The 144,179-nt window shown below is 43.6% G+C and overlaps 3 protein-coding genes and 1 pseudogene across 5 annotated transcripts; 2 read left to right on the plus strand and 2 right to left on the minus strand.

The window, feature by feature from the left end:
* Window positions 1-11,569: 11,569 nt before the first annotated feature.
* On the minus strand, window positions 11,570-51,772 carry LOC109883680 (nuclear prelamin A recognition factor). Of its 3 annotated transcripts, XM_031798959.1 has the most exons (12): window positions 51,470-51,772; window positions 50,825-50,868; window positions 50,116-50,187; window positions 49,703-49,912; window positions 33,572-33,704; window positions 22,183-22,317; window positions 19,962-20,080; window positions 19,414-19,543; window positions 15,195-15,267; window positions 14,890-15,027; window positions 12,584-12,741; window positions 11,570-12,377 (listed from the first exon to the last, which is right to left on the minus strand). In XM_031798959.1, exons 3-12 carry the CDS (start codon window positions 50,170-50,172, stop codon window positions 12,133-12,135), a joined length of 1,398 nt encoding a protein of 465 aa, XP_031654819.1. In that variant the 5' UTR covers window positions 50,173-50,187; window positions 50,825-50,868; window positions 51,470-51,772; the 3' UTR covers window positions 11,570-12,132. The 3 variants fall into 3 exon arrangements, with proteins under 3 accessions (XP_031654819.1, XP_031654820.1, XP_031654818.1); XM_031798958.1 differs by lacking the exon at window positions 50,825-50,868 and having other exon boundaries at window positions 11,573-12,377; window positions 51,470-51,485; XM_031798960.1 differs by lacking the exons at window positions 49,703-49,912; window positions 50,116-50,187; window positions 50,825-50,868; window positions 51,470-51,772 and adding an exon at window positions 48,144-48,380.
* A 1,793-nt stretch (window positions 51,773-53,565) lies between these two features.
* Window positions 53,566-57,387, plus strand: cybc1 (cytochrome b-245 chaperone 1). Its single transcript, XM_020477918.2, has 6 exons — window positions 53,566-53,744; window positions 54,183-54,270; window positions 54,383-54,424; window positions 54,926-55,096; window positions 56,771-56,915; window positions 57,130-57,387. The coding sequence occupies exons 2-6, from the start codon at window positions 54,183-54,185 to the stop codon at window positions 57,287-57,289; spliced, it is 606 nt and encodes a 201-aa protein (XP_020333507.1). The 5' UTR covers window positions 53,566-53,744; the 3' UTR covers window positions 57,290-57,387.
* An 803-nt stretch (window positions 57,388-58,190) lies between these two features.
* LOC109886177 (2-oxoglutarate and iron-dependent oxygenase domain-containing protein 3-like) lies at window positions 58,191-77,324 on the plus strand (annotated as a pseudogene).
* A 41,097-nt stretch (window positions 77,325-118,421) lies between these two features.
* LOC109866073 (urotensin-2 receptor-like) lies at window positions 118,422-120,217 on the minus strand. Its single transcript, XM_020454630.2, has one exon. The coding sequence runs from the start codon at window positions 119,997-119,999 to the stop codon at window positions 118,713-118,715; it is 1,287 nt and encodes a 428-aa protein (XP_020310219.1). The 5' UTR covers window positions 120,000-120,217; the 3' UTR covers window positions 118,422-118,712.
* Window positions 120,218-144,179: the final 23,962 nt, after the last annotated feature.

A 144,179-nucleotide genomic window follows, 5' to 3' on the forward strand; every position in this document is an offset into this window, starting at 1 on the left:
TCGTTATGAAATTATCGACATTAGCAGGTAACCAGGCGAGAGTTGTGCCTCCGAACCGGTACCTTATATTCTGGTAAAACAGCATTTTCAACAGCTGATTTGATAACAATAACATAGCAAGTTACATTGGTTGTCACTCTACTAATGAAGCCTAAATATGCGCAAGCCATTTGTACGAGCATTTCGAATGCTGAAGGTGATCAGGATCAGGAATAGGCTTGCCTCTGGTTGGTCAGCATCCGTCGCAGCACTGCACAGAGTATCACTAGGCTACTGATATTGCCTGGGATTGTTCGGCATGAAAAATGACTTGCAGATCAATGACTGTCAACGCAGTTACATGCTTACTTGACACTGAAGGAGAGGATGCATCAGCTGTCACAAAATAGTAGGTATTTTCAGAAGGTAGAAGAAAGCAGGGGTGGATAAAGTACCCAATTGTCATACTTGAGTGAAAGTAATGATATCTTAATAGAAAATGACTCAAATAAAAGTGAAAGTCACCCAGTAAAATTCTACTTGATTAAAAGTCTAAAAGTATTTGGTTTAAAATATACTTAAGTATCAAAAGTACATTTTATTGCTAAAATATATATTTTTAAGTAAAAGTATAAATAGTTTCAAATTCCTTATATTAAGCAAACCAGACAGCACCATTTTCTAGTTTTTATTTATTTACGGATTGCCAGGGGCTTCTCCAACACTCGGACACCTTACAAATGAAGCAAATCAAATCAAATCAAACTATTTGTCACATGAGCCGAATATAACTGGTTGAAGACCTTACCTTGAAATGATTACTTACAAGTCCTTAACCAACAATGCAGTTCAAGAAAGAATTAAGAAGATATTTACCAAGTAAACTAAAGTAAAAAATAATAAAAAGTAACACAATAAAATAACAATAACGAGTGTATATACAGAGGGTATGTGCGGGGGTACAGGTTAGTCGAGGTAATTTGTACATGTAGATAAAGTGACTCTGCATAGATCATAAACAGTGAGTAGCAGCAGTATAAAAACAAATGGGTGTCAATGGAAATAGTCTGGTGGCCATTTGATTAATTGTTCAGCCGTCTTAAGGCTTGGGGGATAGAAGCTGTTATGGGAGCCTCTTGGTTCTAGACTTGGCCCTCCGGTACCGCTTGCCGTGCGGTAGCAGAGAAAACAGTCTATGCCTTGGGTGACTGGAGTCTTTGACAATTTTTTGGGCTTTCCTCTAACACCGCCTAGTCCTGGATGGCAAGAATCTTGGCCCCAGTGATGTACTGGGCCATACTTCAGTCTCCTGAGGGGGAAAAGGTGTTGTCGTGTCCTATTCACAACTGTCTTGGTGTGTTTGAAACACAGTCAGGAATTCAAGGTAATTTATGTGAGCATTGCAGACTTGTGGGGTCCAAACTCTGTTTATTGCATTCTCCTCGTGAAACTGCGCCCCAGCTTCTGTCGTCATCACTTTCCTTGTTGCCACAATCCCTAGGGGAGTGCCAGGAACGAAGATCAAGGGGCTCTTCCAGGGATGGAGAGCCGAGGGACATGCGGAGGTCACCTTTATTTGACGCATGTGCACCAGTTCCCTGCTCTTGTGGTGAGTAGTCCATAGTTTGGTTTGCGCTCACTCACCAGTGGTGCCGGAGCACCCTCTTGTGACAGAGCGAGTTGCCCTTTCATTGTTTTTATTTGAAGGGACAGTGTTAAAACACTAGGATATGGGGACAGAGCTAGGTGCCGACTGACTGTTTGTCTTCCTGCCTTGGCTACTTTTTGGAGGGTTGTCTGGGGGAAATGTAGGATAGGAATGGTTCCCAGATTGTGTTTTGTATTTGTATATATATATATTATGGATCCCTAGTAGCTGCTGTCCAGGCCCAGGCTACTCTTCCAGGGGTACAGCAAAATGAAGGCAGTTATACAATTTTAAAAACATTACAATATATTCATTACAGAATTCATAACATGCTAAGTGTGTGACCTCAGCCCCATACTCCAGTACTACATACCTACAAAGCAAAATCCATATGTACGTGTGTGTATGGTGCGTATGTTATCATAAAGTGTACTTTTACCTGCTTTTTGAATCTGATTCTACTGCTTGCATTTACCTGATGTCGAATAGAGTTGCATGTAGTCATGGCTCTATCTAGTACTTTGCGCCTCCCATAGTCTGTTCTCGACTGTTCTGGACTGGGGGCATGTCTTGTGGGGTATGCATGAGTGTTCGAGCTGTGTGCTAGTATTTTAAACAGACAGCTCGGTACCTACAGCTTATCAACACATTTTACAGAAACAAGTCATGAGGAAGTCAATCTCTCTTCCACTTTGTGCCATGAGAGATTGACATGAAATTAATGTTAGTTCTCCTTGTACTTTTAAGGGGCCAGACGTGCTGCCCTGTTTTGAACCAACTTCAATTTTCCCTAGTCCCTCATTGTGGCACCTGACCACACGACTGAACAGTAGTCCAGGTGAGACAAAACCAGGGCCTGTAGGACCTGCCTTGTTGATAGTGTTGATAAGAAGGTAGAAACCAGGGCCTGTAGGACCTGCCTTGTTGATAGTGTTGATAAGAAGGTAGAAACCAGGGCCTGTAGGACCTGCCTTGTTGATAGTGTTGATAAGAAGGTAGAAACCAGGGCCTGTAGGACCTGCCTTGTTGATAGTGTTGATAAGAAGGTAGAAACCAGGGCCTGTAGGACCTGCCTTGTTGATAGTGTTGATAAGAAGGATCCGCCCCTTTTTTTCAATTTTCGCCTAAAATGACATACCTAAATTTAACTGCCTGTAGCTCAGACCCTGAAGCAAGGATATGCATATTCTAGGTACCATTTGAAGGGAAACACTTTGAAGTTTGTGGAAATATGCTAGGAATGTAGGAGAATATAACACAATAGATCTGGTAAAAGGTAATATAAAGAAAAAACAACCGTTCTTTTGTATTTTTTTATACCATCATCTTTGAAATGCAAGAGAAAGACCATAATGTTTTGTTAAAGCCCAGGTGCAATTTAGATTTTGGCCACTAGATGGCAGCAGTGTATGTGCAAGGTTTTAGATTGATCCAATGAACCATTGAAATTCAAAATTTTGTATCAAGACTGCCCAAATGTGCCTAATTTGTTTAATAACTTTTAATAACTTTGAATAACTTTTCATGTTCAAAATTGTGCATTCTCCTCAAACAATAGCATGGTATTCTTTCACTGTAATAGCTACTGTAAGTTGGACAGTGAAGTTAGATTAACAAGAATTTATCAGAAAAGCACAAAGATGAAAATTCCCATTCCATTCCATCCTCTTTTCACGTGTGATAATACTCATAACATTTTAATGTAAGCATTTAGATTTTAGCTTCTATATCAAAAAATGATATACTCCTATTAAAGTAATGGAAATAAACACAAAAACAATCAGACACTTCATCATTTCAAACCCTTCATTCTGGGTTGTACAATCCACTTAGTATGGTCATACTATAATTATAATAAAGGATATTGCTTTTATTAATGGGAGTGAGTATCAGAAGTACACACACATACAGTGGGGCAAAAAAGTACACTTCTCAAAAAAATAATGAGAACACTTAAACAACACAATGTAACTCCAAGTCAATCACACTTTTGTGAAATCAAACTGTCCACTTAGGAAGCAACACTGATTGACAATAAATTTCACATGCTGTTGTGCAAATGGAAATGACAACAGGTGGAAATTATAGGCTATTAGCAAGACACCCCCAATAAAGGAGTGGTTCTGCAGGTGAGGACCACAGACCACTTCTCAGTTCCTATGCTTCCTGGCTGATGTTTTGGTCACTTTTGAATGCTGGCGGTGCTTTCACTCTAGTGGTAGCATGAGATGGAGTCTACAACCCACACAAGTGGCTCAGGTAGTGCAGCTCATCCAGGATGGCACATCAATGCGAGCTGTGGCAAGAAGGTTTGCTGTGTCTGTAAGCGTAGTGTCCAGAGCATGGAGGCGCTACCAGGAGACAGGCCAGTACATCAGGAGACGTGGAGGAGGCCGTAGGAGGGCAACAACCCAGCAGCAGGACCGCTACCTCCGCCTTTGTGCAAGGAGGAGCAGGAGGAGCACTGCCAGAGCCCTGCAAAATGACCTCCAGCAGACCACAAATGTGCATGTGTCTGCTCAAACGGTCAGAAACAGACTCCATGAGGGTGGTATGAGGGCCCGACGTCCACAGGTGGGGGTTGTGCTTACAGCCCAACACCGTGCAGGACGTTTGGCATTTGCCAGAGAACACCAAGATTGGCAAATTCGCCACTGGCGCCCTGTGCTCTTCACAGATGAAAGCAGGTTCACGCTGAGCACGTGACAGACATGATGGAGTCTAGAGACGCCGTGGAGAACGTTCTGCTGCCTGCAACATCCTCCAGCATGACCGGTTTGGCGGTTGGTCAGTCATGGTGTGGGGTGGCATTTCTTTGGGGGGCCGCACAGCCCTCCATGTTCTCGCCAGAGGTAGCCTGACTGCCATTAGGTACCGAGATGAGATCCTCAGACCCCTTGTGAGACCATATGCTGGTGCGGTTGGCACTGGGTTCCTCCTAATGCAAGACAATGCTAGACCTCATGTGGCTGGAGTGTGTCAGCAGTTCCTGCAAGAGGAAGGCATTGATGCTATGGACTGGCCCGCCCGTTCCCCAGACCTGAATCCAATTGAGCACATCTGGGACATCATGTCTCGCATCATCCACCAACGCCACGTTGTCCAGGAGTTGGCGGATGCTTTAGTCCAGGTCTGGGAGGAGATCCCTCAGGAGACCATCCGCCACCTCATCAGGAGCATGCCCAGGCGTTGTAGGGAGGTCATACAGGAACGCAGAGGCCACACACACTACTGAGCCTCATTTTGACTTGTTTTAAGGACATTACATCAAAGTTGGATCAGCCTGTAGTGTGGTTTTTGAGTGTGACACCAAATCCAGACCTCCATGGGTTGATACATTTGATTTCCATTGATAATTTTTGCGTGATTTTGTTGTCAGCGTTGCAGTTTTTGACACACTCAGACCGGTGCTCCTGGCGCCTACTACCATACCTCATTCAAATGCACTTAAATCTTGTCTTGCCCATTCATCCTCTGAATGGTACACATACACAAGACATGTCTCATTTATCTCAAATCTAAATAAATTAAAATCTTTCTTTATCCTGTCTCCTCCCCTTCATCTACACTGATTGAAGTGGATTTAACAAGTGACATCAACAAGGGATCATAGCTTTCCCCTAGATTCACCTGGTCAGTCTATGTCATGGAAAGAGCAGGTGTTCCTAATGTTTTGTACACTCAGTGTATATGAATACTGTATTATCACATTTAATTTGAATTACTGGACCTTTTCCTGGTCATATCACATGAACCCATTTAACCTGTGTAACACTGGTCACTGGATATTAACATTGTACTCACATGTAACGGAAACATTCAATGTGCCATGTCCGTTGCCACAGTTTGTGTTAATGGTAAAGGTGTAGTTTCCCTCATCAGCGTTGGTAACATTTTTGATCTCACAAAAGTAGGTGTTGGTTGTTATCGTAGTGTTACAATCTTTTGTACAATCACAATTTCGTATTGGAGAATTTGATTTATCCTTCCAGAAATACTGTTCAGTTTTACATCCCGTCTCACTGTTACCTACATCACCCTTCTTATTCTGATATGCATCACTGTAATCCACTCTACATGTCAGGTTGTGGTTCTGTCCTGCTACAACCGATTGATTTTCACACGTTACATTAACCCCTGGAAAACAAACAAGGACATGAATTAATCAACAAGCAACATAGTATCGCATGTCAATGAATGAAAGGATATCAATGGATAATATTGGGTATCAAACTATATCAAGGAATGAACATGCAACATAATATCATAGCATTGTTCCAGTACATTTTACATTATGATAAACGTGTTCATATACTGTACATACAATGACAAACGTGTGTATTCACATTCATATATACATTATCATTCAGTGGTGTCCTGAAATGATTAACACCCTTCATAAAGATCAGCAATAATGACTGTACACTCTTAGAAGTAGAGCTGCCTGGAAGAACCTTTTGGTTTGCCACACCAGCGGAACCTTTGCAGGTCCTTGAGTAACCCCTCTGAAAAGGGTCTCAGAAGAACCTCTGTGTAAAAGTTCAAACTGGAGACTTTTGGTAATGTGAGGGGTTAAAATGTGACCCTTTTTATTAACATATTGTAGAGGTGACAGACTGTCAGATTAGAGGCATGGCTTATTGGAGGCGTGGCTTTTAGCTAGTTCTTTATGGACCCCCGTTAGCGTAAATGTCATTCTGGTTCATCATTTTCATAATATTGAGTGTTTATGGCTATTAGAGCAGTGGTACTGGGTTACCTTCAGACAAGTGTTGTAAGTCTTGTGGGCACACTAGAGTAAACAATTATCATGTACTGCGCCTTCAGAAACGTTTAATACCCCTTGACTTATTTCACATTTAGTTGTTTTACTCATTTTATTAAATATATGTTTTACACATAATACCTCATAATGACAAAGTGAATGCATTTGATTAGACATTTCAGTAAATGTATTGAACATTATATACAGACATATTGAATTTACATTAGTATGAGTCAATAATAGAAGCCTCGTTGGCAGTGATTACAGCTGTGAGTCTTTCTGGGTACGTCTCTAAGAGCATTGCACACCTGGATTGTGCAACATTTGCCCATTATTCTTTTCAAAACCTTCAAGCTCTGCCAAGTTGGTTGTCGCTAGACAACCATTTTCAGGTCTTGCTACAGTGTCCTAAACCGCAAAGAGTCAAATCAAATTCTGCTCACTGCAGCCGTGCGAGTTGGCAATACCGCGGGTGTGCAGATAACCAACAGCGGTGCCACAGGCCAGGGAAGGACAAAGATGCAAGGGGGGGTTGACGACAGTGTCCTAAACCGCAAATCTTAGCAGCCGTGTCTCAGATGTGGAGCACGTGGTCTAACAGGGACAGAATCAAGAGTTATGCAGTTACTTCCCTTCCTGTTTACAGAAGGGTCAGCAGCAATACAGGACTCATTCTTTATGGTGGCTGGGATAGAACCGATTTCGGGTTTGGAAAGTCTGTGTGAAATGCCAGGGGAAGGGATTCTAAAAGGTAACAAGTTAAAGCTGTTAAGAACAAGCAAACTCGCAAGCTCAGAAAGAAAAAAAATGGGGTTTTCAATTTCATGGGACACTTTATTCCATCTCATTCTGAAGAGCCTTACAGAAATGACAAAGTCTACCACAGTGCCATCCGTTTTGTCACCAAAGCCCCATATACTACCTATATCTGCAACCTGTATGCTCTCGTTGGCTGTATGCTCTCGTTGGCTGGTCCTCGCTACATATTCATCGCTAAACACACTGGCTCCAGGTCATCTATAAGTCTTTGCTAGGCAAATCTCCACCTTATCTCAGCTCACTGGTCACCATAGCAACACCCACCCGTAGCACGTGCTCCAGCAGGTATATTTCACTGGTCATCCCCAAAGCCAACACCTCCATTGGCCGCCTTTCCTTCTATTTCTCTGCTGCCAATGACTGGAACAAATTGCAAAAATCACTGAAGTTGGGGACTTATTTCTCCCTCACTAACTTTAAGCATCAGCTTACCGATCGTTGCAGCTGAACACAGCCCATCTGTAAATAGCCCATCCAACTAACTACCTACCTCATCCAACATTTGTTTTCATTTTTTTCTGCTCTTATGCACACCAGTAATTTCTACTTGCACATCCTCATCTGCACATCTATCACTACAATGTTAATTGCTAAATTGTAATTACTTTGCCACTTTTGCCTATTTATTGCCTTACCCTAATCCTAACCCCTGACCCCTAACCCCTGACCCCTAACCCCTAAGCCCCTGACCCCTAACCCCTAACTCCTAACCCTAACCCCTAACTCCTAACCCTAATCCCTAACACCTAACCCTAACCACTAATCCCTAACCCTAACCCCTAATACCTAACCCTAACCCTAACCCCTAATTCCTAACCCTAACCCCTAACCCCTAACTGGCCTACCTGGTTAAATAAAGGTTAAATAAATAAAAAATAAATAGTTTGCCTTTACAAATCATGTCCAATCAATTGAATTTACCACAGGTGGACTACAATCAAGTTGTAGAAACAACTCAAGGATGAACAATGGAAACACGATGCACCTGAGCTTAATTTCAAGTCTCATAGCAAAGGGTCTGGGTACTTATGTAAATAAGGTATTTCTGATATTATTTTTAATACATTTGCAAAAATGTACATAAAAATGTGTTTTTGCTTTGTCATTATGGGGTATTGTGTATTGATTAGACATTTTTATTTATTTAAGTCATTTTAGAATAAGGTTGGAACGTAACAAAATGTGGAATGGGGTCTGAATACTTTCCGACTGCACTGTAGCTTAGTAGAACCCCCCCCCCCCCCCCCTCTTGTTTAATGCCCAAAAATGTTGGAGTGTTGGAGTGTGCCCCTGGCTAGCAGTAAACAATATATAATACAAAATCTTGTCGTCTAGATTGCTTAAATAAGGAATGTGAAATTATTTTAACTTTTACTTTTGAAACTGCAGGAGATTTAAAAATAAATACTTTTAATCAAGTAGTATTTTACTGGGTGACATTCACTTTACTTCAGTCGTTTTCTATTAAAAGGCATCTTTTCTTGTATGGAAATTGGGTACTTTTTCCACCACTGGAATTTATACACCTCTGTCAGCATCACTGAAGCTACAAAACTGTCTGTGTTCAATCTGAACATGACAATACAATGACATTTAATCAAATGTCTTTTTTTCTCTCAACATGGCAGGGTTCATAAATATTGACACCAATGAAGATTCTTATTGATAAAGTATTGAAAGGCTTTGTATTTGGTCCCATATTCCTAGCATGCAATTTGACTCTTCATACTTGTTGGATGCATTTGTTGTTAGTTTTGGTTGTGTTTCAGTTATTTTCTGCTCAATAGAAATGAATGGTAAATAATGTATTGTGTCATTTTGGAGTCACTTTTATTATAAATAAGAACAGCATATGTTTCTAAACACTTCTACAATAATGTGTTTGCTACCACGTTGATGAATACTCCTGATTTAATTGTGAATAATGATGGGAGGGTCAAAGATCCTACCCCCAAGACATGCTAACCCCTCACCAATACAATAACAGGGGAGGTTAGTATGTCTCGGGGCTATGATCTTTGAACCTATAACTTTCTCACTCTTAACAACCATAATAATGTATAAAGTGTGCAGTTTACCTTGTTTTTCTGACTGGACATTAGAAGTGAACAAACCGAGACTCAGAAACAGCAGAAGCATTTTGCCATGTGTCCTAAAGCACAAAGAACAAATACCACAAAACATGAATAGCTTATACATTAACCTATATTAACTTACATCAGATTGGACATAGACTGTATGCTTCAAGCAGTAGTTCTATGTCTTGACGGGACTGGAATTAACCACAGCCCTGATCTGTAGTCATGACAACTGTGGAGCTGTAGTGATATTTAAGAACAGGTCAGGAGAAATTCTGGGTGAATCTGAATTGTTTTCAAGTTCCACTCAAGCAGTTTTTAAAATTACTTTTCCTCATGAAAGACCATATCCAAAGTATAAATACAGTAGTGTATACACTCTTAAGCTTTAAAATAGACATTGAGAAAAATAGAGCTGTTTAGACTTATCTACAAAAGTCAATGAGTTAAAAAATACTTTGTCGTTGTAAAATGGGTATGAGAGGTTCTGTATTGCAACCTGGGGCTCCCCCCGCACCAAAACTTCTCCCCCCTGCAAGCAATCTGCAAAGCCTGAACTTTTACACATTTATGCATTTTCGTCTCTCCACAGCCTTAGTAGGCCTAACAAAGAAACACCCAGAGTTCAGCTGAATTCACCATCTAACACAGACTGTCATTAGCGCTGAGGAAAACAAAATAACCTTCTGAGATTGAGACCCTGAGAGTAATCATGAGATGTCTGGCGAGGTGACGTGACTAACAAATCCTGACACACACTCACTCACTCACTCACTCCCTCACGCGTGTTTTAAGGGCTAGCAGGCAGGCAGGAAGGCTGGCAGGCACATGCACACAATAATCTAAGTAGGTAAGGATACTGTACTTACAAACTTACAGCCTCTGAATGTTCTGCCATCAAATAAAGTTGTATAGTGCAGTGTCCCAGAAAATAACTGGGGGAGAAGATTGGGTGGGGACAGTGGATACCCCCTTTCACAACCCATAACCTACTTGAAGAATGCAACACCTTCTCTCTCTCTCTCTCTCTCGGACAGACCCCCAACAGTCCTAATATGGGCACTGAGGGAGGACAAAGCTACAGTGATTTCACTTTCACAAAGGGTTTTTTCCCTGGACTTTTTCTTAGGCTGCGCTAGATTTTACAGACAGGAAAGAACACCATGGCCCTGATTATACATTCACCAGACAGTTTATTAGGTACACCCATCTAGTACCGGATCGGACACCCCTTTGTCTCCAGAACAGCTTCAAGTCTTTGGGGCATGGATTCTTCAAGTCAAAAACGTTCCTCATGGATGTTGGTTCATGAAGGTAGGTGGACATTGAGCTACTGGTAGGTGGACATTGAGCTACTGGTAGGTGGACTGTGAGCTACTGGTAGGTGGGCTGTGAGCTACTGGTAGGTGGACTGTGAGCTACTGGTAGGTGGGCTGTGAGCTACTGGTAGGTGGACTGTGAGCTACTGGTAGGTGGACTGTGAGCTACTGGTAGGTGGGCTGTGAGCTACTGGTAGGTGGACTGCAAGCTACTGGTAGGTGGACTGTGAGCTACTGGTAGGTGGACTGTGAGCTACTGGTAGGTGGGCTGTGAGCTACTGGTAGGTAGACTGCGAGCTACTGGTAGGTGGACTGTGAGCTACTGGTAGGTGGACTGTGAGCTACTGGTAGGTGGACTGCGAGCTACTGGTAGGTGTGCTGTGAGCTACTGGTAGGTGTGCTGTGAGCTACTGGTAGGTGTGCTGTGAGCTACTGGTAGGTGGACTGTGAGCTACTGGTAGGTGGACTGTGAGCTACTGGTAGGTGGGCTGTGAGCTCGACCTGTTGCAGAGCTTTGCCCTAGACACTATGGTGCAGGAAAATCCCAGGAGGGCGGCCATTTCTGAGATACTGAATCCGGAGTGCCTGGAAACAGCGATCGTACCACGCTCAAAGTGGTTTAGGTCACTCGTTTTGCCCATCCTAACGTTTAATCAAACAGTAACTGAAATCCTCGATGCCTGTCTGCCTGCTTTATATAGCAAGCCAAGGCCACGTGACTCACTGTCTGTAGAAGTGATCCATTTTTGTGAACAGGGTGGTATACCTAATAAACTGTCCGGTGAGTGGATCTCATATGGACATCATATAGCTAAGATAATTCCAGTGCCCATGACATGGATGAACTCGTGCATTGCAAATGGCAGCCACACTACCAGCATTATTAGTGAGAAGAGCTACTAGCACTTTCAATCGCTTGATTGATCATTCAGCATGTTGGAATCACAGGAGACAAAACAACGTGTCCATTTGTCAGTTGAAACAAGTACAACTGGTTTTATTTCAATTGTTTGGATCACTTCTAAGACTGCTTTTAGTCCTACTTACAGGTTTCACATTCACTACATGTTAACAGGACACAGTTTGATTGATAGTTTTCCTGCTTCATCCCCTTGGATCAGATACAATTGTTTTCCCAATGTCACAAATGTGTCTGTCACATCATGAATTCCCTCTGGAACAAAGCACAAATATTTGCTGTTTCCCCTCCATGGTGAAAGCAGTGGATCAGCCTCCACAACACTCGAGAGCAGTACATCAGATGGAATAACAGCACCACCTTCTGGTCGAGTAAGGAAGTAGTTCAGAATCAAGTCTTGGATATATGGGTGTTTTCCAGAGATGATTCTTTAGGTAGGGAGCAAAGGAACACAAACACAGCATCCAGGCCCTCTGGCCATCCCCGCCTATACAATGGTACCTATGGAAACCACTGCAGTGGGTCCTTAGAAGACAGAGGGTCAGTGATTGATTGGGCTTTTGGATGTTGAGGTGTGTTTGGGTTTGTGTGTGTGTGTGTGTGTCTCACCACTGTATGTGTGTCTGTGTCTGGCTGGGGGTCTGCTGTGTGTACTGTGTGTGTAGGAGTGTGTTGGCATGCGTTGAGTCCTGTCCCTCCAGCCAATCCTGGTAGAGTATGAGTAGGTCAGGGTTTGTGTCAGGCAGCCTGACTGTTAGACTGCTGTAGGCTTCCTCCATCTGCTGAACCAAGGCCTTGTCCACCCGACCCCCTGTCTCTCCCTCCGCCTGCCCACGACCACTCACACAGCCTGGGGAGAGAGAGGGGGGAAAGAGAGAGGGGGGAAAGAGAGGGGGAGAACGGCGGTCAAACAAAGTATAAAATACAAAAATAAAGATTACACTAAATCCCTTTTCTAGTTTCTATATCCAGTTCAGTTCAACACAAACAGGTTGACAGCTGCCTCGTCACATTAACCCAAAACCAAACCAGGACCAGGAAGTAGATGTGACCTACCTCCGGGGCATGACAGCACCTCCACCAGTTGGTAGGGGATGTGTCCTGTCCTCATGCGGTGGACCAGAGTCTGGATGTTCCTGAAGCCGTAGACGGATGCAAACTGTAGCAGCACCTCCCCATCCCGCTCTAGACACACCTCCTGGAAGTCACGGTTCCTAGAGGAGGGAGGCAAGGGGGAGAGATGAAGGGAGGAGGGGGGAGAGATGAAGGGAGGAGGGGGGAGAGATGAAGGGAGGAGGGGGGAGAGATGAAGGGAGGAGGGGGGAGAGAGGAAGGGTGGAGGGGGGAGAGATGAAGGGAGGAGGGGGGAGAGAGGAAGGGAGGCAGGGGGAGAGAGGGAGGACGGAGGAGAGATGAAGGGAGGAGGGGGGAGAGAGGGAGGAGGTAGGAGAGAGGGAGGGAGGAGGGGGGAGATAGGGAGGAGGGGGGAGAGAGGGAGGGAGAGAGGAAGGGAGGAGGGGGGAGAGAGGGAGGGAGAGAGGAAGGGAGGCGGGGGGAGAGAGGGAGGAGGGAGGGAGGGAGGAGGGGGGAGATAGGGAGGAGGGGGAGATAGGGAGGGAGAAGGGGAGAGAGGAAGGGAGAAGGGGGAGAGAGGAAGGGAGAAGGGGGAGAGAGGAAGGGAGGAGAGGGAAGAGAGGAAGGGAGGCGGGGGGAGGGAGGGGGGAGGGAGAGAGGAAGGGAGGCGGGGGGAGGGAGGGGGGAGGGAGAGAGGAAGGGAGGCGGGGGGAGGGAGGAGGGGGGAGAGAGGAAGGGAGGAGAGGGGAGAGGAGGGGGGGGGCAGGAAAGGGTTGAGATGGAGGGAGGCAGGGAGGTCAGAGAGAGGGAGATGGGATATATTTTTAAATTCACTCCCTCTTTTACAGCCTGCTTCCTTTACTCTCTTTTCTACCCCTGTCCGCTCTCATCCTTCCCTCTCCTGAGTTCAAATACTATTTAGGGCATTTCAATTACTTTCAAAGACATTATATTTATATACTCCCATGCATTTGGACCAGGGCCCGTATCCACAAAGCATCTCAGAAAAGGTCCTAGGAATCCTGTTAAAACCTGTTTTAAGACAACAAAAACTCTCCAAACTCTGAGCCAGGAATAAAATCGACTTACAAAAGTATATCTCAGCTGGTAATCACGACAGTTTGAGGTACCCCAAAGGAAAGATAGTGATGACGTGCATTGACATTGCTGCAAATGATGGAGAATAACCAATCACGATGAGGCATCTCCCGCTGTCAACTCTATAGCAGGCTCCAGACAACTACAGTGAATGTGACTGTACATCAAATGTTGTAATGGTAAAAAGGTAGATATCATTTCTTTCTGACACGATCACTTTGCCAACTCTTATTGCCTAACATGTTGGCATAACCTTTTTTGATAATACAAATTTTGAAAGTTGTTAAAAGCAGAATTTTATAATATTACCATTGTCAACACACTCGTCGTCACTCCCGTTTAACGACTCTAAATCCCTTTGGCACAGTAGGCATCAAGTCACTTGCCGATAATGTTGCATATAACGCTGCAACTTTTTGAAAGAGCTGTCATTTTCATCTAACACTATTGAAGTTAACACTATAGATGCCTTCAATTCCCAATTTATAGGTTTTTCACAATTTAGAGATATTTTAAACAACGTGATGTTGCGTTCCAAAGGGATCACTTGAAATAACATGAAGTAGGTCATTAAATAATCAAAAGAAAAACGGGTTTATTTATGAGCCTGATGGTTCTAAGTCTTTAGTATATGTCATGTGAAAGAGGTATGTTACAGGTCTAGATTATTTATGGTTGATGAAATATCATTTTAACAACTCAAAAGCAATTGCATGTGATGCAGGAATCACTGACTCACTGCAATGTTCTGTTACCAAGATACCTGCTGGTAACTCTTAACGGGTTAGGGCAGCTCACAAGGTCTCCTAAATATCTGTTGACTTGGTGTGACTCTTATTACTAAAGAGGCTTCATGCATAGCTGGTTTTAAATGTCTCTATTCTCAGCGCTTGGGGCCAATGTTCCATTCTGAGACGCTTTGTGGATGCAGGCCCAGACATGTTTTGCTGGTTTAAATCATGTTTTGCTGGTTTAAATCATGTTTTGCTGGTTTAAATCATGTTTTTGAAAATACTTTGAATAGATGTAATTGATTCAAGCCACATTATCTAAAAAATAAAATTAAAAAATACACAGAAAATAACTATTTAAATAAACAATAATAATCCAGGCGTATTTGAACCCAGGTCAGCGCTCTTCCCTCTCCAACGGTCTCAGTTCAAGGTCTTCCATCTCTCTCCCCTCCTCACCTGAGAGTCTTGTATGTGATCTGGTCGACATCCAGACCAAACAGTTCCTTCGCAGCGTATTTGAAGACGTGTTCCAGGAAGCCCTCGGATCCTTTGCCCTCATGTCTCACCAAGGCTTGGCCCCCTGCCTCACTCATCCTAACATGAAGATAAAGAGAAGAACGTTATACACTCGGAGTAGCTGAACCTAACAGACAGAAATACACTCACAGACACACATCGCCACCTCACTGAGCAATGAGCCTGACATTGAGCACTGACAAACACTTCCTGGTTAAGAGCCCAGTGAACATTGAAACACTCACACGTGGTCTAGAGGGACAGAGTCCAGGTCTGCTACGGACACCTTCATCTGTTCCATCATGAGGAACACCTCCCCTGGAACACACACACATTCAGTCTCACATTAAAACAACAGACAACTTATATAGAATGCAGTGTTTGATTTTTATCAGACATAAATGGGACCCATCACATCCCAAAAGTTGACTCGAGTTTCCCGAACAGCCCCTGGAAGCACCTGGATGATCATCAAGACTCATGGAAGAATGTTCTGTGAACAAATGAGTCAAAAGTATAATGTTTTGAATGACATGGGTCCCGTTATGCCTGGTGATAACTAAACACTGCATTCCACAGTAAGAACCTCATACCAATGGTGAAGCATGGTGGTGGTAGTGTGATGGTTTGGGGATGCTTTGCTGCCTCAGGACCTGGACAACTTGCCTTAATAGAAGGAACCATGAATTCTGCTCTGTATCAGAATTCTACAGGAGAATGTCAGGCCATCCGTCAGGGAGCTGAAGCTGAAGTGCAGCTGGGTCATGCAGCAAGACAATGATCCAAAACACACAATTAAGTCTACATGAAAATGGCTAAAAAGCAACAAATGTGAAGGTTTGGAATGGCCTAGTCAAAACCCAGACCTAATCCCAATTGAGATGACAGGACTTGAAACGAGCAGCTCAGGCTTGAAAACCCACAAAATGTCGATGAGTTACTGCAGTTCTGCATGGAAGAATGAGCCAAAATTCCCCCACAGCGAGCTGAAAGACTGATCAACAGCTACAGGAAGCGTTTGGTTGGATTCATTGCAGCTAAAGGTGGTACAACCAGGTATTGAGTGTAAGGGGGCAATGACTTTCTCACACAGGGGCATTGCCTGTTGCATAACTTTGTGTATAAAGAAAGTATGCAATTATTGTGTTATTTTTTCACTCAGGTTCCCTTTATCTAATATTAGGTTTCTGGTGAAAATCTGATAAAATTCAGTATCAAAAATATGCAAAAACAGAGAAAATCAGAAAGGGGGCAAATACTTTACAGCTAGAGAGGATAAATATAGAGGTAGAGAGGATAAATATAGAGGTAGAGAGGATAAATATAGAGGTAGAGAGGATAAATATAGAGGTAGAGAGGATAGATATAGAGGTAGAGAGGATAGATATAGAGGTAGAGAGGATAAATATAGAGGTAGAGAGGATAAATATAGAGGTAGAGAGGATAAATATAGAGGTAGAGAGGATAAATATAGAGGTAGAGAGGATAGATATAGAGGTAGAGAGGATAAATATAGAGGTAGAGAGGATAGATATAGAGGTAGAGAGGATAAATATAGAGGTAGAGAGGATAAATATAGAGGTAGAGAGGATAAATAGAGGTAACGAGGATAAATATAGAGGTAGAGAGGATAGATATAGAGGTAGAGAGGATAGATATAGAGGTAGAGAGGATAAATATAGAGGTAGAGAGGATAAATATAGAGGTAGAGAGGATAAATATAGAGGTAGAGAGGATAGATATAGAGGTAGAGAGGATAGATATAGAGGTAGAGAGGATAGATATAGAGGTAGAGAGGATAGATATAGAGGTAGAGAGGACAGATATAGAGGTAGAGAGGATAGATATAGAGGTAGAGAGGATAAATATAGAGGTAGAGAGGATAAATATAGAGGTAGAGAGGATAAATATAGAGGTAGAGAGGATAAATATAGAGGTAGAGAGGATAGATATAGAGGTAGAGAGGATAAATATAGAGGTAGAGAGGATAGATATAGAGGTAGAGAGGATAAATATAGAGGTAGAGAGGTTTTACATACACCTTTGTCAACTACATTTTTGTACAATTCCTGACATTTAATCCTAGTAAAAATTCCCTGTCTTAGGTCAGTTAGGATCACCACTTTGTTTCAAAACGTGAAAAGTCAGAATAATAGTAGAGAAAATGATTGATTTCAGCTTTTATTTCTTTCATCACATTCCCAGTGTGTCAGAAGTTTACATACACTCAATTCGAATTTGGTAGCATTGCCTTTAAATTTTTTTAACTTGGGTCAAATGTTTCAGGTACTTCCAGGTACTGAGTCAGGTTTGTAGATCTCCTTGCTCACACACATTTTTTCAATTCTGCCCACAAATTTTCTATATGATTGAGGTCAGTGCTTTGGGATGGCCACTCCAATACCTCGACTTTGTTGTCCTTAAGTATGCTTGGGGTCATTGGAAGACCCATTTGCAACCAAGCTTTAACTTCCTGACTGATGTTTTGAGATGTTGCTTCAATATATTCACATAATTGTCCTTCGTCATGATGCCATTTATTTTGTGAAGTGCACCAGTCCCTCCTGCAGCAAAGCACCCCCACAACATGATGCTGCCACCCCCGTGCTTCACAGTTGGGATGGTGTTCTTCGGCTTGTAAGCCTCCCCCTTTTTCCTCCAAACATAACGATGGTCATTATGGCCAAACAGTTCTATTTTTGTTTCATCAGACCAGAGGACATTTCTCCAAAAGTACGATCTTTGTTCCCATGTGCAGCTGCAAACCTTTTTTATGGCGGTTTTGGAGCAGTGGCTTCTTCCTTGCTGAGCGGCCTTTCAGGTTATGTTGATATAGGACTAGTTTTACTGTGGATATAGATACTTTTGTACCTGTTTCCTCCAGCATCTTCACAAGGTCCTTTGCTGTTGTTCTGTCATTGAAAAGTACGTTCATCTCTTGGAGAACGCTTCTCCTTCCTGAGCGGTATGACGGCTGCGTGGTCCCATGGTGTTTATACTTGCGTACTATTGTTTGTACAGACAAATCTGGTACCTTCAGGCGTTTGGAAATTGCTCCCAAGGATGAACCAGACTTGTGGAGGTCTACAATTTTATTTCTGAGGTCTTGGCTGATTTCTTTTGATTTTCCCATGATGTCAAGCAAAGAGACACTGAGTTTGAAGGAAGGCCTTGAAATACATCCACAGGCACACCTCCAATTGACTCAAATTATGTGAATTAGCCTATCAGAAGCTTCTAAAGCCATGACTTCATTTTCTGGAATTTCCAAGCTGTTTAAAGGCACAGTCAACTTAGTGTATGTAAACTTCTGACCCACTGGAATTGTGATACAGTGAATTATAAGTGAAATAATCTGTCTGTAAACAATTGTTGGAAAAATTACTTGTATCATGCACAAAGTAGATGTACTAACCGACTTGCCAAAACTATAGTTTGTTAACAAGAAATGTGTGGAGTGGTTGAAAAACTAGTTTTAATAACTCCAACCTAAGTGAATGTAAACTTCAAACTTCAACTGTATATATAGAGGTAGAGAGGATAGATCTAGATATATAGAGGTAGAGAGGATAGATCTAGATATATAGAGGTAGAGAGGATAGATCTAGATATATAGAGGTAGAGAGGATAGATCTAGATATATAGAGGTAGAGAGGATAGATCTAGATATATAGAGGTAGAGAGGATAGATCTAGATATATAGAGGTAGAGAGGATAGATCTAGATAGATAGAGGTAGAGAGGATAGATCTAGATATATAGAGGTAGAAGATAGATCTACATATATAGAGGTAGAGAGGATAGATCTAGATATATAGAGGTAGAGAGGATAGATCTAGATATATAGAGGTAGAGAGGATAGATCTAGATATATAGAGGTAGAGAGGATAGATCTAGATATATAGAGGTAGAGAGGATAGATCTAGATAGATCGAGGCAGAGAGGATAGATCTAGATAGATAGAGAGGATAGGTATAGAGCTAGCGCTAGAACATATAGATATAGTCCTAGAGCAAGAAAGGAAAGATAGAGAGGTAGAGAGGATAGATAGAGAGGTAGAGAGGATAGATATTAGTAGAGAGGATATATTAGTAGAGAGGATATATAGAGAGATAGAGAGGATAGATATTAGTAGAGAGGATAGATAGAGGGGTAATGAGGATGGATATAGGCAGAGGATGATAGATAGAGAGGGCAGATAGAGAGGTAGAGAGGATAGATATTAGAGGAGAGGATATATAGAGGTAGAGAGGATAGATATTAGTAGAGAGGATAGATAGAGAGGACAGAAAGAGAGGTAGAGAGGATGATAGATAGATAGGTAGAGAGGATAGATATTGGTAGAGAGAACAGATAGAGCGGTAGAGAGGATAGATATTAGAGGAGAGGACAGATAGAGAGGTAGAGAGGATAGATATTAGTAGAGAGGATAGATAGAGGGGTAGAGAGGATGGAGCAGCAGTACCTGATGTGAGGACACAGTCCACGTCTCTGCTGTCCAGTAGACTGTTGTAGAACTCCTCTCGGACTGCCTCCAGTTTCTTATCGAAGCACGGGGCCACCACCATGTGGTACAGCTTGTCTGGGCTCAGCTTCTACAAGCACACAGAGAAAACACGGTTTACCTGCTGTGTGAGGTGATATAACACTGTTATAACAGATGGGTAGTGTGGGCTCAATCAGTATTCACCTGTTGTGTGGGGTGATATAACACTGTTCTAACAGATGAGTAGTGTGGGCTCAATCAGTATTCACCTGTTGTGTGAGGTGATATAACACTGTTATAATAGATGAGTAGTGTGGGTTCAATCAGTATTCACCTGTTGTGTGGGGTGATATAACACTGTTATAACAGATGAGTAGTGTGGGCTCAATCAGTATTCACCTGTTGTGTGGGGTGATATAACACTGTTATAACAGATGAGTAGTGTGGGCTCAATCAGTATTCACCTGTTGTAATGAGTTTCATTGAATCATATTGGATGGGTTGTTATAACAGATGAAAGTGTTGACCTTTTGTTTGGTGAAGTAGTCTTTAACCAGACAGCCCATGATCTGTTGAGGAGACCTGGCCGTACAGATGTGAGGAGTGACCAGACTGCCCAGGACACGCTCAGCGTACCGGATCCACCCTGGAAGAAACAGAATACATGATAAAGCCTTCGGAAATTCCTTTGAGTCCTAAAGCTCATGTTTTTCTAAAGGGTTAATTAAGGTCAGAGAAAAATGTAGAGCAAGACTAAAACAGACGTGAAACTGAGGATGAGCGCAAGAGTGAGCGAATGAGAGAGCAAATCTCTCTCCCTCCCAGCCCAAACTCCCTCCCCTCCCTCCCTCCCTCCCCTCCCTCCCTCCCTCCCTCCCTCCCTCCCTCCCTCCCTCCCTCCCTCCCTCCCTCCCTCCCTCCCTCCCTCCCAGCTGTCTCTCCTTCCCTTCTGTCTCTCCTTCTGTAGCTCTCTCTCTCTCCCTCCCGTCTCGGTCTCTCTCCATCCCGTCTCGGTCTCTCTCCCTCCCGTCTCGGTCTCTCTCCCTCCCAGCCCAGCCGTCTCTACTTTCAAATGGGAGCTGGGTCCAACCCTTATGTAAAAAAAAACTATCAGCCTATATTACATCTCCCATTACTCAACAACAACAAAAATTGAAAAAAACCTGTTGCGCCGCAACTCACTGCCTCCCTGAAGACAAATAATGTATATGAAACGCTTCAGTCTGGTTTTAGACCCCATCATAGCACTGAGACTGCACTGATACATTAACTTTTAATGGCGTCAGACCAAGGCTCTGTCCTCGTGCTCCTAGACCTTAGTGCTGTTTTTGACGCCATCTATCACCACATTCTTTTGGAGAGATTGGAAACCCTAATTGGTCGACACGGACAAGTTCTGGCCTGGTTTAGATCTTATCTGTCGGGAAAATATCAGTTAGTCTCCAGTGGATGGCTCTTCCATGCCGTCCCTAGGAGTGGGTTGAGTCACTGACGTGATCTTCATGTCCGTTTTTTGCGCCCCCTCGGGTTTGAGCGGTGGAGGAGATCTTTGTGGGCTATACTCAGCCTTGTCTCAGCGTAGTAAGTTGGTGGTCTGTTGATAACCCCCTAGTGGTGTGGAGGCTGTGCTTTGGCAAAGTGGGTGGGGCTAAATCCTGCCTGGTTGGGCCTGTTCGGGCGTATTGTCGGACGGGGCCACAGTGTCGTCGTCTCCCCCCCACACCTGTCTCAGTCTTCAGTATCTATGCTGCAATAGTCTATGTGCCGGGGGGTTAGGGTCAGTCTGTAATATCTGGTGTAATTCTCCTTACTTATCTGGTGCCCTATGTGAATTTAAGAATGCTTCCTCTAATTCTCTCCTCCAGGAGGACCTGAGCCCTAGGACCATGCCTCAGGACTACCTGGCCTGATGACTCCTGGCTGTCCCCAACCCACCTGGTTATGCTGCTGCTCCAGTTTCAACTGTTCTGCCTACGGCTATGGAACCCTGACCTGTTCACCGGACGTGCTACCTTGTCCCTGACCTGCTGTTTTGGACTCTCTCTCTCTCTACCGCACCTGCTGTCTCGACCTCTGAATGATCGGCTATGAAAAGCCAAATGACATTTACTCCTGACGTGCTGACCTGTTGCATCCTCTATAACCACTGTGATTATTATTTGACCCTGCTGGTCATCTATGAACGTTTGAACATCTTGAAGTACAATCTGGCCTTAATGGCCATGTACTCTCACAATCTCCACCCAGCACAGCCAAAAGAACACTGAACAAACCCTCAGAGCCTGGTTCCTCTCTAGGTTTCTTCCTAGGTTCCTGAGGGGTTTTTCCTTAGCCACCGTGCTTCTACACCTGCATGGCTGTTTGGGGTTTGAGGCTGGGTTTCTGTACAGCACTTTGAGATATCAGCTGATGTAAGAAGGGCTTTATAAATACATTTGATTTTATTAATTCGTAGCTTAAAGCTGCAATGTGTCCCTTTTTGGGTGAGCTGATCATTTCCACATAGAAATGTGAGTTATAGATCTGTCATTCTCATTGAAAGCAAGTCTAAGAAGTGATAGATCTGTTCTATGCACACTATTACTATGCTTCCTGTTATTAAGTTTCATTTTTGCGGTTTCAGGTTTTGTACACCAGCTTCAAACAGCTGAAAACACTATATTTGTTGTTATGGAAATGACATTTCACAGTGGTCTAGATGGTTCAATGACTCCCTACACTGTAAATATGTAAAGGTGTAAATATTACCTGGACAGGAGGAGGTGAACATGGGTAGGGCCTGGTTGTCATGGTTCCTCTTGCGGTACCTCTGGACAAATTCTCTCTGGCTCTCCAGAATACTGAAGCCTGCAGCTAGAGTGGTGTCAAACACATACTGCACCCCTACAGAGGGAGACGGGGGGGGGGGGGGGGGGGGACAATGATTCAGCAGATGCCTGTGAATGTACCGCACACATATACTTCACACACACACGCTACGTTGTACTAAGTCAGGCGCACACAGAATCTCTCAGAATCTCTCGCACACACACACACACTCATTTGTTTTACTATACTTGTGAGGATTTTTGGGGACAAACAATTGGTACCCATTCAAAATGCTATTTTCCCTAACCCCTAATGTCTAGTCCTAAAATGTGGGCTTTGGTAATAATGCCTAACTTGCGCAAGTGGAAAGCTCTTAGTCGATTATCTGACTTCCTATCAAACTACGCTAAATCTGAATTCTAAATCTGAATTCTAAATCTAAATCTGAATTCTAAATCTAAATCTGAATTCTAAATCCAAATCTGAATTCTAAATCTAAATCTGAATTCTAAATCTAAATCTGAATTCTAAACCTAAATCTGAATTCTAAATCTGAATTCTAAATCTAAATCTGAATTCTAAATCCAAATCTGAATTCTAAATCCAAATCTGAATTCTAAATCTAAATCTGAATTCTAAATCTAAATCTGAATTCTAAACCTAAATCTGAATTCTAAATCTGAATTCTAAATCTAAATCTGAATTCTAAATCTAAATCTGAATTGGTTGATGCCAGCTTCTGATAGACTGACAGATTTTGCTCAATGCAGATATCTAACTCAACCAACCCGTCCCAACTTTAAAAACACCCTGAAAAATTCCCGTAGCTTAAATCTGCTTTAAATATTATTTTGACAAACGACCCTCATGAGTATACAGCCAATGGAATTTTTGCTAATGAGTTCAGTGACCACTTATCCGTTTCCTGCATAAGAGATGCAAAGCTAAATCTCACCTTCGCATTATTACAAAGAGAAATTACAGGAATTTCAATGAGCAACAATTCTGTCTGTGAATTGGGGGGTGTCAGATATCTGACTCGGATCAAGACCTAAATTGTTTAACTTCCTTGCTCAACTCTATTGCAGATAAGCACGCACCGTTCAAGACGGTGATAGAGGTACTTCCTGGTTCACACATGAAACTGCCAGAGAAACTTCAGAAGAAGCATTTAGCTTGGGCTCAGGCTGACTGATTCCACGTTTGACTGGCAGTCCTTCAGATGCTTGAGACATACTGAGGTTAGTAAAGCAACATTGACATACTTCTTCAACTGTGTATCTGAGAATGGTGGGAATCAAGCTGCCTTCTAGAAGGTAGTCAAATCTCTGAAACAAAACTCCACGCCTTCATTAACCCAGCAGGTTATGACAGACTCTAGTCCCGTAACAGATAAGATGAACATTTGTGGTGCATTTAATAACCACTCTGCCTCTTCAGACCACCTATTTGATGAAATATATTTGGAAAACTCTGATTCCAGTAGAGGGAGTCCTTTACTCACCTCGAGCTAGGTTGCAGAGAACGATACATTCCCAGATACACATTGCTCATTTGATGCCTATGATGTACTAAGTGCCTTATTGAAGATCGATGTAAAACATTCCACTGGGACTGACTCACATGATGCCTTTTTGCTGTAGCTTTCTTCCCCAGTTATTGCAGAATCATTAACACATCACACACACACACACACACACACACACACACACACACACACACACACACACACACACACACACACACACACACACACACACACACACACACACACACACACACACACACACAGTACCAGTCAAAAGTTGTCACACCTACTCATTCAATGGTTTTTCTTTATTTTCTACATTGTACAATAATAGTGAAGACATCAAAACTATGAAAATAACACAAATGGAATCATGTAGTAACCAAAAAAGTGTTAAACAAATCCAAATATATTCAATATTTTAGATTCTTCAAAGTGGCCCCCCTTTGAACACTCTTGGTATTCTCTCAACCACCTTCATTAGGTAATGGTTTTGTTGTTGTTTGTTGTTATTCATCAATACTCTTTTAAAATGCATATTGATGAACTTTGTAAACGGCTAAAAATCAAGCTAGGCTCCCTCTATAGAAACAGGACAGGTTTGTCCTCTATACAAATAGAAGACAAATTGTGCAAGCTACTTTTATGTCTGTTATAGATTATGGGGATATTATTTACATGCTACGGCATCAACACTTAAAATCGCTGGATGCTACTTATCATTGCGCGCTTCGGTTTATTACGGGTGCTACAGAACTCACCACTGTGTTTTATATCAACATGTGAGTTGGACTTCGCTGTCCGTGAGACGAGAACAACATGCTCTCATGTTTGTCTATAAAGCTGGGACCGAGAGACTGAAAAACAGCTTCTATCTCAAGGCCATCAGACTGTTAAACAGCCACCACTAACATTGAGTGGCTGCTGCCAACACACTGACTCAACTCCAGCCACTTTAATAATGGGAATTGAATGGGAATTGAAATATATCACTAGCCACTTTAAACAATGCTACTTAATATAATGTTTACATACCCTACATTATTTATCTCATATGTATACGTATATACTGTACTCTATATCATCTACTGCATCTTTATGTAATACATGTATCACTAGCCACTTTAAACTATGCCACTTTGTTTACATACTCATCTCATATGTATATACTGTACTCAATACCATCTACTGTATCTTGCCTATGCCGCTCTGTACCATCACTCATTCATATATCTTTATGTAGATATTCTTTATCCCTTTACACTTATGTGTATAAGGTAGTAGTTTTGGAATTGTTAGCTAGATTACTCGTTGGTTATTACTGCATTGTCGGAACTAGTAGCACAAGCATTTCGCTACACTCGCATTAACATCTGCTAACCATGTGTATGTGACAAATAAAATTTGATTTGATTTGATTTAAAGCACTTCTGAATAAGCTACCTTCTTATTTATCATGACTCATCAATATTAGAATTAGAATTCCTAAAACCATGTCTCAAGCATGGATTATACTTGAGGCCCATGTGATTTCCACAGAGTTGGGTATGGCTGCCTTTTCCTGTTACGCTCCTTGCCTATGGAATAGCCTGTAGACTAAACCTAAACTTGAGACTCTTGTCCCCCCTGTCGCCCATTTTATATATTTATTGGAGCATTTTTATTTTTGTATTGCTTCTAACTGTTTCAGGTAATGCAAGTTCTTGTGCTGTTAGGGGAATAACCTGTTAGGGGAATAACCTGTTAGTAGAATAACCTGTTAGGGGAATAACCTGTTAGGGGAATAACCTGTTAGGGGAATAACCTGTTAGTAGAATAACCTGTTAGTAGAATAACCTGTTAGGGGAATAACCTGTTAGTAGAATAACCTGTTAGTAGAATAACCTGTTAGGGGAATAACCTGTTAGTAGAATAACCTGTTAGTAGAATAACCTGTTAGTAGAATAATCTGTTAGTAGAATAACCTGTTAGTAGAATAACCTGTTAGTAGAATAACCTGTTAGTAGAATAACCTGTTAGTAGAATAACCTGTTAGGGGAATAACCTGTTAGTAGAATAACCTGTTAGTAGAATAACCTGTTAGGGGAATAACCTGTTAGGGGAATAACCATCAAGTGCTATGATGAAACTGGCTCTATGAGGACAGCCACAGGAAAGGAAGACCCAGAGTTACCTCTGTTGCATAGGATAATTTGCAGCCCAAATAATTGCTTCACAGATTTCAAGTCATCTAAATCTAAATCTGAATTCTAAATCTAAATCTGAATTCTAAATCCAAATCTGAATTCTAAATCTGAATTCTAAATCTAAATCTGAATTCTAAACCTAAATCTGAATTCTAAATCTGAATTCTAAATCTAAATCTGAATTCTAAATCCAAATCTGAATTCTAAATCCAAATCTGAATTCTAAATCTAAATCTGAATTCTAAATCTAAATCTGAATTCTAAACCTAAATCTGAATTCTAAATCTGAATTCTAAATCTAAATCTGAATTCTAAATCTAAATCTGAATTGGTTGATGCCAGCTTCTGATAGACTGACAGATTTTGCTCAATGCAGATATCTAACTCAACCAACCCGTCCCAACTTTAAAAACACCCTGAAAAATTCCCGTAGCTTAAATCTGCTTTAAATATTATTTTGACAAACGACCCTCATGAGTATACAGCCAATGGAATTTTTGCTAATGAGTTCAGTGACCACTTATCCGTTTCCTGCATAAGAGATGCAAAGCTAAATCTCACCTTCGCATTATTACAAAGAGAAATTACAGGAATTTCAATGAGCAACAATTCTGTCTGTGAATTGGGGGGTGTCAGATATCTGACTCGGATCAAGACCTAAATTGTTTAACTTCCTTGCTCAACTCTATTGCAGATAAGCACGCACCGTTCAAGACGGTGATAGAGGTACTTCCTGGTTCACACATGAAACTGCCAGAGAAACTTCAGAAGAAGCATTTAGCTTGGGCTCAGGCTGACTGATTCCACGTTTGACTGGCAGTCCTTCAGATGCTTGAGACATACTGAGGTTAGTAAAGCAACATTGACATACTTCTTCAACTGTGTATCTGAGAATGGTGGGAATCAAGCTGCCTTCTAGAAGGTAGTCAAATCTCTGAAACAAAACTCCACGCCTTCATTAACCCAGCAGGTTATGACAGACTCTAGTCCCGTAACAGATAAGATGAACATTTGTGGTGCATTTAATAACCACTCTGCCTCTTCAGACCACCTATTTGATGAAATATATTTGGAAAACTCTGATTCCAGTAGAGGGAGTCCTTTACTCACCTCGAGCTAGGTTGCAGAGAACGATACATTCCCAGATACACATTGCTCATTTGATGCCTATGATGTACTAAGTGCCTTATTGAAGATCGATGTAAAACATTCCACTGGGACTGACTCACATGATGCCTTTTTGCTGTAGCTTTCTTCCCCAGTTATTGCAGAATCATTAACACATCACACACACACACACACACACACACACACACACACACACACACACACACACACACACACACACACACACACACACACACACACACACACACACACACACACAGTACCAGTCAAAAGTTGTCACACCTACTCATTCAATGGTTTTTCTTTATTTTCTACATTGTACAATAATAGTGAAGACATCAAAACTATGAAAATAACACAAATGGAATCATGTAGTAACCAAAAAAGTGTTAAACAAATCCAAATATATTCAATATTTTAGATTCTTCAAAGTGGCCCCCCTTTGAACACTCTTGGTATTCTCTCAACCACCTTCATTAGGTAATGGTTTTGTTGTTGTTTGTTGTTATTCATCAATACTCTTTTAAAATGCATATTGATGAACTTTGTAAACGGCTAAAAATCAAGCTAGGCTCCCTCTATAGAAACAGGACAGGTTTGTCCTCTATACAAATAGAAGACAAATTGTGCAAGCTACTTTTATGTCTGTTATAGATTATGGGGATATTATTTACATGCTACGGCATCAACACTTAAAATCGCTGGATGCTACTTATCATTGCGCGCTTCGGTTTATTACGGGTGCTACAGAACTCACCACTGTGTTTTATATCAACATGTGAGTTGGACTTCGCTGTCCGTGAGACGAGAACAACATGCTCTCATGTTTGTCTATAAAGCTGGGACCGAGAGACTGAAAAACAGCTTCTATCTCAAGGCCATCAGACTGTTAAACAGCCACCACTAACATTGAGTGGCTGCTGCCAACACACTGACTCAACTCCAGCCACTTTAATAATGGGAATTGAATGGGAATTGAAATATATCACTAGCCACTTTAAACAATGCTACTTAATATAATGTTTACATACCCTACATTATTTATCTCATATGTATACGTATATACTGTACTCTATATCATCTACTGCATCTTTATGTAATACATGTATCACTAGCCACTTTAAACTATGCCACTTTGTTTACATACTCATCTCATATGTATATACTGTACTCAATACCATCTACTGTATCTTGCCTATGCCGCTCTGTACCATCACTCATTCATATATCTTTATGTACATATTCTTTATCCCTTTACACTTATGTGTATAAGGTAGTAGTTTTGGAATTGTTAGCTAGATTACTCGTTGGTTATTACTGCATTGTCGGAACTAGTAGCACAAGCATTTCGCTACACTCGCATTAACATCTGCTAACCATGTGTATGTGACAAATAAAATTTGATTTGATTTGATTTAAAGCACTTCTGAATAAGCTACCTTCTTATTTATCATGACTCATCAATATTAGAATTAGAATTCCTAAAACCATGTCTCAAGCATGGATTATACTTGAGGCCCATGTGATTTCCACAGAGTTGGGTATGGCTGCCTTTTCCTGTTACGCTCCTTGCCTATGGAATAGCCTGTAGACTAAACCTAAACTTGAGACTCTTGTCCCCCCTGTCGCCCATTTTATATATTTATTGGAGCATTTTTATTTTTGTATTGCTTCTAACTGTTTCAGGTAATGCAAGTTCTTGTGCTGTTAGGGGAATAACCTGTTAGGGGAATAACCTGTTAGTAGAATAACCTGTTAGGGGAATAACCTGTTAGGGGAATAACCTGTTAGGGGAATAACCTGTTAGTAGAATAACCTGTTAGTAGAATAACCTGTTAGGGGAATAACCTGTTAGTAGAATAACCTGTTAGTAGAATAACCTGTTAGGGGAATAACCTGTTAGTAGAATAACCTGTTAGTAGAATAACCTGTTAGTAGAATAATCTGTTAGTAGAATAACCTGTTAGTAGAATAACCTGTTAGTAGAATAACCTGTTAGTAGAATAACCTGTTAGTAGAATAACCTGTTAGGGGAATAACCTGTTAGTAGAATAACCTGTTAGTAGAATAACCTGTTAGGGGAATAACCTGTTAGGGGAATAACCATCAAGTGCTATGATGAAACTGGCTCTATGAGGACAGCCACAGGAAAGGAAGACCCAGAGTTACCTCTGTTGCATAGGATAATTTGCAGCCCAAATAATTGCTTCACAGATTTCAAGTCACAGACACATCTCAACGATTATGATTTTTCAACGCAGATACCGATTATTGGAGGACCAAAAAAAGCCGATACCGATTAAATCGGACAATTTTTATTTATTTATTTGTAATAATGACAATTATAACAAAACTGAATGAAAAGTTAAAATAAGTTAATATTCAATAAAATCTATTTAGCCTCAAATAAATAATGAAACATGTTCAATTTGGTTTAAGTAATGCAAAAACAAAGTGTTGGAGAAGAAAGTAAAAGTACAATATGTGCCATGTTAGAAAGCTAACGTTTCAGTTCCTCAGAAAATGAGAACATATGAAAGCTGGTGGTTCCTTTTGACATGAGTCTTCAATATTCCCAGGTAAGAAGTTTTCGGTTATAGTTATTATAGGACTTATAGGACTATTTCTCTCTATACCATTTGTATTTCATATACCTTTGACTATTGGATGTTCTTATAGGCACTTTAATATTGTCAGTGTAACAGAATAGCTTCTGTCCCTCTCCTCACCTCTACCTGGGCTCGGACCTGGGCTCCTCGCCCCTACCCGGGCTCGACAACAGCCACCCTCGAAGCAGCGAAACCAATGTAGTTGTTCCCCTTGCTCTGCAAGTCTCAGAGCGAGTGACGTTTGAAATGCTATTAGCGCACACCCTGCTAACTAGCTAGCCATTTCACATCGGTTACACCAGCCTAATCTCGGGAGTTGATAGGCTTGAATTCATAAACAGCGCAATGCTTGAAGCACAACGACGAGCTGCTGGCAAAACGCATGAAAGTGCTGTTTGAATGAAACGAGTCTGCTGGTACCTACCATCGCTCAGTCAGACTGCTCTATCAAATCATAGACTTAATTATGAACATAATAACACAGAAATACGAGCCTTAGGTCATTAATATGGCCGAATCCGGAAACAAGACGTTTAATCTTTCAGTGAAATACGGAACCGTTCCGTATTTTATCTAAGTCAAAATATTTCTGTTACATTTCACAACCTTCAATGTTATGTCATAATTACGTAAAATTCTGGCAAATTAGGTGGCCCAAACTGTTGCATATACACTGACTCTGCGTGCAATGAATGCAAGAGAAGTGACACAATTTCACCTGGTTAATATTGCCTGCTAACCTGGATTTCTGTTAGCTAAATATGCAGGTTTAAAAATATATACTTCTGTGTATTGATTTTAAGAAAGGCATAGATGTTTATGGTTAGGTACACATTGGAGCAACGACAGTCCTTTTTCACGAATACGCACCGCATCGATTATATGCAACGCAGGACACGCTAGATAAACTAGTAATATCAACAACCATGTGTAGTTAACGAGTGATTATGATTGATTGATTGTTTTTTATAAGATAAGTTTAATGCTAGCTAGCAACTTACCTTGGCTTACTGCATTTGTGTAACAGGCAGTCTCCTCGTGGAGTGCAATGAGAGGCAGGTGGTTAGAGCGTTGGACTAGTTAACTGTAAGGTTGCAAGGTAAAAATCTGTCATTCTGCCCCTGAACAAGGCAGTTAACCCACCGCTCCTAGGCCGTCATTGAAAATAAGAATGTGTTCTTAACTGAATTAATAAATAATAAATAAATAAAGATAAATAAAGATTAAATAAATAAAGATTAAATAAAGGTGTCAAATAAAAATGTAATACATTTTTTTTTTATCATCCAAAACGTGGTCCAAAAATAAAGATTTCCGATTGTTATGAAAACTTGATATCGGCCCTAATTAATCGGCCATTCCGATTAAATCGGTCGACCTCTAGTTCAGAGGAGACTGTGGGAATCAGGCCTTCATGGTGAAATTGCTGCAAAGAAACCACTACTAAAGGACACCAATAATAAGAAGAGATAGGCTTGGGCCAAGAAACATGAGTAATGGACATTAGATCGGTGGAAATATGTCCTTTGGTCTGATGAGTCCAAATGAGAAATTTTTGGTTCCAACCGCTGTGTCTTTGTGAGTCGTAGAGTAGGTGAACGGATGATCTCTGCATGCGTGGTTCCCACCGTGAAGCATAGAGGAGGAGGTGGTGTGATGATGCGTTGCTGGTGACACTGTCTGATTTATCTAGAATTAAAAAGGCACACTGAACCAGCATGGCTACCACAGAACTCTGCAGCGATACGCCATCCAAGAAGGAGTGATGGAGTGCTGCATCAGATGACCTGGCCTCCACAATCACCTGACCTCAACCCAATTGAGATGGTTTGGGATGAGTTGAAGGAAAAGCAGCCAACAAGTGCTCAGCATGTGGGAAGTCCTTCAAGACGGTTGGAAAAGCATTCCAGGTGAATCTGGTTGAGAGAATGCCAAGAGTGTGAAAAGCTGTCATCAAGGCAAAGGGTGGCACCTTTGAAGAATCTAAAATATATTTTGATTTGTTTTTTGGTTACTACATGATTCCATATGTGTTATTTCATAGTTGTGATGTCTTCACTATAATTCTACAATGTAGAAAAATAGTCCAAATAAAGAAAAACCCTTGAATGAGTAGGTGTGTCCAAACCTTTGACTGGTACTGTATACTTCCGTAACTGTTTTCAACAGGTACCGCGTGACTTGAGTCTTGTGACTCGTCTGAAGGTTCGGACGCTACAGACGATTTGATGAGAAGACCGATTTTCAGGATGTTTGATGTTCTGACAAACACCGCTCGAGTGCAGTCATCTTTCACAGCGGAAGTGAAAGGAAGAGGAAGTGCAACATGGGCGGATGAGGAAATGCAACATGGGCGGATGAGGAAGTGCAACATGGGCGGATGAGGAAGTGCGACAGGGGCGGAAGAGGAAGTGCAACATGGGCGGATGAGGAAGTGCAACATGGGCGGATGAGGAAGTGCAACATGGGCGGATGAGGAAGTGCAACATGGGCGGATGAGGAAGTGCAACATGGGCGGATGAGGAAGTGCGACATGGGCGGATGAGGAAGTGCGACATGGGCGGATGAGGAAGTGCGACATGGGCGGATGAGGAAGTGTGACAGGGGCGGATGAGGAAGTGCAACATGGGCGGATGAGGAAGTGCGACAGGGGCGGATGAGGAAGTGCGACATGGGCGGATGAGGAAGTGCGACAGGGGCGGATGAGGAAGTGCAACATGGGCGGATGAGGAAGTGCAACATTGGCGGATGAGGAAGTGCAACATGGGCGGATGAGGAAGTGCAACATGGGCGGATGAGGAAGTGCAACATGGGCGGATGAGGAAGTGCGACATGGGCGGATGAGGAAGTGCGACATGGGCGGATGAGGAAGTGCGACATGGGCGGATGAGGAAGTGTGACAGGGGCGGATGAGGAAGTGCAACATGGGCGGATGAGGAAGTGCGACAGGGGCGGATGAGGAAGTGCGACATGGGCGGATGAGGAAGTGCGACAGGGGCGGATGAGGAAGTGCAACAGGGGCAGGCGGATGAGGAAGTGCGACAGGGGCGGATGAGGAAGTGCGACAGGGGCGGATGAGGAAGTGCGACATGGGCGGATGAGGAAGTGCGACAGGGGCGGATGAGGAAGTGCAACATGGGCAGATGAGGAAGTGCGAAATGGGCGGATGCGGTGGATTGAGACGCATCCAATGCAAAACATACATATCTCCTGTTTAAACTGACAGATTTTTAATGGAGACGTTTGTATTACGCCAATTGGATTTCCGCGGGGGCGCGGACATCGACTTTAGGGTTAAGGCCACCTTGAAATTAGACTTGCTGTTTTTCATTGGCCAGTTAAGAACAAGTATAAGGGAGGGGATGTGTGAGAGTTGTTTGTTTTGATGAATCATGTGGTATTCATTGTATTGGTATTATCTTACATGATGTGTATTAAATTGTCTATGTTCATGTTCACAAGGCTCCCTTGTAAATGACACGATGGTGATCCACCCTATAAAAATAAAAAGTTAAATACAAAAAGTAACAACCCCTAACCCAACCCCTAATCCTAACCCCTAATCCTAAACCTTACCCCTATCCCTAAACCTAACCCCTAATCCTAAACCTAACCCTAAAACTGTCAGCCTTCTCCTTGGATTACTATTCAGATGGGGACTTCTGGTCAGAATTATAGTAAAACGGACGGACAGACACACACACACACACACACACACACACACACACACACACACACACACACACACACACACACACACACACACACACACACACACACACACACACACACACACACACTCCAATGCAACTACAGGGTTTGTCTCTGGAAATGCCAATTGAAATCTACCACAGAGACATAGATACACACTCCCTTACCGAGGCTCTTGAGGAAGCCACAGAGTTTGCGTGTGGCCTCAGGAATGTCCAGACCGAACTTGACAGCAAAGAAAGGCAGAGACTGGGAACACACTGACACCACCAGGACTTGGTGTTTGGTGACGTCACACTTCTGTAATAGTACATAGAGGGAGAGAGAGATATGTCACACTTCTGTAATAGTACATAGAGAGAGAGACATGTCACACTTCTGAAATAGTAGATAGAGAGAGAGAGACAGGTCACAATTCTGTAATAGTACATAGAGAGAGAGAGACAGGTCACAATTCTGTAATAGTACATAGAGAGAGAGACAGGTCACACTTCTGTAATTGTAGATAGAGGGAGAGAGACACGTCACACTTCTGTAATAGTAGATAGAGGGAGAGAGATATGTCACACTTCTGTAATAGTAGATAGAGAGAGAGAGACACGTCACACTTCTGTAATAGTACATAGAGAGAGAGACACGTCACACTTCTGTAATAGTAGATAGAGAGACACGTCACACTTCTGTAATAGTACATAGAGAGAGAGAGACACGTCACACTTCTGTAATAGTACATAGAGGGAGAGAGACACGTCACACTTCTGTAATAGTACATAGAGGGAGAGACACGTCACACTTCTGTAATAGTACATAGAGAGAGAGAGACACGTCACACTTCTGTAATAGTACATAGAGAGAGAGAGAGACGTCACACTTCTGTAATAGTACATAGAGGGAGAGAGATATGTCACACTTCTGTAATAGTACATAGAGGGAGAGAGACACGTCACACTTCTGTAATAGTACATAGAGAGAGAGATATGTCACACTTCTGTAATAGTATATAGAGAGAGAGACAGGTCACACTTCTGTAATAGTACATAGAGGGAGAGAGACACGTCACACTTCTGTAATAGTACATAGAGAGAGAGAGATATGTCACACTTCTGTAATAGTACATAGAGAGAGAGATATGTCACACTTCTGTAATAGTATATAGAGGGAGAGAGACACGTCACACTTCTGTAATAGTACATAGAGAGAGAGAGACACGTCACACTTCTGTAATAGTAGATAGAGGGAGAGAGAGACACATCACACTTATGTAATAGTACATAGAGGGAGAGAGAGACACGTCACACTTCTGTAATAGTAGATAGAGAGACAAGTCACACTTCTGTAATAGTACATAGAGAGAGAGAGACACGTCACACTTCTGTAATAGTACATAGAGAGAGAGATATGTCACACTTCTGTAATAGTATATATAGGGAGAGAGACACGTCACACTTCTGTAATAGTACATAGAGAGAGAGAGAGACGTCACACTTCTGTAATAGTACATAGAGGGAGAGAGATACGTCACACTTCTGTAATAGTACATAGAGAGAGAGACAGGTCACACTTCTGTAATAGTAGATAGAGGGAGAGACAGACACGTCACACTTCTGTAATAGTACATAGAGGGAGAGAGACACGTCACACTTCTGTAATAGTACATAGAGGGAGAGAGACACGTCACACTTCTGTAATAGTACATAGAGGGAGAGAGAGACACGTCACACTTCTGTAATAGTACATAGAGGGAGAGAGACACGTCACACTTCTGTAATAGTACATAGAGGGAGAGAGACACGTCACACTTCTGTAATAGTAGATAGAGAGAGACACGTCACACTTCTGTAATAGTAGATAGAGAGAGACACGTGACACTTCTGTAATTGTACATAGAAAGAGAGACACGTCACACTTCTGTAATAGTACATAGAGGGAGAGAGAGACACATCACACTTCTGTAATAGTATATAGAGGGACACGTCACACTTCTGTAATAGTACATAGAGGGAGAGAGACACGTCACACTTCTGTAATAGTAGATAGAGAGACACGTCACACTTCTGTAATAGTACATAGAGGGAGAGAGACACGTCACACTTCTGTAATAGTACATAGAGGGAGAGAGACACGTCACACTTCTGTAATAGTACATAGAGAGAGAGACAGGTCACACTTCTGTAATAGTATATAGAGGGAGACAGACACGTCACACTTCTGTAATAGTACATAGAGAGAGAGAGACACGTCACACTTCTGTAATAGTACATAGAGAGAGAGAGAGACGTCACACTTCTGTAATAGTACATAGAGGGAGAGAGACACGTCACACTTCTGTAATAGTACATAGAGAGAGAGACAGGTCACACTTCTGTAATAGTACATAGAGGGAGAGAGACACGTCACACTTCTGTAATAGTACATAGAGAGAGAGAGACACGTCACACTTCTGTAATAGTACATAGAGAGAGAGATATGTCACACTTCTGTAATAGTATATAGAGGGAGAGAGACACGTCACACTTCTGTAATAGTACATAGAGAGAGAGAGACACGTCACACTTCTGTAATAGTAGATAGAGGGAGAGAGAGACACATCACAATTATGTAATAGTACATAGAGGGAGAGAGAGACACGTCACACTTCTGTAATAGTAGATAGAGGGAGAGAGACATGTCACACTTCTGTAATAGTACATAGAGAGAGAGATATGTCACACTTCTGTAATAGTATATAGAGGGAGAGAGACACGTCACACTTCTGTAATAGTACATAGAGAGAGAGAGACACGTCACACTTCTGTAATAGTACATAGAGGGAGAGAGACACGTCACACTTCTGTAATTGTACATAGAGGGAGAGAGAGACACGTCACACTTCTGTAATAGTACATAGAGGGAGAGAGACACGTCACACTTCTGTAATAGTACATAGAGAGAGAGACAGGTCACACTTCTGTAATAGTACATAGAGGGAGAGAGACGCGTCACACTTCTGTAATAGTAGATAGAGAGAGACACGTCACACTTCTGTAATTGTACATAGAAAGAGAGACACGTCACACTTCTGTAATAGTACATAGAGGGAGAGAGACACGTCACACTTCTGTAATAGTACATAGAGGGAGAGAGACACGTCACACTTCTGTAATAGTACATAGAGAGAGAGAGACACGTCACACTTCTGTAATAGTACATAGAGAGAGAGAGAGACGTCACACTTCTGTAATAGTACATAGAGGGAGAGAGATATGTCACACTTCTGTAATAGTACATAGAGGGAGAGAGACACGTCACACTTCTGTAATAGTACATAGAGAGAGAGATATGTCACACTTCTGTAATAGTACATAGAGAGAGAGACAGGTCACACTTCTGTAATAGTACATAGAGGGAGAGAGACACGTCACACTTCTGTAATAGTACATAGAGAGAGAGATATGTCACACTTCTGTAATAGTACATAGAGAGAGAGATATGTCACACTTCTGTAATAGTATATAGAGGGAGAGAGACACGTCACACTTCTGTAATAGTACATAGAGAGAGAGAGACATGTCACACTTCTGTAATAGTAGATAGAGGGAGAGAGAGACACATCACACTTATGTAATAGTACATAGAGGGAGAGAGAGACACGTCACACTTCTGTAATAGTAGATAGAGAGACAAGTCACACTTCTGTAATAGTACATAGAGAGAGAGAGACACGTCACACTTCTGTAATAGTACATAGAGAGAGAGATATGTCACACTTCTGTAATAGTATATAGAGGGAGAGAGACACGTCACACTTCTGTAATAGTACATAGAGAGAGAGAGACACGTCACACTTCTGTAATAGTACATAGAGGGAGAGAGACACGTCACACTTCTGTAATAGTACATAGAGAGAGAGACAGGTCACACTTCTGTAATAGTAGATAGAGGGAGAGACAGACACATCACACTTCTGTAATAGTACATAGAGGGAGAGAGACACGTCACACTTCTGTAATAGTACATAGAGGGAGAGAGACACGTCACACTTCTGTAATAGTACATAGAGGGAGAGAGACACGTCACACTTCTGTAATAGTACATAGAGGGAGAGAGAGACACGTCACACTTCTGTAATAGTACATAGAGGGAGAGAGACACGTCACACTTCTGTAATAGTACATAGAGGGAGAGAGACACGTCACACTTCTGTAATAGTAGATAGAGAGAGACACGTCACACTTCTGTAATAGTAGATAGAGAGAGACACGTCACACTTCTGTAATTGTACATAGAAAGAGAGACACGTCACACTTCTGTAATAGTACATAGAGGGAGAGAGAGACACATCACACTTCTGTAATAGTATATAGAGGGACACGTCACACTTCTGTAATAGTACATAGAGGGAGAGAGACACGTCACACTTCTGTAATAGTAGATAGAGAGACACGTCACACTTCTGTAATAGTACATAGAGGGAGAGAGACACGTCACACTTCTGTAATAGTACATAGAGGGAGAGAGACACGTCACACTTCTGTAATAGTACATAGAGAGAGAGACAGGTCACACTTCTGTAATAGTATATAGAGGGAGACAGACACGTCACACTTCTGTAATAGTACATAGAGAGAGAGAGACACGTCACACTTCTGTAATAGTATATAGAGAGAGAGAGAGACGTCACACTTCTGTAATAGTACATAGAGGGAGAGAGACACGTCACACTTCTGTAATAGTACATAGAGAGAGAGATATGTCACACTTCTGTAATAGTACATAGAGAGAGAGATATGTCACACTTCTGTAATAGTATATAGAGGGAGAGAGACACGTCACACTTCTGTAATAGTACATAGAGAGAGAGAGACACGTCACACTTCTGTAATAGTATATAGAGAGAGAGAGAGACGTCACACTTCTGTAATAGTACATAGAGGGAGAGAGACACGTCACACTTCTGTAATAGTACATAGAGAGAGAGATATGTCACACTTCTGTAATAGTACATAGAGAGAGAGATATGTCACACTTCTGTAATAGTATATAGAGGGAGAGAGACACGTCACACTTCTGTAATAGTACATAGAGAGAGAGAGACACGTCACACTTCTGTAATAGTAGATAGAGGGAGAGAGAGACACATCACAATTATGTAATAGTACATAGAGGGAGAGAGAGACACGTCACACTTCTGTAATAGTAGATAGAGGGAGAGAGACACGTCACACTTCTGTAATAGTACATAGAGAGAGAGATATGTCACACTTCTGTAATAGTATATAGAGGGAGAGAGACACGTCACACTTCTGTAATAGTACATAGAGAGAGAGAGACACGTCACACTTCTGTAATAGTACATAGAGGGAGAGAGACACGTCACACTTCTGTAATTGTACATAGAGGGAGAGAGAGACACGTCACACTTCTGTAATAGTACATAGAGGGAGAGAGACACGTCACACTTCTGTAATAGTACATAGAGAGAGAGACAGGTCACACTTCTGTAATAGTACATAGAGGGAGAGAGACACGTCACACTTCTGTAATAGTAGATAGAGAGAGACACGTCACACTTCTGTAATTGTACATAGAAAGAGAGACACGTCACACTTCTGTAATAGTACATAGAGGGAGAGAGAGACACATCACACTTCTGTAATAGTATATAGAGGGACACGTCACACTTCTGTAATAGTACATAGAGGGAGAGAGACACGTCACACTTCTGTAATAGTACATATAGGGAGAGAGAGACACATCACACTTCTGTAATAGTACATAGAGAGAGAGAGAGACGTCACACTTCTGTAATAGTACATAGAGGGAGAGAGACACGTCACACTTCTGTAATAGTACATAGAGGGAGAGAGACACGTCACACTTCTGTAATAGTACATAGAGAGAGAGATATGTCACACTTCTGTAATAGTACATAGAGAGAGAGATATGTCACACTTCTTTAATAGTATATAGAGGGAGAGAGACACGTCACACTTCTGTAATAGTACATAGAGAGAGAGAGACACGTCACACTTCTGTAATAGTACATAGAGGGAGAGAGACACGTCACACTTCTGTAATAGTACATAGAGAGAGAGATATGTCACACTTCTGTAATAGTACATAGAGAGAGAGATATGTCACACTTCTTTAATAGTATATAGAGGGAGAGAGACACGTCACACTTCTGTAATAGTACATAGAGAGAGAGAGACACGTCACACTTCTGTAATAGTAGATAGAGGGAGAGAGAGACACATCACAATTATGTAATAGTACATAGAGGGAGAGAGAGACACGTCACACTTCTGTAATAGTAGATAGAGGGAGAGAGACACGTCACACTCCTGTAATAGTACATAGAGAGAGAGATATGTCACACTTCTGTAATAGTATATAGAGGGAGAGAGACACGTCACACTTCTGTAATAGTACATAGAGAGAGAGAGACACGTCACACTTCTGTAATAGTAGATAGAGGGAGAGAGACACATCACACTTATGTAATAGTACATAGAGGGAGAGAGAGACACGTCACACTTCTGTAATAGTAGATAGAGAGACACGTCACACTTCTGTAATAGTACATAGAGAGAGAGAGACACGTCACACTTCTGTAATAGTACATAGAGGGAGAGAGACACGTCACACTTCTGTAATAGTACATAGAGAGAGAGAGAGAGACACGTCACACTTCTGTAATAGTACATAGAGGGAGAGAGACACATCACACTTCTGTAATAGTAGATAGAGGGAGAGAGATATGTCACACTTCTGTAATAGTACATAGAGAGAGAGATATGTCACACTTCTGTAATAGTATATAGACGGAGACAGACACGTCACACTTCTGTAATAGTACATAGAGGGAGAGAGAGACACGTCACACTTCTGTAATAGTACATAGAGAGAGAGATATGTCACACTTCTGTAATAGTACATAGAGAGAGAGATATGTCACACTTCTGTAATAGTACATAGAGGGAGAGAGACACACATCACACTTCTGTAATAGTAGATAGAGGGAGAGAGACACGTCACACTTCTGTAATAGTACATAGAGGGAGAGAGAGACACGTCACACTTCTGTAATAGTACATAGAGGGAGAGAGAGACACGTCACACTTCTGTAATAGTACATAGAGGGAGAGAGAGACAGGTCACACTTCTGTAATAGTACATAGAGGGAGAGAGACACGTCATACTTCTGTAATAGTAGATAGAGAGAGACACGTCACACTTCTGTAATTGTACATAGAAAGAGAGACACGTCACACTTCTGTAATAGTACATAGAGGGAGAGAGAGACACATCACACTTCTGTAATAGTATATAGAGGGACACGTCACACTTCTGTAATAGTACATAGAGGGAGAGAGTCACGTCACACTTCTCTAATAGTACATAGAGAGAGAGTCACGTCACACTTCTGTATTAGTACATAGAGAGAGAGAGACACGGCACACTTCTGTAATAGTACATAGAGAGAGAGATATGTCACACTTCTGTAATAGTATATAGAGGGAGAGAGACACGTCACACTTCTGTAATAGTACATAGAGAGAGAGAGACACGTCACACTTCTGTAATAGTACATAGAGGGAGAGAGACACGTCACACTTCTGTAATAGTACATAGAGAGAGAGACAGGTCACACTTCTGTAATAGTAGATAGAGGGAGAGACAGACACATCACACTTCTGTAATAGTACATAGAGGGAGAGAGACACGTCACACTTCTGTAATAGTACATAGAGGGAGAGAGACACGTCACACTTCTGTAATAGTACATAGAGGGAGAGAGACACGTCACACTTCTGTAATAGTACATAGAGGGAGAGAGAGACACGTCACACTTCTGTAATAGTACATAGAGGGAGAGAGACACGTCACACTTCTGTAATAGTACATAGAGGGAGAGAGACACGTCACACTTCTGTAATAGTAGATAGAGAGAGACACGTCACACTTCTGTAATAGTAGATAGAGAGAGACACGTCACACTTCTGTAATTGTACATAGAAAGAGAGACACGTCACACTTCTGTAATAGTACATAGAGGGAGAGAGAGACACATCACACTTCTGTAATAGTATATAGAGGGACACGTCACACTTCTGTAATAGTACATAGAGGGAGAGAGACACGTCACACTTCTGTAATAGTAGATAGAGAGACACGTCACACTTCTGTAATAGTACATAGAGGGAGAGAGACACGTCACACTTCTGTAATAGTACATAGAGGGAGAGAGACACGTCACACTTCTGTAATAGTACATAGAGAGAGAGACAGGTCACACTTCTGTAATAGTATATAGAGGGAGACAGACACGTCACACTTCTGTAATAGTACATAGAGAGAGAGAGACACGTCACACTTCTGTAATAGTATATAGAGAGAGAGAGAGACGTCACACTTCTGTAATAGTACATAGAGGGAGAGAGACACGTCACACTTCTGTAATAGTACATAGAGAGAGAGATATGTCACACTTCTGTAATAGTACATAGAGAGAGAGATATGTCACACTTCTGTAATAGTATATAGAGGGAGAGAGACACGTCACACTTCTGTAATAGTACATAGAGAGAGAGAGACACGTCACACTTCTGTAATAGTATATAGAGAGAGAGAGAGACGTCACACTTCTGTAATAGTACATAGAGGGAGAGAGACACGTCACACTTCTGTAATAGTACATAGAGAGAGAGATATGTCACACTTCTGTAATAGTACATAGAGAGAGAGATATGTCACACTTCTGTAATAGTATATAGAGGGAGAGAGACACGTCACACTTCTGTAATAGTACATAGAGAGAGAGAGACACGTCACACTTCTGTAATAGTAGATAGAGGGAGAGAGAGACACATCACAATTATGTAATAGTACATAGAGGGAGAGAGAGACACGTCACACTTCTGTAATAGTAGATAGAGGGAGAGAGACACGTCACACTTCTGTAATAGTACATAGAGAGAGAGATATGTCACACTTCTGTAATAGTATATAGAGGGAGAGAGACACGTCACACTTCTGTAATAGTACATAGAGAGAGAGAGACACGTCACACTTCTGTAATAGTACATAGAGGGAGAGAGACACGTCACACTTCTGTAATTGTACATAGAGGGAGAGAGAGACACGTCACACTTCTGTAATAGTACATAGAGGGAGAGAGACACGTCACACTTCTGTAATAGTACATAGAGAGAGAGACAGGTCACACTTCTGTAATAGTACATAGAGGGAGAGAGACACGTCACACTTCTGTAATAGTAGATAGAGAGAGACACGTCACACTTCTGTAATTGTACATAGAAAGAGAGACACGTCACACTTCTGTAATAGTACATAGAGGGAGAGAGAGACACATCACACTTCTGTAATAGTATATAGAGGGACACGTCACACTTCTGTAATAGTACATAGAGGGAGAGAGACACGTCACACTTCTGTAATAGTACATATAGGGAGAGAGAGACACATCACACTTCTGTAATAGTACATAGAGAGAGAGAGAGACGTCACACTTCTGTAATAGTAGATAGAGGGAGAGAGATATGTCACACTTCTGTAATAGTACATAGAGAGAGAGATATGTCACACTTCTGTAATAGTATATAGACGGAGACAGACACGTCACACTTCTGTAATAGTACATAGAGGGAGAGAGAGACACGTCACACTTCTGTAATAGTACATAGAGAGAGAGATATGTCACACTTCTGTAATAGTACATAGAGAGAGAGATATGTCACACTTCTGTAATAGTACATAGAGGGAGAGAGACACACATCACACTTCTGTAATAGTAGATAGAGGGAGAGAGACACGTCACACTTCTGTAATAGTACATAGAGGGAGAGAGAGACACGTCACACTTCTGTAATAGTACATAGAGGGAGAGAGAGACACGTCACACTTCTGTAATAGTACATAGAGGGAGAGAGAGACAGGTCACACTTCTGTAATAGTACATAGAGGGAGAGAGACACGTCATACTTCTGTAATAGTAGATAGAGAGAGACACGTCACACTTCTGTAATTGTACATAGAAAGAGAGACACGTCACACTTCTGTAATAGTACATAGAGGGAGAGAGAGACACATCACACTTCTGTAATAGTATATAGAGGGACACGTCACACTTCTGTAATAGTACATAGAGGGAGAGAGTCACGTCACACTTCTCTAATAGTACATAGAGAGAGAGTCACGTCACACTTCTGTATTAGTACATAGAGAGAGAGAGACACGGCACACTTCTGTAATAGTACATAGAGGGAGAGAGATGTCACACTTCTGTAATAGTACATAGAGAGAGAGATATGTCACACTTCTGTAATAGTATATAGAGGGAGAGAGAGACACATCACACTTCTGTAATAGTAGATAGAGGGAGAGAGACACGTCACACTTCTGTAATAGTACATAGAGAGAGAGATATGTCACACTTCTGTAATAGTATATAGAGGGAGAGAGACACATCACACTTCTGTAATAGTACATAGAGAGAGAGAGACATGTCACACTTCTGTAATAGTAGATAGAGGGAGAGAGAGACACATCACACTTATGTAATAGTACATAGAGGGAGAGAGAGACACGTCACACTTCTGTAATAGTAGATAGAGAGACAAGTCACACTTCTGTAATAGTACATAGAGAGAGAGAGACACGTCACACTTCTGTAATAGTACATAGAGAGAGAGATATGTCACACTTCTGTAATAGTATATAGAGGGAGAGAGACACGTCACACTTCTGTAATAGTACATAGAGAGAGAGAGACACGTCACACTTCTGTAATAGTACATAGAGGGAGAGAGACACGTCACACTTCTGTAATAGTACATAGAGAGAGAGACAGGTCACACTTCTGTAATAGTAGATAGAGGGAGAGACAGACACATCACACTTCTGTAATAGTACATAGAGGGAGAGAGACACGTCACACTTCTGTAATAGTACATAGAGGGAGAGAGACACGTCACACTTCTGTAATAGTACATAGAGGGAGAGAGACACGTCACACTTCTGTAATAGTACATAGAGGGAGAGAGAGACACGTCACACTTCTGTAATAGTACATAGAGGGAGAGAGACACGTCACACTTCTGTAATAGTACATAGAGGGAGAGAGACACGTCACACTTCTGTAATAGTAGATAGAGAGAGACACGTCACACTTCTGTAATAGTAGATAGAGAGAGACACGTCACACTTCTGTAATTGTACATAGAAAGAGAGACACGTCACACTTCTGTAATAGTACATAGAGGGAGAGAGAGACACATCACACTTCTGTAATAGTATATAGAGGGACACGTCACACTTCTGTAATAGTACATAGAGGGAGAGAGACACGTCACACTTCTGTAATAGTAGATAGAGAGACACGTCACACTTCTGTAATAGTACATAGAGGGAGAGAGACACGTCACACTTCTGTAATAGTACATAGAGGGAGAGAGACACGTCACACTTCTGTAATAGTACATAGAGAGAGAGACAGGTCACACTTCTGTAATAGTATATAGAGGGAGACAGACACGTCACACTTCTGTAATAGTACATAGAGAGAGAGAGACACGTCACACTTCTGTAATAGTATATAGAGAGAGAGAGAGACGTCACACTTCTGTAATAGTACATAGAGGGAGAGAGACACGTCACACTTCTGTAATAGTACATAGAGAGAGAGATATGTCACACTTCTGTAATAGTACATAGAGAGAGAGATATGTCACACTTCTGTAATAGTATATAGAGGGAGAGAGACACGTCACACTTCTGTAATAGTACATAGAGAGAGAGAGACACGTCACACTTCTGTAATAGTATATAGAGAGAGAGAGAGACGTCACACTTCTGTAATAGTACATAGAGGGAGAGAGACACGTCACACTTCTGTAATAGTACATAGAGAGAGAGATATGTCACACTTCTGTAATAGTACATAGAGAGAGAGATATGTCACACTTCTGTAATAGTATATAGAGGGAGAGAGACACGTCACACTTCTGTAATAGTACATAGAGAGAGAGAGACACGTCACACTTCTGTAATAGTAGATAGAGGGAGAGAGAGACACATCACAATTATGTAATAGTACATAGAGGGAGAGAGAGACACGTCACACTTCTGTAATAGTAGATAGAGGGAGAGAGACACGTCACACTTCTGTAATAGTACATAGAGGGAGAGAGACACGTCACACTTCTGTAATTGTACATAGAGGGAGAGAGACACGTCACACTTCTGTAATAGTACATAGAGAGAGAGAGACACGTCACACTTCTGTAATAGTACATAGAGGGAGAGAGACACGTCACACTTCTGTAATTGTACATAGAGGGAGAGAGAGACACGTCACACTTCTGTAATAGTACATAGAGGGAGAGAGACACGTCACACTTCTGTAATAGTACATAGAGAGAGAGACAGGTCACACTTCTGTAATAGTACATAGAGGGAGAGAGACACGTCACACTTCTGTAATAGTAGATAGAGAGAGACACGTCACACTTCTGTAATTGTACATAGAAAGAGAGACACGTCACACTTCTGTAATAGTACATAGAGGGAGAGAGAGACACATCACACTTCTGTAATAGTATATAGAGGGACACGTCACACTTCTGTAATAGTACATAGAGGGAGAGAGACACGTCACACTTCTGTAATAGTACATATAGGGAGAGAGAGACACATCACACTTCTGTAATAGTACATAGAGAGAGAGAGAGACGTCACACTTCTGTAATAGTACATAGAGGGAGAGAGACACGTCACACTTCTGTAATAGTACATAGAGGGAGAGAGACACGTCACACTTCTGTAATAGTACATAGAGAGAGAGATATGTCACACTTCTGTAATAGTACATAGAGAGAGAGATATGTCACACTTCTTTAATAGTATATAGAGGGAGAGAGACACGTCACACTTCTGTAATAGTACATAGAGAGAGAGAGACACGTCACACTTCTGTAATAGTACATAGAGGGAGAGAGACACGTCACACTTCTGTAATAGTACATAGAGAGAGAGATATGTCACACTTCTGTAATAGTACATAGAGAGAGAGATATGTCACACTTCTTTAATAGTATATAGAGGGAGAGAGACACGTCACACTTCTGTAATAGTACATAGAGAGAGAGAGACACGTCACACTTCTGTAATAGTAGATAGAGGGAGAGAGAGACACATCACAATTATGTAATAGTACATAGAGGGAGAGAGAGACACGTCACACTTCTGTAATAGTAGATAGAGGGAGAGAGACACGTCACACTCCTGTAATAGTACATAGAGAGAGAGATATGTCACACTTCTGTAATAGTATATAGAGGGAGAGAGACACGTCACACTTCTGTAATAGTACATAGAGAGAGAGAGACACGTCACACTTCTGTAATAGTAGATAGAGGGAGAGAGACACATCACACTTATGTAATAGTACATAGAGGGAGAGAGAGACACGTCACACTTCTGTAATAGTAGATAGAGAGACACGTCACACTTCTGTAATAGTACATAGAGAGAGAGAGACACGTCACACTTCTGTAATAGTACATAGAGGGAGAGAGACACGTCACACTTCTGTAATAGTACATAGAGAGAGAGAGAGAGACACGTCACACTTCTGTAATAGTACATAGAGGGAGAGAGACACATCACACTTCTGTAATAGTAGATAGAGGGAGAGAGATATGTCACACTTCTGTAATAGTACATAGAGAGAGAGATATGTCACACTTCTGTAATAGTATATAGACGGAGACAGACACGTCACACTTCTGTAATAGTACATAGAGGGAGAGAGAGACACGTCACACTTCTGTAATAGTACATAGAGAGAGAGATATGTCACACTTCTGTAATAGTACATAGAGGGAGAGAGACACACATCACACTTCTGTAATAGTAGATAGAGGGAGAGAGACACGTCACACTTCTGTAATAGTACATAGAGGGAGAGAGAGACACGTCACACTTCTGTAATAGTACATAGAGGGAGAGAGAGACACGTCACACTTCTGTAATAGTACATAGAGGGAGAGAGAGACAGGTCACACTTCTGTAATAGTACATAGAGGGAGAGAGACACGTCATACTTCTGTAATAGTAGATAGAGAGAGACACGTCACACTTCTGTAATTGTACATAGAAAGAGAGACACGTCACACTTCTGTAATAGTACATAGAGGGAGAGAGAGACACATCACACTTCTGTAATAGTATATAGAGGGACACGTCACACTTCTGTAATAGTACATAGAGGGAGAGAGTCACGTCACACTTCTCTAATAGTACATAGAGAGAGAGTCACGTCACACTTCTGTATTAGTACATAGAGGGAGAGAGATGTCACACTTCTGTAATAGTACATAGAGAGAGAGATATGTCACACTTCTGTAATAGTATATAGAGGGAGAGAGAGACACATCACACTTCTGTAATAGTAGATAGAGGGAGAGAGACACGTCACACTTCTGTAATAGTACATAGAGAGAGAGATATGTCACACTTCTGTAATAGTATATAGAGGGAGAGAGACACATCACACTTCTGTAATAGTACATAGAGAGAGAGAGAGGTCACACTTCATCCAGGAAGAGAGAGACCATTTGCCTGACATCCACATTAAATGCCCCATACATGTCAGTGAAGTGAAACAAAGTTTAACCAAACAATCAGTAGGCAAGGCAGGCAAAAAGACCCCTATTAACAACACACATCAAAACCAACCTGACACCAGGTGACCTGGAAAGTACAGTGAAGATAACCCAACCATTCCTCTGTCCTCCCAGACAGCGTCTCTTTCGTTACCATTGCAGCATTGACATAACAAAGCTACTCAGATCTCCACAAGCGCTTGGCTTCCACTAGATAGCATAGCCACAATGCCATTCTCATTGAAAGCAAGTCTAAAAATCGGGTAGATCTGTTCTATGCTTCCTGTTTCTTTTTAGCATCTTTTACTTTCGGTTTTGTACACCAGCTTAAACCAGATGAAAATAATATATTTTGGGGTTAAAAAAATATATTTCACAGCATTTTAGATGGTACAATAATTATCTACACAAACTGAAATTAGGTGAACAATTAGAATTTTAGCAATCAGGAAATGGCAGAGTGATTTCCGCATATTGCACTTTTAAGGTTATGTTTTTAAAATGACATTTTATTAAGAGAAGAGAAATTGCTGAGGTTTATGACTTTTTGGTTGTGGTAACTAATGATAACCCAAGTGCTTAGGAAGGCTAATCATGTGAGGAGTCCAGGGTTGAATTCATTAGGGACCATCTCAGCAACACATTTAGTCAACAGTTGAACAAGACGAAAGAAAAAGGAAACCACACACTGCTCTAGATAGTATCACTGATATTTAATAAGGTTACATATCGGCCTCATGGCCTTCGTCAGAGCTTTTGTGAATTTTTTTATATTAGCACCCTTATGTGGACCTCGCCCCTCCCACAGCCGTTCCACACATTCAAAAGGGTTGGAGGCGAAGGAAAACAAATAAGTGCTGCCAAATATAACAACATGCATTTCATAAATATTTAAATAAAGTGTGTAAATAAGACATATGAAACACGTCTGTAAAACCACAATGAGGACATGGCAAGTTTTCATTAATCATTGGGTACATCGTATGAAACACGTCTGTAAAACCACAATGAGGACATGGCAAGTTTTCATTAATCATTGGGTACATCGTATGAAACACGTCTGTAAAACCACAATGAGGACATGGCAAGTTGTCATTAATCATTGGGTACATCGTACGAAAAACATCAGACTAATCTTAAATAGGGACATAATTCATGTTCAAATTCACAACATAACATACATAGGCATTTCATCATTAAGTCCTTTAGGAAATAATATCTGGAGGGTGAAAATCCCAAAACATTCTCTTATTATTAATATCACCTCCCCTGTCTGATATCTTAACTTTCTCTATGCCACAAAATCTACCTATTTGGTAGCATTTATTTGTTTTCCTTCACCTCCAACCCCTTTCGATGTGTGGAACGGATGTGGTTGGGACGAGGTCCACATAAGGGTGCTCATTTTTTAAAATGTATCCCAAATGACGAAGGCCGCGAGGCCGATATGTAAGCTTATTAAATATTAGTGATACTATCAAGAGCAGTGTGTGGTTTCCTTTTTCCTTCATAAGTCCAGGTAGTCCCTCCCTGTTTCCGCCAGTTTTCTTCCGTTTGGTGCCTATTGAATATGACCCAGGTAGCCCGGTCAGGTAGCCTGGTCAGGTAGCCCGGTCAGTGGTCCAGTAGTACCTTGTTCTGGCCCAGGACCCGGGCCACCTCCTCCAGGTTCTGTTGAGAGATCTTTAGGCTCTCCTCCTCTGACACACAGCCCTCACAGGACAGACAGGCACTCAGCAACACCTGCTGCTGAAGGGGAGGCGAGGAGGCGGGGACCTCTCTGTTGGCTACATCTGCCTCCGGAAGGGAGCTAACGCCTGCACCACTCTGCTTCTTGTTGCACTGGAAATGATCAATCAATACATCAATCAAGGTTAGAATTGGACACGATATAAAATGTTTGACTATCATATGCTAAAAGTAACACACTCAAACAACTGGGACAGATACTCAGCAACACCAGATACGATTGGAATGACAATTCTGTTGCAGTGAGCCACTTCCACACTGCACAGTGAAACCACAAACATTACATGGGCTCTCACCTGTTTAGTGCAATTCTCACACTTCTCCTTGCGTCGTCCCATGTTCACTTCTGACATTATTAAATGATATGGCTGTTGGATTTCACACAAACACAAGAGCAAGGTCAGTGAGCCATCCAACTCAACAGTAGACCTAACACTGCATTATCCATCCAACTCAACAGTAGACCTAACCCTGCATTATCCATCCAACTCAACAGTAGACCTAACCCTGCATTATCCATCCAACTCAACAGTAGACCTAACTCTGCATTATCCATCCAACTCAACAGTAGACCTAACGCTGCATTATCCATCCAACTCAACAGTAGACCTAACTCTGCATTATCCATCCAACTCAACAGTAGACCTAACACTGCATTATCCATCCAACTCAACAGTAGACCTTGAATCTTCACAACACCTCTACACATTCTCCTTGGGCAACTGCCCACTACTAAGATCCAAACTAAATTGCTAGAGTTTGTTTTTGTGTGTGTGTGTGTGACTCAACTCCACCCAACTTCTACATTGTTAACCCTGTCCTAACCAATCAGGATCATTCTTCTTATCTCAACAGCAGCATATTATAATGATTTTAAACTGCCTGTTGAGACATAACAGCGTCCTGTCATCACGAAATAGCACACATAATTGCACCAAATGTGTGAACAGGCAGGCGATAAAGCTGTATTCTTTTATATGCTATTACATAGTTATCATAATGTACCTATGTTGATGAAGACCCAAAGCATCTGTGCTCTTGGTAGGCTACTAAAACAACAACAACAACAACAACAACAACAACAACAAATGAGTAGCTGGCGCCACATGTTTCATTTATTTATAAAGTATCTCTCGTGCTAGAAAAGGACGGAGAACCCTGGGCTACTGTATTCAATATTGGCTTACATATCATACAGTAACTATAGACACAAATAACATTACGATATATAATAATAATCTACTATTATAATTGTCTGATATATTATGCAATAAATGGTAAATAACGGTTGATGCATCTGTGAGAACATATAGGCCTATTATGAGGAACAAATTTAAACAGCAATTGTGGTGGAAATTAGTATTCATATCCTGGTAATATGGTTAAAGGATCTATTATTATGCTTTCTGGTAAGTTTTAAATCCCTAACTAAACACTCATTGGAGGCAGGAGAAAAAAAGATTCCTTTCTTATCATCAAATGTGTCATTTCTTGCTTGCCTAAAAGACAACCTTGCTCTCCAGAACCCGAGCGTCTATGAAGGCGACACAAGCTACATCTATGACGTCTATACCAGGGTCCATCGTCAGCCACGTATTAGTAAAATTGTATATTTCAATAAATACGTGAATATTCTATCAGTGCACTCACCGGTTGGACGTTTTCTACTGTTCTGCTTTTAAACAAAATAGTTCAAAAACATTTCAAGAAGAAAGGGGGAGTTAGAGCAGTGTTCTAGAAAGCAGGTGATCTCATAGAGTTTGCTCAGCAATATCTGGAGCGATTACCGTACAGCTGAAAGGCAACAATGGTCAACATGCGACTCGGCCACGGTTTCGGTCACAAGACCTGCTAATGTTGAAATGAGTCCGGGGTTCCAGACAAGTTTTCACGACGACTTGACTTCAGAATACGTGACTCCATTGTGTTCACCGGTCATTGAAGAGCGCATGCGTAAAACCTTCCCCGCCTCGACAGATATCGTCATTGCTTTTTGGTACACCAGAAATTCCAATGGAACGCTGCGTTTGCTTTGCAGCATTGCGTTGCAGAATCAGTTGTAGCTTCTTCTGTGTGTTGCACGTTGGATTTCCAACGTATGCATCAAATTGTATGCGTAGACTTGACATAAATAGTATATGATCAAATAAACAGAAAATAAAAGAGACGGTGCGTTTTTTTCTTCTATGTTTTTGTGTGATTTTTAAAATATCAGAGACACAAGATGTTAGAAATATTGGGCGGATTCGATTATGTTTTTTATTTATTTTATTTATTATTATTATTTTTTTAAATTAATATCAAATCAATACATAAAGCACATGAGGGAACACAAGCATACATAGATTACAAACAATAGACAATCGAGCTAGGGGGTACAATATCACATTACAATTACACAACGACCTTAAGGGACATGCATATACTTACAGTTCTAACAGTTTTTTTGTTAGTAGAGCATTTAACCGTCTTAAAATACAGTTCAATTTCCTTTTGTAGGGTACGAAAATGTGGTTTTCTGTTTGTAAATTTACATTTGTGTATATGAAATTTGGCCAAAAGAATAATGAAATTAATTACATAAACATGATTCCGCTTATTTCTATTGTATGTAAAGAATCTAAACAGTACATCTCTCCACAATAGTGTAAAATCTTCATAAATGTGTTCAATTATAAACCTACTGATGTCTTGCCACAGTTTTCTTACATGCATATAATGCCAAAAAAGATGCACAACTGTTTCTGGGTGGTCATTACAAAAGGAGCAATTTTAGTTGATGTTTTACTTAAACTTCTTCATATAGTGGTTGGCAGGATAATATTTATGAATAATTGGATTCGATTATGTTACTGTGCGACGGTCACGGGCAAAAGCGGCGAGGGAGGAGCGCCACAGTTTCAAACCCAGAGGTGCAATATTGCGAGACTTCCGGAAACGCTTGTGAAACAAACCAAACAGACCGTGCTTGGTTTTTAGCCTTTGACAAATCAATGAGATTTTTTTTTATTCCTAGTTAATAGTTAATTTTCTCAAAATCTAAAGGCACGACCTAGATTCGAGCCAATGTCTTAAATAGTTGAACATGTTATTACTCGGGTCTCGTGAAAGTAATATACTTACAAGTTTTCATTTTTGGTTGTTGTCGAAAACAACATTTTATGAAAGAGTGCCTTTGAGTTGGAAGGCCTGCACATGCGCACTTTGGCCTGAGACGACTGTTAAACGTGTAGATGTCCGACGTAAGAGTTCATTTTGCCAACGTCCCCTACAAGTGTGATTGGAGAAGCAGTTTTAGCCTATCTTCATACTGTACTGTCTTTGGGAGCGCCCGTCTCAAATGGAACAGTAATCTCCCCTGCTCAGTCATGTTGTCAACACCACAGCATGGTGCACTGTTCGGGAAGATACGAATCTTTTCTATAAAATATATGTTAGAATTTTCAAACTAGTTTCACTGAGATGGCAGTCAAATAGTTTTTTTTAATCATAAGCAATACATTTTGCACCAGAAAACACATAATCATACTCATTACTCCACGTGCTTAATTACGTACATTTTGTTATGGGTTTATTTCGCCTTCACTTTGAACGGGGCACCTGGCTCACGCCCGGGAGGCAGCTCAGCTCCAAAACGAATCCAATCATCTTTCACCGGGTGCCAGACACGCCTACCCGGGCACCCGCGAAACACTAATCGAATCCCCTCATTGCAACAACGTTAAACTGCTCATGTCATCATCCAATCAGTGAAGACTTACCCCGGAAGGAAGCAACACCCCACCCACCGTGTGTTGTTGCTGTAAAATGAAATGAATTGAAACTTCTCTAAAAATTGTAAATGTAAATTTCACTATCATCAATCCGATTTGTTACATTGTTTCCGGTGCGTATAATTTTCGGGAATTTCGTTGAAGAGTGTAAGGTAAGACAACAATTAATATGTATGGATACACATGATTTAATTCAAAGTATCATATAGGCGAGATTATGAGTGATCGTAAATAGTCTACCATACCGTTCTTCGATGCTCTGGGTTAGGATTGTCTTTTAGGGGCTTTGGCACAACAACAACAACAAAAACATACCCGCTGGGGATGTAGGTTTAATATTAATAATAAGGTATGGTTACGGATGAATGCAATGCCGGATGTTTGAACCGGGAAATAGTTAGAGATGAGTGAATGTGGAAGCAGTTCTGAAGTACAAAAAGCCCTACTCCTGACAGACATCCTCCCTTCTCCCTGTTTCCTTGAAGTAACCACTGACCTATCATAGATATTCAAGTGTAAGCAACGGTTCTTCTATATTACATAGCTTTTGCCTATCCTTCCTGTATACAACTGTAATGTCTGTCTGGCAGATGGGGTATATGCAGGTAGAGGAGCACAATTCCAACATGTTACATCTGAAAAGGTCACCTGGCATCCGCTCCTGGTCGCTGCTTGTAGGTAGGTAGGGCGTGTGTGTGTGTGTACATTTTGTGTAAATATTTATCTATTTGTTTGAATGCAATGCAATGAAATAAAGTGACCCAGCATTTGGTCATTTTTCTGATAACAGGTATTGCGTCCATTGGCCTGGCTGCTGCGTACTACACTTCAGGTACAACCCAATTTACAGGCATCACCCTACTACAGCTCAGATATAACCCAATTTACAGGCATCACCCTACTACAGCTCAGATATAACCCAATTTCCAGGCATCACCATACTACAGCTCAGATATAACCCAATTTACAGGCATCACCCTACTACAGCTCAGATATAACCCAATTTACAGGCATCACCATACTACAGCTCAGATATAACCCAATTTATAGGCATCACCATACTACAGATCAGATATAACCCAATTTACAGGCATCACCATACTACAGCTCAGATATAACCCAATTTATAGGCATCACCATACTACAGATCAGATATAACCCAATTTACAGGCATCACCATACTACAGCTCAGATATAACCCAATTTACAGTGTCAGCCTCTCACTGCTTTTGTTGAATACAGAAACAGTCTGGTACCTAGGCCAGTCATCATTGACATAATTAAGACAGATTTCCTGCCTGTCTCTCACCCCTCTGTTTTCTTGTCTTTCCAGACAGTATCCTGTGGAAGCTGTTCTACGTGACGGGCTGTCTGTTTGTGGCCATGCAGAACATGGAGGAGTGGGAGGAGGCAGTGTTTGATAAAACCAAGAATGTGATAGAGCTGAAGACCTTCAGTCTGTACACTCTGATTCTCACCATGTGGAGGAGAGGCCAGGAGAAAGGTGAGGAACATCATCACGTAATGTGTCCTGTACTATCACTCTCCTTTAACAATATGGGTAGGATGATGGGATGAGTTTTTAGATCTGGTAAACCCAGAGGTCTTCAACCCTGGTCTTGGAGATCTATAGGAATTTTGCTTCACAAACTCGCCCTCTCTCTTCCCGTCTCCCTCCCAACCCCTCCTCCCATCTCCATCTCTTCCCCCTCCTTCTGCCTCCATCCCATCCCCTCCCCCTCCTCCCATCTCCATCCCATCCTCCCGTCCTGTCTCCGTCCCGTCTCTGTTCCTTCCCCTCCGGTCTCCCTCCCATTCCCTCCTGTCTCCCTCCTGCCTCTGTCCCTTCCCATCCCCTCCCACTCCTCCCATCTTCCTCCCGTCTTCCTCCCATCCCCTCCTCCCATCTGTCACATCCCCTCCTCCCGTCTCCGTTCCCTCCCCCTCCTCCTGTCTCCATCTCCCGTTTCCGTCCCCTCCCCCTCCTCCCGTCTCCATCCCCTTCTCCTGTCTACTCCCAACCCCTCCCCCATCTCCTTCCGTCTCCTTCCATCCCCTTCTCCCGTCTCCTTCCATCCCCTCCTCCCATCTCCTTCCATCCCCTCCCCCATCCCCTCCTCCCGTCTCCGTCCATCCCCTCCCCCATCTCCTTCCATCCCCTCCCCCATCTCCTTCCGTCTCCCTCCCCCATCCCCTCCCGTCTCCTTCCATCCCCTCCCCTCCCCCACCCCCTCCTCCCGTCTCCTTCCATCCCCTCCCCCATCCCCTCCTCCCGTCTCCTTCCATCCCCTCCCCCATCCCCTCCCCCCGTCTCCTTCCATCCCCTCCCCCACCTCCTTCCGTCTCCTTCCATCCCATCCCCTCCCCACCTCCTTCCGTCTCCTTCCATCCCCTCCCCCACCTCCTTCCGTCTCCTTCCATCCCCTCCCCCACCCCCTCCTCCCGTCTCCTTCCATCCCCTCCCCCATCCCCTCCTCCCGTCTCCTTCCATCCCCTCCTCCCGTCTCCTTCCATCCCCTCCCCCATCCCCTCCCTCCCGTCTCCTTCCATCCCCTCCCCTCCCCCACCCCCTCCTCCCGTCTCCTTCCATCCCCTCCCCCATCCCCTCCCCCGTCTCCTTCCATCCCCTCCCCCACCTCCTTCCTTCTCCTTCCATCCCATCCCCTCCCCTCTCCCCTCCTCCCGTCTCCTTCCATCCCCTCCCCCATCCCCTCCCCCATCCCCTCCTTCCATCCCCTCCTTCCATCCCCTCCCCCATCCCCTCCTTCCATCCCCTCCCCCATCCCCTCCTCCCGTCTCCTTCCATCCCCTCCCCCATCCCCTCTGCCGCTGTCTCATCCCCTCCACCTCCTCCCGCCTCTTCCCATTCCCCTCCTTCCATCTCCCTCCTCCCATCTCCCTCCTCCCGTCTCCCTCCCATCCCCTCCTCCTGTCTCCTCCCAACCCCTCCCCCTCTTCCCGTCTCCCTCCCATCCCCTCCTCCCGTCTCCTTCCATCCCCTCCCCCATCCCCTCTGCCGCTGTCCCATCCCCTCAACCTCCTCCCGCCTTTTCCCATTCCCCTCCTTCCATCTCCCTCCCTGCTTCCTCCCATCCCCTCCGCCTCCTCCCGCCTCTGTCCCTTCCCCTGCCTCTCTCTCTCTCCCATCCCATCCCCTCATCCTGTCTCTATCTTTCAGTGGTGCTGGACATGAGGCACCTGCGTGCCGTGTGTGTTCAGGAGGAGAAGGTGCGCTACCTGGGAAAGGGTTACCTGCTGGTGCTGCGGCTGACAACCGGTTTCTCCTACCCCCTCACACAGAGCGCCACCATGGGGGGACGCAGGTACGACTGGGTTCTGGAGGGGGACGAGATAGGGTCTTGTAATAGATCTAACATGGAAGATGCTGTGTTCAAGGATCAGATCACAGGTTTCCCAGGATAGGAGAATATTGTAGAATATTCCAAGAAGGGTATGGAGCAGAAGTATAATCAGCCACGCTGTCTATTCTTGATCACAACTCGTTGTTTGATCATTTTATTTCTCCCTCTTTGTCAGTGATGTGGAGGCAGTTGCTTCGTTGCTCAAGCGTTTCCTGGGTCTGGAGGAGCTCCAGTGTCACTGGGAGCAGGAGGAAGAGGAGGAAGATGAGGAAGATGACCTGGACCCCAGCACTGACTCAGAAGAAGAGGGGGACTTTGAACCCTCAGTGCAGTAGTGATGAGGAGAGGAAGCCACTGTAGACTTGAAATGCACACAAACATATTTTACAGCATTTCGTAGTAGTATTATCCCTGATACTGTAAATGGCCTGAAATTTTTATTTATTTTATTTTATTTTACCTTTATTTAACCAGGTAGGCAAGTTGAGAACAAGTTCTCATTTACAATTGCGACCTGGCAAATACTCTCTTGAGTGGTCGTTTTCCACAGAAGATTTAAACTAAATCATAGTTTGGTGTCTGGCCTGTTCTTAAAAAAACAATTATCATTACTGTATAGTATCTGCGTTACACACCTATCCTTATAGTTACAGTGCCTTTTTATTTAAATGTAATCAGTATTTGTGTGGAAAAACTCAAAACTTCCGACATGCCAACAGGATAGGCAACACATTGGTGTGTTTGAGACCACCCAAGACCATGACTCTGCTCACTACAACCATCCATCTGAATGCATGTGACCATAAACTATAATCAAGCATGAAGAATTTCCAGGGATCAAGTTAAGAATATTTATAAATGTCAATACTTGCATGTTCATGTGTCTGTCAGCATTCATAGGTCTTATTGCTAGGGCCGAACAGAATCCGGGAAAGACGAAACATCTTAAAAACATCTTGAAAACAAAACATCTTCATCTAATCTAACATGGTTTAATATTCATAGAGAACGCTACAGATTGTCTCAGGTAACATTCCTGTCCATAGACTGTAATGTGTCAGTAATAATGTGTATATTTGACAGGAATGCTGTGTTACATTGCGTATGGACGGTAATAACTACTGTGTCTGTTAATGAGAGGAAGGTGAGTGACGATGCCTTGTGTTGCTTGAAAGAAAGACGATGAATGAGAGATTTGTAAGTTCATTTTTTTTTTATGTGTCCAGTTCCTGCTGGATGACTGCAGGTACTGATTTACCTTCTTTAAAAAAAACGTTCATACATTTATTTGTGCATTTTTTTTGTAAAAAAAATCTAATTAAAGGGAATTAAATAAAAGCTTTTAATTAAATTAAATTAAAGCTTTTTGATAATCATGAAATCATTTGTGTTCTATAAATGATTCACTGGTCCACGAATGACTTGCAGCAGACACACATATCAATGTAAACAGATTGAGGTGCTGGACCTTGTTCAGGGACAGAATGACAGATTTTTACCTTGTCAGCTCGGGGATTAGATCTTGCAACCTTTCGGTTACTAGTCCAACGCTCTAACCACTAGGCTCTCTGCTAGTAGTGATGGTGGCAGCCCTGGCTGTGTTGGGGACCCTCACCTGGCTCTACCTGGCCTTACGTCACAGAGACCCTGGTCAGACATGCTGAGGTGTTTGATCAGCCCAGGGTCTACACTGTAGAGTGTTCTGAGGACTATGAGAACTACAAACGCTACCCAGGTGGGTTTAAAACAACAGTTTTGTATTGAAGCCACAATCTGTAAATGATGCATGCCATATAAAGAGTTTAGTTGAACTGGATGAATTCGTGCAAGGCTAGAATAACACCCTGAGTACTCTATGAATATGGTCATTCAAATATGCAAAATTCGTGGATTCATTTACCTGATGCCTTTCAGGAATGTTTTCAATTGCATTTTCTTTTTTTGTAATTGAAAGCCTTTATAAAACTGCTCTCTTGAGGTCATGCCACAGCATCTCAATAGGGTTGAGGTCAGGACTCTTATTGGGCCACTCCAGAATGTCTATTTTCTTCTGTTGAAGCCATCCTGTTGTTGATTTCCTTGGGTTTTTCCTTGGGTTTGTTGATTTCCTTGGGTTTTGGGTCGTTGTCCTGTTGCATCAACCAACTTCTGTTGAGCTTCAATTGGCAGACAGATAACCATACAATCTCCTGGAAAATGTCTTGATAAACTTGGGAATTCATTTTTTCATCGATGATAGCAAGCTGTCCAGGCCCTGAGGCAGTACAGCAGCCCCAAGCCATGACACTCCCTCCACCATACTTTACAGTTGGGATGAGGTTTTGATGTTGGTGTGCTGTGCCATTTTTAGTTTAAGCACACTATGTTTGTCTGTTGTGACTTAGATAAAGATTTGATCAAATTTGATGACCAATTTCTGCAGAAATCCAGGTAAATCCAAAGGGTTCACATACTTCTTGCCATGGTAACTGCTCTGCCATTCATGTGCATTGGCTTCCCTCTAGTGGTGATTTGAACAAAGATGAACAGGCAGGCGGAAGTTTCTACTGGGATGTTACAGCTGATGTAAGATACTCTTTCCCCCTCCCAGGATGCACTCCTCATACAGACAACTCAGTGACCAGGGAGGAGGCCATGGCCCTCAGTTCAGAATCCCTCACCTCCTACCCCCACCTCTCTCTCTTTCTGTCACGTATCTATCTACTCTATTAGGTTGGCAGAGAGGGGGCTGGTTCAGATGGAGGGGTGAGTATCTACTTTTAGTAAGAAATATTTGAACTGAAACAGGACCAGGGAAGAGCTTGGATGAAGACTGTTGCTCAGACTCCAGTTGTACCTTTCCTCTGTCTCCACTAGAGGTCAGGGTGGTTCAACTATAGTTCTATGAGCTCAATATCCAAAGTTCAGTTCCGATGGGCTGATGTAGTTACTGTGTAATCCTATCGTTCATGGCTGCTTGGTTGACCCCTCTCCGTCCTCTCTCCCCTCCACCCTATGTAGACCTGTTGTCCATGGCTGCTTGGTTAACCCCTCTCCATCCTCTCTCCCCTCCACCCTATGTAGACCTGTTGTCCATGGCTGCTTGGTTGACCCCTCTCCGTCCTCTCTCCCCTCCACCCTATGTAGACCTGTTGTCCATGGCTGCTTGGTTGACCCCTCTCCGTCCTCTCTCCCCTCCACCCTATGTAGACCTGTTGTTCATGGCTGCTTGGTTGACCCCTCTCCGTCCTCTCTCCCCTCCACCCTATGTAGACCTGTTGTCCATGGCTGCTTGGTTGACCCCTCTCCGTCCTCTCTCCCCTCCACCCTATGTAGACCTGTTGTTCATGGCTGCTTGGTTGACCCCTCTCCATCCTCTCTCCCCTCCACCCTATGTAGACCTGTTGTTCATGGCTGCTTGGTTGACCCCTCTCAATCCTCTCTCCCCTCCACCCTATGTAGACCTGTTGTTCATGGCTGCTTGGTTGACCCCTCTCCGTCCTCTCTCCCCTCCACCCTATGTAGACCTGTTGTTCATGGCTGCTTGGTTGACCCCTCTCCGTCCTCTCTCCCCTCCACCCTATGTAGACCTGTTGTCCATGGCTGCTTGGTTGACCCCTCTCCGTCCTCTCTCCCCTCCACCCTATGTAGACCTGTTGTCCATGGCTGCTTGGTTGACCCCTCTCCGTCCTCTCTCCCCTCCACCCTATGTAGACCTGTTGTCCATGGCTGCTTGGTTGACCCCTCTCCGTCCTCTCTCCCCTCCACCCTATGTAGACCTGTTGTCCATGGCTGCTTGGTTGACCCCTCTCCGTCCTCTCTCCCCTCCACCCTATGTAGACCTGTTGTCCATGGCTGCTTGGTTGACCCCTCTCCGTCCTCTCTCCCCTCCACCCTATGTAGACCTGTTGTCCATGGCTGCTTGGTTGACCCCTCTCCGTCCTCTCTCCCCTCCACCCTATGTAGACCTGTTGTTCATGGCTGCTTGGTTGACCCCTCTCCGTCCTCTCTCCCCTCCACCCTATGTAGACCTGTTGTTCATGGCTGCTTGGTTGACCCCTCTCCGTCCTCTCTCCCCTCCACCCTATGTAGACCTGTTGTTCATGGCTGCTTGGTTGACCCCTCTCCGTCCTCTCTCCCCTCCACCCTATGTAGACCTGTTGTTCATGGCTGCTTGGTTGACCCCTCTCCGTCCTCTCTCCCCTCCACCCTATGTAGACCTGTTGTTCATGGCTGCTTGGTTGACCCCTCTCCGTCCTCTCTCCCCTCCACCCTATGTAGACCTGTTGTTCATGGCTGCTTGGTTGACCCCTCTCCGTCCTCTCTCCCCTCCACCCTATGTAGACCTGTTGTTCATGGCTGCTTGGTTGACCCCTCTCCGTCCTCTCTCCCCTCCACCCTATGTAGACCTGTTGTTCATGGCTGCTTGGTTGACCCCTCTCCGTCCTCTCTCCCCTCCACCCTATGTAGACCTGTTGTCCATGGCTGCTTGGTTGACCCCTCTCCGTCCTCTCTCCCCTCCACCCTATGTAGACCTGTTGTTCATGGCTGCTTGGTTGACCCCTCTCCGTCCTCTCTCCCCTCCACCCTATGTAGACCTGTTGTCCATGGCTGCTTGGTTGACCCCTCTCCGTCCTCTCTCCCCTCCACCCTATGTAGACCTGTTGTTCATGGCTGCTTGGTTGACCCCTCTCCGTCCTCTCTCCCCTCCACCCTATGTAGACCTGTTGTTCATGGCTGCTTGGTTGACCCCTCTCCGTCCTCTCTCCCCTCCACCCTATGTAGACCTGTTGTTCATGGCTGCTTGGTTGACCCCTCTCCGTCCTCTCTCCCCTCCACCCTATGTAGACCTGTTGTTCATGGCTGCTTGGTTGACCCCTCTCCGTCCTCTCTCCCCTCCACCCTATGTAGACCTGTTGTCCATGGCCTGTTAAGATACTGTTGTGAGGGGAGAGGAAGCAGCAGGGCACATTAAAAAACACATATATATATATATATTTACTGATTAGTGAGAGAGAGCAGAGTATCCCTGGGTAGCTGACAAAACAACAATAACAAGTGAAGGACAGAGAGGTAGACTGAAATAAGTCCTAATAGATTGCTTGTTTTCTCATTCTCTTTTTGGCCTCGCCAGGCTTCCATCCTGGACCTGCACTCTGGGGCTCTGTCGATGGGGAAGCTGTTTGTCAACATCTACAGGTCTCTCGCTGTCTCCGTCCCCTAACTAACCTAACTATTAATGATGTCACTCGCTCTCTCCGTCCCCTAACTAACCTAACTATTAATGATGTCTCTCGCTCTCTCCGTCCCCTAACTAACCTAACTATTAATGATGTCTCTCGCTCTCTCCGTCCCCTAACTAACCTAACTATTAATGATGTCACTCGCTCCATCTGGCTTCCACAACATCTACAGGTCTCTCGCTCTCTCCGTCCCCTAACTAACCTAACTATTAATGATGTCACTCGCTCTCTCCGTCCCCTAACTAACCTAACTATTAATGATGTCACTCGCTCTCTCCGTCCCCTAACTAACCTAACTATTAATGATGTCACTCGCTCTATCTGGCTTCCACAACATCTACAGGTCTCTCGCTCTCTCCGTCCCCTAACTAACCTAACTATTAATGATGTCACTCGCTCCATCTGGCTTCCACAACATCTACAGGTCTCTCGCTCTCTCCGTCCCCTAACTAACCTAACTATTAATGATGTCACTCGCTCTCCGTCCCCTAACTAACCTAACTATTAATGATGTCACTCGCTCCATCTGGCTTCCACAACAGTGGCATCTCCTGCCTAGCAATCTGCCTGCTTCTTCTTTATCCTGCTCTGTTTGGATAGCTTCTCTGTCATGGCCTCTTGGGTAATTGTGCACTGTGCTGTCTGTGTTGCCGGATGGTAATAGATGCTAATATCCCTGTTCTGTTCTCTCTGGCTGGCTGGTGGTTGGTGACGGCTGGTGACAGGCACTTTAGAGAGCAGATAATGGATGTATTCTCTGAAGAGGATGTCCGACTCAACAGGTTGGTGTGTTTGTAGTTAGGTTTCCATTCAATTTGCAACAGATTTTAATGCGAATATTCTAAAATATGCATAAAACACAAAATGCTAATTTTCCAACCAGATATGTGTTTCCATCAAATTGACTTGTTGCAGGTAAAAGTCTGTGGGTCTTGATGTAGTTCACATAAATGTACTTTTATGGTTAAATATAAAAAATTAAAAACAGTTCAATTGGTTTCCATCGCATTTCAATTGTTTGTGCGTGTCTGTGAATACAATTTACATGCCCAGGTTACTGTTCAGCACATTTACAAGAAGCCCCTGTATAATTTTCTTTAATAGATAGACTGACTGTTTCATTGGTTGATTTTTGATTTGGGGATTGATTGACTACTTCCACCCTCCAGGGAGGTGCGTGGTCGTATCCAGGCAGTGGTAGCAACGACCTTTGACCTGGACCCACCTCTTCTGTACCTCACCGAGCCCACCTTCTTCTCACGCGTCAACAGCGCTCTGGCCAAGACACAGCAAGACGAGCACTGGCACCTTCACATAGACAAAGTAAGACAACATTATAGAAGGTAAGGTTATATATACACACACACAGACAGTTTTTTCTGCGTTATCCTGTGTCATGAATTACCTTTTAGTTTTGAAGTCAAGACGTATTCAAGCGTCATAGCATCCCACAATGCAATGAGGGACCCCTTCTTCTATTTCACACAATAGCTGACACACTGGCTGTGGCAAGACTCTTCTAAACCAAAGGCAACACTTTCCTCCTGTTTAAATATCCCCTTTAATATTCATGAAACAGATTTGATATACATGTAAATAAGCTGAAACTGTTTTGTACAGCAGTTCAGTATCAATGACTTTGTAAAACGTATGGAAGGAACACTAAAACATAGTAAAGGTGAAGAGTAACACTTCTCATTCGTTTAGGTTTTTTTGTGATTTTAAATATGGTCTTGACGATAGGTTCATAGTTCACCTTAAATTCAATATTTTCTGTGAATGCGGCTTTGATTGCACCACGTGAATGAATCTCATTACTGTTTAGCCAGCAGGGCAATAGAATGAAGTGATCATTTCATACTAGATTCCTCCCGTTCGCTATTCCTGTCTCGACTGTGGACCTCAGCAAAGCAAACTTTGTAATTCATTGGGTTATTCATTTTATAGCGCTCTTCGTGCTTTTAATCCACGTTAAACACTACAGAAAACGGCTCCCGATGGAAATGTCTGAATGTTTCTTATCTGTTTGCTAACGTGTGTGTTTTCCCATCTTTGAGCATTGTTCATTTGCTAGTGCTCCCTAATCAGTTTGTGTGTGTCTCTGGGAATCGGTCATTTGTATTTTTCACCATTGTTTATTTTCTGGTGCCTCAATCATTTCTGGTCATATCCCATAGTCTTTCACAATATTAATTTTTGTCACCTTATCATCTCTCTCTCTCTGTCTCTCTCTCTCTCTCGGCTCCTCAACAGCTGGAGAAAAACAATGTCATCCTAAAACCCCCCAGCACTCTCCCCCATCTGTCCCCTTCCCCCTTCGCCATCCTAGGTGTATTTGGCCCAACCTAATTTAAATGTAAATGGCTTTCGGCGTCTTTTTGGTTCCCTCCCCAATCGATCACACTGCTAAGGTGGATTCCTACACCCCTGGCCTCTCTGCTGCAAGGTGACTGTTCTCTCTACAGCTCCCAGCACTAATCTAATGTCTGACAGGAAGACGTGGGGAAACCAATGTATAACACTGTGATTCTTATTCAGAACTCTGTCCATGATCATCCAGAAGACACTTGATTATTTTCTCAGCCAATCAACAGCAGACAAATCCATGGAATAATAGTTGACCTATTCAATTGGTCAGCTTGTCACATTCTATGCGAGAAAATTATATACATCTTGAGGCGCTTTCTAATTGCGAGTGGCACAGGGAGATAAACAGCCCAGTCAATGCACAACGTCCTTAATGTAGTTGTGAGAAAAAACACACTTTTAAAAGCGGTCCCTGTCTCTCTCCCTCTGTCCCGGGTCCCTGTCCCCATCTCTGTCCCGGGTCCCTGTCCCCATCTCTGTCCCGGTCCCTGTCCCTGTCTCACTCCCTCTGTCCCTGTCCCTGTCTCACTCCCTCTGTCCCGGTCCCTGTCCCTGTCTCTCTCCCTCTGTCCCTGTCTCTCTCCCTCTGTCCCGGGTCTATGTCCCTGTCCCTGTCTCTCCCTCTGTCCCGGGTCTATGTCCCTGTCCCTGTCTCTCTCCCTCTGTCCCTGTCCCTGTCTCTCTCCCTCTGTCCCTGTCTCTCTCCCTCTGTCCCGGGTCTATGTCCCTGTCTCTCTTCCTCTGTCCCGGTCTCTCTCCCTCTGTCCCTGTCCCTGTCTCTCTCCCTCTGTCCCTGTCCCTGTCTCTCTCCATCTGTCCCTGTCTCTCTCCCTCTGTCCCGGTCCCTGTCTCTCTCCCTCTGTCCCTGTCTCTCTCCCTCTCCCTCTGTCTCTCTCCCTCTGTCCCTGTCCCTTTCTCTCTCCCTCTGTCCCGGTCCCTGTCTCTCTCCGTCTGTCCCTGTCCCTGTCTCTCTCCCTCTGTCCGGGTCCCTGTCTCCCTCCCTCTGTCCCTGTCTCTCTCCCTCTGTCCCGGATCTATGTCCCTGTCCCTGTCTCTCTTCCTCTGTCCCGGTTTCTCTCCCTCTGTCCCTGTCCCTGTCTCTCTCCCTCTGTCCCGGTCTCTCTCCCTCTGTCCCTGTCCCTGTCTCTCTCCCTCTGTCCCTGTCCCTGTCTCTCTCCATCTGTCCCTGTCTCTCTCCCTCTGTCCCGGTCCCTGTCTCTCTCCCTCTGTCCCTGTCTCTCTCCCTCTCCCTCTGTCTCTCTCCCTCTGTCCCTGTCCCTTTCTCTCTCCCTCTGTCCCGGTCCCTGTCTCTCTCCGTCTGTCCCTGTCCCTGTCTCTCTCCCTCTGTCCGGGTCCCTGTCTCCCTCCCTCTGTCCCTGTCTCTCTCCCTCTGTCCCGGATCTATGTCCCTGTCCCTGTCTCTCTTCCTCTGTCCCGGTTTCTCTCCCTCTGTCCCTGTCCCTGTCTCTCTCCCTCTGTCCCTGTCCCTGTCTCTCTCCATCTGTCCCTGTCTCTCTCCCTCTGTCCCTGTCCCTGTCTCTCTCCATCTGTCCCTGTCCCTGTCTCTCTCCCTCTGTCCGGGTCCCTGTCTCCCTCCCTCTGTCCCTGTCTCTCTCCCTCTGTCCCGGATCTATGTCCCTGTCCCTGTCTCTCTTCCTCTGTCCCGGTTTCTCTCCCTCTGTCCCTGTCCCTGTCTCTCTCCCTCTGTCCCTGTCCCTGTCTCTCTCCATCTGTCCCTGTCTCTCTCCCTCTGTCCCTGTCCCTGTCTCTCTCCCTCTGTCCCTGTCCCTTTCTCTCTCCCTCTGTCCCCGTCCCTGTCTCTCTCCATCTGTCCCTGTCCCTGTCTCTCTCCCTCTGTCCGGGTCCCTGTCTCCCTCCCTCTGTCCCTGTCTCTCTCCCTCTGTCCCGGGTCTATGCCCCTGTCCCCGTCTCTCTCCCTCTGTCCCTGTCTCTCTCCCTCTCCCTCTGTCTCTCTCCCTCTGTCCCTGTCCCTTTCTCTCTCCCTCTGTCCCGGTCCCTGTCTCTCTCCGTCTGTCCCTGTCCCTGTCTCTCTCCCTCTGTCCGGGTCCCTGTCTCCCTCCCTCTGTCCCTGTCTCTCTCCCTCTGTCCCGGATCTATGTCCCTGTCCCTGTCTCTCTTCCTCTGTCCCGGTTTCTCTCCCTCTGTCCCTGTCCCTGTCTCTCTCCCTCTGTCCCTGTCCCTGTCTCTCTCCATCTGTCCCTGTCTCTCTCCCTCTGTCCCTGTCCCTGTCTCTCTCCCTCTGTCCCTGTCCCTTTCTCTCTCCCTCTGTCCCCGTCCCTGTCTCTCTCCATCTGTCCCTGTCCCTGTCTCTCTCCCTCTGTCCGGGTCCCTGTCTCCCTCCCTCTGTCCCTGTCTCTCTCCCTCTGTCCCGGGTCTATGCCCCTGTCCCCGTCTCTCTCTCTCTGTCCCTGTCTCTCTCCCTCTGTCTCGGGTCTATGTCCCTGTCCCTGTCTCTCTCCCTCTGTCCCGGTCCCTGTCCCCATCTCTCTCCCTCTGTCCCAGTCCCCGTCTCTCTCTCTCTGTTCCTGTCTCTCTCCCTCTGTCCCCATCTCTCTCCCTTTGTCCCTGTCCCTGTCTCTCTCCCTCTGCCCCAGTCCCCGTCTCTCTCTCTGTCCCTGTCTCTCTCCCTCTGTCCCCATCTCTCTCCCTCTGTCCCAGTCCCTGCCCCATCACTCTCCCACTGTCCCTGTCTCTCTCCCTCTGTCCCGGATCTATGTCCATGTCCCCGTCTCACTCCCTCTGTCCCAGTCCCGTCTCTCTCTTTGTCCCCATCTCTCTCCCTCTGTCCCTGTCTCTCTCCCTCTGTCCCGGGTCTGGGTCCTGGTACCTGTCTCTCTCCCTCTGTCCCTGTCTCACTCTCTCTGTCCCTGTCCCTGTCCCTGTCTCTCTTCCTCTGTCCCAGTCCCTGTCTCTCTCCCTCTGTCCCGGGTCTATGTCCCTGTCCCTGTCTCTCTCCCTCTGTCCCTGTCTCTCTCCCTCTGTCCCGGGTCTATGTCCCTGTCCCTGTCTCTCTCCCTCTGTCCCTGTCTCTCTCCCTCTGTCCCGGGTCTATGTCCCTGTCCCTGTCTCTCTCCCTCTGTCCCTGTCCCTGTCTCTCTCCCTCTGTCCCTGTCTCTCTCCCTCTGTCCCGGGTCTATGTCCCTGTCCCTGTCTCTCTTCCTCTGTCCCTGTCCCTGTCTCTCTCCATCTGTCCCTGTCTCTCTCCCTCTGTCCCGGTCCCTGTCTCTCTCCCTCTGTCCCGGTCCCTGTCTCTCTCCCTCTGTCCCTGTCCCTGTCTCTCTCCCTCTGTCCCTGTCCCTTTCTCTCTCCCTCTGTCCCGGTCCCTGTCTCTCTCAGTCTGTCCCTGTCCCTGTCTCTCTCCCTCTGTCCGGGTCCCTGTCTCCCTCCCTCTGTCCCTGTCTCTCTCCCTCTGTCCCGGGTCTATGCCCCTGTCCCCATCTCACTCTCTGTCCCTGTCTCTCTCCCTCTGTCTCGGGTCTATGTCCCTGTCCCTGTCTCTCTCCCTCTGTCCCGGTCCCTGTCCCCATCTCTCTCCCTCTGTCCCAGTCCCCGTCTCTCTCTCTGTTCCTGTCTCTCTCCCTCTGTCCCCATCTCTCTTCCTCTGTCCCTGTCCCTGTCTCTCTCCCTCTGTCCCGGTCCCTGTCTCTCTCCCTCTGTCCCGGTCCCTGTCTCTCTCCCTCTGTCCCTGTCCCTGTCTCTCTCCCTCTGTCCCTGTCCCTTTCTCTCTCCCTCTGTCCCGGTCCCTGTCTCTCTCAGTCTGTCCCTGTCCCTGTCTCTCTCCCTCTGTCCGGGTCCCTGTCTCCCTCCCTCTGTCCCTGTCTCTCTCCCTCTGTCCCGGGTCTATGCCCCTGTCCCCGTCTCTCTCTCTGTCCCTGTCTCTCTCCCTCTGTCTCGGGTCTATGTCCCTGTCCCTGTCTCTCTCCCTCTGTCCCGGTCCCTGTCCCCATCTCTCTCCCTCTGTCCCAGTCCCCGTCTCTCTCTCTGTTCCTGTCTCTCTCCCTCTGTCCCCATCTCTCTCCCTTTGTCCCTGTCCCTGTCTCTCTCCCTCTGTCCCAGTCCCCGTCTCTCTCTCTGTCCCAGTCCCATCTCTCTCCCTTTGTCCCTGTCCCTGTCTCTCTCCCTCTGTCCCAGGTCTGGGTCCTGGTACATGTCTCTCTCCCTCTGTCCTTGTCTCTCTCCCTCTGTCCCAGGTCTATGTCCCTGTCCCCATATATCTCCCTCTGTCCCAGGTCCCTGTCTCTCTCCCTCTGTCCCTGTCTCTGTCCCGGGTCTATGTCACAGTCCCTGTCCCTGTCTCTCTCCCTCTGTCCCAGATCCCCGTCTCTCTCTCTCTCTCTCTCCCTCTGTCCCCGATCCCCGTCTCTCTCTCTCTCTGTCTCTGTCCCCGTCTCTCTCTCTGTCTCTGTCCCCGTCTCTCTCTCCCTCTGTCCCCGATCCCGTCTCTCTCTCTGTCTCTGTCCCCGTCTCTCTCTCTGTCTCTCTCTCTGTCTCTGTCCCCGTCTCTCTCTCTGCCTCTCCCTCTGTCCCCGTCCCTGTCTCTGTCCCCGTTTCTCTCTCTGTCCCCGTCTCTCTCTCTGTCCCCATCTCTCTCTCTGTCCCCGTCTCTCTCTCTGTCCCCATCTCTCTCTCTGTCCCCGTCTCTCTCTCTGTCTCTGTCCCAGTCTCTCTCTCTGTCCCCGTCTCTCTCTCTGTCCCCATCTCTGTCTCTGTCCCCGTCTCTCTCTCTGTCTCTGTCCCCGTCTCTCTCTCTGTCTCTGTCCCAGTCTCTCTCTCTGTCTCTGTCCCCGTCTCTCTCTCTGTCTCTGTCCCCGTCTCTCTCTCTGTCTCTGTCCCCGTCTCTCTCTCTGTCTCTGTCCCAGTCTCTCTCTCTGTCTCTGTCCCAGTCTCTCTCTCTGTCCCTGTCTCACTCTCCCCTTTCTCTCTATCCTGCTCTGGATGTATCCGCCTCTCCTAGTTGCTGAAACTCCTCTCTTCTCTTTTCTGGACTATGGATATCTCTTTTCTTTCACATCTCATGGAATTGAGTTCAGTGTTTGATGTGACAGACCTTCAGACACGTAGCCAAAGTATTATTGTTATGAAATAGAGCCGGTACTCAAGAACTATATGAGAAGGTCCGGTCACACACATTTCCCAGGTGGCAAATTTCCTGCATTCTGAACATTATTTCATGTCTTATGTGTGTTTATATGATACCAGAGGTCGAAGCCCGACCTGCGTAAAAAAAAAACCCACTACAGTATATATTTATTATTATTATTATTTATTTGGGACCTGTGGTCCGTTTTGACCCCGTTCTGGGTCCGGATCAGACCCGCCAGTTGAGTATCTATGACATCTAATGTTTTCTCTGCTAAGGGGGAGGAAAAGAGAGGGTGAGCCCTGAACGGTTTGGGAGAGGGACTGCTGTGTACCTTCTCTGACCCAAGTCCTTTATTATTCAAAGAGATAAAAGCCATGTATGACAGGGAGGCGGTGGATGGAAAACTAAAGAAAGAGAGGGTCAGAACGGTTTGGAAGAGGGACCGCTGTGTGCCTTCTCTGACACCTTCAGAGTGACAGATGAGATGGAGCAGAACGTGAAACTGAACCGCCGGGATCTGGAGTGTCAGAGTGCCACTGCTTTATGAAGGGAGATGCAAAGGAAGAAGGATAAAAGAGAGCGAGACGAGAGTCAAACAGGAATCATGATGTTACACCGGATCAGTCATTTTCCTCCATGTAAATCCACCTCCACTTCGCCAGATTCATAACCAGATGTATCCAAGTGGCACCTTGAGGTGAGGTGGAGGACTGACAGGCCCTCCTGCCTTGACGAGAGGAAGTTGGCTAACCACATTACACCACAGCCAACTCTACAATCTCAAAGTGGGTGACGTGGAAGAGACTCGTGCCGTTGTCTTGAACGGCGATCACCTCATCTGTGGTCTGATGAGGCCGTGAACCTGCTATTAACAAGGCTGTTTGAGAAGGTGGTGTTGCTGAGTAGAGTTTAATCATGACTACAGGCAATCAGAAAGAGAAGAAACCGGAGGGATCAAATGGATAGCAGCAGCAGGTTGAGAGAGGTAGGAGGAGGGAGGGAAGAGAGGGAGGGAAGTGAAGAAGAGTGTGAAAGGGTGAAGAGCAGGGGGTAGAGAGCACGACAGAAGCAGGTTGAGAGAGGAAGGAGGAGGGAGGGAAGAGAGGGAGGGAAGTGAAGAAGAGTGTGAAAGGGTGAAGAGCGGGGGTAGAGAGCACGACAGAAACAGGTTGAGAGAGATTGAAGGGAGGATGGATGAAAGAGGAAGAGGTAAATATTTTGAAGGGCAAGGAAGATGAGAAGAAAAGGAGAGCGAGAGAGTCCATTACTTTAACACATAATTCAACCCAAACACTTAAATATATTTATGAAATTCAGAGATGTAAACTTTAAAATCAGATGACTAACTCACCCGGCAGTTTGTGGAGAAAGAAAACAAAATGGCAGTGTGGGAGGAATAGATTCATTGTCTGAAGGATATCGATATGTTTCTGCTGATGAGAGCATGGGTGGCTGATGTTAGGCTGATAGGGTGATAGGCTGGTGTTAGGGTGATAGGGTGATAGACTGGTGTTAGGGTGATAGACTGGTGTTAGGGTGATAGGCTGGTGATAGACTGGTGTTAGGGTGATAGGGTGATAGACTGGTGTTAGGGTGATAGGCTGGTGTTAGGGTGATAGGGTGATAGACTGGTGTTAGGGTGATAGGGTGATAGACTGGTGTTAGGGTGATAGGCTGGTGTTAGGGTGATAGGCTGGTGATAGACTGGTGTTAGGGTGATAGACTGGTGTTAGGGTGATAGACTGGTGTTAGGGTGATAGACTGGTGTTAGGGTGATAGGCTGGTGATAGGGTGATAGACAGGTGTTAGGGTGATAGACTGGTGTTAGGGTGATAGGCTGGTGTTAGGGTGATAGGCTGGTGATAGGCTGGTGTTAGGGTGATAGGCTGGTGATAGACTGGTGATAGACTGGTGTTAGGGTGATAGACTGGTGTTAGGGTGATAGACTGGTGTTAGGGTGATAGGCTGGTGATAGACTGGTGTTAGGGTGATAGACTGGTGTCAGGGTGATAGACTGGTGTTAGGGTGATAGACTGGCGATAGGCTGGTGTTAGGGTTATAGACTAGTGTTAGGGTGATAGACTGGTGTTAGGGTGATAGACTGGTGTTAGGGTGATAGGCTGGTGATAGGGTGATAGACAGGTGTTAGGGTGATAGACTGGTGTTAGGGTGATAGGCTGGTGTTAGGGTGATAGGCTGGTGTTAGGGTGATAGGCTGGTGATAGGCTGGTGTTAGGGTGATAGGCTGGTGATAGACTGGTGTTAGGGTGATAGACTGGTGTTAGGGTGATAGACTGGTGTTAGGGTAATAGGCTGGTGATAGACTGGTGTTAGGGTGATAGACTGGTGTCAGGGTGATAGACTGGTGTTAGGGTGATAGACTGGCGATAGGCTGGTGTTAGGGTTATAGACTAGTGTTAGGGTGATAGACTGGTGTTAGGGTGATAGACTAGTGTTAGGGTGATAGATTGGTGTTAGGGTGATAGACTGGTGTTAGGGTGATAGACTGGCGATAGGCTGGTGTTAGGGTTGTAGGATGGTGTTAGGGTGATAGACTGGTGTTAGGGTGATAGACTAGTGTTAGGGTGATAGACTGGTGTTAGGGTGATAGGCTGGTATTAGGGTGATAGACTGGTGTTAGAGTGATAGACTGGTGTTAGGGTGATAGGCTGGTGATAGACTGGTGTTAGGGTGATAGACTGGTGTCAGGGTGATAGACTGGTGTTAGGGTGATAGACTGGCGATAGGCTGGTGTTAGGGTTATAGACTAGTGTTAGGGTGATAGACTGGTGTTAGGGTGATAGACTAGTGTTAGGGTGATAGATTGGTGTTAGGGTGATAGACTGGTGTTAGGGTGATAGGCTGGTGTTAGTGTGATAGACTGGTGTTAGGGTGATAGACAGGTGTTAGGGTGATAGACTGGTGTTAGGGTGATAGGCTGGTGTTAGGGTGATAGGCTGGTGATAGACTGGTGTTAGGGTGATAGGCTGGTGATAGACTGGTGTTAGGGTGATAGGCTGCTGTTAGGTTGATAGACTAGGGTTAGGGTGATAGACTGGTGTTAGGGTGATAGGCTGGTATTAGGGTGATAGACTGGTGTTAGGAAGATAGACTGGTGTTAGGATGATAGACTGCTGTTAGGATGATTAGGCTGCTGTTAGTGTGATAGACTGGTGTTAGTGTGATAGACTGGTGTTAGGATGATAGGCTGGTGATAGACTGGTGTTAGGGTGATAGACTGGTGTTAGGGTGATAGACTGGTGTTAGGGTGATAGGCTGGTGTTAGGGTGATAGGCTGGTATTAGGGTGATAGACTGGTGTTAGAGTGATAGACTGGTGTTAGGGTGATAGGCTGCTGTTAGGTTGATAGACTGGTGATAGAGTGATATACTGGTGTTAGGGTGATAGACAGGTGTTAGGGTGATAGACTGGTGTTAGGGTGATAGGCTGGTGATAGACTGGTGTTAGGGTGATAGGCTGGTGATAGACTGGTGTTAGGGTGATAGGCTGCTGTTAGGTTGATATACTGGTGTTAGGGTGATAGACTGGTGTTAGGGTGATAGACTGGTGTTAGGGTGATAGACTGGTGTTAGGGTGATAGACTGCTGTTAGGGTGATAGGCTGGTGTTAGTGTGATAGACTGGTGTTAGGGTGATAGACAGGTGTTAGGGTGATAGACTGGTGTTAGGGTGATAGGCTGGTGTTAGGGTGATAGGCTGGTGATAGACTGGTGTTAGGGTGATAGGCTGGTGATAGACTGGTGTTAGGGTGATAGGCTGCTGTTAGGTTGATAGACTAGGGTTAGGGTGATAGACTGGTGTTAGGGTGATAGGCTGGTATTAGGGTGATAGACTGGTGTTAGGAAGATAGACTGGTGTTAGGATGATAGACTGCTGTTAGGATGATTAGGCTGCTGTTAGTGTGATAGACTGGTGTTAGTGTGATAGACTGGTGTTAGGATGATAGGCTGGTGATAGACTGGTGTTAGGGTGATAGACTGGTGTTAGGGTGATAGACTGCTGTTAGTGTGATAGACTGGTGTTAGTGTGATAGACTGGTGTTAGGATGATAGGCTGGTGATAGACTGGTGTTAGGGTGATAGACTGGTGTTAAGGTTAAGCATCATCTATTGTCTACATGGTTAGATGAGTCATACACCTTCCTGTCAATAGTCTGAAGTAGCTCTCTCTTCCTCCTTCCTTTGTCTCCTTTTCTACATTCCCACTGCTTGCTCCCATGTGGTCTGTTCATATGAAGAGACCACAGATACTTTTGAGATGCACCTTTGTACTTTATCTGGTAGACAGAACACTTATCTACTTCATGTTCAATGACGGTGTTTTCACAGGCAGCCCAATTTTGATCGTTTGCCCAATTTTGGGTCTTTTTGACCAATCAGATCAGATACTCTCTGTCTCTGTCTTTCTCTCTGTATCTGTCTGTCTCTGTCTGTCTCTCTCTGTCTCTCTGTATCAGTCTGTCTCAGTCTGTCTCTCTCTGTCTCTCTCTGTCTCTCTGTATCAGTCTGTCTCAGTCTGTCTCTGTCTGTCTCTCTGTCTCTGTCTGTCTCTGTCAGTCTCTGTATCTGTCTGTCTCTCTGTCTTGGTCTGTCTCTCTGTATCTGCCTGTCTCTCTGTATCTGTCTGTCTCTCTGTCTCTGTCTGTCTCTCTGTCTCTCTCTGTCGCTGTCTGTCTCTCTCTGTCGCTGTCTGTCTCTGTCTGTCTCTCTGTCGCTGTCTGGGACTGTCTCTCTGTCTCTCTGTCTGGGTCTGTCTCTCTGTCTCTGTCTGGGTCTGTCTCTTTGTCTCTGTCTGGGTCTGTCTCTCTGTCTCTGTCTGGGTCTGTCTCTCTGTTTATGTCTGGGTCTCTGTCTCTCTGTCTCTCTGTCTCTCTGTCTCTCTGTCTCTGTTAGCTGTCACCTTACTGTTTCTGTCCTTTTTCTCATTGTGTTGTTTTTCAGAGCGTAAATTCTATTACCTAACGCCTGGCACTGATTTCCCCTGCCGTCCTCTGCTAGACAGCTAGGGGTATTTCTATAGAACACACACACCACACACACAACCATCCTCCCAGGAAATGCTCTTTTAAACAACCAGAAAACAATTTCAGCTTTATGTTAAAAATTTAATGACACTCACTTTTTTTACAAAAACACAAAGTTCTGCCCTAGAATGACACTGGCATGGTTATGTAAACAGCTCAGCACAGTCTGGAGCAGAAACATTGAGTGGATCAACTTTTTTAAGGAGCTTTTAAATTATTTGACTTTCTCCTGCATCTATAGCTGACCCAGCCAATCAGCTCTGTTGGCCAACCCGCTCATATGACTACGTCTATGTTCAGACATTTCAAGAACATCTGTTTTTGCTGTTTCTTGTAAAGTGCTGGCTTGGGAGCTCACTACTATTTATTTATTGAACCTTTATGTAACTTCTACACCAGTCCACATCTCTCCATACTACTAGATTGTTACCTCCTCTCTGCCACTTCCTGTCACCTCATCTTGTTCCCCATCTCATCTTCTTGGCTCTTTTGTTTATCTCCAATGTATCTTTCTCTTATCTCTCTGTTTCTATACCATATTTTATCTACAGCCCATCTCTCCTTGTCCTCTCATCCTGTTTCTCTCGATTTCTCACTTCCCTTATAATCCACTATTTCTTCCATCCATCCTTCTTTCCTTTCTCCCTCTGGTCTTACTCTCCCTCTGGACTAACTCTCCCTCTGGTCTAACTCTCCCTCTGGTCTAACCAACTGCTCTCCCTCTGGTCTAACCAACTGCTCTCCCTCTGGTCTAACCAACTGCTCTCCCTCTGGTCTAACCAACTGCTCTCCCTCTGGTCTAACCAACTGCTCTCCCTCTGGTCTAACTCTCCCTCTGGTCTAACCAACTGCTCTCCCTCTGGTCTAACCAACTGCTCTCCCTCTGGTCTAACCAACTGCTCTCCCTCTGGTCTAACTCTCCCTCTGGTCTAACCAACTGCTCTCCCTCTGGTCTAACCAACTGCTCTCCCTCTGGTCTAACCAACTGCTCTCCCTCTGGTCTAACCAACTGCTCTCCCTCTGGTCTAACCAACTGCTCTCCCTCTGGTCTAACCAACTGCTCTCCCTCTGGTCTAACCAACTGCTCTCCCTCTGGTCTAACTCTCCCTCTGGTCTTACTCTCCCTCTGGTCTAACTCTCCCTCTGGTCTAACTCTCCCTCTGGTCTAACCAACTGCTCTCCCTCTGGTCTAACCAACTGCTCTCCCTCTGGTCTAACCAACTGCTCTCCCTCTGGTCTAACCTTCCCTCTGGTCTAACTCTCCCTCTGGTCTAACTCTCCCTCTGGTCTAACCAACTGCTCTCCCTCTGGTCTAACTCTCCCTCTGGTCTAACCAACTGCTCTCCAAGGATGGTCACCAGCCTATATCTCTCTTCTATCCCTCATTCCTACCCCCCCCCCCTTACTCTCTTCCGCTCCAGGGTCAGAGAGACATCAACCCATCTCTCTTCCATTCCTCTTTCTCTTCTCTTCCTCCTCCTCCAGGGTGAGTATAATTTTCTTCGGGGTCAGAGAACCTTCACCACGTAGAGCAGGTCTCGTTTGGGAACGCTCTACGCCATCACTGTCTGCTTCACCTGTGACCCCACCCACGCCATCGCAGACCCCGCCATTCCCATCACCTCTGTGTGACAGTGTCACCTGTAGACCTGGAGGACTCCTACAACAGAGGGAGAGGAGGGAGGGAGGGGAGAGAGGTGAGGAGGGAGGTGAGGGGGGAGGAGGGAGTGGGGAGGGAGGGAGGGAGGGGAGAGAGGTGAGGAGGGAGGGATGTGAGGGGAGAAAGGTGAGGAGGGAGGGCGGGAGGGGAGAGATGAGGAGGGAGGGAGGGAGGTGAGGAGGGAGGGAGGGAGGGGAGAGAGGTGAGGAGGGAGGGAGGGAGGGGAGAGAGGTGAGGAGGGAGGAAGGTGGGGAGAGAGGTGAGGAGGGAGGGAGGGAGGGGAGAGAGGTGAGGTGGGAGGGCGGGAGGGTAGAGAGGTGAGGAGGGAGGGCGGGAGGGAAGAGGTGAGGAGGGAGGGAAGGGAGAGAGGTGAGGAGGGAGGGCGGGAGGGGAGAGAGAGGGGGAAGGGAGAGAGGTGAGGAGGGAGGGCAGGAGGGGAGAGAGGTGAGGAGGGAGGGCGGGAGGGGAGGGGAGAGAGGTGAGAAGGGAGGGAGAGGTGAGGAGGGAGGGAGGGAGGGAGGGAGGGAGGGAGGGAGGGAGGGAGGGAGGGAGGGAGGGAGGGAGGGGGTGAAGAGGGACAGAGGGGTCAGATTTTTCGAGATAATTAGGGAACATCTGAAATATTTTTCTGATACTTCGGGAACATCTGAAATACTATATATAGTGTCTAATTAAAACAGAAATGTATGTTTTTTCTTTTCTATGTGGTGCTGATCACATCACTGACGGTAGAGGCGAGGAGAAGGACAAAGGAGAAGACATTATGAAAATGATTAAAATACACACTGGTCAGTTTTCCATACTCCAGTTCCACCCTCCTCCATCATGGGCTACAAAACCAAAACTGTCTCTGGATCAGTCTTTACGTGCCCGTTTTATCAGTGGCAAAAGAAACAAGGGTGTACTGCTACTCCATCACATTCCACTTACTATACAGTATGTTCTTCAGTCTAAATAAAGTTATATCAATGTTTTATCCTTTTTTGTTGTTCTGTGTCACGTTTCCATCCCATTGGTATTTCTGTATTGATTGTGCTGCAGAATGGGAGGAGGTGAGGGCTCTGGGAGTGTGGTGCCAGGAAAATAACCTCTCACTCAACATCAACAAAACAAAGGAGATTATCGTGGACTTCAGGAAACAGCAGAGGGAGCTACCCCCCCCCCCCCCCCCTATCCACATCGACGGGACCGCAGTGGAGAAGGTGGAAAGCCTCAAGTTCCTCGGCGTACACATAACTAACAAACTGAAATGGTCCAACCACACAGACAGTGTGGTGAAGAAGGCACAACAGCACCTCTTCAACCTCAGGAGGATGAAGAAATTAAAGCCCTTGCAAACTTTAAAAAAAGGGCAAACTACCTGCCCTCCAGGACATCTACAGCACCCGATGTCGCAGGAAGGCTAAAAATATCATCAAGGACAATAACCACCCGAACAACTGCCTGTTCACGCCGATATCATCCAGAAGGCGAGGTCAGTACAGGTGCATCAAAGCTGGGACCGAGAGACTGAAAAACAGCTTTTATCTCAAGGCCATCAGACGGTCACTAGCATATTAGAGGCTGCTGCCTATATATATATAGACTTGAAATCGCTGGCCACTTTTTAATAAATGTGACACTAGTCACTTTAATAATATTGACACATTTTGCATTACTCATCTCATGTATATACTGTATTCTATCCTATTCTACTGTATCTTAGTCTATTCCGCTCTGACACTGCTCGACCATATATTTACATATTCCTGATTCCTTTCCTTTAGAGGGTTAGGGTTAGATATGGTTAGATATTACTGCAATAACATCTGCTAAACACATATGTGACCAATAAGACATTATATTTGCTATTGATTATGTTGCAGAATGGGTCGTCTCCATCCCATTGGTATTTCTGTATTGATTATGTTGCAGAATGGGTCGTCTCCATCCCATTGGTATTTCTGTATTGATTATGTTGCAGAATGGGTCGTCTCCATCCCATTGGTATTTCTGTATTGATTATGTTGCAGAATGGGTCGTCTCCATCCCATTGGTATTTCTGTATTGATTATGTTGCAGAATGGGTCGTCTCCATCCCATTGGTATTTCTGTATTGATTATGTTGCAGAATGGGTCGTCTCCATCCCATTGGTATTTCTGTATTGATTATGTTGCAGAATGGGTCGTCTCCATCCCATTGGTATTTCTGTATTGATTATGTTGCAGAATGGGTCGTCTCCATCCCATTGGTATTTCTGTATTGATTATGTTGCAGAATGGGTCGTCTCCATCCCATTGGTATTTCTGTATTGATTATGTTGCAGAATGGGTCGTCTCCATCCCATTGGTATTTCTGTATTGATTATGTTGCAGAATGGGTCGTCTCCATCCCATTGGTATTTCTGTATTGATTATGTTGCAGAATGGGTCGTCTCCATCCCATTGGTATTTCTGTATTGATTATGTTGCAGAATGGGTCGTCTCCATCCCATTGGTATTTCTGTATTGATTATGTTGCAGAATGGGTCGTCTCCATCCCATTGGTATTTCTGTATTGATTATGTTGCAGAATGGGTCGTCTCCATCCCATTGGTATTTCTGTATTGATTATGTTGCAGAATGGGTCGTCTCCATCCCATTGGTATTTCTGTATTGATTATGTTGCAGAATGGGTCGTCTCCATCCCATTGGTATTTCTGTATTGATTATGTTGCAGAATGGGTCGTCTCCATCCCATTGGTATTTCTGTATTGATTATGTTGCAGAATGGGTCGTCTCCATCCCATTGGTATTTCTGTATTGATTGTGTTGCAGAATGGGTCGTCTCCATCCCATTGGTATTTCTGTATTGATTATGTTGCAGAATGGGTCGTCTCCATCCCATTGGTATTTCTGTATTGATTGTGTTGCAGAATGGGTCGTCTCCCATTGGTATTTCTGTATTGATTATGTTGCAGAATGGGTCGTCTCCATCCCATTGGTATTTCTGTATTGATTGTGTTGCAGAATGGGTCGTCTCCCATTGGTATTTCTGTATTGATTATGTTGCAGAATGGGTCGTCTCCATCCCATTGGTATTTCTGTATTGATTGTGCTGCAGAATGGGTCGTCTCCATCCCATTGGTATTTCTGTATTGATTGTGCTGCAGAATGGGTCGTCTCCATCCCATTGGTATTTCTGTATTGATTGTGCTGCAGAATGGGTCGTCTCTCATTGGTATTTCTGTATTGATTGTGCTGGCAGAATGGGTCGTCTACATCCCATTGGTATTTCTGTATTGATTATGTTGCAGAATGGGTCGTCTCCATCCCATTGGTATTTCTGTATTGATTATGTTGCAGAATGGGTCGTCTCCATCCCATTGGTATTTCTGTATTGATTATGTTGCAGAATGGGTCGTCTCCATCCCATTGGTATTTCTGTATTGATTATGTTGCAGAATGGGTCGTCTCCATCCCATTGGTATTTCTGTATTGATTATGTTGCAGAATGGGTCGTCTCCATCCCATTGGTATTTCTGTATTGATTATCTTGCAGAATGGGTCGTCTCTCATTGGTATTTCTGTATTGATTGTGCTGCAGAATGGGTCGTCTCCATCTCATTGGTATTTCTGTATTGATTATGTTGCAGAATGGGTCGTCTCCATCCCATTGCTATTTCTGTATTGATTATGTTGCAGAATGGGTCGTCTCCATCCCATTGGTATTTCTGTATTGATTATGTTGCAGAATGGGTCGTCTCCATCCCATTGGTATTTCTGTATTGATTATGTTGCAGAATGGGTCGTATCCATCCCATTGGTATTTCTGTATTGATTATGTTGCAGAATGGGTCGTCTCCATCCCATTGGTATTTCTGTATTGATTATGTTGCAGAATGGGTCGTCTCCATCCCATTGGTATTTCTGTATTGATTATGTTGCAGAATGGGTCGCCTCCATCCCATTGGTCTTTCTGTATTGATTATGTTGCAGAATGGGTCGTCTCTCATTGGTATTTCTGTATTGATTATGTTGCAGAATGGGTCGTCTCCCATTGGTATTTCTGTATTGATTATGTTGCAGAATGGGTCGTCTCCATCCCATTGGTATTTCTGTATTGATTATGTTGCAGAATGGGTCGTCTCCATCCCATTGGTATTTCTGTATTGATTATGTTGCAGAATGGGTCGTCTCCATCCCATTGGTATTTCTGTATTGATTATGTTGCAGAATGGGTCGTCTCTCATTGGTATTTCTGTATTGATTGTGCTACAGAATGGGTCGTCTCCATCTCATTGGTATTTCTGTATTGATTATGTTGCAGAATGGGTCGTCTCCATCCCATTGGTATTTCTGTATTGATTATGTTGCAGAATGGGTCGTCTCCATCCCATTGGTATTTCTGTATTGATTATGTTGCAGAATGGGTCGTCTCCATCCCATTGGTATTTCTGTATTGATTATGTTGCAGAATGGGTCGTCTCCATCCCATTGGTATTTCTGTATTGATTATGTTGCAGAATGGGTCGTCTCCATCCCATTGGTATTTCTGTATTGATTATGTTGCAGAATGGGTCGTCTCCATCCCATTGGTATTTCTGTATTGATTATGTTGCAGAATGGGTCGTCTCCATCCCATTGGTATTTCTGTATTGATTATGTTGCAGAATGGGTCGTCTCCATCCCATTGGTATTTCTGTATTGATTATGTTGCAGAATGGGTCGTCTCCATCCCATTGGTATTTCTGTATTGATTATGTTGCAGAATGGGTCGTCTCCATCCCATTGGTATTTCTGTATTGATTATGTTGCAGAATGGGTCGTCTCCATCCCATTGGTATTTCTGTATTGATTATGTTGCAGAATGGGTCGTCTCCATCCCATTGGTATTTCTGTATTGATTATGTTGCAGAATGGGTCGTCTCCATCCCATTGGTATTTCTGTATTGATTATGTTGCAGAATGGGTCGTCTCCATCCCATTGGTATTTCTGTATTGATTATGTTGCAGAATGGGTCGTCTCCATCCCATTGGTATTTCTGTATTGATTATGTTGCAGAATGGGTCGTCTCCATCCCATTGGTATTTCTGTATTGATTATGTTGCAGAATGGGTCGTCTCCATCCCATTGGTATTTCTGTATTGATTATGTTGCAGAATGGGTCGTCTCCATCCCATTGGTATTTCTGTATTGATTATGTTGCAGAATGGGTCGTCTCCATCCCATTGGTATTTCTGTATTGATTATGTTGCAGAATGGGTCGTCTCCATCCCATTGGTATTTCTGTATTGATTATGTTGCAGAATGGGTCGTCTCCATCCCATTGGTATTTCTGTATTGATTATGTTGCAGAATGGGTCGTCTTCATCCCATTGGTATTTCTGTATTGATTGTGTTGCAGAATGGGTCGTCTCCCATTGGTATTTCTGTATTGATTATGTTGCAGAATGGGTCGTCTCCATCCCATTGGTATTTCTGTATTGATTATGTTGCAGAATGGGTCGTCTCCATCCCATTGGTATTTCTGTATTGATGTGCTGCAGAATGGGTCGTCTCCATCCCATTGGTATTTCTGTATTGATTGTGCTGCAGAATGGGTCGTCTCCATCACATTGGTATTTCTGTATTGATTGTGCTGCAGAATGGGTCGTCTCTCATTGGTATTTCTGTATTGATTGTGCTGCAGAATGGGTCGTCTACATCCCATTGGTATTTCTGTATTGATTATGTTGCAGAATGGGTCGTCTCCATCCCATTGGTATTTCTGTATTGATTATGTTGCAGAATGGGTCGTCTCCATCCCATTGGTATTTCTGTATTGATTATGTTGCAGAATGGGTCGTCTCCATCCCATTGGTATTTCTGTATTGATTATGTTGCAGAATGGGTCGTCTCCATCCCATTGGTATTTCTGTATTGATTATGTTGCAGAATGGGTCGTCTCCATCCCATTGGTATTTCTGTATTGATTATCTTGCAGAATGGGTCGTCTCTCATTGGTATTTCTGTATTGATTGTGCTGCAGAATGGGTCGTCTCCATCTCATTGGTATTTCTGTATTGATTATGTTGCAGAATGGGTCGTCTCCATCCCATTGGTATTTCTGTATTGATTATGTTGCAGAATGGGTCGTCTCCATCCCATTGGTATTTCTGTATTGATTATGTTGCAGAATGGGTCGTCTCCATCCCATTGGTATTTCTGTATTGATTATGTTGCAGAATGGGTCGTCTCCATCCCATTGGTATTTCTGTATTGATTATGTTGCAGAATGGGTCGTCTCCATCCCATTGGTATTTCTGTATTGATTATGTTGCAGAATGGGTCGTCTCCATCCCATTGGTATTTCTGTATTGATTATGTTGCAGAATGGGTCGCCTCCATCCCATTGGTCTTTCTGTATTGATTATGTTGCAGAATGGGTCGTCTCTATCCCATTGGTATTTCTCTATTGATTATGTTGCAGAATGGGTCGTCTCTCATTGGTATTTCTGTATTGATTATGTTGCAGAATGGGTCGTCTCCCATTGGTATTTCTGTATTGATTATGTTGCAGAATGGGTCGTCTCCATCCCATTGGTATTTCTGTATTGATTATGTTGCAGAATGGGTCGTCTCCATCCCATTGGTATTTCTGTATTGATTATGTTGCAGAATGGGTCGTCTCCATCCCATTGGTATTTCTGTATTGATTATGTTGCAGAATGGGTCGTCTCTCATTGGTATTTCTGTATTGATTGTGCTACAGAATGGGTCGTCTCCATCTCATTGGTATTTCTGTATTGATTATGTTGCAGAATGGGTCGTCTCCATCCCATTGGTATTTCTGTATTGATTATGTTGCAGAATGGGTCGTCTCCATCCCATTGGTATTTCTGTATTGATTATGTTGCAGAATGGGTCGTCTCCATCCCATTGGTATTTCTGTATTGATTATGTTGCAGAATGGGTCGTCTCCATCCCATTGGTATTTCTGTATTGATTATGTTGCAGAATGGGTCGTCTCCATCCCATTGGTATTTCTGTATTGATTATGTTGCAGAATGGGTCGTCTCCATCCCATTGGTATTTCTGTATTGATTATGTTGCAGAATGGGTCGTCTCCATCCCATTGGTATTTCTGTATTGATTATGTTGCAGAATGGGTCATCTCCATCCCATTGGTATTTCTGTATTGATTATGTTGCAGAATGGGTCGTCTCTCATTGGTATTTCTGTATTGATTGTGCTGCAGAATGGGTCGTCTCCATCCCATTGGTATTTCTGTATTGATTATGTTGCAGAATGGGTCGTCTCCATCCCATTGGTATTTCTGTATTGATTATGTTGCAGAATGGGTCGTCTCCATCCCATTGGTATTTATGTATTGATTGTGTTGCAGAATGGGTCGTCTCCATCCCATTGGTATTTCTGTATTGATTATGTTGCAGAATGGGTCGTCTCCATCCCATTGGTATTTCTGTATTGATTGTGTTGCAGAATGGGTCGTCTCCCATTGGTATTTCTGTATTGATTATGTTGCAGAATGGGTCGTCTCCATCCCATTGGTATTTCTGTATTGATTGTGTTGCAGAATGGGTCGTCTCCCATTGGTATTTCTGTATTGAATATGTTGCAGAATGGGTCGTCTCCATCCCATTGGTATTTCTGTATTGATTATGTTGCAGAATGGGTCGTCTCCATCCCATTGGTATTTCTGTATTGATTATGTTGCAGAATGGGTCGTCTCCATCCCATTGGTATTTCTGTATTGATTATGTTGCAGAATGGGTCGTCTTCATCCCATTGGTATTTCTGTATTGATTGTGTTGCAGAATGGGTCGTCTCCATCCCATTGGTATTTCTGTATTGATTATGTTGCAGAATGGGTCGTCTCCATCCCATTGGTATTTCTGTATTGATTGTGTTGCAGAATGGGTCGTCTCCCATTGGTATTTCTGTATTGATTATGTTGCAGAATGGGTCGTCTCCATCCCATTGGTATTTCTGTATTGATTATGTTGCAGAATGGGTCGTCTCCATCCCATTGGTATTTCTGTATTGATTATGTTGCAGAATGGGTCGTCTCCATCCCATTGGTATTTCTGTATTGATTATGTTGCAGAATGGGTCGTCTCCATCCCATTGGTATTTCTGTATTGATTATCTTGCAGAATGGGTCGTCTCTCATTGGTATTTCTGTATTGATTGTGCTGCAGAATGGGTCGTCTCCATCTCATTGGTATTTCTGTATTGATTATGTTGCAGAATGGGTCATCTCCATCCCATTGGTATTTCTGTATTGATTATGTTGCAGAATGGGTCGTCTCCATCCCATTGGTATTTCTGTATTGATTATGTTGCAGAATGGGTCGTCTCCATCCCATTGGTATTTCTGTATTGATTATGTTGCAGAATGGGTCGTCTCCATCCCATTGGTATTTCTGTATTGATTATGTTGCAGAATGGGTCGTCTCCATCCCATTGGTATTTCTGTATTGATTATGTTGCAGAATGGGTCGTCTCCATCCCATTGTTATTTCTGTATTGATTATGTTGCAGAATGGGTCGCCTCCATCCCATTGGTCTTTCTGTATTGATTATGTTGCAGAATGGGTCGTCTCTATCCCATTGGTATTTCTCTATTGATTATGTTGCAGAATGGGTCGTCTCTCATTGGTATTTCTGTATTGATTATGTTGCAGAATGGGTCGTCTCCCATTGGTATTTCTGTATTGATTATGTTGCAGAATGGGTCGTCTCCATCCCATTGGTATTTCTGTATTGATTATGTTGCAGAATGGGTCGTCTCCATCCCATTGGTATTTCTGTATTGATTATGTTGCAGAATGGGTCGACTCCATCCCATTGGTATTTCTGTATTGATTATGTTGCAGAATGGGTCGTCTCTCATTGGTATTTCTGTATTGATTGTGCTACAGAATGGGTCGTCTCCATCTCATTGGTATTTCTGTATTGATTATGTTGCAGAATGGGTCGTCTCCATCCCATTGGTATTTCTGTATTGATTATGTTGCAGAATGGGTCGTCTCCATCCCATTGGTATTTCTGTATTGATTATGTTGCAGAATGGGTCGTCTCCATCCCATTGGTATTTCTGTATTGATTATGTTGCAGAATGGGTCGTCTCCATCCCATTGGTATTTCTGTATTGATTATGTTGCAGAATGGGTCGTCTCCATCCCATTGGTATTTCTGTATTGATTATGTTGCAGAATGGGTCGTCTCCATCCCATTGGTATTTCTGTATTGATTATGTTGCAGAATGGGTCGTCTCCATCCCATTGGTATTTCTGTATTGATTATGTTGCAGAATGGGTCGTCTCCATCCCATTGGTATTTCTGTATTGATTATGTTGCAGAATGGGTCGTCTCTCATTGGTATTTCTGTATTGATTGTGCTGCAGAATGGGTCGTCTCCATCCCATTGGTATTTCTGTATTGATTATGTTGCAGAATGGGTCGTCTCCATCCCATTGGTATTTCTGTATTGATTATGTTGCAGAATGGGTCGTCTCCATCCCATTGGTATTTATGTATTGATTGTGTTGCAGAATGGGTCGTCTCCATCCCATTGGTATTTCTGTATTGATTATGTTGCAGAATGGGTCGTCTCCATCCCATTGGTATTTCTGTATTGATTGTGTTGCAGAATGGGTCGTCTCCCATTGGTATTTCTGTATTGATTATGTTGCAGAATGGGTCGTCTCCATCCCATTGGTATTTCTGTATTGATTGTGTTGCAGAATGGGTCGTCTCCCATTGGTATTTCTGTATTGAATATGTTGCAGAATGGGTCGTCTCCATCCCATTGGTATTTCTGTATTGATTATGTTGCAGAATGGGTCGTCTCCATCCCATTGGTATTTCTGTATTGATTATGTTGCAGAATGGGTCGTCTCCATCCCATTGGTATTTCTGTATTGATTATGTTGCAGAATGGGTCGTCTTCATCCCATTGGTATTTCTGTATTGATTGTGTTGCAGAATGGGTCGTCTCCATCCCATTGGTATTTCTGTATTGATTGTGTTGCAGAATGGGTCGTCTCCCATTGGTATTTCTGTATTGAATATGTTGCAGAATGGGTCGTCTCCATCCCATTGGTATTTCTGTATTGATTATGTTGCAGAATGGGTCGTCTCCATCCCATTGGTATTTCTGTATTGATTATGTTGCAGAATGGGTCGTCTCCATCCCATTGGTATTTCTGTATTGATTATGTTGCAGAATGGGTCGTCTTCATCCCATTGGTATTTCTGTATTGATTGTGTTGCAGAATGGGTCGTCTCCATCCCATTGGTATTTCTGTATTGATTATGTTGCAGAATGGGTCGTCTCCATCCCATTGGTATTTCTGTATTGATTGTGTTGCAGAATGGGTCGTCTCCCATTGGTATTTCTGTATTGATTATGTTGCAGAATGGGTCGTCTCCATCCCATTGGTATTTCTGTATTGATTATGTTGCAGAATGGGTCGTCTCCATCCCATTGGTATTTCTGTATTGATTATGTTGCAGAATGGGTCGTCTCCATCCCATTGGTATTTCTGTATTGATTATGTTGCAGAATGGGTCGTCTCCATCCCATTGGTATTTCTGTATTGATTATCTTGCAGAATGGGTCGTCTCTCATTGGTATTTCTGTATTGATTGTGCTGCAGAATGGGTCGTCTCTCATTGGTATTTCTGTATTGATTATGTTGCAGAATGGGTCGTCTCCATCCCATTGGTATTTCTGTATTGATTATGTTGCAGAATGGGTCGTCTCCATCCCATTGGTATTTCTGTATTGATTATGTTGCAGAATGGGTCGTCTCCATCCCATTGGTATTTCTGTATTGATTATGTTGCAGAATGGGTCGTCTCCATCCCATTGGTATTTCTGTATTGATTATGTTGCAGAATGGGTCGTCTCCATCCCATTGGTATTTCTGTATTGATTATGTTGCAGAATGGGTCGTCTCCATCCCATTGGTATTTCTGTATTGATTATGTTGCAGAATGGGTCGCCTCCATCCCATTGGTCTTTCTGTATTGATTATGTTGCAGAATGGGTCGTCTCTATCCCATTGGTATTTCTCTATTGATTATGTTGCAGAATGGGTCGTCTCTCATTGGTATTTCTGTATTGATTATGTTGCAGAATGGGTCGTCTCCCATTGGTATTTCTGTATTGATTATGTTGCAGAATGGGTCGTCTCCATCCCATTGGTATTTCTGTATTGATTATGTTGCAGAATGGGTCGTCTCCATCCCATTGGTATTTCTGTATTGATTATGTTGCAGAATGGGTCGACTCCATCCCATTGGTATTTCTGTATTGATTATGTTGCAGAATGGGTCGTCTCTCATTGGTATTTCTGTATTGATTGTGCTACAGAATGGGTCGTCTCCATCTCATTGGTATTTCTGTATTGATTATGTTGCAGAATGGGTCGTCTCCATCCCATTGGTATTTCTGTATTGATTATGTTGCAGAATGGGTCGTCTCCATCCCATTGGTATTTCTGTATTGATTATGTTGCAGAATGGGTCGTCTCCATCCCATTGGTATTTCTGTATTGATTATGTTGCAGAATGGGTCGTCTCCATCCCATTGGTATTTCTGTATTGATTATGTTGCAGAATGGGTCGTCTCCATCCCATTGGTATTTCTGTATTGATTATGTTGCAGAATGGGTCGTCTCCATCCCATTGGTATTTCTGTATTGATTATGTTGCAGAATGGGTCGTCTCCATCCCATTGGTATTTCTGTATTGATTATGTTGCAGAATGGGTCGTCTCCATCCCATTGGTATTTCTGTATTGATTATGTTGCAGAATGGGTCGTCTCTCATTGGTATTTCTGTATTGATTGTGCTGCAGAATGGGTCGTCTCCATCCCATTGGTATTTCTGTATTGATTATGTTGCAGAATGGGTCGTCTCCATCCCATTGGTATTTCTGTATTGATTATGTTGCAGAATGGGTCGTCTCCATCCCATTGGTATTTATGTATTGATTGTGTTGCAGAATGGGTCGTCTCCATCCCATTGGTATTTCTGTATTGATTATGTTGCAGAATGGGTCGTCTCCATCCCATTGGTATTTCTGTATTGATTGTGTTGCAGAATGGGTCGTCTCCCATTGGTATTTCTGTATTGATTATGTTGCAGAATGGGTCGTCTCCATCCCATTGGTATTTCTGTATTGATTGTGTTGCAGAATGGGTCGTCTCCCATTGGTATTTCTGTATTGAATATGTTGCAGAATGGGTCGTCTCCATCCCATTGGTATTTCTGTATTGATTATGTTGCAGAATGGGTCGTCTCCATCCCATTGGTATTTCTGTATTGATTATGTTGCAGAATGGGTCGTCTCCATCCCATTGGTATTTCTGTATTGATTATGTTGCAGAATGGGTCGTCTTCATCCCATTGGTATTTCTGTATTGATTGTGTTGCAGAATGGGTCGTCTCCATCCCATTGGTATTTCTGTATTGATTGTGTTGCAGAATGGGTCGTCTCCCATTGGTATTTCTGTATTGATTATGTTGCAGAATGGGTCGTCTCCATCCCATTGGTATTTCTGTATTGATTATGTTGCAGAATGGGTCGTCTCCATCCCATTGGTATTTCTGTATTGATTATGTTGCAGAATGGGTCGTCTCCATCCCATTGGTATTTCTGTATTGATTATGTTGCAGAATGGGTCGTCTCCATCCCATTGGTATTTCTGTATTGATTATGTTGCAGAATGGGTCGTCTCTCATTGGTATTTCTGTATTGATTGTGCTGCAGAATGGGTCGTCTCCATCTCATTGGTATTTCTGTATTGATTATGTTGCAGAATGGGTCGTCTCCATCCCATTGGTATTTCTGTATTGATTATGTTGCAGAATGGGTCGTCTCCATCCCATTGGTATTTCTGTATTGATTATGTTGCAGAATGGGTCGTCTCCATCCCATTGGTATTTCTGTATTGATTATGTTGCAGAATGGGTCGTCTCCATCCCATTGCTATTTCTGTATTGATTATGTTGCAGAATGGGTCGTCTCCATCCCATTGGTATTTCTGTATTGATTATGTTGCAGAATGGGTCGTCTCCATCCCATTGGTATTTCTGTATTGATTATGTTGCAGAATGGGTCGTCTCCATCCCATTGCTATTTCTGTATTGATTATGTTGCAGAATGGGTCGTCTCCATCCATTGGTATTTCTGTATTGATTATGTTGCAGAATGGGTCGTCTCCATCCATTGGTATTTCTGTATTGATTATGTTGCAGAATGGGTCGTCTCCATCCCATTGGTATTTCTGTATTGATTATGTTGCAGAATGGGTCGTCTCCATCCCATTGGTATTTCTGTATTGATTATGTTGCAGAATGGGTCGTCTCCATCCCATTGGTATTTCTGTATTGATTATGTGGCAGAATGGGTCGTCTCCATCCATTGGTATTTCTGTATTGATTATGTTGCAGAATGGGTCGTCTCCATCCCATTGGTATTTCTGTATTGATTATGTTGCAGAATGGGTCGTCTCCATCCCATTGGTATTTCTGTATTGATTATGTTGCAGAATGGGTCGTCTCCATCCCATTGGTATTTCTGTATTGATTGTGTTGCAGAATGGGTCGTCTCCATCCCATTGGTATTTCTGTATTGATTGTGTTGCAGAATGGGTTCGTTCCATCCCATTGGTAATTTCTGTATTGATTGTGTTGCAGAATGGGTCGTCTCCATCCCATTGGTATTTCTGTATTGATTGTGTTGCAGAATGGTCGTCTCATCCCATTGGTATTTCTGTATTGATTGTGTTGCAGAATGGGTCGTCTCCATCCCATTGGTATTTCTGTATTGATTATGTTGCAGAATGGGTCGTCTCCATCCCATTGGTATTTCTGTATTGATTGTGTTGCAGAATGGGTCGTTCACCCATTGGTATTTTCTGTATTGATTGTGTTGCAGAATGGGTCGTCTCCATCCCATTGGTATTTCTGTATTGATTATGTTGCAGAAAGAATGGGTCGTCCCATCCATTGGTATTTCTGTATTGATTAGTGTTGCAGAATGGGTCGTCTCCATCCATTGGTATATCTCTGTATTGATTGTGTTGTGCAGAATGGGGTCGTCTCCATCCCATTGGTATTTCTGTATTGATTGTGTTGCAGAAAGATGGTCGTCTCCATCCCATTGGTATTCTGTATTGAATATGTTGCAGAATGGGGTTCTTCTCCATCCCATTGGTATTCTGTATGATTATGTTTGGCAGAAATGGGTCGCTCTCCATCCCATTGGTATTTCTGTATTTGATTATGTTGCAGAAATGGGTTGTCTTCCACTCCAATTGGTATTTCCGTATTGATTAGTTGCAAGAATGGGTAATCGTCTTCATCCCATTGGTATTTCTGTATGATTGTGTCTTGCAGAATGGGTCGTCTTCCCATCCCATTGGTATTTCTGTATTGATTATGGTGGGCAGAAATGGGTCGTCTCCATCCCATTGGTATTTCTGTATTGATATGGTTGCAGAATGGGTCGTCTCCATCCCATGGTATTTCCTGTATTGATTGTGTTGCAGAATGGGGTCCGTCTCCATCCCATTGGTATTTCTGTATTGATTATGTTGCAGAAGGGTCGTCTCCATCCATTGGTATTTCTGTATTGATTATGTTGCAGAATGGGTCGTCTCCATCCCATTGGTATCTTCTGTATTGATTATGTTGCAGAATGGGTCGTCTCCATCCCATTGGTATTTCTGTATTGATTATGTTGCAGAATGGGTCGTCTCCATCCATTGGATTTCTGTATTGGATTATGTTGCAGAATGGGTCGTCTCCATCCCATTGGTATTTCTGTATTGATTATGTTGCAGAATGGTCGTCTCATCCATTGGTATTTCTGTATTGATTGTGTTGCAGAATGGGTCGTCTCCATCCCATTGGTATTTCTGTATTGATTATGTTGCAGAATGGGTCGTCTCCATCCCATTGGTATTTCTGTATTGATTATGTTGCAGAATGGGTCGTCTCCATCCCATTGGTATTTCTGTATTGATTATGTTGCAGAATGGGTCGTCTCCATCCCATTGGTATTTCTGTATTGATTATTTGCAGAATGGGTCGTCCCATCCCATTGGTATTTCTGTATTGATTATGTTGCAGAATGGGGTCGTCTCCATCCCATTGGTATTTCTGTATTGATTATGTTGCAGAATGGGTCGTCTCCATCCCATTGGTATTTTCTGTATTGATTATGTTGCAGAATGGGTCGTCTCCATCCCATTGGTATTTCTGTATTGATTATTTTGCGAATGGGTCGTCTCCATCCCATTGGTATTTCTGTATTGATTATGGTTGCAGATGGGTCGTCTCCATCCCATTGGGATTTCTGTATTGATTATGTTGCAGAATGGGTCGTCTCACTCCCATTGGATATTTCTGTATTGATTATGTTGCAGAATGGGTCGTCTCCGTCCCATTGTATTTATTTCTGGTATTGATTATGTTGCAGAATGGGGTCGTCTCCATCCATTGGTATTTCTGTATTGATTAGTTGCAGAATGGGTTCGTCTCCATCCCATTGTATTTCTGTATTGATTATGTGGCAGAATGGGTCGTCTCCATCCATGGTATTTCTGTATTGATTGTGTGCAGAATGGGTCGTCTCCATCCCATTGGTATTTCTGTATTGATTATGTTGCAGAATGGGTCGTCTCCATCCCATTGGTATTTCTGTATTGATTATGTTGCAGAATGGGTCGTCTCCATCCCATTGGTATTTCTGTATTGATTATGTTGCAGAATGGGTCGTCTCCATCCCATTGGTATTTCTGTATTGATTATGTTGCAGAATGGGTCCGTCTCCATCCCATTGGTATTTCTGTATTGATTATGTTGCAGAATGGGTCGTCTCCATCCCATTGGTATTTCTGTATTGATTATGTTGCAGAATGGGTCGTCTCCATCCATTGGTATTTCTGTATTGATATGTTGCAGAATGGGTCGTCTCCATCCCATTGGTATTTCTGTATTGATTATGTTGCAGAATGGGTCGGCTCCATCCCATTGGTATTTCTGTATTGATTATGTTGCAGAATGGGTCGTCTCCATCCCATTGGTATTTCTGTATTGATTATGTTGCAGAATGGGTCGTCTCCATCCCATTGGTATTTCTGTATTGATTATGTTGCAGAATGGGTCGTCTCCATCCATTGGTATTTCTGTATTGATTATGTTGCAGAATGGGTCGTCTCCATCCCATTGGTATTTCTGTATTGATTGTGTTGCAGAATGGGTCGTCTCCTCATTGGTATTTCTGTATTGATTATGTTGCAGAATGGGTCGTCTCCATCCATTGGTATTTCTGTATTGATTATGTTGCAGAATGGGTCGTCTCCATCCCATTGGTATTTCTGTATTGATTATGTTGCAGAATGGGTCGTCTCCATCCCATTGGTATTTCTGTATTGATTATGTTGCAGAATGGGTCGTCTCCATCCCATTGGTATTTCTGTATTGATTGTGCTGCAGAATGGGTCGTCTCCATCCATTGGTATTTCTGTATTGATTGTGCTGCAGAATGGGTCGTCTCCTCCATTGGTATTTCTGTATTGATTATGTTGCAGAATGGGTCGTCTCCATCCATTGGTATTTCTGTATTGATTATGTTGCAGAATGGGTCGTCTCCATCCCATTGGTATTTCTGTATTGATTATGTTGCAGAATGGGTCGTCTCCATCCCATTGGTATTTCTGTATTGATTATGTTGCAGAATGGGTCGTCTCCATCCCATTGGTATTTCTGTATTGATTATGTTGCAGAATGGGTCGTCTCATCCATTGGTATTTCTGTATTGATTATGTTGCAGAATGGGTCGTCTCCATCCCATTGGTATTTCTGTATTGATTATGTTGCAGAATGGGTCGTCTCCATCCCATTGGTATTTCTGTATTGATTATGTTGCAGAATGGGTCGTCTCCATCCCATTGGTATTTCTGTATTGATTATGTTGCAGAATGGGTCGTCTCCATCCCATTGGTATTTCTGTATTGATTATGTTGCAGAATGGGTCGTCTCCATCCCATTGGTATTTCTGTATTGATTATGTTGCAGAATGGGTCGTCTCCATCCCATTGGTATTTCTGTATTGATTATGTTGCAGAATGGGTCGTCTCATCCCATTGGTATTTCTGTATTGATTATGTTGCAGAATGGGTCGTCTCCATCCCATTGGTATTTCTGTATTGATTATGTTGCAGAATGGGTCGTCTCTCCATTGGTATTTCTGTATGATTATGTGCAGAATTGGGTCGTCTCCATCCCATTGGTATTTCTGTATTGATTATGTTGCAGAATGGTCGTCTCCATCCCATTGGTATTTCTGTATTGATTATGTTGCAGACTGGGTCGTCTCCATCCCATTGGTATTCTGTATGATTATGTTGCAGAATGGGTCGTCTCCATCCCATTGGTATTTCTGTATTGATTATGTTGCAGAATGGGTCGTCTCCATCCCATTGGTATTTCTGTATTGATTATGTTGCAGAATGGGTCGTCTCCATCCCATTGGTATTTCTGTATTGATTATGTTGCAGAATGGGTCGTCCTCCATCCCATTGGTATTGTCTGTATTGATATGTTGCAGATGGGTCGTCTCCATCCATTGGTATTTCTGTATTGATTATGTTGCAGAATGGGTCGTCTCCATCCTCATTGGTATTTCTATGTATTGATTATGTTGCAGAATGGGTCGTTCTCTCATTGGTATTTCTGTATTGATTATGTTGCAGAATGGGTCGTTCTCATCCATTGGTATTCTGTATTGATTATGTTGCAGAATGGTCGTCTCCATCCCATTGGTATTTCTGTATTGATTATGTTGCAGAATGGGTCGTCTCCATCCCTTGGTATTCTGTATTGATTGTGTTGCAGAATGGGTCGTCTCATCCCATTGGTATTTCTGTATTGATTATGTTGCAGAATGGGTCGTCTCCATCCCATTGGTATTTCTGTATTGATTGTGTTGCAGAATGGGTCGGTCTTACCATTGGTATTCTGTATTGATTGCTGCAGAATGGGTCGTCTCCATTCCATTGGTATTTCTGTATTGATGTGTTGCAGAATGGGTCGTCTCCCATTGGTATTTCTGTATTGAATATGTTGCAGAATGGTCTTCTCCATCCCATGGTATTTCTGTATTGATTATGTTGCAGAATGGGTCGTCTCCATCCCATTGGTATTTCTGTATTGATTATGTTGCAGAATGGGTCGTCTCCATCCCTATTTGGTATTTCTTGTATTGATTATGTTGCAGAATGGGTCGTCTTCATCCCATGGTATTTCTGTCTTGATTATGTTGCAGAATGGGTCGTCTCCATCCCATTGGTATATTTCTGTATTGATTATGCTTTGCAGAATGGGTCGTCTCCATCCCATTGGTAGTTCTGTATTGATTATGTTGCCAGAATGGTCGTACTCATCCTCCCATTGGTATTCTGTATTGATATGTTGAAGAATGGGTCGTCTCCATCCCATTGGTATTTCTGTATTGTCGTGTTGCAGAATGGGTCGTCTCCATCCCATTGGTATTTCTGTATTGAGTATGTTGCAGAATGGCGTCTTCGTCTCCATCCCATTGAGTATTTGTATTGATTGTGTTGCAGAATGGGTTCTCCCATTGAGTAGTCGTATGATTATGTTGAAGAATGGGTCGTTTTCTCCATCCCATTGGTATTTCTGTATTGATTGTGTTGCAGGAATGGGTCGGTATCCCATTGTATTCTGTATGATATGTTTTGCAGAATGGGTCTTCTCAATCCCATTTGGGATTTCTTTTGATTATGTTGCAGAATGGGCGTCGTCTTCCATCCCATGGTATTTTCTGTATGATTATGTTGCAGAATGGGTCGTCTCCATCCCATTGGTATTTCTGTATTGATTATGTTGCAGAATGGGTCGTCTCCATCCCATTGGCTTTCTGTATTGATTATGTTGCAGAATGGGTCGTCTCCATCCCATTGGTATTTCTGTATTGATTATGTTGCAGAATGGGTCGTCTCCATCCATTGGTATTTCTGTATTGATTATGTTGCAGAATGGGTCGTCTCCATCCCATTGGTATTTTCTGTATTGATTGTGCTTGCAGAATGGGTCGTCTCCATCCATTGGTATTTCTGTATTGATTATGTGCAGAATGGGTCGTCTCCATCCCATTGGTATTTCTGTATTGATTATGTTGCAGAATGGGTTCGTCTCCATCCCATTGGTATTTCTGTATTGATTATGTTGCAGAATGGGTCGTCTCCATCCCATTGGTATTTCTGTATGATTATGTTGCAGAATGGGTCGTCTCATCCCATTGGTATTTCTGTATTGATTGTGTTGCAGAATGATTTATGTTGCAGAATGGGTCGTCTCCATCCCATTGGTATTTCTGTATTGATTATGTTGCAGAATGGGTCGTCTCCATCCCATTGGTATTTCTGTATTGATTATGTTGCAGAATGGGTCGTCTCCATCCCATTGGTATTTCTGTATTGATTATGTTGCGAATGGGTCGTCTCCATCCATTGGTATTTCTGTATTGATTATGTGCAGAATGGGTCGTCTCCATCCCATTGGTATTTCTGTATTGATTATGCTTGCAGAATGGGTCGTCTCTCCCATTGGTATTTCTGTATTGATTGTGCTGCAGAATGGGTCGTCTCCATCCATTGGTATTTCTGTATTGATTATGTTGCAGAATGGGTCGTCTCCTCCCATTGGTATTTCTGTATTGATTATGTTGCAGAATGGGTCGTCTCCATCCCATTGGTATTTCTGTATTGATTATGTTGCAGAATGGGTCGTCTCCATCCCATTGGTATTTCTGTATTGATTATGTTGCAGAATGGGTCGTCTCCATCCATTGGTATTTCTGTAATTGATTATGTTGCAGAATGGGTCGTCTCATCCCATTGGTATTTTCTGTATTGATATGTTGCAGAATGGGTCGTCTCCATCCCATTTGTATTTCTGTATTGATTATGTTGCAGAATGGGTCGTCTCCATCCCATTGGTCATTTCTGTATTGATTATGTTGCCAGGTAATGTGGTTCGTATCCTATTCCCATGGGTTATTTCTGTATGATTATGTTGCAGAATGGTCGTCTCCTCCCATGGTTTTTCTGTATTGATTATGTTGCCAGAATGGGTCGTCTCCATCCCATTGGTATTTTCTGTATGATTATGTTGCAGAATGGGTCGTTCCTCCATTGGTATTTCTGTATTGATTATGTTGCAGAATGGGTCGTCTCCATCCCATTGGTATTTCTGTATTGATTATGTTGCAGAATGGGTCGTCTCCATCCCATTGGTATTTCTGTATTGATTATGTTGCAGAATGGGTCGTCTCCATCCCATTGGTATTTCTGTATTGATTATGTTGCAGAATGGGTCGTCTCCATCCCATTGGTATTTCTGTATTGATATGTTGCAGAATGGGTCGTCTCCATCCCATTGGTATTTCTGTATTGATTATGTTGCAGAATGGGTCGTCTCCATCCCATTGGTATTTCTGTATTGATTATGTTGCAGAATGGGTCGTCTCCATCCCATTGGTATTTCTGTATTGATTATGTTGCAGAATGGGTCGTCTCCATCCCATTGGTATTTCTGTATTGATTATGTTGCAGAATGGGTCGTCTCCATCCCATTGGTATTTCTGTATTGATTATGTTGCAGAATGGGTCGTCTCCATCCCATTGGTATTTCTGTATTGATTATGTTGCAGAATGGGTCGTCTCCTCCCATTGGTATTTCTGTATTGATTATGTTGCAGAATGGGTCGTCTCCATCCATTGGTATTTCTGTATTGATTATGTTGCAGAATGGGTCGTCTCCATCCCATTGGTATTTCTGTATGATTATGTTGCAGAATGGGTCGTCTCCATCCCATTGGTATTTCTGTATTGATTATGTTGCAGAATGGGTCGTCTCCATCCCATTGGTATTTCTGTATTGATTATGGTTGCAGAATGGGTCGTCTCCATCCCATTGGTATTTCTGTATTGATTATGTTGCAGAATGGGTCGTCTCCATCCCATTGGTATTTCTGTATTGATTATGTTGCAGAATGGGTCGTCTCCATCCATTGGTATTTCTGTATTGATTATGTTGCAGAATGGGTCGTCTCCATCCCATTGGTATTTCTGTATTGATTATGTTGCAGAATGGGTCGTCTCCATCCATTGGTATTTCTGTATTGATTATGTGCAGAATGGGTCGTCTCCATCCCATTGGTATTTCTGTATTGATTATGTTGCAGAATGGGTCGTCTCCATCCATTGGTATTTCTGTATTGATTATGTTGCAGAATGGGTCGTCTCCATCCCATTGGTATTTCTGTATTGATTATGTTGCAGAATGGGTCGTCTCCATCCATTGGTATTTCTGTATTGATTATGTTGCAGAATGGGTCGTCTCCATCCCATTGGTATTTCTGTATTTGATTGTGTTGCCGAATGGGTCGTCTCCATCCCATTGGTATTTCTGTATTGATTATGTTGCCAGAATGGGTCGTCTCCATCCCATTGGTATTTCTGTATTGATTGTGTTGCAGAATGGGTCGGTCTCCCATTGGTTATTTCTGTATTGATTATGTGCAGAATGGGTCGTCTCCATCCCATTGGTATTTCTGTATGATTGTGTTGCAGAATGGGTCGTCTCCCATTGGTATTTCTGTATTGAATATGTTGCAGAATGGGTCTTCTCCATCCATTGGTATTTCTGTATTGATTATGTTGCAGAATGGGTCGTCTCCATCCCATTGGTATTTCTGTATTGATTATGTTGCAGAATGGGTCGTCTCCATCCCATTGGTATTTCTGTATTGATTATGTTGCAGAATGGGTCGTCTTCATCCCATTGTATTTCTGTATTGATTGTGTTGCAGAATGGGTCGTCTCCATCCCATTGGTATTTCTGTATTGATTATGGTGCAGAATGGGTCGTCTCCATCCCATTGGTATTTCTGTATTGATTGTGTTGCAGAATGGGTCGTCTCCCATTGGTATTTCTGTATTGATTATGTTGCAGAATGGGTCGTCTCCATCCCATTGGTATTTCTGTATTGATTATGTTGCAGAATGGGTCGTCTCCATCCCATTGGTATTTCTGTATTGATTATGTTGCAGAATGGGTCGTCTCCATCCCATTGGTATTTCTGTATTGATTATGTTGCAGAATGGGTCGTCTCTCATTGGTATTTCTGTATTGATTGTGCTGCAGAATGGGTCGTCTCCATCTCATTGGTATTTCTGTATTGATTATGTTGCAGAATGGGTCGTCTCCATCCCATTGGTATTTCTGTATTGATTATGTTGCAGAATGGGTCGTCTCCATCCATTGGTATTTCTGTATTGATTATGTTGCAGAATGGGTCGTCTCCATCCCATTGGTATTTCTGTATTGATTATGTTGCAGAATGGGTCGTCTCCATCCCATTGCTATTTCTGTATTGATTATGTTGCAGAATGGGTCGTCTCCATCCCATTGGTATTTCTGTATTGATTATGTTGCAGAATGGGTCGTCTCCATCCCATTGGTATTTCTGTATTGATTATGTTGCAGAATGGGTCGTCTCCATCCCATTGGTCTTTCTGTATTGATTATGTTGCAGAATGGGTCGTCTCTATCCCATTGGTATTTCTCTATTGATTATGTTGCAGAATGGGTCGTCTCTCATTGGTATTTCTGTATTGATTATGTTGCAGAATGGGTCGTCTCCCATTGGTATTTCTGTATTGATTATGTTGCAGAATGGGTCGTCTCCATCCCATTGGTATTTCTGTATTGATTATGTTGCAGAATGGGTCGTCTCCATGCCATTGGTATTTCTGTATTGATTATGTTGCAGAATGGGTCGTCTCCATCCCATTGGTATTTCTGTATTGATTATGTTGCAGAATGGGTCGTCTCCATCCCATTGGTATTTCTGTATTGATTGTGCTACAGAATGGGTCGTCTCCATCTCATTGGTATTTCTGTATTGATTATGTTGCAGAATGGGTCGTCTCCATCCCATTGGTATTTCTGTATTGATTATGTTGCAGAATGGGTCGTCTCCATCCCATTGGTATTTCTGTATTGATTATGTTGCAGAATGGGTCGCCTCCATCCCATTGGTCTTTCTGTATTGATTATGTTGCAGAATGGGTCGTCTCTATCCCATTGGTATTTCTCTATTGATTATGTTGCAGAATGGGTCGTCTCTCATTGGTATTTCTGTCTTGATTATGTTGCAGAATGGGTCGTCTCCCATTGGTATTTCTGTATTGATTATGTTGCAGAATGGGTCGTCTCCATCCCATTGGTATTTCTGTATTGATTATGTTGCAGAATGGGTCGTCTCCATCCCATTGGTATTTCTGTATTGATTATGTTGCAGAATGGGTCGTCTCCATCCCATTGGTATTTCTGTATTGATTATGTTGCAGAATGGGTCGTCTCCATCCCATTGGTATTTCTGTATTGATTATGTTGCAGAATGGGTCGTCTCCATCCCATTGGTATTTCTGTATTGATTATGTTGCAGAATGGGTCGTCTCCACCCCATTGGTATTTCTGTATTGATTATGTTGCAGAATGGGTCGTCTCCATCCCATTGGTATTTCTGTATTGATTATGTTGCAGAATGGGTCGTCTCCATCCCATTGGTATTTCTGTATTGATTATGTTGCAGAATGGGTCGTCTCCATCCCATTGGTATTTCTGTATTGATTATGTTGCAGAATGGGTCGTCTCTCATTGGTATTTCTGTATTGATTGTGCTGCAGAATGGGTCGTCTCCATCCCATTGGTATTTCTGTATTGATTATGTTGCAGAATGGGTCGTCTCCATCCCATTGGTATTTCTGTATTGATTATGTTGCAGAATGGGTCGTCTCCATCCCATTGGTATTTCTGTATTGATTGTGTTGCAGAATGGGTCGTCTCCATCCCATTGGTATTTCTGTATTGATTATGTTGCAGAATGGGTCGTCTCCATCCCATTGGTATTTCTGTATTGATTGTGTTGCAGAATGGGTCGTCTCCCATTGGTATTTCTGTATTGATTATGTTGCAGAATGGGTCGTCTCCATCCCATTGGTATTTCTGTATTGATTGTGTTGCAGAATGGGTCGTCTCCCATTGGTATTTCTGTATTGAATATGTTGCAGAATGGGTCTTCTCCATGCCATTGGTATTTCTGTATTGATTATGTTGCAGAATGGGTCGTCTCCATCCCATTGGTATTTCTGTATTGATTATGTTGCAGAATGGGTCGTCTCCATCCCATTGGTATTTCTGTATTGATTATGTTGCAGAATGGGTCGTCTTCATCCCATTGGTATTTCTGTATTGATTGTGTTGCAGAATGGGTCGTCTCCATCCCATTGGTATTTCTGTATTGATTATGGTGCAGAATGGGTCGTCTCCATCCCATTGGTATTTCTGTATTGATTGTGTTGCAGAATGGGTCGTCTCCCATTGGTATTTCTGTATTGATTATGTTGCAGAATGGGTCGTCTCCATCCCATTGGTATTTCTGTATTGATTATGTTGCAGAATGGGTCGTCTCCATCCCATTGGTATTTCTGTATTGATTATGTTGCAGAATGGGTCGTCTCCATCCCATTGGTATTTCTGTATTGATTATGTTGCAGAATGGGTCGTCTCTCATTGGTATTTCTGTATTGATTGTGCTGCAGAATGGGTCGTCTCCATCTCATTGGTATTTCTGTATTGATTATGTTGCAGAATGGGTCGTCTCCATCCCATTGGTATTTCTGTATTGATTATGTTGCAGAATGGGTCGTCTCCATCCCATTGGTATTTCTGTATTGATTATGTTGCAGAATGGGTCGTCTCCATCCCATTGGTATTTCTGTATTGATTATGTTGCAGAATGGGTCGTCTCCATCCCATTGCTATTTCTGTATTGATTATGTTGCAGAATGGGTCGTCTCCATCCCATTGGTATTTCTGTATTGATTATGTTGCAGAATGGGTCGTCTCCATCCCATTGGTATTTCTGTATTGATTATGTTGCAGAATGGGTCGTCTCCATCCCATTGGTCTTTCTGTATTGATTATGTTGCAGAATGGGTCGTCTCTATCCCATTGGTATTTCTCTATTGATTATGTTGCAGAATGGGTCGTCTCTCATTGGTATTTCTGTATTGATTATGTTGCAGAATGGGTCGTCTCCCATTGGTATTTCTGTATTGATTATGTTGCAGAATGGGTCGTCTCCATCCCATTGGTATTTCTGTATTGATTATGTTGCAGAATGGGTCGTCTCCATGCCATTGGTATTTCTGTATTGATTATGTTGCAGAATGGGTCGTCTCCATCCCATTGGTATTTCTGTATTGATTATGTTGCAGAATGGGTCGTCTCCATCCCATTGGTATTTCTGTATTGATTGTGCTACAGAATGGGTCGTCTCCATCTCATTGGTATTTCTGTATTGATTATGTTGCAGAATGGGTCGTCTCCATCCCATTGGTATTTCTGTATTGATTATGTTGCAGAATGGGTCGTCTCCATCCCATTGGTATTTCTGTATTGATTATGTTGCAGAATGGGTCGTCTCCATCCCATTGGTATTTCTGTATTGATTATGTTGCAGAATGGGTCGTCTCCATCCCATTGGTATTTCTGTATTGATTATGTTGCAGAATGGGTCGTCTCCATCCCATTGGTATTTCTGTATTGATTATGTTGCAGAATGGGTCGTCTCCATCCCATTGGTATTTCTGTATTGATTATGTTGCAGAATGGGTCGTCTCCATCCCATTGGTATTTCTGTATTGATTATGTTGCAGAATGGGTCGTCTCCATCCCATTGGTATTTCTGTATTGATTATGTTGCAGAATGGGTCGTCTCCATCCCATTGGTATTTCTGTATTGATTATGTTGGAGAATGGGTCGTCTCCCATTGGTATTTCTGTATTGATTATGTTGCAGAATGGGTCGTCTCCATCCCATTGGTATTTCTGTATTGATTATGTTGCAGAATGGGTCGTCTCCATCCCATTGGTATTTCTGTATTGATTATGTTGCAGAATGGGTCGTCTCCATCCCATTGGTATTTCTGTATTGATTGTGTTGCAGAATGGGTCGTCTCCATCCCATTGGTATTTCTGTATTGATTATGTTGCAGAATGGGTCGTCTCCATCCCATTGGTATTTCTGTATTGATTGTGTTGCAGAATGGGTCGTCTCCCATTGGTATTTCTGTATTGATTATGTTGCAGAATGGGTCGTCTCCATCCCATTGGTATTTCTGTATTGATTGTGTTGCAGAATGGGTCGTCTCCCATTGGTATTTCTGTATTGAATATGTTGCAGAATGGGTCGTCTCTATCCCATTGGTATTTCTGTATTGATTATGTTGCAGAATGGGTCGTCTCCATCCCATTGGTATTTCTGTATTGATTATGTTGCAGAATGCGTCGTCTCCATCCCATTGGTATTTCTGTATTGATTATGTTGCAGAATGGGTCGTCTCCATCCCATTGGTATTTCTGTATTGATTGTGCTGCAGAATGGGTCGTCTCCATCCCATTGGTATTTCTGTATTGATTATGTTGCAGAATAGGTCGTCTCCATCCCATTGGTATTTCTGTATTGATTATGTTGCAGAATGGGTCGTCTCCATCCCATTGGTATTTCTGTATTGATTATGTTGCAGAATGGGTCGTCTCCATCCCATTGGTATTTCTGTATTGATTATGTTGCAGAATGGGTCGTCTCCATCCCATTGGTATTTCTGTATTGATTATGTTGCAGAATGGGTCGTCTCCATCCCATTGGTATTTCTGTATTGATTATGTTGCAGAATGGGTCGTCTCCATCCCATTGCTATTTCTGTATTGATTATGTTGCAGAATGGGTCGTCTCCATCCCATTGCTATTTCTGTATTGATTATGTTGCAGAATGGGTCGTCTCCATCCCATTGGTATTTCTGTATTGATTATGTTGCAGAATGGGTCGTCTCCATCCCATTGGTATTTCTGTATTGATTATGTTGCAGAATGGGTCGTCTCTCATTGGTATTTCTGTATTGATTGTGCTGCAGAATGGGTCGTCTCCATCCCATTGGTATTTCTGTATTGATTATGTTGCAGAATGGGTCGTCTCCATCCCATTGGTATTTCTGTATTGATTATGTTGCAGAATGGGTCGTCTCCATCCCATTGGTATTTCTGTATTGATTATGTTGCAGAATGGGTCGTCTCCATCCCATTGGTATTTCTGTATTGATTATGTTGCAGAATGGGTCGTCTCCATCCCATTGGTATTTCTGTATTGATTATGTTGCAGAATGGGTCGTCTCCATCCCATTGGTATTTCTGTATTGATTATGTTGCAGAATGGGTCGTCTCCATCCCATTGGTCTTTCTGTATTGATTATGTTGCAGAATGGGTCGTCTCTATCCCATTGGTATTTCTGTATTGATTATGTTGCAGAATGGGTCGTCTCTCATTGGTATTTCTGTATTGATTATGTTGCAGAATGGGTCGTCTCCCATTGGTATTTCTGTATTGATTATGTTGCAGAATGGGTCGTCTCTCATTGGTATTTCTGTATTGATTGTGCTGCAGAATGGGTCGTCTCCATCCCATTGGTATTTCTGTATTGATTGTGCTGCAGAATGGGTCATCTCCATCCCATTGGTATTTCTGTATTGATTATGTTGCAGAATGGGTCGTCTCCATCCCATTGGTATTTCTGTATTGATTATGTTGCAGAATGGGTCGTCTCCATCCCATTGGTATTTCTGTATTGATTATGTTGCAGAATGGGTCGTCTCCATCCCATTGGTATTTCTGTATTGATTATGTTGCAGAATGGGTCGTCTCCATCCCATTGGTATTTCTGTATTGATTATGTTGCAGAATGGGTCGTCTCCATCCCATTGGTATTTCTGTATTGATTATGTTGCAGAATGGGTCGTCTCCCATTGGTATTTCTGTATTGATTATGTTGCAGAATGGGCCAAATGCCTGTGTCCTCCATTTCTATCTCGTTGTTTCTCTTGTCTCTCTGTGTTTGTGCACCAATGCTTTTCTACGCTTGTGGCCAGATCTGCGGCGCCACAAGATACCGAATGGCTCAAAGCAAAAGCAGGCTTTAGAGAAATGGGTTTTGGAGAGGTGGACTGGTGGTAATCCTCATGTGAAAGTATCAATCTGTTGAAGCACTTCCATGCCATTCACTAACACAGGGAACAGGACCAGTGACCATGTGTTTTCTTCCGAGAAGAAACCCCACAGTTGAAAAGCAATTTGTCTATTTTATATGTCAAGCTTATCATTGTTCAAATGGGATATATCTGTGAAAGGAGAAGATTCTCCGTGTGTGTGTTTTTTGTTGTTGGAAGAAATAGAATATCCGGAAGTAACCTGTTTTTGGAATTGGGCTTATGACTCACCCTTAGCTTTCTGAAACACATTAAGCTCTTTAAAGAAGCCCAGCCTTTTCCCATTTTACGCCCAGACGCTCAGGACAAGACACAGTGTTTCCAATCTCAAGCTAGGGACATGGTTCAAGCATCTGATTATGAAGTCTTCTCCCGTTAACGAATCAGCATCCCTTCTTTATTCTCCACCCCTCCAATCCACTTACTCCCAAACAATTTGAGCGTGTCAGATAGTGACCCGGAGGAGTCATGAATATGCATACAGATCTGTTCCATTAGAGGGCGAAGTAACGCTCATTCAGGGGCCTTCTAAGTGCAGGCCAGTTGGCAAAGCAGAAATTTCTGCACATTTCCCAAAGATTCACTTTTATAGTCCAAATATCAACATATTGATAATCAACTGGCTTTCATCACAGAAGGACAATTGAGTTGGTTAGATTTCATGGTTGTGTCATGTGGGTCCCTACCACTCCCACAACCATGGAATCTAACCAACTCAAATGTCATTCTGTGACAAGTCAGTCAGTTGATAATCAATACATAGAACACTGTACATTCTAAACAGGCTGCATCCTTATATTATATTATATTATATTAGACCGTGTATCTTCTTTATCTTGTACCTTTGTGCACTAATTGAAAAATGCATCCGCCATATTACTTTCACCTGTGCTGTTATTTCAGTGCAGATTAAGGAAAGGACAAAAGCATAGGTACCTCATGTACTCTGTTGAGGTGTAGGCCTGGGACCATTTACTCTATTGAGGTGTAGGCCTGGGACCATGGACTCTATTGAGGTGTAGGCCTGGGACCATTTACTCTATTGAGGTGTAGGCCTGGGAGCATTTACTCTATTGAGGTGTAGGCCTGGGAGCATTTACTCTATTGAGGTGTAGGTCTGGGACCATTTACTCTATTGAGGTGTAGGCCTGGGACCATTTACTCTATTGAGGTGTAGGCCTGGGAGCATTTACTCTATTGAGGTGTAGGTCTGGGACCATTTACTCTATTGAGGTGTAGGACTGGGACCATTTACTCTATTGAGGTGTAGGTCTGGGACCATTTGCTCTGTTGAGGTGTAGACGGCTCCAGCCAGTACCCCGAGCCCAATCTCCCCAATGAAGGTACCACCAACTTCTTGTGGCCCAGGGAGCGCTATCTGTCTGGTTGCGTAGCAGAAGGCTGGCACACAGGACCAGTAAGCTTTGTTGGCACGGTTTAAATCCCATTATGTCTTAACTTGATCCTTAAATCCTCAGTCAACTCTCCCCATCTGTCAGTTTATTTCATCCTCAATCAGAGCCGTCTGTCCGTCCGTCTTGGACAACAGATGCATATTAATAATCCAGTTTGTTGTCTTGTCAGGAAGCCATGTTGAAAACATCAATACAGGGATGATTGAAAAGAACTGCACGTTTCAATATTTGTTATACACATTGTGAAAGTTTGAAGTTAGTGAGTGTCTCACTGAGACGTTAGAACCTACAAATCTCTCCCTTAAGCTCTGTTTAGGGGATAGAAGTGTACTTTTCATTAGTGCATGACAGTAGGCGTGTAACCCATACCCACAGGCACTTCATATGGGGCCTGTTAGAGCCAGCTATCCTCTCTGAGGAGAGACGGATGAGAGGAGTGGGAGGGAGGATGGAGGAGTGTGAAATTAGGAGAGACCGGAAGAAAGAAACAACAGGATGGAAGTTAGAGTTAGACATGAGGCGGTGAAGTGCTGTGCATAACAATTGTGGTTCACACTAGGGGATGTGTTTTGTGTAAGTCTGTTGAATTGATCTTTCGGGTAACAAAACCAGTTGAGGACACCATAGAGATAAAAACATCGACCACGTTGTCACACAGAAAACCTGTGGGCTTCAGTAGTTAACATCCAATGCAGTCTCGTTTGAAGAGTGTTTTTGAAAATACTTTGTTCAATGTGTCCCTACACAGGGACTTTGATCAATACCAAGATAACATAAGGTTTAATTAATGAACACTACACTGAAATTCTGACTGTTCAGACTGGACACTGAAGGCCACCATCACCACCCTGCTAGAGCAGCTGTCCACATTGCTGTGTTTTCAAAAGATTTCATCATGAATCTCTTTTCATCATCATTTCTCCATAATAAAATATGAATTTAGATTTAGCTCCATCCGTGGCTGAAAACGTTCTTGCGGTTACTTGACCCTAAAGTGGAAGATAAACATAAAGTGCATTCGGAAACTATTTACACCCCTTGACTTTTTCCACATTTTGTTATGTTACAGCCTTATTCTAAAATGGATACAATACTCCATAATGACATTACAATACCCCATAATGACATCATAATACCCCATAATGACATCACAATACCCCATAATGACATCACAATACCCCATAATGACATCACAATACCCCATAATACCCCATACCCCCTTATTGAAAAGGGCATCGGTTCAACACGGATCGGATCGGATCTTCTCCAAGGTGGCATAGAAGTTCAGACGTCTTTTGTCCTCGTCTTGTCGTGTCCTGTATATATATATATTTACAACTTTTTCACATACATTTTATTTTTATTTTCCATCAACTCATCTTCAAAACACTCTCCTGCAACCCGCCTCACCAATGTATATTTATAAAAAAGTATTATTTACCTCAGATCTGTAATCCTCCAAGAAGCTAGCCAGAAACTCCAGGAGGCTGGCCTGAAACTAGCCAGAAGCTAATCCAGAAGCTAGTTCAGAAGCTAGTTGGCTCCTTTACTGGCAAGTCGTTGGTGTTCAGCTAACCACGGTTTGTGGTCATCGGCTATCCTTTGGCTCGAAAGTCTATCGCCAGTTCTGTACGGCGCAGCGCGGCTCGGAGTGGAGCATACCGGACCAATTTTTCTCTCCATGTCCCTGGATTTCGACTGCTCTCTGGACATTCATGCCCGGATCTCACAGCTAGCTAGCTGCTATCCGTGTGACTATCGGCCTTCGTCGATTCCGGAGCAAACATCAATTGTTCCGGAGCTAGCAAGCTCCGTCAATCACTCCTGAGTTCCATCAATCGCACCTGGGCTGCAGTCGCCTATCCGGACCCGTTTTGCTGCCTTCGCGGAGCCCCACCGGGCCTTCACAACTGGACTGCCGACGTTATCTACCCGAAGGAGTTATTCGGCTGGCTCCTCCGTCGCGACGTTACCTGAACGCTCATCTGCGGCCTGCTAACCGTTAGCTGTCTTACCGGCTGCTATCTGAATAGACAATCGGACAATTTATTTATTTTTTATTATTTTTTTATTATTTTTTATTTATTATTATTATTATGTTTTCTTCTTGGGCCTCTATAACTATATCTATTGTTTTTATTTTTGTTGTTGTTGTGTGATTTGGATTGATCCCCTCTACCACACGGAACCCCACTAATCTACTGACGGAGCGCAGGAGGTGGCTAACAACAGACCTCCATCCTATGCTAGCTTGCTACCGATGCCCTGGCTAGCTGTCTAAATCACCAACCAACCTCTCCACTCACCGGACCCTTTTGATCACTCGACTAAGCATGCCTCTCCTTAATGTCAATATGTCTTGTCCATTTCTGTTCTGGTTAGTGTTTATTGGCTTATTTCACTGTAGAGCCTCTAGTCCTGCTCACTATACCTTATCCAACCTATTAGTTCCACCACCCACACATGCAATGACATCTCCTGGTTTCAACGATGTTTCTAGAGACAATATCTCTCTCTTCATCACTCAATACCTAGGTTTACCTCCACTGTATTCACATCCTACCATACATTTGTCTGTACATTATACCTTGATGCTATTTTATCGCCCCCAGAAACCTCCTTTTACTCTATGTTCCAGACGTTCTAGACGACCAATTCTCATAGCTTTTAGCCGTACCCTTATTCTACTCCTCCTATGTTCCTCTGGCGATGTAGAGGTGAATCCAGGCCCTGCAGTGCCTAGCTCCACTCCTATTCCCCAGGCGCTCTCTTTTGACGACTTCTGTAACCGTAATAGCCTTGGTTTCATGCATGTTAACATTAGAAGCCTCCTCCCTAAGTTTGTTCTATTCACTGCTTTAGCACACTCTGTCAACCCGGATGTTCTAGCTGTGTCTGAATCCTGGCTTAGGAAGACCACCAAAAACTCAGACATTTTAATTCCAAACTACAACATTTTCAGACAAGATAGAACTGCCAAAGGGGGCGGTGTTGCAATCTACTGCAAAGATAGCCTGCAGAGTTCTGTCCTACTATCCAGGTCTGTACCCAAACAATTTGAACTTCTACTTTTAAAAATCCACCTCTCTAAAAACAAGTCTCTCACCGTTGCCGCCTGCTATAGACCACCCTCTGCCCCCAGCTGTGCTCTGGACACCATATGTGAACTGATTGCCCCCCATCTATCTTCAGAGTTCGTGCTGCTAGGCGACCTAAACTGGAACATGCTTAACACCCCAGCCATCCTACAATCTAAACTTGATGCCCTCAATCTCACACAAATAATCAATGAACCTACCAGGTACCTCCCCAAAACCTTAAACACGGGCACCCTCATAGATATCATCCTAACCAACTTCCCCTCTAAATACACCTCTGCTGTCTTCAACCAAGATCTCAGCGATCACTGCCTCATTGCCTGCATCCGTAATGGGTCAGCGGTCAAACGACCTCCACTCATCACTGTAAAACGCTCCCTGAAACACTTCTGCAAGCAGGCCTTTCTAATCGACCTGGCCGGGGTATCCTGGAAGGATATTGATCTCATCCCGTCAGTAGAGGATGCCTGGATATTTTTTTTAAATGCCTTCCTAACCATCTTAAATAAACATGCCCCATTTAAGAAATTTAGAACCAGGAACAGATATAGCCCTTGGTTCTCCCCAGACCTGACTGCCCTTAACCAACACAAAAACATCCTATGGCGTTCTGCATTAGCATCGAACAGCCCCCGTGATATGCAGCTGTTCAGGGAAGCTAGAAATCATTATACACAGGCAGTTAGAAAAGCCAAGGTTAGCTTTTTCAAGCAGAAATTTGCTTCCTGCAACACTAACTCAAAAAAGTTCTGGGACACTGTAAAGTCCATGGAGAATAAGAACACCTCCTCCCAGCTGCCCACTGCACTGAAGATAGGAAACACTGTCACCACTGATAAATCCACCATAATTGAGAATTTCAATAAGCATTTTTCTACGGCTGGCCATGCTTTCCACCTGGCTACTCCTACCCCGGACAACAGCACTGCACCCCCAACAGCAACTCGCCCAAGCCTTCCCCATTTCTCCTTCTCCCAAATCCATTCAGCTGATGTTCTGAAAGAGCTGCAAAATCTGGACCCCTACAAATCAGCCGGGCTGGACAATCTGGACCCTTTCTTTCTAAAATTATCTGCCGAAATTGTTGCCACCCCTATTACTAGCCTGTTCAACCTCTCTTTCGTGTCGTCTGAGATTCCCAAAGATTGGAAAGCAGCTGCGGTCATCCCCCTCTTCAAAGGGGGGGACACTCTTGACCCAAACTGCTACAGACCTATATCTATCCTACCGTGCCTTTCTAAGGTCTTCGAAAGCCAAGTCAACAAACAGATTACCGACCATTTCGAATCTCACCATACCTTCTCTGCTATGCAATCCGGTTTCAGAGCTGGTCATGGGTGCACCTCAGCCACGCTCAAGGTCCTAAACGATATCTTAACCGCCATCGATAAGAAACATTACTGTGCAGCCGTATTCATTGATCTGGCCAAGGCTTTCGACTCTGTCAATCACCATATCCTCATCGGCAGACTCGACAGCCTTGGTTTCTCAAATGATTGCCTCGCCTGGTTCACCAACTACTTCTCTGATAGAGTTCAGTGTGTCAAATCGGAGGGTCTGCTGTCCGGACCTCTGGCAGTCTCTATGGGGGTGCCACAGGGTTCAATTCTTGGACCGACTCTCTTCTCTGTATACATCAATGAGGTCGCTCTTGCTGCTGGTGAGTCCCTGATCCACCTTTACGCAGACGACACCATTCTGTATACTTCCGGCCCTTCTTTGAACACTGTGTTAACAACCCTCCAGGCAAGCTTCAATGCCATACAACTCTCCTTCCGTGGCCTCCAATTGCTCTTAAATACAAGTAAAACTAAATGCATGCTCTTCAACCGATCGCTACCTGCACCTACCCGCCTGTCCAACATCACTACTCTGGACGGCTCTGACTTAGAATACGTGGACAACTACAAATACTTAGGTGTCTGGTTAGACTGTAAACTCTCCTTCCAGACCCATATCAAACATCTCCAATCCAAAGTTAAATCTAGAATTGGCTTCCTATTTCGCAACAAAGCATCCTTCACTCATGCTGCCAAACATACCCTTGTAAAACTGACCATCCTACCAATCCTCGACTTTGGCGATGTCATTTACAAAATAGCCTCCAATACCCTACTCAACAAATTGGATGCAGTCTATCACAGTGCAATCCGTTTTATCACCAAAGCCCCATATACTACCCACCATTGCGACCTGTACGCTCTCGTTGGCTGGCCCTCGCTTCATACTCGTCGCCAAACCCACTGGCTCCATGTCATCTACAAGACCCTGCTAGGTAAAGTCCCCCCTTATCTCAGCTCGCTGGTCACCATAGCATCTCCCACCTGTAGCACACGCTCCAGCAGGTATATCTCTCTAGTCACCCCCAAAACCAATTCTTTCTTTGGCCGCCTCTCCTTCCAGTTCTCTGCTGCCAATGACTGGAACGAACTACAAAAATCTCTGAAACTGGAAACACTTATCTCCCTCACTAGCTTTAAGCACCAACTGTCAGAGCAGCTCACAGATTACTGCACCTGTACATAGCCCACCTATAATTTAGCCTAAACAACTACCTCTTTCCCAACTGTATTTAATTTTTATTTATTTATTTATTTTGCTCCTTTGCACCCCATTATTTTTTTATTTCTACTTTGCACATTCTTCCATTGCAAAACTACCATTCCAGTATTTTACTTGCTATATTGTATTTACTTTGCCATCATGGCCTTTTTTGCCTTTACCTCCCTTCTCACCTCATTTGCTCACATTGTATATAGACTTGTTTATACTGCATTATTGACTGTATGTTTGTTTTTACTCCATGTGTAACTCGGTGTCGTTTTATCTGTCGAACTGCTTTGCTTTATCTTGGCCAGGTCGCAATTGTAAATGAGAACTTGTTCTCAACTTGCCTACCTGGTTAAATAAAGGTAAAATAAAAAAATTAAAAAATAATGACATCATAATACCCCATAATGACATCATAATACTCCATAATGACATTACAATACCCCATAATGACATCATAATACCCCATAATGACATCATAATACCCCATAATGACATCATAATACCCCATAATGACATTACAATACCCCATAATGACATCATAATACCCCATAATGACATCATAATACCCCATAATGACATTACAATACCCCATAATGACATTACAATACCCCATAATGACATCACAATACCCCATAATGACATCACAATACCCCGTAATGACATCACAATACCCCATAATGACATCACAATACCCCATAATGACATCATAATACCCCATAATGACATCATAATACCCCATAATGACATCATAATACCCCATAATGACATCATAATCCCCATAATGACATCACAATACCCCATAATGACATCACAATACCCCATAATGACATCATAATACCCCACAATGACATCACAATACCCCATAATGACATCATAATACCCCATAATGACATCACAATACCCCATAATGACATCACAATACCCCATAATGACAAAGCGACAAACAGGTTATTAGAAATGTTTGCAAATTCACAAATAAAAATAATCTGTAATACCTTATTAACATAAGTATTCAGACCCTTTGCTATGAGACTCTAAACTGAGCTCAGGTGCATCCTGTTTACATTGAGCATTGAGATCTTTCTACAACTTGATTGAAGGCGACCTGTGGTAAATTGAATTGATTGGACATGATTTGGAAAGGCACACACCTGTCTATATAAGGTCTCACAGTTGACCGTGCATATTAGAGAAAAAACAAGCAATAAGGTTTGAAGGAATTGTCTGTAGAGCTCTGAGACAGGATTGTGTCAAGGCACAGATCTGGGGAAGGATATCAAAACAATTATACAGCTTTGAAGGTCCCTAAGAACACAGTGGCCTCCATCATTCTTACATGGAAGAAGTTTGGAACCACCTGGACTCTTCCTAGAGCTGTCCACCCGGCCAAACAGAAATCGGGGGAGAAGGGCCTTGGTCAAGGAGAAGACCAAGAACCCGATGGTCTTCCTGACAGAGCTTCAGAGTTCCTTTGTGGAGATGGAAGAACCTTCCAGAAGGACAACCATCTCTTCAACACCACCAATCAGGCCTTTATGATAGAGTGGCCAGACGGAAGCCACTCCTGAGTAAAAGGCACATAACAGCCCGCTTGGAGTTTGCCAAAAGGCACCAGAAGGACTCTCAGACCATAATGAAACCAAGATTGAACGTTTTGACCTGAAAGCCAAGAGTCACATCTGGAGGAAACCTGGCACCATCAATACAGTGACGCACGGTGGTGGCAGCATCATACTGTGGCAATGTTTTTCAGTGGCAGGGACTGGGAGACTAGTCAGGATAGAGGGAAAGATGAACGGAGTACAGAGAGATCCTTGAAAACCTGCTCCAGAGCGCTCAGGACCTCAAACTGGGGCGAAGGTTCACCTTTCTTTAGGACAACGACCCTAAGCACACAGCCAAGACAATGCAGGAGTGGCTTCGGGACATGTCTCTGAATGTCCTTGAGTGGCCCAGCCAGAGCCCGGACGTGAACCCAATCGAACAGCTCTGGAGAGACCTGAAAATAGCTGTGCAGCGGCGCTACCCATCCAACCTGACAGAGCTTGAGAAGATCTGCAGAGACGAATGGGAGAAACTCCCCAAATACAGGGGACTATACTGTTTTTTCTTTGTCATTATGGGGTATTGCGTGTAGATTGATGAGCAAAAAAAAACAATTTAATACATTTTAGAGTAAGACTGTAAGGAAATGTATGGAAAAAGGGGTCTGAGCACTGCACAGTAAGTCCAGTTTAATTTCCTTAAAGGGGAATGTAAACACTTTAGGAAATAGACCTCGCGTTCTAAATCCTAGTGTTTCCATTCCCCTTTAATGTCATTAAAAGAAACCTCCAACTGTAAAACCTCCAACTGTCTCTCATTCCTGGTTCGAGTATGTAACGGGCTGGACCCAGCGTCTTCTGGAGCGCTATGAGTAACACAAGCCTTCATTGGCTAAAGCGCAGCCCAGTGTTTACAATTGAAGCAGATGCGTTGCGTTATAATTTCCTATTCGTCCTGCTCCGCCATAACAAACAGAGATGGGGGATAGGCAGCCACTCGGCTCTGCTCCACTCCACTCCAAATACCATCCTATTCCCTATCTAATGCACTACTTTTTTTTCTCCATTCCTCTATTGGCCCTAATCAAAAGTAGTATATAGGGATAATACACCTCGCTACCTGAGAGTATGACATCGGAGAAACATTCAACAAGGCTCCGGTGGTGTCTGCTGGCCTAGTATATTAGTCTCTGTGACTAATTTGGATCATTATTATTGATGAGCGTGCCCCAGGCGGCTCTGTGAGGTAAAGTGGCACAGCGACCGCTGCCTCTCTCTCTGACCGCCTGACTCAGCGATCTGACAAGCTAATCCATGTTTAATGAAAGGACATCAGGAGTGTCTGCCACTGTAAATGACCACTAGACCATTAGTAGTGTGTGGGGGGGTGGGGGGTTCAGGTCTTGACATATGGTGCTTTCTAACGCAGCTGCTTCAGATGTCATGTGACGTCATTTCCATATGATTAGTATGCATTAAATCAGTTTAGGTTTTGATTCTGGGAGTCATAAGTTATGAGCTGTGACCTCCCTCAGCGGTGAGGACATATGCAAATGAGAGAGTCTTCTGAAGTGTCAGGGAGAGTATGAGAGCCAGAGATAAGGGGGGGTGGGTACTTAAAAGAGAGAGAGAAAGTGTTCCTGTGTGTGCATGCGTGTGTGAAAGGAAGTGTGTTTTATTTCAGGGGGGGGGGGGTTATCAAGAAGGGGCTTAGGTGGTGTGTGTGTGTGTGGAAGGGGGTGTGGCAATGGGTGAAGTCAGCACATGGACACAAACATTTTAGAGGCCCCCATCTTGGCGGTGTAGAGAAACATAAGCATTTTTAAGCCATTTCTTCATGGTTTGAGACATTTTCAATTCTCTGTCTATTTTGGTGATTGTTAGTTCTCAAAAGTTATATTATTGGAAAAGATATAGGTCCATTATATTTTCTAGATACTTTTATATCTGATTTTGGTCATTTAAATTTACACTGAAAGCGTTTTCCCATCCCGAAAATGTATCATAAACAGAAAAGTATGTTTTTAATTTTGGACAGTAAAAAATATTTTCAGTGGCAGAAAAGTCCCTGTGGGTGAGCAGTGAGTTTGAGGAGGTAGAGATGTGAAGGCAGATGGTGGTGTGAAGTGACACTGATATGGTTCCTGATGAAGCAGATTGGACTGAACATGATTCTGTGCTGTACATAAAGCATGAGGTATGATTTATCCATCATAGCTGCCACGAGCACAGCACAACCAGAACAGACTCCCTGTCCTGATAAATAGTTTAAAATGTAAAATACATAACTATTGGATGAAACAAAGATATTGATCCAGTCAGATCAATTCTGGAGCACACCCTGAAAGGATGATCATCCATTGATGATCAATGAAACACTGATATATGATCAGGAGTTGGAGAATTGTGGTGATGTGTAGAAGTCCCGATGAAAACAAACCAAAATAAACACAGATTTCAGCACTGTGACCAGCAGTCATACTACGAAGTTCCGACCTTCAGCACCATGGCCAGCGGTCATACCGGTGTTCCGAAGTTCTGACCGTCAGCACCAAGGCCAGTGTTCATACAGTACGGGTGTTCCAAAGTTCCGACCTTCAGCACCATGGCCAGCGGTCATACTGGTGTTCCGAAGTTCTGACCGTCAGCACCAAGGCCAGTGTTCATACAGTACGGGTGTTCCAAAGTTCCGACCTTCAGCATCATGGCCAGCAGTCATACTACGAAGTTCCGACCTTCAGCGCCATGGCCAGCAGTCATACTACGAAGTTCCGACCTTCAGCACCATGGCCAGCGGTCATACCGGAGAGCCGCAGTTCTGACCTTCAGCACCATGGCCATCGGTCATACCGGAGAGCCGCAGTTCTGACCTACAGCACCATGGCCAGCGGTCATACGAGAGATCCGAAGTTCTGATTTTCAGCACCATGACCAGTGGTCACACCATTTTTTCCCCCGATGTTCCGACCTTCAGCACCACATGACAGTAGACAGCGACCAGTCAGGTATTACTGAAGCCACTCTGCACTCGGAGGATAAAGACTGGACGGTCTACACAGTTTCTTCACCTTAGTGCAAATGAAGGAGATGAGGGCAGGAAAGAGAGGAAAGCCCATAGGTTGTTATTAATAAACGTACCAATAAGGTGCAGAACGATACCCCCAGCGTGGCTAAAACCCGCATGCCCTTATTATTGGTTGTAATATGATCACCTCTTATGGAGCAGAATTACTTATTTACGATTTATTACATGCTAAATAATTTCTCACATTTAGCTCTATATCAGAGCTATGCAACAAGTAAGTGCATGCTTTTTATGATCAGTAAACATCATGCTATTTCAGATAGGCTATGATCAGTAAACGTCATGCTATTTCAGATAGGCTATGATCAGTAAACGTCATGCTATTTCAGATAGGCTATGATCAGTAAACATCATGCTATTTCAGATAGGCTATGATCAGTAAACATCATGCTATTTCAGATAGGCTATGATCAGTAAACATCATGCTATTTCAGATAGGCTATGATCAGTAAACATCATGCTATTTCAGATAGGCTATGATCAGTAAACGTCATGCTATTTCAGATAGGCTATGATCAGGAAACATCATGCTATTTCAGATAGGCTATGATCAGTAAACATCATGCTATTTCAGATAGGCTATGATCAGTAAACATCATGCTATTTCAGATAGGCTATGATCAGTAAACATCATGCTATTTCAGATAGGCTATGATCAGTAAACATCATGCTATTTCAGATAGGCTATGATCAGTAAACGTCATGCTATTTCAGATAGGCTATGATCAGTAAACATCATGCTATTTCAGATAGGCTATGATCAGTAAACGTCATGCTATTTCAGATAGGCTATGATCAGTAAACGTCATGCTATTTCAGATAGGCTATGATCAGTAAACATCATGCTATTTCAGATAGGCTATGTAGAATGTTAGGTATAGTACACTTTATTTTTTATTTTACATCACTCAAATGGCCAATATTGAGAGATGGAGAGGTGTACTCCAGCCGTGACTTCTGCTGTGATGCATTGGAGCAGGCTCTGGGCTTGCCTCATAGCTGGGAATGAAATGTTTGAATATGAAGCTATGTTCCACTACTGAGTTGCCCCCTGTTCTTCTCAGCTAGACAGACAGAAAGCAACGATCCAGGGCAGAAAGAGGAAGTGCTTTTACTCCTGTGTGACTCAGTCTACTGATCAACCTGTAACTGCCAACATAATGGGAACATTTCAGTAAATGAGGGATAGAAAGTCATATTGAAAGCAGGTGCTTCTACACAGGTGTGATTCCTGAGTATATTAAGCAATTATCATCCCATCATGCTTAGGGTCATGTATAGAAATGCTGGGAAGGCCATTATTTTGGCTACCAATTGCTATGCCCACATCCACAGGGCACGAGTGGTCTCTGAATGGTTGAATGAGCATGATTTAAATAATATGTCATGGCTGTCAGTCACCAGATCTCAACCCAATTGAATACTTATGGGAGATTCTGGGGCGGCACCTGAGACAGCGTTTTCCACCACCATCAACAAAACACCACATTTCTTGTGGAAGTATGGGGTCTCATCCCTCCAATAGAGTTCCAGACACTTGTAGAATCTATGCCAAGGTGCATTGAAGCTGTTCTGGCTCGTGGTGGCCCAACACCCTATTAAAACACTATGTTGGTGTTCATTTTGGCAGTTACCTCTATATTTACACTTCACCTGTCTGTTGAGTCTGTATCTTCCACCTCCACAGTGTGTCTTCCTCCCTGGTGGTATTCAATGAGAGTACTTATTAGAGTCTACCTGCCTCACTGTCTCCACGGATACTACACGTTGAAAGACAACAGGAGTAAGTCAGGTAGAACATAGCACAAGAAATTTAGAGTAAAAAAAAAAATGTTAAACTGCACTCTCTCTGCCCTGAGTTGACACGGCTCTGATTGAGCTGTCCAATGTCCAGTCATATCTAACTTGAGGGATAGAAAGAAAGAAATGGAGGGGAGGTGAGGAAAGGAGGAAGGAATGAGAGATTGAAGGGAGGGAGGGAGGAAGGAAGCAAGCAAGGAAGGAAAATACAACAGAAATAGTTTTTGGCTGCAATTTTTTTTCCCCACAGGAGACAATATCGGTCCATACAGTACTATTAAAGGCCCAGTGCACTACTTTTGTGAAAAAAATATTTATTTCCACAAATAAATATTTATTTGTTAATATATATTTAGTTATTGTGATTTTTCAGGGGGTGCTGTAGCACCCCTACTTCCCGCTGCTATGTATAGGTGTATTACTTGACAAAGATCCAACTAGGATCAAAATGTTGTATTGTTTGTGTGTCTGATAAAATCACCATACTAGAGTTGCTGACATGGCTTTTTTTCTAGCATAACACAGCAACAATAATATAACCAGCCATATCACAATGTAAAGCTTAGCAAATTACTTGTGTGCTCTTGACAGGTGCGTAAAAGGGTTGATATTCGTTCGTAAAGGGACGATAATAGATAGACTGGTTACCTGTTGCGGTAAAAAAAAACACTCTCCCTTTGTAATGCTCACTGTCCCCTCACAGTCCCCATCACCAGGATCTCCGAGTTAAACTCAAACTGATTCGAGGAGGATGCCGACTTCCCGCAGGAATACAAGCTGGGAGTACGCTGCTTAAACGACGACGTGTAGCGGTAGAAGCTCTTGTGTCTGTTCTTCAGGTATTCCCTATAGTTCTTAGTGAGGAGGGTGTAGAGGAAAGGGTTAATGCAGCTGTTGGTGTAGGTGAGACAGGCCACCAGGTAGTTAATACAGGTGCGCGTGTTAGAGGCTAGGCTTAACGGTTTGTTGTGGTACAACGGGAACAATTGCCATATCCAGAACGGAAGGAAACACGCCCAGAACACCAGAACTATAGTGAAAATCATTACCAAGACTTTCTGCTTCGGGGATCGCATGTTCCTTTTGTTGACGACTGAGTTCTTCTGGGACTCTAAATAAGTGCCGGCTAACTTTGTATACAGATAGCCGATAATCAACCCAGGCGCCACGATGCTCGTGCCAAATAAAACGGTCAGGTAGATCTTATACGCCCGGGGTGCCCATGTTGGCGCGCACATCCTCTTCACTGCTCCGTCGGGCGCGCTCTTGGTGGTCTCCGTGACCATGACCGTCATGGGTAAGGTGAGGAAAAGGGAGAGAAGCCAGACCCCCCAGGCCAGGGCTTTGCGGTAGCTCTTGGAGCGCCAGACCGTGTCCAGGGGCTTGGTGACGGCCAGGTATCGCTCCGTGCACATTACAGTGAGGGTAAAGATGCTCGCGTGCATGGTGAGCAGGTCCAGGCTGAGGAGAATGCGGCAGCCCACATCTCCGAAGTACCAGTCTTTGAGGAAGTAGGTGCACACCACGAACGGGATGGTGGAGAGATACAGGAGGTCCGCTAGCGCTAGATTAATGATGGAGATGTACATAGAGGTGGCGAAGCGGATAGAATGACACATCACTACCAGAGTGTACACATTCCCCGTCACGCCGACTATGTAGACGACCGACAACAAGGTCCCGAAAGTGGAGGTGATAACCAGCTCATCCACAATGCTCCCCGAGCCGCTGTTTGGAGCGGGCAGACTGACGTTCTGGTTAACAGTACTGTTGTGGTTCATCGCGCCGCGTAGAGCCTCTTCGATGTCGTTCCGTTGTTGTAACAGTATTGTGTTTATGGTGGAGAAGTTGTAAAAGACGCAGCAGTTTAATTTGCTAGTGAAGCGCACCGGTGCAGGTTGTGTGTTAACGTTGGCGATATCGGTCTGCGCTCGCTGCCTCTGCTCCTCTCGGCTTCTCCTGACGTCAGTCATCGAACTCTTCCCCAGTCACTCTCGTGGGTCTTGCATTAAATATAAAAACATAACACAATATATAGTACCCTATATAGTAGCCTACACTGTATTTAATTAATTGAGTTCATCCATGAGAGGTGACAAAATAAATCACATATAATTTTCGAAACAAGAAGCTGCATTTCATGCATGATTTTTAGCAGGCAAGGTAAACCCTTTAACGAAGATTAATTGAGTGTCGACATTCTACCACAGGAGGTTGGTGGCACCTTAATTGGGGAGGACGGGCTCGTGGTAATGGCTGGGACGGAATCAGTGGAATGGTATCAAATATATCAAACACATGGAAACCATGCCATTCCATTTGCTCCGTTCCAGCCATTATTATGAGCCGTCCTGACTTCAGCAGCTGCCACTTTCTACAGATTCATTACAGTTCATTGTCAAATGTTTACAACGCCCATTTCAAGGACAGAGCGCAAGACACTTTTACGTACATACATTCGGGGTTATTAACACAACAGTGACTTGTCTCCATCTCTAAGGGACTGTACATTATTTATAAGGAGGGATACCTGGAGAAAATCATTTTGTAAGCATTACTTTTCAACGTAGTCAAGGTTGTGGGTTCGCAGACCACTAGGTGAATCTATCATCTTATTTGTGGTCTTTGAATTGTTTTGCCTTTTCTAAACGCATTTCATGCAGTTCTACTGTCACATGATGGAGACAAGCAGAATATTGTTTAGTACCACAACAGAGCATGACAGTGAATGAGCGCATGCAGCTGCACCTGAAACGTTTTGATGTCTACACAGGCTATTGTTAAGAAGACGACAGTCTGTTTCGAACAATACTAAAGTTGTCTTTCAACTGTAAAATGTGAGCGCAGCAGAGCCGGTTACGACTGAAGTATCTGATCGCCAATAGATTAGAGAAAAAGCTGAAAAAAATGAATATTCACACAACAAGCGCATATCACCAGGTATTCTTTCTTCATGTGGGAAACAATCATTTTCAAATGTATTCTATTTTATTCCATGATATTGTTGTCACAAAATAGATTTGTGTTGACTGTGATTAGGGCGTGGGACTATAAGAACATCTGCTAGGCTACATTAACAAACTACCGTAGGCATGCATACTGATGATCCTCAAAACGTAGACTGGTCAATCTCGTCTTTCTAAAAGTGAATTCAACGGCACTGTGTAACCTAATAAGGCATTTTTTTCATTTCAGCGTCACAATTAATTGATCAAATTGCAGGCTATAGCCTTGGCTTAATTATAATATAGCCTAAATCATACATTTTCATTCCTTCTGATGCTACCTGGCTTGCACATGACTGACTTAAGAGTTAGTATGTTGTTTAACAGCCTGTTGAAATGTCAATCGTCAATTGCTAGCAACCACAGGAGGCTGGTTAGGGGAGGACGTCTCATAATAATGTCTGGAAAGGTATCAAACACCTGGGAAACCTGTTTGATGTGTTTGACACCTTTCCATTGACTCCATTCCAGCCATTACTATGAGCCTGTCCTCCTCGAATAAGGTGCCACGGGCCGCCTGTGATAGTGACAGAATCGCACATTATCCCACTTCCCAGGAAAAGTTCTGTCTCCTTGGCTATAGAAATTTGTAGGGCAGCCTCTGATTGTCAAAGAGACTAACTTAAGATATCCCATATGTGTTGGAGTCACGTATTTCCACTGCCTTTAATAGTTTGTTTCTAGAATAAAGCATTGTGGACCAAAGTGTCGCTATAGATCACTTTATATAATCAAATCAAATCAAATGTATTTATATAGCCCTTCGTACATCAGCTGATATCTCAAAGTGCTGTACAGAAACCCAGCCTAAAACCCCAAACAGCAAGCAATGCAGGTGTAGAAGCACGGTGACTAAGGAAAAACTCCCTAGAAAGGCCAGAACCTAAGAAAAAACCTAGAGAGGAACCAGGCTATGAGGGGTGGCCAGTGCTCTTCTGGCCACCCCTCAAGTCCATTTAATAAGTAAAAAACAATCTGATGCTAACAAAGGATAGGTGTATGCTGTTAGCAACAATGGCCTCACATAGGCCCCTCAACTCGAGTGCATGGTGACCGAAGGAATAGGCTGACCAAATCTATGGAGAGTAGACTATATTTAGTCTAACAGGTAGACCTACCTCTGATTTCTGGAATAGGAAGAAATAGGCTGACCAAATCTATGGAGAGTAGACTATATTTAGTCTAACAGGTAGACCTACCTCTGATTTCTGGAATAGGAAGAAATAGGCTGACCAAATCTATGGAGAGTAGACTATATTTAGTCTAACAGGTAGACCTACCTCTTATATCTGAGGCTGACCAAATCTATGGAGAGTAGACTACATTTAGTCTGTCTAACGGGAAGACCTACCTCTTATTTCTGGAATAGGAAGAAATAGGCTCCGACACAAAGCCCTCTTGTTGTTATTAGCCTAAAGTCAAATTAAAATGAAGACAGTTTAAATGAATTAGGCCTTCTCGAATTAGCCTACTTTCGGGCCCAGTCCTTTTCCCTTGATGCCGCTTCATAGTAATGTATCTTATATACATTTCTTGAATATGGCTAACTGTGAGGTCAATAACTTCATTACGGGTGACAAAATACATTGTTTTTATTCAAATGAATTAGAGCAGTAGCAAGCTTACCTCCGGTCCTCCTTGTCCTCTTCATTCTCTACCTCTCAAGCTGAACAGAACATCAGTAGGCCTAGTCCATTTGCACAGATATGACCATTTTTGACCAACACATTTATTTTCTTCTTCTTCAGAACAAGCCTTTGATTTGCCTCCTGAAGTGCAGTCATTGGTCAGGCAGCACCAAAGGGTTTACATCAGCTAGAGCTGGGCAGGCCGGTGCTGATGATTGGAATAGCCTGTCCACTGCAGTGTGTAATGCAGTGGAGGCTGGGTTTTATACACCATCCCGGCAGAGCAAAAAAACTCTGGAAAGGAAGTACATTTTGTTAGAAATTGAACTTTGCCCTGTGCTTCTCAGAGCGTAATTTGATTGAGACCACACTAGGCACACTTGGTATTGTGCGCAGAGCAGAGAATCAGGGATGAGGGGTAAATATCAAGATATAATAAGCAACTAATTCTCTAACACTAAGCAATATGACAATTAGTCGATTACAAATGACATGAGCCTCCCCCTTGACTAAATAAAAAAATACTAAACCATCCCCTGTGACTCAAATTGAAATGGCATGACCCTCCCCCTTTCCTCCTGGCAAACAATTGTATAAATTTCGACTGCTCTGTAATTTGATCTCCAAGGTGCCCTTTTAATGTACAGTGAATTGGGAAAGTATTAAGACCCCTTGACTTTTTTCACATTGCTATTTAACAGACTTATTGTAAAATGCAATAAATAGTTGTTTTTTTTCGATCATCAATCTTCACACTACCCCATAATGACACAGCCTACATAAGTATTCAGACCCTTTACTCATTACTTTGTTGAAGCACCTTTAGCAGCGAATACAGCCTTGAGTCTTCTTGGGTATGATGCTACAAGCTTGGCACACCTGTATTTGAGGAGTTTCTCCCATTCGTCTCTGCAGATGCTCTCAAGCTCTGTCAGGTTGGACGGGGAGCATCGCTGCACAGCTATTTTCAGGTCTCTCCAGAGATGTTCAATCAAGTTCAAGTCCGGGCTCTGGCTGGGCCACTCAAGGACATTCAGAGACTCGTCCCGAAGCCACTCCTGCGTTATCTTGGCTGTGTGCTTAGGGTTGTTGTCCTGTTGGAAGGTGAACCTTCGCCCCAGTCTGAGGTCCTGAGCGCTCTGGAACAGGTTTTCATCAAGGATCTCTCTGTACTTTGCTCCATTCATCTTTCCCTTGATCCTGACTAGTCTCCCAGTCCCTGCCGCTGAAAAACATCCCCACAGCATGATGCTGCCACCACCGTGCTTCACCGTAGGGATGGTGCCAGGTTTTCTCCAGACAAGACGCTTGTCCTTCAGGCCAAAGAGTTCAATCTGGTTTCATCAGACAATGTCAAGGGGTCTGAATACTTTCCGAATGCACTGTAAATCAGGCTGGGAAATGTAGTAATATAAACTCATGAAAAGGGTCTCATGATCATAATCTTTCTCACCTGTACATTTATAGTAGGCTAATAATGCTGCACAGGCCATATAATAACATACCATTAACTTGATTAAATGCGAAAATATGATGTCGAGGAAATAGTTTACCTGAGCAGTAATCTACCAATTTATGGAGAAAGTGTGTGCACTTTGGGCTTCTGTATTCCAGTCGCGAAATATAGATTTTGACAAGCGGTTATTATTTAATTTCCAATTAGTTCGCTCTTTTAAAAGCTCCTTCAGGAAAGGGCAGACAGGTCAGGTGTCTATATGGGTAATTTTCCTGATCAGAGGGGGTCATGCTGTTTCCGGATGGAGAGAGCAACAACAGGTGGTGTGTCCCTGAAGAAAACAACAGTAAGCCCGAATAAAACGGACCCTTTCTCCCGCCTCACTGCGCCACTGTCAGACACAACCACACTACATCATCAGTCTTCAAGGCCAACCTATTGTTCTCTGCTCACTCCCTCTCTCTCTGTGTGTGTGTGTGTGTGTTACCATTATGTACACCTGTGATATACCCAAATGTATTTATTTCAATATTGAAAATATAGCTTTCAATTTGGCTCTATAGTCCACCATTTTGGACTTGAGATCAAATGTTTCATGTGAGGTGACAGTACAGAACAAAATGTCACCTTTTACTTTCAGGGTATTTTCATATCTGCTTTACCGTTTAGACATTAAAGCACTTTGTGGATCTAGTCCCCCCCATTTGAAGGTATCATAAGTATTTGGACAAATTAACGTATGTGTAAATGAACGTATGTATATTAAAGTAGTCAAAAGTTTTAGTATTTGGTCCCATATTCCTAGTACACAATGACAAAATCAAGCTTGTGATTCTACATACTTGTTGGATGCATTTGCTGTTTGCTTTGGTTCGGTTTCAGAATATTTGATGCCCAATAGAAATGAATGGTAAATAATTAATGGTGTAATTTTGGAATACATTTTATTGAACACTTCTACATTAATGTGGATGCTACCATGGTTACGGATAGTCATGAATTGAGAATAACAATGAAGGAGAAAGTTAAAGAGGCATAAATATCATACCCTAAGACATGCTGACCTCTCACCATTCCAATAACAGGGGAGGTTAGCATTTTATATCATACCCCCAAGACATGCTAACCTCTCACTATTACAAAAACAGGGGAGGTTAGCATTTGATATCATACCCCCAAGACATGCTAACCTCTCACCATTCCAATAACAGGGGAGGTTAGCATTTTATATCATACCCCCAAGACATGCTAACCTCTCACCATTCCAATAACAGGGGAGGTTAGCATTTTATATCATACCCCCAAGACATGCTAACCTCTCACCATTACAATAACAGGGGAGGTTAGCATTTTATATCATACCCCCAAGACATGCTAACCTCTCACCATTACAATAACAGGGGAGGTTAGCATTTTATATCATACCCCCAAGACATGCTAACCTCTCACCATTCCAATAACAGGGGAGGTTAGCATTTTATATCATACCCCCAAGACATGCTAACCTCTCACCATTACAATAACAGGGGAGGTTAGCATTTTATATCATACCCCCAAGACATGCTAACCTCTCACCATTACAATAACAGGGGAGGTTAGCATTTCTGGGGACATGATATTCATACCTCTGTAACTTTCTCACTTTATTACACGTATAACTGAATTGGTCCAAATACTTATGACACTCACACACAAAAATGCTAGTTTAAAACCAACCCAATTTAGGTTATTTGGTAAATATTGGACAGAACACACACTGGGTTATTTTGAACCAGCTAGCTGGGTTACGTAAATACAGTGCCTTACGAAAGTATTCGGCCCCCTTGAACTTTGCAACCTTTTGCCACATTTCAGGCTTCAAACATAAAGATATAAAACTGTATTTTAATTTGTGAAGAATCAACAACAAGTGGGACACAATCATGAAGTGGAACGACATTTATTGGATATTTCAAACTTTTTTAACAAATCAAAAACTGAAAAATTGGGCGTGCAAAATTATTCAGCCCCTTTACTTTCAGTGCAGCAAACTCTCTCCAGATGTTCAGTGAGGATCTCTGAATGATCCAATGTTGACCTAAATGACTAATGATGATAAATACAATCCACCTGTGTGTAATCAAGTCTCCGTATCAATACACCTGCACTGTGATAGTCTCAGCGGTCCGTTAAAAGCGCAGAGAGCATCATGAAGAACAAGGAACACACCAGGCAGGTCCGAGATACTGTTGTGAAGAAGTTTAAAGCCGGATTTGGATACAAAAATATTTCCCAAGCTTTAAACATCCCAAGGAGCACTGTGCAAGCGATAATATTGAAATGGAAGGAGTATCAGACCACTGCAAATCTACCAAGACCTGGCCGTCCCTCTAAACTTTCAGCTCATACAAGGAGAAGACTGATCAGAGATGCAGCCAAGAGGCCCATGATCACTCTGGATGAACTGCAGAGATCTACAGCTGAGGTGGGAGACTCTGTCCATAGGACAACAATCAGTCGTATATTGCACAAATCTGGCCTTTATGGAAGAGTGGCAAGAAGAAAGCCATTTCTTAAAGATATCCATAAAAGTGTCGTTTAAAGTTTGCCACAAGCCACCTGGGAGACACACCAAACATGTGGAAGAGGGTGCTCTGGTCAGATTAAACCAAAATTGAACTTTTTGGCAACAATGCAAAACGTTATGTTTGGCGTAAAAGCAACACAGCTCATCACCCTGAACACACCATCCCCACTGTCAAACATGGTGGTGGCAGCATCATGGTTTGGGCCTGCTTTTCTTCAGCAGGGACAGGGAAGATGGTTAAAATTGATGGGAAGATGGATGGAGCCAAATACAGGACCATTCTGGAAGAAAACCTGATGGAGTCTGCAAAAGACCTGAGACTGGGACGGAGATTTGTCTTCCAACAAGACAATGATCCAAAACATAAAGCAAAATCTACAATGGAATGGTTCAAAAATAAACATATCCAGGTGTTAGAATGGCCAAGTCAAAGTCCAGACCTGAATCCAATCGAGAATCTGTGGAAAGAACTGAAAACTGCTGTTCACAAATGCTCTCCATCCAACCTCACTGAGCTCGAGCTGTTTTGCAAGGAGGAATGGGAAAAAATGTCAGTCTCTCGATGTGCAAAACTGATAGAGACATACCCCAAGCGACTTATAGCTGTAATCGCAGCAAAAGGTGGCGCTACAAAGTATTAACTTAAGGGGGCTGAATAATTTTGCACGCCCAATTTTTCAGTTTTTGATTTGTTAAAAAAGTTTGAAATATCCAATAAATGTCGTTCCACTTCATGATAGTGTCCCACTTGTTGTTGATTCTTCACAAAAAATACAGTTTTATATCTTTATGTTTGAAGCCTGAAATGTGGCAAAAGGTCGCAAAGTTCAAGGGGGCCGAATACTTTCGCAAGGCACTGTAACTCAATAAGTCCATAGATACAGAACAAAAAGACTGGAGGACTGGGTCGTGTCTCTGGCAACCGAACCGATAGAACAAACAACCAGCCAGCTTGGGTAGCAACCCTAGATTTGTGTCGGGACTATATCTTCTAGAAGGATGAAATAGTATGAATAAATTAATAAAAAATGTTGCTAACCCGTTGTTTAAAAGTGATAATGCCTTCGAAGTCGGTGTTTGGACGATATATTGGCACGCTTCTGTAAGCCTCATTGATGCCACAAAAATGTGTATGTTTGACCTTAACATGTGATAAATATACAAAAGAGCAGATGAACAGGAATGACATTTACTCTCATGGGTCGCTAGAAATAGCTATCTGAAAGCCATGTTCCTACTAAACTACACCTCCAGTCTACTGATCTGACACACTGGGTCATATCTCAATAACACGCAGGACCAAAAAGAAAGGACCAGTTTCCAATCCCAGCACCCATCATCAATAACCCAGCACCCATCATCAATAACCCAGCACCCATCATCAATAACCCAGCACCCATCATCAATAACCCAGCACCCATCATCAATAACAGAGCAGTTTTGAAAGAAAACACCTAACTAACTGACCCAATGCCTGCAGCCCAGCAGTTGGGTCAACAAAACAACCCAGCATTTTTTAGAGTTAACCTTTAAAATGGGGTTGACTAGAGAGATAACGTCATTTAATATCTAAACGGTAAATATGTATAAAATACTCTGGAATATAAGGTGTACACTGGCTGTTGTACAGGGACAGTGAGGAGTAGTGAGGAGCAGTGAGGAGCAGTGAAGAGTAGTGAAGAGCAGTGAGGAGCAGTGAGGAGTAGTGAGGAGCAGTGAAGAGCAGTGAGGAGTAGTGAGGAGCAGTGAGGGACAGTGAGCAGTGAAGAGCAGTGAGGAGCAGTGAGGAGTAGTGAGGAGCAGTGAAGAGCAGTGAGGAGTAGTGAGGAGCAGTGAGGAGCAGTGAGGGACAGTGAGGAGTAGTGAGGAGCAGTGAAGAGCAGTGAGGAGCAGTGAGGAGTAGTGAGGAGCAGTGAAGAGTAGTGAAGAGCAGTGAGGAGCAGTGAAGAGCAGTGAGGAGCAGTGAGGAGCAGTGAAGAGTAGTGAAGAGCAGTGAGGAGCAGTGAAGAGCAGTGAGGAGCAGTGAGGAGCAGTGAGGAGTAGTGAGGAGCAGTGAAGAGCAGTGAGGAGCAGTGAGCTGTACTCTGTTCTGTGGCAGAGGATTCTTTACCCTCCTCTGTGTTCTCATCCAGGTCCCTCAAGTGTACACACACACACACACATGCTGCTGCTACTACTCTTTTTATCATATATCCTGATGCCTAGTCATCTTCCCCCTATAGACATCTACCTCCATCACTCCAGTATCCCTGTCACCTTCCCCCTATACATATCTACCTCCATCACTCCAGTATCCCTGTCCCCTTCCCCCTATACATATCTACCTCCATCACTCCAGTATCCCTGTCCCCTTCCCCCTATACATATCTACCTCCATCACTCCAGTATCCCTGTCCCCTTCCCCCTATACATATCTACCTCCATCACTCCAGTATCCCTGTCCTCTTCCCCCTATACATATCTACCTCCATCACTCCAGTATCCCTGTCTCCTTCCCCCTATACATATCTACCTCCATCACTCCAGTATCCCTGTCTCCTTCCCCCTATACATATCTACCTCCATCACTCCAGTATCCCTGTCCCCTTACCCCTATACATATCTACCTCCATCACTCCAGTATCCCTGTCCCCTTCCCCCTATACACATCTACCTCCATCACTCCAGTATCCCTGTCTCCTTCCCCCTATACATATCTACCTCCATCACTCCAGTATCCCTGTCCCCTTCCCCCTATACATATCTACCTCCATCACTCCAGTATCCCTGCACATTGTAACTATGGTACTGGAACTGACCGTGTATATAGTACCTTTTGTACATAACATTAAAACTTGAAACTTGATTCATGATTCGTCGGTTGTATGCCAATACCATACTGGGTATTTTGTAATCAAACATTATAACAATGACAAAAATAGTACAAAATACGAAAGACACAAGGAAGTACATAGATAGCCAGGACAACAATATGTTGATTGCTGTAGATTTGTGATTTGTCTGTTGTCATGGAAATAACAGTGAATTAGCAATGGACACAATGGGACCAATACCGTACAATAACATACAAAAGCTCATCCCAGGTTGCCCCCAATATCTAACAGGTACCGTACACATATACACTGAGTATACAACATATTAAGGGGGGGGTGCAACTCCATTTTTAGGAAGGTGTTCCTAATGTTTGGTTTACTCAGTCTATATTCTACATTAGAACATGTACACATTGTAACTATGGCAATAGAATACAGTATTTCAGAGCGTAACCAATGGCATGACGCCTTGTTGATATGTGCAAATTCGACCAACCAATAGCAATACAGGATTCATTCATCTAGACGTCGGTGTCAGACAGAGTTAGTGTCACCTGAGTGTTTGTGTTCTTTGACGTTTTTGGCTAAAAGGCTTGAAGTGAATAGTTTGTCAGGTACGTGATACTATAGGCTCGGCTCTAATTTATGTGTCCTCTGTCACATGGAGCTGCATGGCAATTGGTCCAGGAACAAAGCACAATGCCCAAGGACTAGTCAGCTCTTCCCCTCTGAGGGGCCAACATGTATCTTTGTTACAGTATCCAGAGGACTGACTACTGAATGAGTGATGGAATAATGCTATAGAGTGTTTGATGTTGATCTGAGGGATAACTCTGTGGATGTCCATATGGAAGTATTATCTCTGTGGTACCTTGTATCTGTACAGGGTGACCTTTGAACTATAATGTAAAGAGTTTTTATTTTGTATGTGAATCCATTCATGGTACAATGTTAATTAAATACCCGCCTTTGATATAGACAATTCACAGACCAGTTCTTGCCAGTCGACATCAACTCATTGCCTAATGCTTGTTTATATACTATATTCAAATGATCTTTATGGAGTCAGATAAAGGTTTTAATAGGCTAATTACTCAGCCTTATTACAAGTTGAATGTGAGGTATTTGTAATATCATATATACTGTATATTACACATATCAAATATTACTGTCCACTACAATATCTTGCCTCCACTCTGAAGTCGTGATGGATATGAAGCCTGTGAATGTGGATGTCTTGGCGATGGGATTTACATCTAACTAATATATTTGTTTTCACATTTTCACTCTATGCTTTTCCTAAGGTCATAAGCTATTTTTCTAAAAGTACACAGCCACCATTAATATGCAATATGGGAATTTACTAGGCGACCTTAATGATCTTCATAATACAGGTCATTAATTGGACAAAAGGACAGGGAGGGAGGGAGGGGAGTGGATGGAGGGATGGAGGGAAGGGGGAGAGAGGAACGGTGGGGGAGAGAAGGAGGGAGAGGGAGGGAGGGGGAGGGGAGTGGATGGAGGGATGGAGGGAAGGGGGAGAGAGGGACGGTGGGGGAGAGAAGGAGGGAGAGGGAGGGAGGGGGAGGGGAGTGGATGGAGGGATGGAGGGAAGGGGGAGAGAGGGACGGTGGGGGAGAGAAGGAGGGAGAGGGAGGGAGGGGGAGGGGAGTGGATGGAGGGATGGAGGGAAGGGGGAGAGAGGGACGGTGGGGGAGAGAAGGAGGGAGAGGGAGGGATGAAGGGAGAGAGAGAGAGGGAGGGAGGGGGAGGGGAGTGGATGGAGGGATGGAGGGAAGGGGGAGAGGGACGGTGGGGGAGAGAAGGAGGGAGAGGGAGGGATGAAGGGAGAGAGAGAGAGGGAGGGAGGGGGAGGGGAGTGGATGGAGGGATGGAGGGAAGGGGGAGAGAGGGACGGTGGGGGAGAGAAGGAGGGAGAGGGAGGGATGAAGGGAGAGAGAGAGAGGGAGGGAGGGATGGAGGGAGGGATGAAGGGAGAGAGAGAGAGAGGGAGGGATGGAGGGAGAGGGGGAGGGAGGAGAGAGGGAGGGATAGAGAGAGAGAGAGAGAGAGAGAGAGAGAGAGAGAGAGAGAGAGGGAGGGATGGAGGGAGAGGGGGAGGGAGGAGAGAGGGAGGGATAGAGAGAGAGAGAGAGAGAGAGAGAGAGAGAGAGGGAGGGAGGGAGGGAGGGAGGGGAGTGGATGGAGGGATGGAGGGAAGGGGGAGAGAGGGACGGTGGGGGAGAGAAGGAGGGAGAGGGAGGGATGAAGGGAGAGAGAGAGAGGGAGGGAGGGATGGAGGGGAGTGGATGGAGGGATGGAGGGAAGGGGGAGAGAGGGACGGTGGGGGAGAGAAGGAGGGAGAGGGAGGGATGAAGGGAGAGAGAGAGAGAGGGAGGGAGGGAGGGATGGAGGGAGGGATGAAGGGAGAGAGAGAGAGAGGGAGGGATGGAGGGAGAGGGGGAGGGAGGAGAGAGGGAGGGATAGAGAGAGAGAGAGAGAGAGAGAGAGAGAGAGAGAGAGGGAGGGAGGGAGGGAGGGAGGGAGGGAGGGAGGGGAGTGGATGGAGGGAAGGGGGAGAGAGGGACGGTGGGGGAGAGAATGAGGGAGAGGGAGGGATGAAGGGAGAGAGTGAGACGGAGGGAGAGGGGGAGGGAGGAGAGAGGGAGGGATGGATGGATTGAGGGAGAGAAGGAGGGGGAGGGAGGAATGGATGGAGCGGGAGAGGGAGGGAGGAATGGATGGAGTGGGAGAGGGAGGGAGTGTGAGGGTGATAGAATCAGCTTAATGGAACTAATATGTCAGATTTACGGATAGCACACTCAGACTAAATGTACCTTCTCTGTGTTTGTGTGTGAGTGTGTGTGTGTGTGTGGGTAGATAGTGTAGATCATTAGCAGTAACCAGAGAGCATGCTGGTTCAGACAGTTTGAGGTACACAGCATGGCTGCCTTCCAGGTTTTATAATGTGAAAATCAAGTGGTTGTCCTGTACTGAAGGGCATGTCCCTCATATTCTCTCACCTCTGAGGCTTTCTGGAAGTTTCTCGCCTGCTTCTAAAAATAAAAACGGTATTATTCTTCAAGGCAACATGTGGAAACCTGGTGTGGGTATGTCACCCTAATGAAATAAATCAACGCAAGTACATGACATGCCTGCTGCTCCTTTCTGATTCAAACTGGTTCCTGAAAACCATCACAACCTCCTTTTCTTGAAGTAGGCTGTGGGCATCTGAACAATGGAGGGTGTCCTCTTGTTCTGCCTAGTGGGCTCAGTTGAACAGGACCTTTATTCTGTCTGCAGAGAGGAATTGAATTATAAATTAATTGAGAGAGAAAGAGAGAGAATGAAAGAAAGAGATAATGGAAGAGAGAGAAACAGAGAGAGAGAGAAACAGAGAGAGAGAGAGAGAGAGAGACAGAGAGAGAGAGAGAAACAGAGAGAGACAGAGAGAGAGAAACAGAGACAGAGTCAGAGAGAGAGAGATCCTGGAGCCCGAGGAAGCTGCTCTAGAATTGGTCAACATGGAACTGTATGCCATCGTCACCACAACATCACAGCCACCACATGAAAGAAAGAACGTCTTTGTGAGGCGTGTTCTGTGAGGAGTGTTCTGTGAGGAGTGTTCTGTGAGGAGTGTTCTGTGAGGAGTGTTCTGTGAGGAGTGTTCTGTGAGGCGTGTTCTGTGAGGCGTGTTCTGTGAGGAGTGTTCTGTGAGGAGTGTTCTGTGAGGCGTGTTCTGTGAGGCGTGTTCCGTGAAGTGTGTTCTGTGAGGCGTGTTCTGTGAGGCGTGTTCTGTGAGGAGTGTTCTGTGAGAGGTGTTCTGTGAGAGGTGTTCTGTGAGGCGTGTTCTGTGAGGAGTGTTCTGTGAGGAGTGTTCTGTGAGGAGTGTTCTGTGAGGCGTGTTCTGTGAGGAGTGTTCTGTGAGGAGTGTTCTGTGAGGCGTGTTCTGTGAGGCGTTTTCCGTGAAGTGTGTTCTGTGAGGCGTGTTCTGTGAGGCGTGTTTGTGAGGCGTGTTCTGTGAGGGGTGTTCTGTGAGAGGTGTTCTGTGAGAGGTGTTCTGTGAGGAGTGTTCTGTGAGGAGTGTTCTGTGAGGAGTGTTCTGTGAGGGGTGTTCTGTGAGAGGTGTTCTGTGAGGCGTGTTCTGTGAGGAGTGTTCTGTGAGGGGTGTTCTGTGAGGCGTGTTCTGTGAGGAGTGTTCTGTGAGGAGTGTTCTGTGAGGAGTGTTCTGTGAGGCGTGTTCTGTGAGGGGTGTTCTGTGAGAGGTGTGAGAGCTGTGATAGACAGAATAATACATTATATATACAACAGTATGGGACACCCCTTCAAATTAGTGGATTGTTGCTGACAGGTGTATACAATTGAGCACACAGCCATGCAATCTCCATAGACAAACATTGGCAGTAGAATTGCCTTACTGAAGAACTCAGTGACTTTCAGCGTGGCACCTTCATAGGATGCCACCATTCCAACAAGTCAGTTTGTCAAATTCTGCCCTGCTAGAGCTGCTCCGGTCAACTGTAAGTGCTGTTATTGTGAAGTGGAAACGTGTAGGAGCAGCCGCGATGTGGTTATGAGCCACACAGGCTCATAAAACGGGACCGCCGAGTGCTGAAGCGTGTAGAAATCGTCTGTACTCGGTTTGCAACACTCAATACCGAGTAACCAAACTGCCTCTGGAAGCAACGTCGGCACGATAACTGTTCATCAGGAGTGTAGTGAAATGATTTCCATGGCCGAGCAGCTGGTGTGGTGTAAAGCTTATCGCCATTGAACTCTGGAGCAGTGGAAACGCGTTTTTTTAAAATGATTAATCACACTTCACCACCTGCCCCAATGCATAGTGCCAACTGTAGAGTTAGGTGGAGGAGGAAATGGGGCTGTTTAATGGTTCGGGCTAGGCCCCTTTCGTTCCAGTGAAGGGACATCTTAACACTATAGGATAAAATGACATTCTAGATTATTCTGTGCTTCCAACATTGTGGCAACATTTTGGGGAAGCTATAAAAGTAAATGAAAAGAGTCACACTCTCTATATATATTAACTCCTTTTTCTGGGGAGTTTGGGGAAGGCCCTTTCCTGTTTCAGAATGACAATTCCCACGTGCACAAAGCAAGGTCCATACAGAAATGGTTTGTCGAGATCGGTGTGGAAGAACTTGACTGGCCTGCAAAGAGCCCTGAATTCAACCCCATAGAACACTTTTGGGATGAATTGGAACACCGACTGCGAGCCAGGCCTAATCACCCAACATCAGTGCCCGACCACAATAACACTCTTGTGGCTGAATAGAAGCAAGTCCCCGCAACAACGTTCCAACATCTAGTGGAAAGCCTTCCCAGAAGAGTAGAGGCTGTTATAGCAGCAAAGGGGGGACCAACTCCATATTAATGCACATGATTTTGGAATGAGATGTTAGACCAGCAGATGTCCACATACTTTTGGTCATGCAGTGTAGATGAGCATAATGTCCTCTGTCTGGAGAAGTTGCTGCTGCTTTCATAGGCCACTTCATACTGGCAGTCACTCCTCAGAGACACTCTCCCTACCTTCTCATCAATTTCTTCATTCACCTCCACCCTCTCTCTCTCTGTCTCTCTGTCTCTTTCGCTCTCCCCCCACCCACCCCCATCTCTCTCAATTCAATTCAAAGAGCTTTATTGGCATGGAAAACATATGTTTACATTGTTTATTATATATTCCACTTGTTTTGGCAATCTTTTTCTATCTCTCAATTTCTCTCTCTCTCCCTCTCTCCCTGTCTCTTTCTCTCTCTCTCTCTCTCTCTCTCTCTCTCTCTTTCAATTCAATTTCAATTTAAGGGCTTTATTGGCATGGAAAACATATGTTAACATTGTCAAAGCAAGTGAAGTAGATAATAAACAAAACTGATTCAAGTATTTTTAGCCAGATCCTAATTTGTATGTCGAATTTGATGTTCCTTTTGATGGGATAGAAGACCCTTCTTGTCTCGTTCACAGCTTTGTGGAAGTTACTGTGGAGCTGATGTTTAGGGCGATATATGTATTGTTTGTTGTGTGCTCCAGGGCAACGGTGTTTAATTTGTCATTTGTATTTGTGGTCCTGGCAACTGGACCTTTTTTGGAGCACAATTATTTTTGTCTTACTGAGATTTACTATCAGGGCCCAGGTCTGTCAGGGCAATGCAGGTGTAGAAGCACGGTGGCTAGGAAAAACTCCCTAGAAAGGCCAATACCTAGGAAGAAACCTAGAGTGGAACCAGGCTATGTGGGGTGGCCAGTCCTCTTCTGGCTGTGCCGGGTGGAGATTATAACAGAACATGGCCAAGATGTTCAAATGTTCATAAATGACCAGCATGGTCGTATAATAATAATAAGGCAGAACAGTTTAAACTGGAGCAGCAGCACAGTCAGGTGGAAGTTGAAACTGGAGCAGCAGCATGGCCAGGTGGACTGGGGACAGCAAGGAGTCATCATGTCAGGTAGTCCTGGGGCATGGTCCTAGGGCTCAGGTCAGTTGAAACTGGAACAGCAGCATGGCCAGGTGGACTGGGGACAGCTAGGAGTCATCATGTCAGGTAGTCCTGGGGCATGGTCCTAGGGCTCAGGTCCTCCGAGAGAGAGAAAGAAAGAGAGAAGGAGAGAATTAGAGAACGCACACTTAGATTCACACAGGACACCGAATAGGACAGGAGAAGTACTCCAGATATAACAAACTGACCCCAGCCCCCCGACACATAAACTACTGCAGCATAAATACTGGAGGCTGAGACAGGAGGGGTCAGGAGACACTGTGGCCCCATCCGAGGACACCCCCGGACAGGGCCAAACAGGAAGGATATAACCCCACCCACTTTGCCAAAGCACAGCCCCCACACCACTAGAGGGATATCTTCAACCACCAACTTACCATCCTGAGACAAGGCTGAGTATAGCCCACAAAGATCTCCGCCACGGCACAACCCAAGGGGGGGCGCCAACCCAGACAGGATGACCACAACAGTGAATCAACCCACTCAGGTGACGCACCCCCTCCAGGGACGGCATGAGAGAGCCCCAGCAAGCCAGTGACTCAGCCCCTGTAATAGGGTTAGAGGCAGAGAATCCCAGTGGAAAGAGGGGAACCGGCCAGGCAGAGACAGCAAGGGCGGTTCGTTGCTCCAGAGCCTTTCCGTTCACCTTCCCACTCCTGGGCCAGACTACACTCAATCATATGACCCACTGAAGAGATGAGTCTTCAGTAAAGACTTAAAGGTTGAGACCGAGTTTGCGTCTCTGACATGGGTAGGCAGACCGTTCCATAAAAATGGAGCTCTATAGGAGAAAGCCCTGCCTCCAGCTGTTTGCTTAGAAATTCTAGGGACAATTAGGAGGCCTGCGTCTTGTGACCGTAGCGTACGTGTAGGTATGTACGGCAGGACCAAATCAGAGAGATAGGTAGGAGCAAGCCCATGTAATGCTTTGTAGGTTAGCAGTAAAACCTTGAAATCAGCCCTTTCTTTGACAGGAAGCCAGTGTAGAGAGTCTAGCACTGGAGTAATATGATCAAATATTTTGGTTCTAGTCAGGATTCTAGCAGCCGTATTTAGCACTAACTGAAGTTTATTTAGTGCTTTATCCGGGTAGCCGGAAAATAGAGCATTGCAGTAGTCTAACCTAGAAGTGACAAAAGCATGGATTAATTTTTATGCATCATTTTTGGACAGAAAGTTTCTGATTTTTGCAATGTTACGTAGATGGAAAAAAGCTGTCCTCGAAATGGTCTTGATATGTTCTTCAAAAGAGAGATCAGGGTCCAGAGTAACGCCGAGGTCCTTCACAGTTTTATTTGAGACGACTGTACAACCATTAAGATTAATTGTCAGATTCAACAGAAGATCTCTTTGTTTCTTGGGACCTAGAACAAGCATCTCTGTTTTGTCCGAGTTCAATAGTAGAACGTTTGCAGCCATCCACTTCCTTATGTCTGAAACACATGCTTCTAGCGAGGGCAATTTTGGGGCTTCACCATGTTTCATTGAAATGTACAGCTGTGTGTCATCCGCATAGCAGTGAAAGTTTACATTATGTTTTCGAATAACATCCCCAAGAGGTAAAATATATAGTGAAAACAATAGTGGTCCTAAAACGTAACCTTGAGGAACACCGAAATTTACAGTTGATTTGTCAGAGGACAAACCATTCACAGAGACAAACTGATATCTTTCCGACAGATAAGATATAAACCAGGCCAGAACATGTCCGTGTAGACCAATTTGGGTTTCCAATCTCTACAAAAGAATGTGGTGATCGATGGTATCAAAAGCAGCACTAAGGTCTAGGAGCACGAGGACAGATGCAGAGCCTCGGTCCGATGCCATTAAAATGTAATTTACCACCTTCACAAGTGCCGTCTCAGTGCTATGATGGGGTCTAAAACCAGACTGAAGCATTTCGTATACATTGTTTGTCTTCAGGAAGGCAGTGAGTTGCTGCGCAACAGCCTTCTCTAAAATTTTTGAGAGGAATGGAAGATTCGATATAGGCCGATAGTTTTTTATATTTTCTGGGTCAAGGTTTGGCTTTTTCAAGAGAGGCTTTATTACTGCCACTTTTAGTGAGTTTGGTACACATCCAGTGGATAGAGAGCCGTTTATTATGTTCAACATAGGAGGGCCAAGCACAGGAAGCAGCTCTTTCAGTAGTTTAGTTGGAATAGGGTCCAGTATTTCGCTTGAAGGTTTAGAGGCCATGATTATTTTCATCATTGTGTCAAGAGATATAGTACTAAAACACTTGAGCGTCTCTCTTGATCCTAGGTCCTGGCAGAGTTGTGCAGACTCAGGACAACTGAGGTTTGGAGGAATACGCAGGTTTAAAGAGGAGTCCGTAATTTGCTTTCTAATAATCATAATCTTTTCCTCAAAGAAGTTCATGAATTTATCACTGCTAAAGTGAAAGTCATCCTCTCTTGGGGAATGCTGCTTTTTAGTTAGCTTTGCGACAGTATTAAAAAGGAATTTCGGATTGTTCTTATTTTCCTCAATTAAGTTAGAAAAATAGGATGATCGAGCAGCAGTAAGGGCTCTACGGTACTGCACGGTACCGTCCTTCCAAGCTAGTCGGAAGACTTCCAGTTTGGTGTGGCGCCATTTCCGTTCCAATTTTCTGGAAGCTTGCTTCAGAGCTCGGGTATTTTCTGTGTACCAGGGAGCTAGTTTCTTATGAGACATGACCATAGTTTACTTTGTATGTTTCTATGTTTTGGTTGGTCAGGGTGTGATCTGAGTGGGCATTCTATGTTGGATGTCTTGTTTGTCTATTTCTATGTCTGGCCTGATATGGTTCTCAATCAGAGGCAGGTGTTAGTCATTGTCTCTGATTGGGAACCATATTTAGGTAGCCTGGGTTTCACTGTGTTTTTGTTGGTGATTGTTCCTGTCTCTGTGTTTGTACCAGATAGGACTGTTTCGGTTTTCACATTTCATTATTTTGTAGTTTCTTCATGTATATTTTTTTCCTTCATTAAAATAACATGAATCATCACAACGCTGCATTTTGGTCCGACTCTCCTTCAACTAAAGAGAACCGTTACAAGTGCCCTCGCCAATTTGTTGATACATATGATGAAGAGGGTGGGGCTTAAGCTGCATCACTGTCTCACCCTCCGGCCCTGTGGAAAGAAATGTGTGTTTTGTTTGTTTGTCAATTTTATTTTTTTATTTCACCTTTATTTAACCAGGTAGGCTAGTTGAGAACAAGTTCTCATTTACAACTGGGACCTGGACAAGATAAAGGATGTGCAGGGTGAATACGTGGTCTGTCGCATGGTAATTTGGCAAAAAGAGAGTTTGACAGTTGCCCAGTACGTTGTTTTCACTGATGAGATGTACAAGTCTGCAGGTAATGATAATGCATAGGATTTTCCAAAGGTTGCAGTTGACGCATATCCCACGGTAATTATTGGGGTCAAATTTCTCTCCACTTTTGTGGATTGGGGTGATCAGTCCTTGGTTCCAAATATTGGAGAAGATGCCAGAGCTAAGGATGATGTTAAAGAGTTTAAGTTAAACCAATCTCTCTCTCTCTCTCCCCTTCTTCCTTTTTCTAGCCCCTCATCTACTGTTTGTCCTCTCATAGAGAACACTACAGTGGGAAGCCAACCTTGGGGGACCAGGGGACCAGGAAAATGAACAGCATACGAGATTATGAAGGTTAATGGGTGTTTCCTTTATGTTCCACACTTGGCCTTTGGGAATATCCAATAAAGGGGAAGAGGGATACCTAGTCAGTTGTACAACTGAATGCATTCAACTGGAATATGTCTTCCGCATTTAACCCAACCCCTCTGGATCAGAGAGCTGCCATAATCAACACCCACGTCTTCTGCGCCCGGGGATACAGTATGTCTCAGTGAAAGGTTTTTCTTTCCTATCCGGACAGTGTATTGATTTGTTTTGACTCAGTTTAGTGGGGAGTTAGGAGAGAAGCAGATTCTTTGGAATTTAATCAATAAGCTATATGAGATTAGATCACATGGTGCTGTTGATACTTACTTCACAGCTGTGTGATCCATATCTGTCTGTCTGTCTGTCTGTCTGTGTCTGTCTGTGTCTGTCTGTGTGTGTCTGTCTCTCTCTCTCTCTCTCTCTCGAACTGTCCCGTTCTGTTCTCTCCATCTCTTCACCCCACATTCACACCCTGACGCTCTCCACTTTTCATCCCTTTCTCTTTTTGTACAGATTCAGTAGAGCGTAGTGTTTATCAATTAATATATTAAGATATACTCTACGTCTCCTGCATAATGAACAGCTACAGTGGTGAAATGATGTAGAACTAATTACTAAATGATAAAATTTAATCACTAACAGAAGGTGTTATATTCGCCTGGATGATTGAGGTGACAAATCATCTATTTCCTGTGGACAATTAGACATGGATTCATGAAGAAGTGCTCCAACGTGTTCAGACTTCTCTCCACAACAGCCTCCTGAGTCAATAACAACAACTGCAGCAAAAATACATTATCTCACAGAACACAACCTCCCACATCATGTAAACACGTTGCTTCAGGGCAGCTAATCAATGGGAGACTCTTTTCTCCTCCTCTACTCTAGCTATTATCTGCCCCTGGTGGCTTTAACGTGTTAAGACTGGAAAACAAGCAGGGCCTATAATAGGAGCTCTACAAACTGTGAAACTATTTCGCATAATCACTCCACTATGTGCTGGTCCGAATGGGTGATGAGTAGTTCTGCAGTGTGATGAAATAACTAACTAGCATTTAATGACTGAACTTTTAGCTTAGAAAGGAGGATAGGGGGGGACTGAGCAATACTCTTATTAAGCCAGGGGTCGAAACCTCTACGGGCAGGCGTCAAAGTGCAATACATTGTGAAGCAGGGAACACAATGTACTGTATATTCTATACTTAGATGTGGAAATTGAGTGAAGGTGGTTGCTTACTAATAATTATACATGGGACTTACATTACGTAATGCTAGTCACTTAACAGCGGGTGAGCAGTGGTTGCTAAACACAGCGGGTGAGCAGTGGTTGCTAAACACAGCGGGTGAGCAGTGGTTGCTAAACACAGCGGGTGAGCTATTTGTTTAACTGGCTCGCAGGTTGTTATGCCTTCATCCTTCTCTAGTGTACTGTGTGTGTGAATTTGCCCTGCAGTGGGTTGATTCCTTTTGTACTCTGTGAAGTTCAGTTTACAAATAATTGACTTTCCTTTATCTATTTACGTTTTACTTTCCCTCCCTCCCTCCCTCCCTCCCTCCCTCCCTCCCTCCCTCCCTCCCTCCCTCCCTCCCTCCCTCCCTCCCTCCCTCCCTCCCTCCCTCCCTCCCTCCCTCCCTCCCTCCCTCCCTCCCTCCCTGTCTGCCTCCCTGTCTGCCTCCCTGTCTGCCTCCCTGTCTGCCTCCCTGTCTGCCTCCCTGTCTGCCTCCCTGTCTGCCTGCCTGTCTGTCTGCCTGTCTGTCTGCCTGCCTGTCGAGTCATGCATGGTTCTATCTCTTTAGTGATCCACTTCCTGGTCAGCAGGTGTGCTAGGTAATCACTTTAACAGGCCACATTAGGGGGAACAGTCTGTTCACAGGGACACATAAATCACATTAACGCCACCGCTAATACTCTTCTCCCCACAGAGAGTCTGGAGTTTACATATGTATTAACAGTATACCGCAGGATGGAGATGCCCCCATGGACTGATCCAAGGTCAGTTTGGTGTTTACCCCTTTTCAATTGACATTTTTTCCCTGCCTCTGGTGAATTGGTGGATCATGAAAAAAAAGTGAAAGTCATCGTGCGAATGAAAAGAAAACAGTTTTTGGGAAATAATAAATCAACTTTCAATGCGGTCACACGGTTGATGGAACCACACTACTTTACCCCCCTGCCATGAAACATGCCTTACCACCGAAAGATACCACCAGGATTACTCACTCTCCTCATTTTCTCTTTCATATCCTGTCCCTATTCCATATCTGCATGATTAAACTAAGTGCTCCTTTGATGATCGTGTCTTTAACATTCTCTTAATATGTGATTAGTCATTCATCATTAGCGCTGTCTATTTCTGTCAGCGTCCTAAAAGGCATCCTATTCCCTTCACTGTAACGGAAAACTGTAATATATACAGTCATTTGGGGTTTAATTAACAGTATGTAACGATTGTCTTCCTCTTCTGATGAGGAATAGGAAGGATCGGACCAAAATGCAGCGTGGTACGTGTCCATGATAACTTTAATAACTCAGAACATGAGAAAATAGCAAAAGAACAAAGTGCAGGAAAGAAATGAAAATCGAAACAGTCCCGTATGGTGCAAACACAGAAACGGAAAACATAGAACAACACATAGAATGCCCATCCCAACTCACGCCCTGACCAAACTAAAAATAGAGACATAAAAAAGGAACTAAGGTCAGGATGTGACACAGTAAAATACTCCATCATACTGTCAATTATGATGCATTGTGGGAAAATGTGGCTGTATTTTGAATGCTACTGTAATTCCACCCCACAGAATACAGTACAACAACGTATGTTTAAGTGCCAAAAACCTTTTGACCACAAGTGGGTGCATGGTATTGTTGTTTTTGGCTCATTAATATATTTTGAGGCGTGCCTTGTATGAGGCTATATTGGAGAATACTGTACCAATTGATCTCCTATATGGTAAAAGTGTCCCATCACTAAAACACGGAGACAGGAAGTATTTTCCCATATCCTTTTGTTCTGTTATGCCCTGTAGTTGCTACCAGTTTCAAAGCCTTTGTTAAAGCCTTTAGTTGAAGTGATACAAAACACCACATATTCATTAATATGCTGGAAAGTACATTGCCCTTTGAAAGTATTCAGACCTCTTGACTTTTTCCACATTTTGTTACGTTACAGCCTTATTCTAAAATTGATTAAATTGTTTTTTTTTCTCTCATCAATCTACACACAAGACCCCATAATGACATCACAATACCCCATAATGACATCACAATACCCCATAATGACATCACAATACCCCATAATGACAAAGCAAAAAGTAGTTTTTAGAAATGTTTGCTAATTTATTAAAAGTAAGCAAATGAAAAATCACATTTACATAAGTATTCAGACCCTTTACTCAGTACTTTGTTGAAACACCTTTGGCAGCGATGACAGCCATGAGTCTTCATGAGTATGACGCTACAAGCTTGGCACACCTGTATTTGGGGAGTTTCTCCCATCCTTCTCTGCAGATCCTCTCAAGCTCTGTCAGGTTAGATGGGGAGCGTTGCTGCACAGCAATTTCAGGTCTCCTGAGAGATGTTCGATCGGGTTAAAGTCTGGGCTCTGGCTGGGCCACCCAAGGACATTCAGAGATTTGTCCCGAAGCCACTCCTGCGTTGTCTTGGCTGTGTGCTTAAGGTCATTATCCTTTTGGAAGGTCAACCGTCACCCCAGTCTGAGGTCCTGAGCATTCTGGGGTAGGTTTTCATCAAGGATCTCTCTGTACTTTGCTTGGTTCATTTTTGCCTCGATCCTGACTTGTCTCACAGTCCCTGCTGCTGAAAATGCCACCAACATGTTTCACCGTAGGGATGGTGCCAGGTTTCCCCCAGACATGATGCGGCCACCACAATGCTTCACCGTAGGGATGGTGCCAGGTTTCCTCCAGACATGATGCGGCCACCACCATGCTTCACCGTAGGGATGGTGCCAGGTTTCCTCCAGATGTGACGCTTGGGATCCAGGCCAAAGAGTTCAATATTGGTTTTATCAGACCAGAGAATCTTGATTCTCATGGTCTGAGAGTCTTTAGGTGCCTTTTGGAAAACTCCAAGAGGCCTGTCATGTGCCTTTTAATGAGGAGGGGCTTCCGTCTGGCCACTCTACCATAAAGGCCTAATTTGTGGAGTACTGCAGAGATGGTTGTCCTTTTGAAAGGTTCTCCCATCTCCACATAGGAACTCTGGAGCTCTGTCGGAGTGACCATCGGGTTCTTGGTCACCTCCCTGACCAATGCACTTCTCCCCTGATCGCTCAGTTTGGTCGGGGTCCAGCTCTAGGAAGATTCTTGGCGTTTCCAAACTTCTTCCATTTAAGATTTGATGGAGGCCACTGTGATCTTGGGGACCTGCAATGCTGCAGAAATGTTTTGGAACCCTACCCCAGATCTGTTCCTTGACACAATCCTGTCTCAAAGCTCTACGGACAATTTCTTTAACTTCATGGCTTGTTTT

Source organism: Oncorhynchus kisutch, linkage group LG20, assembly GCF_002021735.2.
Source record: "Oncorhynchus kisutch isolate 150728-3 linkage group LG20, Okis_V2, whole genome shotgun sequence".
In the NCBI taxonomy this organism is placed as follows: Eukaryota; Metazoa; Chordata; class Actinopteri; order Salmoniformes; family Salmonidae; genus Oncorhynchus; species Oncorhynchus kisutch.

Coding starts and splice junctions, on each gene's coding strand:
- LOC109883680 (XM_031798959.1), bottom strand. CDS start 50,172: ATGTCAGAAGTGAACATGGGACGACGCAAGGAGAAGTGTGAGAATTGC. Junction 49,913..50,115: donor GTGAGAATTGCACTAAACAG/GTGAGAGCCCAT, acceptor GATCATTTCCAG/TGCAACAAGAAGCAGAGTGG. Junction 15,268..19,413: donor GGACTGTGTCCTCACATCAG/GTACTGCTGCTC, acceptor TGTGTGTTCCAG/GGGAGGTGTTCCTCATGATG.
- cybc1 (XM_020477918.2), top strand. CDS start 54,183: ATGGGGTATATGCAGGTAGAGGAGCACAATTCCAACATGTTACATCTG. Junction 54,271..54,382: donor CTCCTGGTCGCTGCTTGTAG/GTAGGTAGGGCG, acceptor TTCTGATAACAG/GTATTGCGTCCATTGGCCTG. Junction 55,097..56,770: donor GAGGAGAGGCCAGGAGAAAG/GTGAGGAACATC, acceptor TCTATCTTTCAG/TGGTGCTGGACATGAGGCAC.
- LOC109866073 (XM_020454630.2), bottom strand. CDS start 119,999: ATGACTGACGTCAGGAGAAGCCGAGAGGAGCAGAGGCAGCGAGCGCAG.